This window comes from Primulina tabacum, chromosome 11, assembly GCF_025594145.1.
Source record: "Primulina tabacum isolate GXHZ01 chromosome 11, ASM2559414v2, whole genome shotgun sequence".
Classification (NCBI taxonomy): Eukaryota; Viridiplantae; Streptophyta; class Magnoliopsida; order Lamiales; family Gesneriaceae; genus Primulina; species Primulina tabacum.
In genome coordinates this window covers 37,384,881-37,507,479 of record NC_134560.1, presented here as the reverse complement: position 1 = coordinate 37,507,479, position 122,599 = coordinate 37,384,881, and the positions used below count along the sequence as shown (strand labels likewise).

General features: G+C 35.2%; 15 protein-coding genes, 1 long non-coding RNA gene and 3 pseudogenes across 27 annotated transcripts; 8 read left to right on the top strand and 11 right to left on the bottom strand.

Annotated features, from left to right (window-relative positions):
* Window positions 1-1,394: 1,394 nt before the first annotated feature.
* Window positions 1,395-13,235, bottom strand: LOC142519827 (protein LATERAL BRANCHING OXIDOREDUCTASE 1-like; annotated as a pseudogene).
* Window positions 13,236-14,537: 1,302 nt separating this feature from the next.
* Window positions 14,538-19,796, top strand: LOC142518175 (uncharacterized). Of its 3 annotated transcripts, none has more exons than XM_075620889.1 (6): window positions 14,538-14,626; window positions 15,475-15,746; window positions 15,846-16,497; window positions 16,594-16,793; window positions 17,396-17,640; window positions 17,840-19,795. In XM_075620889.1, the coding sequence occupies exons 2-6, from the start codon at window positions 15,475-15,477 to the stop codon at window positions 19,096-19,098; spliced, it is 2,628 nt and encodes an 875-aa protein (XP_075477004.1). In that variant the 5' UTR covers window positions 14,538-14,626; the 3' UTR covers window positions 19,099-19,795. The 3 variants fall into 3 exon arrangements, with proteins under 3 accessions (XP_075477004.1, XP_075477003.1, XP_075477005.1); XM_075620888.1 differs by having other exon boundaries at window positions 14,592-14,728; XM_075620890.1 differs by lacking the exon at window positions 14,538-14,626 and having other exon boundaries at window positions 15,640-15,768; window positions 17,840-19,796.
* Window positions 19,797-21,100: 1,304 nt separating this feature from the next.
* LOC142519826 (putative F-box protein At3g28280) lies at window positions 21,101-23,681 on the top strand. The gene is made up of 3 exons (XM_075622848.1): window positions 21,101-21,246; window positions 21,483-22,708; window positions 23,607-23,681. The coding sequence occupies exons 1-3, from the start codon at window positions 21,165-21,167 to the stop codon at window positions 23,679-23,681; spliced, it is 1,383 nt and encodes a 460-aa protein (XP_075478963.1). The 5' UTR covers window positions 21,101-21,164.
* Window positions 23,682-25,249: 1,568 nt separating this feature from the next.
* On the bottom strand, window positions 25,250-27,831 carry LOC142519478 (uncharacterized). Its single transcript, XM_075622509.1, has one exon. The coding sequence runs from the start codon at window positions 27,757-27,759 to the stop codon at window positions 25,285-25,287; it is 2,475 nt and encodes an 824-aa protein (XP_075478624.1). The 5' UTR covers window positions 27,760-27,831; the 3' UTR covers window positions 25,250-25,284.
* Window positions 27,832-28,732: 901 nt separating this feature from the next.
* On the top strand, window positions 28,733-38,012 carry LOC142517818 (uncharacterized). 2 transcript variants are annotated; one of them, XM_075620277.1, is made up of 15 exons: window positions 28,733-29,117; window positions 29,834-30,236; window positions 30,309-30,486; window positions 30,588-30,727; window positions 31,248-32,145; window positions 32,401-32,501; window positions 32,669-32,813; window positions 32,897-32,965; window positions 33,042-33,087; window positions 33,799-34,271; window positions 34,499-34,578; window positions 35,516-35,651; window positions 36,829-37,018; window positions 37,177-37,259; window positions 37,443-38,012. In XM_075620277.1, exons 1-15 carry the CDS (start codon window positions 29,012-29,014, stop codon window positions 37,563-37,565), a joined length of 3,171 nt encoding a protein of 1,056 aa, XP_075476392.1. In that variant the 5' UTR covers window positions 28,733-29,011; the 3' UTR covers window positions 37,566-38,012. The 2 variants fall into 2 exon arrangements, with proteins under 2 accessions (XP_075476392.1, XP_075476393.1); XM_075620278.1 differs by lacking the exon at window positions 28,733-29,117 and adding an exon at window positions 29,274-29,402.
* A 702-nt stretch (window positions 38,013-38,714) lies between these two features.
* On the top strand, window positions 38,715-39,492 carry LOC142517800 (uncharacterized). Its single transcript, XM_075620257.1, has 2 exons — window positions 38,715-38,878; window positions 38,981-39,492. Exon 2 carries the CDS (start codon window positions 38,997-38,999, stop codon window positions 39,345-39,347), a length of 351 nt encoding a protein of 116 aa, XP_075476372.1. The 5' UTR covers window positions 38,715-38,878; window positions 38,981-38,996; the 3' UTR covers window positions 39,348-39,492.
* Window positions 39,110-40,634, bottom strand: LOC142517799 (beta-D-galactofuranosidase xynD-like). The gene is given in 3 exon segments (XM_075620256.1): window positions 39,110-40,103; window positions 40,105-40,258; window positions 40,261-40,634. Coding segments are annotated over 3 exon segments (606 nt in total). The 5' UTR covers window positions 40,559-40,634; the 3' UTR covers window positions 39,110-39,949.
* Window positions 40,635-41,525: 891 nt separating this feature from the next.
* Window positions 41,526-42,416, bottom strand: LOC142517798 (uncharacterized; annotated as a pseudogene).
* Window positions 42,417-44,863: 2,447 nt separating this feature from the next.
* LOC142518429 (extra-large guanine nucleotide-binding protein 1-like) lies at window positions 44,864-51,668 on the bottom strand. Of its 2 annotated transcripts, none has more exons than XM_075621214.1 (9): window positions 51,412-51,668; window positions 49,396-50,755; window positions 49,166-49,303; window positions 48,980-49,084; window positions 48,693-48,881; window positions 48,313-48,487; window positions 47,785-48,053; window positions 47,530-47,693; window positions 44,864-46,186 (listed from the first exon to the last, which is right to left on the bottom strand). In XM_075621214.1, the coding sequence occupies exons 2-9, from the start codon at window positions 50,590-50,592 to the stop codon at window positions 45,601-45,603; spliced, it is 2,823 nt and encodes a 940-aa protein (XP_075477329.1). In that variant the 5' UTR covers window positions 50,593-50,755; window positions 51,412-51,668; the 3' UTR covers window positions 44,864-45,600. The 2 variants fall into 2 exon arrangements, with proteins under 2 accessions (XP_075477329.1, XP_075477330.1); XM_075621215.1 differs by having other exon boundaries at window positions 47,785-48,026; window positions 49,396-50,741; window positions 51,399-51,667.
* Window positions 51,669-57,139: 5,471 nt separating this feature from the next.
* LOC142519321 (protein JINGUBANG-like) lies at window positions 57,140-59,044 on the bottom strand. Its single transcript, XM_075622300.1, has one exon. It carries the CDS (start codon window positions 58,918-58,920, stop codon window positions 57,544-57,546), a length of 1,377 nt encoding a protein of 458 aa, XP_075478415.1. The 5' UTR covers window positions 58,921-59,044; the 3' UTR covers window positions 57,140-57,543.
* An 11,907-nt stretch (window positions 59,045-70,951) lies between these two features.
* Window positions 70,952-74,877, bottom strand: LOC142519343 (uncharacterized). Of its 7 annotated transcripts, XM_075622332.1 has the most exons (11): window positions 74,664-74,877; window positions 74,414-74,444; window positions 74,048-74,211; window positions 73,716-73,829; window positions 73,207-73,632; window positions 72,677-73,074; window positions 72,406-72,505; window positions 72,187-72,246; window positions 72,006-72,092; window positions 71,674-71,802; window positions 70,952-71,587 (listed from the first exon to the last, which is right to left on the bottom strand). In XM_075622332.1, the coding sequence occupies exons 3-11, from the start codon at window positions 74,123-74,125 to the stop codon at window positions 71,294-71,296; spliced, it is 1,686 nt and encodes a 561-aa protein (XP_075478447.1). In that variant the 5' UTR covers window positions 74,126-74,211; window positions 74,414-74,444; window positions 74,664-74,877; the 3' UTR covers window positions 70,952-71,293. The 7 variants fall into 7 exon arrangements, with proteins under 7 accessions (XP_075478447.1, XP_075478443.1, XP_075478446.1 ...); XM_075622328.1 differs by having other exon boundaries at window positions 74,414-74,877; XM_075622331.1 differs by having other exon boundaries at window positions 74,048-74,141; window positions 74,414-74,877.
* A 2,607-nt stretch (window positions 74,878-77,484) lies between these two features.
* Window positions 77,485-79,265, top strand: LOC142518113 (fasciclin-like arabinogalactan protein 21). The gene has a single exon (XM_075620796.1). It carries the CDS (start codon window positions 77,789-77,791, stop codon window positions 78,968-78,970), a length of 1,182 nt encoding a protein of 393 aa, XP_075476911.1. The 5' UTR covers window positions 77,485-77,788; the 3' UTR covers window positions 78,971-79,265.
* A 474-nt stretch (window positions 79,266-79,739) lies between these two features.
* Window positions 79,740-81,403, bottom strand: LOC142518114 (uncharacterized). The gene is made up of 5 exons (XM_075620797.1): window positions 81,236-81,403; window positions 81,036-81,144; window positions 80,822-80,960; window positions 80,103-80,163; window positions 79,740-79,940 (listed from the first exon to the last, which is right to left on the bottom strand). Exons 1-4 carry the CDS (start codon window positions 81,373-81,375, stop codon window positions 80,147-80,149), a joined length of 405 nt encoding a protein of 134 aa, XP_075476912.1. The 5' UTR covers window positions 81,376-81,403; the 3' UTR covers window positions 79,740-79,940; window positions 80,103-80,146.
* Window positions 81,404-84,744: 3,341 nt separating this feature from the next.
* On the bottom strand, window positions 84,745-88,342 carry LOC142518112 (4-hydroxy-3-methylbut-2-enyl diphosphate reductase, chloroplastic-like). The gene is made up of 10 exons (XM_075620795.1): window positions 87,957-88,342; window positions 87,584-87,780; window positions 86,654-86,833; window positions 86,413-86,544; window positions 86,204-86,278; window positions 86,020-86,125; window positions 85,841-85,935; window positions 85,434-85,619; window positions 85,121-85,207; window positions 84,745-85,033 (listed from the first exon to the last, which is right to left on the bottom strand). Exons 1-10 carry the CDS (start codon window positions 88,216-88,218, stop codon window positions 84,968-84,970), a joined length of 1,386 nt encoding a protein of 461 aa, XP_075476910.1. The 5' UTR covers window positions 88,219-88,342; the 3' UTR covers window positions 84,745-84,967.
* A 1,692-nt stretch (window positions 88,343-90,034) lies between these two features.
* On the top strand, window positions 90,035-93,665 carry LOC142519210 (uncharacterized). Its single transcript, XM_075622151.1, has 8 exons — window positions 90,035-90,270; window positions 90,663-90,751; window positions 91,377-91,440; window positions 92,114-92,191; window positions 92,522-92,598; window positions 92,691-92,757; window positions 92,835-92,942; window positions 93,352-93,665. The coding sequence occupies exons 1-8, from the start codon at window positions 90,199-90,201 to the stop codon at window positions 93,379-93,381; spliced, it is 585 nt and encodes a 194-aa protein (XP_075478266.1). The 5' UTR covers window positions 90,035-90,198; the 3' UTR covers window positions 93,382-93,665.
* An 8,953-nt stretch (window positions 93,666-102,618) lies between these two features.
* LOC142519825 (uncharacterized) lies at window positions 102,619-103,537 on the top strand. Its single transcript, XM_075622847.1, has 2 exons — window positions 102,619-102,893; window positions 102,946-103,537. The coding sequence occupies exons 1-2, from the start codon at window positions 102,619-102,621 to the stop codon at window positions 103,535-103,537; spliced, it is 867 nt and encodes a 288-aa protein (XP_075478962.1).
* A 1,920-nt stretch (window positions 103,538-105,457) lies between these two features.
* LOC142518685 (uncharacterized) lies at window positions 105,458-107,127 on the bottom strand. Its single transcript, XR_012813615.1, has 2 exons — window positions 106,837-107,127; window positions 105,458-106,055 (listed from the first exon to the last, which is right to left on the bottom strand). It is a non-coding gene; the product is annotated as an uncharacterized LOC142518685 (long non-coding RNA).
* A 5,351-nt stretch (window positions 107,128-112,478) lies between these two features.
* LOC142517815 (B-box zinc finger protein 19-like) lies at window positions 112,479-115,062 on the top strand. Of its 2 annotated transcripts, none has more exons than XM_075620276.1 (7): window positions 112,479-112,613; window positions 112,761-112,926; window positions 113,568-113,664; window positions 113,754-113,869; window positions 114,189-114,389; window positions 114,515-114,602; window positions 114,804-115,062. In XM_075620276.1, exons 2-7 carry the CDS (start codon window positions 112,834-112,836, stop codon window positions 114,806-114,808), a joined length of 600 nt encoding a protein of 199 aa, XP_075476391.1. In that variant the 5' UTR covers window positions 112,479-112,613; window positions 112,761-112,833; the 3' UTR covers window positions 114,809-115,062. The 2 variants fall into 2 exon arrangements, with proteins under 2 accessions (XP_075476391.1, XP_075476390.1); XM_075620275.1 differs by having other exon boundaries at window positions 112,498-112,640.
* A 507-nt stretch (window positions 115,063-115,569) lies between these two features.
* LOC142517814 (fructose-bisphosphate aldolase 1, chloroplastic-like) lies at window positions 115,570-118,369 on the bottom strand (annotated as a pseudogene).
* Window positions 118,370-122,599: the final 4,230 nt, after the last annotated feature.

Below are 122,599 nucleotides of genomic sequence, written 5' to 3'. Positions count from 1 at the left end.
CTCAAATATATGACGTTTAAAGATCTTTTGTACTGTTTCTGAACTTATGTCATTTGGCTCGTGAATGATGATGTGGATAAGTTCGAACTGGTCAGTGTCGAACTGGTGCTCTTAATGGTCAGATGATCAACTGGTTCAGTTCTGGTCTGCTCAACTGGTCTTTGACTGGACTGGTGAAATCAGTTGGCTCGTCAGTTGAACTGATTTCACTGTTTCAGCTGGACTCTTCATCAGTTGGAATCTTCATCAGCTGGCCGGACTTCTGAAGGTCTTCTGCTGAACCACCTATCAGCTGAACAATCAGTTGAACTGGTCTTTGCATATCAGTAGAATTGGGTTCGGTTTTGCAAGCTGTTGGCACTTCAGTTTGCGTCTTGAACTCTTCAGTTTTTCTGGATTAGTTCCAGTTTGGATCAGTTCCAATTCAGTTTAGCTCAGATCAATTTTAATTCTGATTCAATTTCAGCTTGCGGCACTTACGCCTGATCATTTTCAGTTCTGCGCACTCACGTAAATTGTCAGAAACATAATAACAAGTTTTGTTAACATCAAAATCAAGATTGAGAACATGAAATGTTCCAACAATTTGGCTAGAGGTATGATATTGTTAATATTTCTTATGAACGAGATATCATTATGCATGGAGATGGGTTGATGCATCAAATAAAGAGGCATTATTTGGATTCTTGATCGGTTGCACTATCCGTTGTTTTACCCCTACGACGATAGTTGTTGGCATGAACATATCCCTAAAAATTGCAGAGATCTTGCCTCTGGTGATGTTGTCATTGACGTGATAAATGTTCTTCTTTTTCCCGTGTTGTTGCTGGTGAAATTCTTTGCTTTTGCTTTTCATCAGGGATGTTGCTTACATTTTTGTCCTTCTATCGTTGTAGAATATCTTTAATATGATTTTGTCACTCTATTTTATTTATGTGGTGTTGTTTTTTTTCCCCAACTTTGAATTGCAGTCGCCTATGGAAAAATGATAGGATGATATAGATCAGTGTTATGCTCCATTTAATAAGTCATCTTCGCTGTATCAAAAAATATATTTCTTTTTCCTGTGAAGGAATTTGCAACCTATACACAAAGTAATGATCCGTTGAATGATCTGAAAAAAGATGACTACAAGTCCTTGTTCAAATTCGACGTAGTCCAAAAACCAGCTGAACAATTGAGGAAAAAAACAACAAAAGAAAAGCTGCGAAAAAGGACGAGAAATGTAGTGAACAAGGGGATATTATATATTATATATAATGAAAAGAGAGGAAGAAGTACGCGATCCAGCATTATTCTTACCAACAAGATAAAAGAAAAAAAGAGAAATAGATACAAAGACCACTCACGTGCCACTTTCTAGATATTATATATATATATATATTCCTTCAATTTTATGTCTTGAAACGTGCTATCTGAATGTTTTCAACAGCAAGCTTCTTGAAATTACGAGGTTTCTTGTGATAAGAAATTTGCCCCAGTTGTTCCTTTGTATTTGGGCTGATTTTGGTCATGTAAGCTCTGAAGAGGCTCAACCCAAGTATAATGCGCAGGGTTAAAAAAGAAGGGAATTGAGAACCTTGCTTTCTCAGAATTCCATTGCTCTATGTTCTACGCTCTCATACTTCTCATTGCTCCAAACCTGTAAAAATATTCGCCACGGAGTTCGTCAACAAGAAATATAGAGCAAGAAAAATTTGAATTTCTTTTGTTATCTAGATTCATGTTGCATCGATTTCACCTGGATTATGTCGCCGACATTGATGATATAGGCGTTCTGAATAGGCTTAACAAAAATCCATTCTCCATCAGATTTTCGCTTCACTTCGAGCCCGCCAACATCGTCTTGAGCAAGAACAGTCAAGACACCAGCATCTTTGTGTCGTCCTACGCCAAGAGTCAGGTGTGGAACCGGGCAGGGTGGATAGTAGTTGAGTCTTATCCGGCTGGTCTGGTCCTCGAAAAAATCCGTGTAGCCGATCTCTTTTTCAAGCCCAAGCTCAAGGCTATGAGTTCCAGCAACTTGAAAGCTAGTTTTTCCATTTCTTTTGCATGTTCTTCACATGCCTCCCTGGAAAATATAAAATATTCTGTCTATAATATATAGCAATAAGTTAAATGTTTTTGTTCTATCCTTTGTGAAATATCAAGCTATATATTTAAACTTGTCATGAATGAGTTAAAAAACTTAAAATAAATTGTTTTGGTGAGCTAATTGATATAAAAGGCTAACTTTGATATTGAAAGGAATTTTATTCCTTGTATATTTTCTTTTTTATCTTTAATTTTGACTTCTAGCATGAGGATAATCTCGAAATTGATGATATGATCTCTTATAAATTCAATATGTGATAAAGACTATATTTGATATGACTCGTAATATCTTTAAGATATGATATCGTAATATCTTTAAGATATGATATCACAATATCTTTAAGATATTATCCTTGTTTTAAAAAGAGTTTGTTTCCTAATGAAATTGGTTTTTTCTATGTTAAATAGGACTAGGCGAGAAAGAGAGAAAGAAACAAAAGTGTGAGAGAGTGACGATACAGAGCAAAAACTTTCGGAGAGACAGAGATGCATTTGTACGAAGAAAAGGTTTTCTGATTGAAGCCATCTCGTGATTGATAACTTGTTGCTGTGAAGTGCTGCCAACATCCGAAGACAACACCTAATCACCGTGTTGATTAGTGTGTGGAGTTTTGAAGATTTTTTTCACTTCTCAGTTGATGCATCCTATGTATTTTGGTTATACGGTTTGTTAGAGGTTTAGGATGCAATTTGTTACTCTTAATAAGGGAGTTGTTTTATTCTTTCACTAGTATTGGTTTTTGTAAACTTACAAGTTTTTCTAGTGAATTATTTTGCCCTGAGGCACCGCACAAGTATAATTTACATCTCGTATCTCGTATTATTATCATTATTCCAGCTACGTGTAGGTGTGTTAAAATCATAATTTCCGCTGCATGTTGTCGTGGGTGTTACAACACCTACGCACAACACCTACATTCTGATACACACAACACTCACTCTCAACTCACACATACACTGTGGAAACAGAACTTTCAATTGGTATCAGAGCTTCCACTTGACGCTACTAAGTGAGATCCTGTTTTGTTTTGTTTTCAGAGTGAAAAGGAATTATGGAAGGATCAACAAATACTGTTTTTAGGCCTCCCGTGTTGGATGGATCAAACTATGCATTGTGGAAAGTAAAGATGAGGGTTTTTATTAAATCCATTGAAGAAAGAGCTTGGCAACGTGTACTTGATGGTTGGAGTCCACCAAAACTCGAGGATGCTGATGGAGACACACGGCTCAAACCTGAAAGTACATGGACTGTCGATGAAGTGCAAACTTCAAACTTTAATTCCAAGGCTCTCAATGCTATATTTTCATCTGTTGACACAAGGATGTTTAATTTAATCACCACTTGTGTATGCGCCAAAGATGCTTGGGAGATACTCCAGAAGCACTGTGAAGGATCCGCAAGTGTGCGTAAAACTAGGCTAAGGATGGTGACATCAAAGTTCGAAAGTTTGAGAATGGAGGACAAGGAGTCTATTCTTGAGTATGATAGCCGGTTGAGACAACTTTCTAATGAAGCTCACAGTCTTGGAGATCCCATGTCCAATGAAAGATTGGTGAACAAAGTTTTAAGATCTCTACCTGAGAAATTTAATGTCAAAGTTTGTGCAATTGAAGAATCTAAAGACACTTCAACAATCAACCTGGATGAATTAATGAGTTCCCTCAGAACTTTTGAGATGAATCTTGATTTACAAAAGAAGGATAAAGGGAAGACAATAGCCCTTGAAGTTTCAACTGACTCTTATGATGAAATCCTTCAAATATCTAAAGAAGTGAATGAATCTGATTTAGGTGAAGATTCTATCTCTCTAATACTAAAAAATTCGGTGATTACTTGAAGAAAATGAGAGAGAGAAAGAAAGAAATTGGACAAAAATCTGGGTTTGCCCAATATCACCTTCTGCAAAACTCAAAAGTTTACTCCATGAAGGACAATTCGACCAAAAACTGAATTGCAAATCCAATCCAAATGTCAGGAATTTGGACTCAGTACAATGCAGAGAGTGTTTCTGGATTTGGACACTATGCCATGAGTGTGCCAATCGACTTCGAAGAAACAAAGGCATGGCTGTCACTTTGAGTGATAAAGAGTCTGATGATGATCAAGGATCAAGTGAATCTGAAAATCACACATCGTTATCTTCTGTGATCAAGGAAAAACGCTCAATGCAAATCAATCCTTTGGGTGTTGCCACAGGTGTTGCAATACCTGGCCGCAACACCTCTTCGAATTCAGTATGTCTTAAATCTACAAATCCTTGCGGAGGCAAGTCAGTCTGAAACTCAAGAGGTAGATGATGATGAAGTCACTCTAGAAAGTGTGCAGACGATGTACGAAGAATTATATGAAGACTGGATCAAAAGAACTAAAGGAAATGCAATTCTCTCCAAAGAGAATGCTGAGTTAAAGTCACAAATTTCACGACTTGAAGTAATCTTAAGCAAGAAAGATTTGGAATTATGCAAAGTCAAAGAGAAACTTGGAGAAGCAACTCAGATTCTTGCCAAGATGAATTCAAGTTCATCCAAACTTGATTCACTTTTGATGATTGGACAAAATGACAAAGCTGGACTTGGTTATCCGAACAGTCAGTTCGAAATTGGAGAAATCTTCCAATACTGAGAGAAAACCAACTGTTTTTGTCAAAGGAAGTGTTGAAACCTCAAATGCTACACAACTGAAAAGGTGCTCCATCTAAAAGGCAAATATCTACAAGAAGTCCAAATCCAGAAAACGCCACTTTAATCTGCCACTATTGTTTTTAGACCTGGTCATATCAACCCTACTGCTTATAAACTGAGAGATGATTACAAGAGATGAGAATCAGAACAGGTGTTGCCACAGGTGTTGTATAACACCCGACGCAACACTGCCAACAGAAAACCGACGGTAAAAAGGGTTTGGGTACCAAAGGCTAAGATTCAATGTTCCGTTATTTATACTTCATTAAAGACTAACATTACAGGAATATGGTACTTTGGACAGGGGCTGTTCGCAGCCACATGACAGGTTCCAAAGACCATTTGATTGACTATGTTGAACTGAGGAGTGGTCATTGTGACATATGGTGGTGGTGCTAAAGGAAGAATTGCTGGCAAAGGAACCTTGAATGTTGATGGACTGCCTAATCTACACAATGTGCTTTATGTCGAAGGGCTTAACTCAAACTTAATAAGCATAAGTCAACTTTGTGATGACGGTTTGCATGTTAAGTTTGATAAAGACAATTGTGAAGTGTTTGATAATTCTAATACTCGTATTTTGACAGGTACAAGGTCTGCTGATAATTGCTATCAACTTGGAGAAGACTTAGTATGCAATCATTCAAAGGTGAGTGAATTAAACTTGTGGCATCAAAATTGGGACATGCAAACTTCAAGACATTAAAGAATCTTGGTAAGTACGATGCTGTGAGAGGTATGCCTAATTTATTCTCTGGAATTCCGTATGTTTGTGGTGGCATGTCAAAAGGGTAAGCAAACACGTGTTCCCCATCAAGTGTTGCAATACTTTGGGACAACACGGTGTCTTGAACTCTTGCACATGGATCTTATGGGTCCAATGGAAGTGGAAAGTCTTGGAGGTAAGAAGTATTCATGCGTTTGTGTGGATGATTTCTCTCGCTTTACTTGGGTAAGATTTCTTAGAGAAAATCCGATATATTTGATGTTTTCAAGAAATTACTTGCTAAAATTACTAATCTACATAATCTGAGGGTTGGTAAGATAAGGACTGACCATGGTAAAGATTTGAAAACTCACACTTTATATCATTTTGTGAAAAGAGAGGGATAACTCATGAATTTTCGGCCCCTAAGACTCCTCAACAAAATGGAATAGCCGAAAGGAAGAATAGGACACTGCAAGAAATGCTAGGGTCATGTAAGTTCAAAGAATATTTCAAAGAGATTTTGGGCCGAGGCCTTGAACACAGCATGTCATATTTCAAATCGTGTGTACTTAAGGAGTGGTTCTACTATGACATCCTATGAAATCATCATGGGAAAGAGGCCGAACCTTAAGTATTTCATGTCTTTGGGTGTGTATGTTATGTTTTGAATGACCGAGACCATCTTGCAAAGTTTGACTCTAAAAGTGACAAATGTTTATTCGTTGGTTATTCATCTAATAGTCGTGCCTATCGCGTGTATAATCTGAGAACAAGAACGACTATGGAGTCTATTAAACGTTGTTTTTCATGATCTTGCAGATCTAACGGGAAAAACAATCGAGGATGATATTGATGGGCTGCTGAACGAAAGTGAGACACTGCCTAACACAGATGTTGCACCCCGGTGTTGTAACACCGGAGACAACACCTGCACTGGCAGAATCAAATGATGAACTAGGAAAGTATAGTGAGAATGATGACAGTGTAACCAATGAAGAGATTGATATTCCCAGCAAGGTTCAGAAAAATCATCCATCATCTCAGATCATTGGAGAAACATTTGGAGGAATGCAAACGAGAAGAAAGGAGAAGGTAGACTATCGCAAAATGATGGGACTAGTATGCATGACTTCCGTATACTCTCAAGTAAGTCACTCTTGTTTTGTTTCACTCATGGAACCCAAAAAATATAAATGAAGCCTTAAAAGATGAATTTTGGGTTGATGCAATGCATGAGGAACTTGAACAATTTGTTTAGGAATGATGTGTGGGGATTTGGTTCCCAGACCCGATAATGTGAATGTTATTGGAACCAAATGGATCTTTAAAAACAAAACTGATGAATCTGGAATTGTTGTGAGAAATAAAGCTAGGCTAGTGGCTCAAGGGTATACTCAAATTGAAGGAATTGATTTTGATGAAACGTTTGCCCCTGTTGCCCGGATTGAATCGGTTAGACTTTTACTTGCTATTGCATGTCACATGGACATAAAATTATATCAAATGGATGTGAAAAGTGCCTTTTTGAATGGCATCTTGAAAGAAGAAGCTTATGTAAGCCAACCTAAAGGATTTGAAGATCCACACCACCCGAACCATGTCTACAAGTTGAAGAAAGCACTCTATGGACTTAAACAAGCTCCAAGAGCATGGTATGGAAGGCTTACTGAATATCTGCTTGACTTAGGCTTCAAAAGAGGTGAGGTTGATAAACCCTTTTTATTCGAAAATCGAAGCATGATATTCTTGTGTGTCAAATTTATGTGGATGACATCATTTTTTGTGCTTCTTCTCAAAAGCATGTTGATGAATTTGTTAAATGCATGTCTACCACATTTGAAATGAGCATGGTAGGAGAATTAAGTTTCTTTCTTGGATTGCAAATTAAACAAATGCATGATGGTATCTTTCTATGTCAATCCAAGTATGCCAAGAATTTGGTGAAGAAATTTTCTACCGAGAACACTAAACACATGAAAACACCAATGGGTTCGACTGAAAAATTGTCCAAAGACGATGTTGCTGCAGGTGTTGACAACACCCAGTATCGCAGCATCATAGGCAGTCTTCTTTACTTAAGTGCAAGTCGTCCCGACATCATGTTTAGTGTTTGTTTGTGTGCTAGGTACCAGGCTGATCCTAAAGTCACTCATCTAAAGGCTGTCAAAAGAATTTTGCGATATATATCTGGAACAGTTGACTTAGGTTTATGGTACACCAAAGAAACAAACACCAATTTAGTGGGCTTTAGTGATGCTGACTGGGCTGGAAACTTAGATGATAGGAAAAGTACCACGGGTGGGTGTTTTTATCTTGGTAACAATTTGGTGTCATGGTATAGTAAAAAGCAAAATTGTGTATCTCTGTCCACTGCTGAATCTGAATATGTTGCAGCTGCTAGCTGTTGTTCACAACTTTTGTGGATGAATCAAATGATTAAAGACTATGGTTTCAACAGTGACACCTTAATTGTATACTGTGACAATTCAAGTGCAATTGATATTTCAAAAAATCCAGTACAACACTCTCGAACGAAACACATAGACATTAGACATCATTTTATTCGAGATTTGGTTGATAAGGGTACAATTCTAATGGAATTTGTTGGAACTGAGAACCAACTGCTGATATCTTTACAAAACCATTGGATTTTGAGAGATTTTCCAATCTTAGGAAGTCTCTCAGCTTGTGTACACAATGATCACTCAGGGATGTTGTCCTCGGTGTTACAACACCTGTGGACAACACCCAGCATGCATGTGCATTTTATTTTTAGGATGGTAGACATATTGCATACATCCTGCTTTGTGTGAAGCCTGTACAAGTGTAGGATACTGAATGGCGTGCTCTCAGTTGTGAATCAAACTTTCCATCAATATTCTCCAAAGAATGGTGTGTGCTCAATCTAAGTCATAAAGCTGTTGAGGATGATCGTGTACCACATGATCTTGTCCAATGTAGATAATGACTTAGAAAATTCTTGAGCAATATGGTGAAAAATAGAAAGAGAATAAAATAGAACAAAAAAAAAATGTTTAGAAGAAAATGGAAAAAGCTACCTAGAGGAGTCCAATGAAGACCGTTCTTCTAGTGTGGGAGCTACCACTTCTAAGTCAAAATACAGATGGAAAAAGATACCTAGAGGAGTCCTATGAAGACCGTTCTTCTAGAGTGGGAGCTACCATGTCTGAATTAAAAATGTTCAAGAAAGTTTGAGTCCAACTTGTAAATGTTGCCAAGAGGTGTTGCCAACACCTAAGTACAGACTGATCACAGTTTGATCACATGCGTGTGCATTTCATTTTTGATCATACTTTAGGCATAAATTTAAGTCATTCATACTGTTGTTTTGTGAATTCATCATGTCCAGTGGGCTACCAGTTTTTGATTCATGAAATTCGAAGAACACCCTAACCAACGTAATTTTGAAATATCTTGATTGCTAATTGTTTGTGGGGTTAATTTGATCTATTGCTGACTGGTTACTTGAAATAATAAGTACACTGGTTCAGAATGTTACCGTTGGAGAGGTGTGCTTAAATATTTAGGGATAAATAAGGAACAACTTTACGGCTTACTATTTTTCCTCATATTCTAAAATCTCTCCTACCCTAACTATTTGTTTTCTTTTTCGCGCAAAAGTATCTGTGTTCTTCGTAAATTTCTGTCTTCTTGGAACTTCCCTACTTTGCTATTCTCTATTTCGCAGATGGCTGGCTTTGATCCTCAATACATTAGGAGTGAAATGGCTGCGAGCATGGGCGACAAATCACCTGAGACAACACCCACAGCCGGCACCGATGTTGTGGGCATGGAAATTGTGGGTGTACCAGAAGAACCAATCCCGCTGGAAATGATCGCTCCTGGTGAACCTGGGAACGAAATCACTGTCGAGAATCCCCCAAATTTTGAGGCCGTGAATAGAGCCTTTCCCCCTGCTCCTATGCGCCGTAAGTCAAAGAGACAAGCAGGGTTCGATCCTGACTTTGTCCCTACCAAGAAACCAAGGGCATCCACCATCCCATTTATTCTGGACCCTGATTTCTCATCTGGAGACGACTCCAATGATGATGATTTTGAGTTGGTGGCTCGCCCCAAACCAACTGTTGCTGCTAAGGATTCTGGTTCTACTCTGGTAGTCAAAAGCCAAACCCATTCACGGATTCTCATGAAGCTGGAGAAGAACAATCTCCTGGTGAACCTGAAGATGATGAACAATCTTTGGCAGAGTTTCCTTGCTCAGCTCAAAGAAGATAAGGCCGCCCGAAAACAAATGGCTAAGGAGAATGAACCTGACTCAGAAATGATGAAGGAATTCGAGCAAAACCGGCCTGGTGCCTCTGATGACTCCTCCTCATCGTCTGTATCTGACTTTGAATCTGAGGAACAAGGTGATGATGCATCTGAGGACATTGACTCTGAATCTAGCGAGTCTTCTGAAGATGATGCTACTGATGTTGCTGCCGGTGTTGAGGTGGATGTTGACAACACCGAGCACAACATTGACTCTGCTGACTATGATGTGAGTAAGTCTTTTTCCCCCCAAATTTTATTCTGAGGATGCCTTGGCATTATGGCCGCTGTTTGTTCAGAGAGAGTTGGTTGAGGAGAAAAATATTGATGTCACTGCCTATGGGAAATACAACCTGGTTGAGTTTCTCAAAAACAGAAAGTTGCTATCCACAGTCACCACTGTTATGCCCTACTGTCGCCGTGTGGTGTTAGAATTCTACTGTAATCTTCTGCGCAGTGTTGGACATGAGGAATCGGTGAAGTACGGGAGAGTGTTTGTTCGGGATCATATATACAAGTTCTTCCCGTCGGTGATCAATGAATTCTACAACACTCCGGATCTTGACGAAGCTGACGAGGATCTTGACATACATGCTGTCACCTCTGTGCTCACTGGAGGTGTGATCCAAGTATTCCCCGACTATCCCAAGAAGCTGAGCGCTGCTAATCTCACGTCCTTCTACTCTGTCCTACATAAGACCTCCATTTGGAATTGGACCCCGTCAACAAATTCCACCACTGTGACCAGATCTCAAGCCCTGGTTTTGTTTAATATTGGCACTGGAAGGGCCTTTAATTTTGGGAGGTTGGTGTTCAGGACAGCATTACAATATGCTGAAGGGGACTTCAAGAAGACTAAGCTACCATATCCCTCACTGATCTATGGGATCTTGGAGTCTCAAGGGTTCATTAGGGACATTGATGAAGATCTCTGCCTTGTTAGAGACTCCCTGAAGATTTCTCCTGTGTATTTTAAAGGCAACATACAGATTGATCTGCCGTGGGTGACTTCCAGTGTTGCTCCGGATGTTGGCAACACTGATGATACAACATCTGAACATGTGCCTGAGACAGCTGAACAGCCACCTACAGATGTTCCTCCTACTGGTTATGTCCCCACTGTCTATCTCCTACATTCAAGCTCAGATTGCCTATGGTCGACAACAGATTGAAAATGCCAAGAAAACCATTGAACATTATGAAAATCAAGTGGCTGACTATGAGCTTCTGCTGGGTGAAAGTGCCCATTCTGACAAAAAGGGGGAGTAGATACAGATATAGCTGGAACCAGTGGAGCAAAAATGGCTGATGATGATGGCAGTAATGAAGGATAATGAGATTTTGAGTTTTTTTTCTCTCTTGATGATTTTAGTATTTTAGTTGTCCTTTTATTCTCTCTGATCTTTGTCCCTCCTGATTAATGAACTATTTCGGTGTTATGATCTGAATGTTGCAACATCTAACATACAACACCTGTGTGAACTGTATTTTTCATCAGGGGAAGGCTTAACGGTAGAATTCAGGGGGAGTCAACTAAAATTGGTTGAGTCACTGATTTGCTAACTCAGGGGGAGCTGAGACGTACAACCATTTTTGAGTTGTTTTGTCCAGAAAGGCAAAAAGGGAGAGATTGAAAGGAATTTTATTCCTTGATATATTTTCCTTTTTTATCTTTAATATTTTGTCTTTCTAGACATGAGGATAATCTCGAAATTGATGATATGATCTCTTATAAATTCAATATGTGATATAAGACTATATTTTGATATGACTCGTAATATCTTTAAGATATGATATCATAATATCTTTAAGATATGATATCACAATATCTTTAAGATATTATCCTTGTTTTAAAAAGAGTTTGTTTCCTAATGAAATTGGTTTTTTCTATGTTAAATAGGACTCAAAGAAGAAGAAACAAAAGCGTGAGAGAGTGACGATACAGAGCAAAAACTTTCGGAGAGACAGAGATGCATTTGTACGAAGAAAAGGTTTTCTGATTGAAGCCATCTCGTGATTGATAACTTGTTGCCGTGAAGTGCTGCCAACATCCGAAGACAACACCTAATCACCGTGTTGATTAGTGTGTGGAGTTTTGAAGATTTTTTTCACTTCTCAGTTGATGCATCCTATGTATTTTGGTTATACGGTTTGTTAGAGGTTTAGGATGCAATTTGTTACTCGCCTTAATAAGGGAGTTGTTTTATTCTTTCACTAGTATTGGTTTTTGTAAACTTACAAGTTTTTCTAGTGAATTATTTTGCCCTGAGGCACCGCACAAGTATTTTATACTTGTGCATAATTTACATCTCGTATCTCGTATTATTATCATTATTCCAGCTACGTGTAGGTGTGTTAAAATCATAATTTCCGCTGCATGTTGTCGTGGGTGTTACAACACCTACGCATAACACCTACATTCTGATACACACAACACTCACTCTCAACTCACACATACACCGTGGAAACAGAACTTTCAGATATAATTTTTCCAAGGTATATATCGCCAAAAAAAGTCGTCGTCGATATTATTATTATTATTATACGACGATGATGTTTTCGTAATATTTGTCTATGTTTATATGAATTTGTGTCACGTAAAAAGTTAAAATTTAATTTATGAAGACCAAATTTAACTGAATATAGTACTAAATCCGAAATATATCAATTCACAGAACTACAACAACTATAATCTAGCTCTCTATCTTTCTCTTTTGAGATCTGGTATTTCCCAAATTACAGATCCAATGGTCATTATCGGTCGAATTCAATGTGTTTTCAAGTTTTAGCTGAATAAATTTACTTGATATCTTTTTTCTTCACATATAATATTTACTTTTGTTAATGTTAACATAGCCACTAACCTCAACTCCGGAGGATCTTCAGGCCACTGATTGATCAACTCTATGAGCCTCCTGTCATCAGGTTCATGAGAAACCGGAATAGTCGTCGGAATCTGCACCGTGATATCCATTACTTCTTTCCAATCTCTTACATTCTTGGTGTGCTCGGTATCGTAGTATCCAAAAGGGTTCACCTCATCTCTGCTCACTTTTCTCTTCTCCTCCCTCGGCAGGGCGAAAAAACTTCCTCGACGCTGACTCAATCTTTTCGCGGCATTTCAAAGGCACCCCATGGTTGATCACTTGGAAAAATCCCCACTTCTCACATGCATCGCCTATTTCTGATGCCAAACTGGCTAAATCATTGGCGTCGGACGAAGATTTTAGCGGAGAGAGATCGATCAGTGGGATGTTTTCGGGCTCGATGGTGCGTGGTTTAGGCCTGTGTTCCAGGGATTGGATGAAATCAGGATCAACTTCTCCCATGGATCAAAGTCCTGGAAATGGCTTGTGTATTATATCAAGAGTTTGTTGTTTCAATTTGCTGATTTAGTGTATATATAATGCAACATTTTGTTTTTTCTAACCAAAAGTTTGTGATTTCCCATACCCACGTTATTCCATACGCAACTTTTTTGGTTCCGCCATCGTGTTTCTCACCTCAAGTATTAAATAAAAATTTAAAATTTATATATAATAACTTATCGAAAATTACAAAAATAATTATGTCACGAATGACATAAATTATTTTTGTAATTAATTTATAATCAAATTCTTAATCATTCGAGTTGTCTTTTTATATGTTCAATGGTAAAGTATCTTTTCTTACTATCGGACATGTATGCTATGACAAAAAAAAATGCCATTGCACGATAATTAACTGGATTTATTTGTTCATTTGCAAAAACTTGTGTGAGACGGTCTACGGGTCGTATTTTGTGAAATAGATCTCTTATTTGGGTCGTATATGAAAAAATATTATTTTTTATGCTAAGAATATTACTTTTTATTGTGAATATCGGTATGGTTGACCCGTCTCACAGAAAAAGATTCGTGAGACTGTCTCATAAGATTTGAGGATCACGTTTAATTTTGGTTCATTTATATTTCAGTAGCAATTGTTTTTCAATTTTTCATGATTATTGATTGTTTGTTTGATTACTAGATTGATCAACTAGTTTTTATTTGTATAATCTACTTCTGAATTAGATATCAATAATTGTTTGACCCGTTTACTTTGTAAAACAACTGCAATTAATAATTTTTTTTGCTTTTGAATTTGTTAATTTATTAGGGAAAATAATTTACTAGATTAAATGCAATATCTTGTGTTTATATTATTTAGCTTCATTATTCTTACTAGCAAGTTTTTAATGTTACCATTGAATTAGATATTTATCGTCAAGATAGGAATTGAATTTCCAATTGTGAATATTTGAATATAAATTGATATTTTTTGCTTCGATGATCAGTCAATAAATTTCAACAACGAAATCGATCGAAACCAATGTTAATCTTTTTTTAAAATTTATTTAATTAGTTTGATTTCATTGCATGATGATTAGTTCATACTTTAGAATAATTATAAATATTTTCTAAAAAAATTAAAGTATGAATGACAAGAAAAATAAAATTAAAAATATTTTAAAATTCCGAGTTTTTCAGCGATTCATATGGCTTAAAAGTATATCCAAAAATCAACCAATTATGTAAAAGAAGAACTGAATTTTTTTGTAAATTTTCTTCTTTATTTAAAATATTCTGTACACACATTTAAAATTAAATAAAAAATAGTGCGACAGGCTGAAAAGAAATTTTTTTATCGGGCTTTGTTATCTAAGGCCCACTATCAGTATCGGGCTTTCCGTTGAATGCACTAAAACAGGGCCGTTGCATAATAAGCTCACTAACTATACAATTAGACCGCTCGGAATCTTGATTGGAATCAGGGTTTTTTCACGCTACTCCACATTTAACTTCTCAAATTCATTCAGGTTTCGAGGAGGTACGTAAAATTTGACTCTCCCTTTGCATTTTGTTTTCTTTTTCCTCTTCAATTTCTTTCTCTAGTAGATATGTGTGATGAAATGTAGCTGTTTAGTTCCAGGTTAGTAAAAATTCAATTTTTCTGTCACATAGTTCATTTTGATCGCTATTTGTCAATATTTATTCATCATTCTGCTTTGTCTTTTATTTTATCTGGATTTCAAGACTAAAATGTTATGTATTTGTTGTGAATTTGGATTAGTTGTATGTTCTAATGATTTAGAATTTTTTAATCGGCCTTAGGCATGAATATTTAGTTGTGGTGGCCTGGATTTTTCATGCTGGAGTATATTTTGGATACATGGCCGAAATATGCTGAGGCTGGGTTAATTATGTTCGTTTGGTTGCTGATTTTATTTTTATTCGTACGCTTTCACTAGTCCAGAGAAGGGCCACCAATTAAGCAACCGACGGTTAGTAAAGGCTTCAGGCTTAGGATGTGAGGATGCGAGGATTTTTTTTTGTATATTATGTTTCATTCAATGAATAAAACACGGGTCATCTTAGTTAAATGCCCCAGTGTCAGTAATTTTAATTTGAGCATGATACCTCGAGTAATTGATTAGATTACAATGTGCTAGAGACTAGAGTTTGAGTTTACCGCTGGCTTTTTTTTGTTTAGCGTGTTTCGTAATCTCCGTATTATTTAATAAATATATTTTTTAGGTTAAGGTTAAAGGTTTTATATGTTAGGTGCTTTATGTATGTATACTTCTTGAAGTCACTGTATCTGGAATTTGGGCTAAATTTTGATACTCGGCGTGATAACTGTGTGAAACCAGTCTCTTTGTGCTTCCTATATTGCAGATGGCTAGATGGGATGAGATTCTCTCCCTTCCTGTACAGAACCCTCCAACCTTGGAGTTCTCTTCGGATGATGTTGTGTGGTCCAAGGTGGAAGGTTGGCGTGATAATATAGATAGACTTGCTCTGATCCCTTTCTCCAGAGTGGATGATTTTGTTAGGGGAGAATCAAACAATAAAGAGTGCCCAACAAGATTCCATGTCGAAGCAAGAAGGCGGCGAACTCCGCAGATGTCTTACAAGCCTAAAGTTGATGGAATTCTTGAGTATATTTTGTATGTTCGGATCAGTTTCCTTGTTAGTGTAACTGCGCCTCAATCTTTTTTTTGTATCCTTTTGAGCACCCCTGTAAATTGATCATATCAACATTCTAGGTACTGGTGCTCCTTTGGTCCAGATGATCATAGAAAAGGTGGTATTGTACGGCCTAGTAGGACCACTTATGTTTCAAAGAACAAATCAGCTGGTCGGCCAAATACGAAGAGGGGTTGCACATGCCATTTTATTGTGAAACGCTTAATTGCAGAGCCTTCAGTGGCACTTATTATATACAATCAAGATAAGCATGTGGATAAAAAAGGATCGCCATGCCATGGTCCACAGGATAAAAAAGCTGTTGGGACTCGTGCTATGTATGCTCCATACATATCAGATGAACTTCGCCTCCGTGTCTTGTCCCTTCTTCATGTTGGGGTCTCGGTAGAAACCATAATGCAGAGACACAATGAATCAGTTGAGAAACAAGGAGGTCCTTGTAATAGAGATGACCTTTTGACCCATCGCTATGTTCGCCGACAAGAGAGGAGTATCCGGAGATCCACTTATGAACTTGACGAAGACGACACTGTCAGCACTAGCATGTGGGTTGAGAGCCACCAAAGTAATGTTTTCTTTTATCAAGATTTCTCTGATTCAGATCCTTTGGTCCTGGGGATTCAAACAGAGTGGCAATTGCAACAAATGATTCATTTTGGAAGTTGCCGCCTATTGGCTTCACATTCAAATTTTGGTTGGAATAAGCTGAAGGTCTGTTATGTGTATCATTTTCACTTGAGCGGTCCTCTTGTCTTGCACACTGAATTTAGTATGCCTTAATTTGTTTTGTAATCCAAATTTGTCCAGTATCCTATTCAAAGTCTTGTGGTGTTCAACTCAGACAACAAGGCTATACCAGTTGCTTGGATTATTGCTCCTAGATTTTCAAGCAGTGATACATATAGATGGATGCGGGCCCTATGCAATCGAGTTCATGCAAAAGATCCCACGTGGAAGTTGGCTGGGTTCATTGTGGATGATCCTTTGGCTGATACCGTAGCTATCAGGTTTGTCTTGTTTGCATTCACGTTTTAAGTCAGTTTTCGCTGTTGCTACAACAGCGATCTTTATTGATTCAAATTTCAAACTGTGCATTGTATTGCTTATGGTATCTACACGTTCGTAGTCTGTAGAGTACATCAGACCTCAGAAGATTCAAAACATGATCTGACCAGATGATTCCAACTTCATAGTAATTGTGAAATATGGAGTTTACTTGAGAAACTGAATATTTGTTGAACAATAGTTATTATCTCACAGTTACTCCATATTGAACACTTTTGTCTTGCCTGCATAAATCAATTAATGATTGAGTATTATTTCCAACCAATGTTCGAATTTTGTTGATTTTTTTCTCGCTTAATTATCGAAATGAATTAGCTAATCTTGGGATAACAAACAAGATAATGGAGGGCTGCAAACGTCTCTTGCATCTTAGTTTGTGTTTCATTAAGGATAAGAGTGGTTGTAGACTGTCTCAGTTTAACCAATCGTGTACCCTTTGTTAGGATTGTATCAATTAAAGATACATTCAATGTTTCTTCTTTCTGTTAATTTGATTCCTTGTGGTTGCTTGATAGTGAGGGATATTCTTTCTGTGTGGCTATAGGGAAGTGTTTCAATGCTCAATATTGATATGCTTTTGGCATGTTCGTCATGCATGGCATAAAAATTTGGTGAAGAGATGCTTAAAGATGGAGATGCGCGCTGAAATAGCAAAAGAGCTTGGACAGGCAGTTAATGAAATCTGCAAAGGGACCAGCACTGCTAATGTTTTCGAAGCTTTCATGGAAGATTTTGTTGATGCCGCAGAGTTTATGGACTATTTCAAGGCAATTTGGTATCCAAGGCTAGGTAATTTGCTTTAATAGAATTGGTGAAATAACACATGATGTCCAAGTCCCGCGCATTTTCAGTAACCAAACAAATGGACTACTGTCTACCCTTTGTTGAAGCGTGCTTTTGGAGGGTTTCCCTTGTTAAATGTGTATTTCTTTTCCAGAATAGAAAATTATCTTTATTTTGCTTGATATGATAGGACTCTTCTGATCAGGTATTTGGGCACGTGCGCTTAAAGCTCTTCCTCTCGCAAGCCAAGAGACCTGTGCAGCAATGGAGTTCTATCACAACCAGTTGAAGCTTAGGTTATTAAATGAGAAAGAACAAAGTGTATACAAACGTGCTGATTGGCTTGTAAATAAGCTTGACACCAAAGTCCATTCTTACTTCTGGCTCGATGAGTATTCAGGGAAGGAGGATTTTGCAAGATATTGGAAGGATGAATGGATGAGTGCTCCAACAGCTTGGAGGAAATCATTAAGTATTCCAGATGCTCACATAGTCATGGAAGGTAAATGTGCTAAAGTTGTTGATGATCAAGATACAGTTCATAGAGTGTTGAACCCTGGTTCAGAGTATGCAATCTGTGATTGTAGTTGGGCAAAAATGGGAAACTTATGCGAGCATATTTTCAAAACAATGAAATTATGTCGTGCCATGGGTTCCACCACTCCATCTATGAGTATGTACAAGTACAGCCAGGCCTTGATTAATATACTTCACTGTCCACCTTTTGATTCTTTGGTTCGTGACCATGCTGTTTCATTAGCAATATCCGTACGGATGCAGCTGAACGCACAAATTCGCCCAGAGAGCAGCCGGGACAAAGGACATACTGTAGATTCATCTCAGATTGAAAATGGTTCAACTGTGAAACCCCAACATACAAGCAGTGAAGCAATGGATTTAGATGATAATCCAAATCATCCGATGATCACTGAAAATGACAATGATACCGGGGCTCAATTTGGGATTTTTGGTGATGAGGTGGCAGTTGATTCATCATCCATGCGTACTTTGGCACCTCAGCTTTCCTCTGGAGATAGAAGCGCATCGTCTGCTCCCTTCTCAATCGTTGAGAATGGAGAACTCCAGGCAGATACTGGCGCAGACACAACCAAGAAACTCTCTTCTACTGATATTGAATTCAAGAGTCCGGGTGGCCAAGAAAATTTTGAGAAAAACCATAATGCAAGTATGGTTGATGTAGAGCCACAACCTCGTAATGACCCTTCACTCATGGTCAATCCTTTAGATTCACATGCAGAACTTCAGATCATTGGATCTAAAGGTGGTAAAGGTGCAGAAATTTTTTCTACTGTAGCGGGTGTTGGAGGTGAGAGAGAAAAAAGCTCCACACTTTTGTCCAAGGCAGTTAATTCAAATACTACTTCCACTGAAAGATCAGCTGATATCAGTGAAAATGGAGTTGTAGACTTGCCTGGTACCAAGCTGGCATCATCGGAGGTCTAGATTCATCAGAATATATGATGAATTATGACTCAATGAGTCTGACGGGTTGAACACCTCATCAAATAATTGTACCTGTTGCATCAGGTGTCAGAACCAGTTTGTTATTTGAATGCAGGACATAAGCACCAACTTAGACGAAACTTCTCCTTTTAGACATGAAGTGTAATGCTAATGTCCATGTCTAAAGAAGTAACTCATAGCAACAAGGTTGGACGTGTCCCTGGAATGCAAGAAGATGGATAAAGTTGAATGTATTGCTTTTCATGAGCAAAGCAACCCACATGATAAATTTTTTTTATCTGATATATCTGGTACCATTCTCTGTGGAAGAAGGTGTGGCGGGTAGGAGAGGTATGAAATTAACCGGAAAATCGAGCTTATGGGGCAACGGCTCCATGGGTTGCTAATGCTGCAGCTGGTATGAAGGCCGTTCTAATTTATAAAGGTCAAGAGCTATTTCTGTTGCAGGACTGGTCTACAATGTGAGCATTGCTCCTCGTCTTCTCTCTAGTATTCTTGGGAAAAAAATCCTGAGAACTAACAAAACTCGTGTAATTGACAGGCTAAAGACTTAGTTTTCAAGAGTTATGTTGTACGCATGTTCTTCAAAATAAATTAATATAGATTTGGATACATAAACATCTAATTTAAGGGGGGAAATAAAACCTGAATTGATTATTTTGCAAGAGAAAAAACACAGAGAAATTTATTGTTGGGATACAATGTTGTATCAGAATTTTTTCATGTTCGAAAATAAAGTTATTATTAATTATCCTTGCTACTTCCCTAAAGACAGACGCTAAAAAACTCACGGTATATTTAATGTGTTGGTTAAATATTCCCCTTCTTTAAAAATTATAATTAGATAGATTACCAAAGGAAATATGAAAACTTATCGTAAATTTCTCCATTCCTCTGTCCAAAAGCGTAAAGCAGTCTCTTTGAACCGTACTTTGTTGGCCAGGTACGTACGTCCCACTTTAAAAGGAAGAAAATTCGATTATTTTGCAAACTAATATGTTAAAAATATTATTTATTTTATGCATGTTTTTATTCCTTTCGGGTAAATATTTGTTTATTTGGTGGTTTTATTTTATCATTTTATGTGGATTGTTGATTTTGAAAAAAAGAAAAGAAAAAATATCATTCTTCCGTATATATTTAGTACAAATTTCAAACTCTGTGTTGACTGTTTAAATTATTTATTGTAAGATTTATGATAATAAAAATTCATGTTAATAAATTTTAAACATCATAAAAGTTAAAAAGAAATATGTAATATGACTAGAGTTAAAGAAGTAAATGATATGTTCATATTAAATCGTGTCGCTCACGTTATATCCAATAGTCTAATTTATATTTGGTTATTTGAAGTCTATATATTTTTATGATAAGTCACGTGTCACGTATCTATATTAGTTTTCTATAATTGGATTTAGTATTAAGATACTACCTTATGGTAGTGAAGTGAAGTGACATTTGGGTTGCAAGGGAAATATGTTTGTGCTCCGATGTTTATCAGTTATCACGGTTGTGGGCGAATCATGAATTTCGTTTTCTGGAAATAGATGAAAATGGGGATTTTGGAAATTAACTAGATTCTCATTGTCCATTCCGGGCTTGTGCAAGATTTCATCTTACATGGAATATCTTAACTTTAGGATTCAATCGTGTAGTATGCACACTCTCGTGTACTCAAAACGAGAAGGATGGATGGGACAAGATAACAACATAGGAACAATGCAAGTTTTTGACCTTTTGTTTTTGTTTTTTTTACCTAGAGTATATCATTTTCAAAATATTTCAAGTCAATGAATTAATGCAAAAAAATTTAGCACCAGAAAAGTTAAAAATGGCCAACGTTGGTACCTAAGATTTGAACAACAAAAGAGAAAGAAACTTGGAATTTGCGTCGATGAGAAGTGTTAAAAACTTGGCACTGGTTGCCCTCCATTCATGTATTTATTTTAGATTCCTACGAAATGAACGCAAGAACGGAAGAACCGCGTTTCGGTGGCTGCTGGAAGTTGAGCTCCGCCTCTGCTCTGGCCACCTCGACCGGTAATATGGCAGCCGTTTTTCGTGCTATTCTTGTGTGTCTGACTCCTTCCTGGGCCTGCAGGAATTCAGCCGTTTTCCACAATTCCGGTAAGCGAATGTGTGTGTGGGGTAAGATATTCAGTTAGAAAATCGAGTAGAAATCATGCATGTAGGTGCATTAAGTTTGATTATACTAGGTAATTTATTTATAGGAAAATTTTGAAATTCTCTGCTCTGGTTAGTTGATGTGTATTTGTTGATGGCTTTTTGATCTTGGTGGTCCCTGTGAAAGATTATGCCATTTTGATGAAGGACAAATCCTTGATGAATTGAATTCTTTACAGTGCCGATAGAAAGCATGATGGAGGAAGATAAAAGGCCGAAATTTGTGAACTCAATTGATAATTTGCCTGACTTCCTCTTGGTTGATATCATTCAGAGACTACCTTTGGATTCGGTTTTCGTATCAAAATGTGTTTCCAAGAATTGGCTCTCCCTCATCTCTGATCCTATCTTCGCTCGCTCCTATGCCTCTCGGAAACCATCTATTCCCCGACCGTTGGCCCTATTCTACATCAGTTCCGTTCTAAAACCAGAAAAACCTTGTGAAATAGGCCCTTACTGCCCTTACTTTGGATCTAATTCGATGAACTTCGCTGTCAACATGTTCAAAACTAAGCTACTACAAAGACAGAGAGAAACATTTCCTTTGCAACTGATAGGATCTGATCGCGATTTGCTGTTGTTTTCTGGGTCGAGTAACTCATCTAAAGAGAGTACTTACTGTCTTTGCAACCCATTGACCTTTGAATGGCTCACTCTCCCACAAGTCAAAGGAAATAGAATAACATGTCCAGCAGTTGGCTTCATGGTGGAAGAGGATGGTACTTTTTGGGTTGTGCAGATTATTCCACGCTGGTCTACTCCTTTACTTAGTTTCCTCGTTTTTCATTCAGCAAAGGGTAAATGGTGCATCAAAGAAGTGTTGAATGCTCGTCCCTTTGGATTATTCAGGGCAAAGGCAACTGTGGTTTACCGCGGAATGATAATATGGATGGTGGATGTTGGTTTGCTCGCATTTCATCCGAAAAATGATGGTGGTAGGTGCCGTGTTATTGACTTGCCGAATAACAAAATGGGAAGGCTCGGAGTTTCTTGTGGTAACCTACATTACTATGAGGTGAGTAGCTATGGTCCTTTGGAAACAATCGAGAGTCCCATTTTAAGAGTATGGATGTTGATGGATTTCGATGGTGGAGATTGGACATTAAAGCATAGTATCCTATATGGTGACCTGTGGTCGGGTGATGAATACTTGAATCGATCTCTGGCATCACCAAACACGGAGAAATACTTCCATTTGGTGGCCTTTCATCCTTCGAATTCTGATATGATTTTCTTGAAATGTGATGGGGAATTGATGTCATGTGAGATTTCATCTGCTTATTTGGAGGTTCTTTCTTGTGATCCTTCAAACGCAACGTTTTACAGGTTGGAGTGGGATGTTCTGCCTCTTGTGTTGGGACTTTGGCCGACATCTCTTTCCAAATTTAGGAAGAAATATAATCAGGTATGACTCTCTACAAAAGCCTACAATTAATGAGTTTCTTATCTAGTCTATCACATCGGAAGAAAAGCTCTTGATGTATTTTATGTACAAGATGTTCGGATGAACATATATTCGCCCGAACATCTCGTACAAATACATCAGGGCTCCCGGTGTAGCATATAATCTCCCCATGTATGTTAGCAGAGGACAAGGGCAAACCGACCCTAGTCAGATAAAAAAAAATATATGTACAATATTACGGTTGATTTCATCCTACATGTAGAGGCACTACCCCATGATAGAATCAAGGGCTCAGATTTAGCCACACATACATATGATCCACTAATTTTTTTAAAATCACATATGTGTGTGAATCTTGTTCATCCAAACCATGTGGGGGCATGTAGCATCGAAGCTACCCAATATTACTAAAACTAGACATTGCATGCCCTAAAATCCATGAACTCTCACCACCCCATGAGTTACCTAAGAACATTCCTCTTACAAAGAATGTCCGAGGGCTCATATCTTTTTTTCCATGTGGGATCCTAACTTCCTGTAAACCCAACAAGGCCAAAATACAATTGGAGCAAAATAAACGGGGCAAAAAAAAAAAAAAATCAGTTAATTTAGTTATTTACCGAAATAACCGATTTTGAATGTTGTTTAATTTGTTCCATTTTGACTATACACAACAAATCGATTTGCTCGGAATACTTTCTGTTTTATTCAATTTTGCACGATTTAGTTTGTTGGTAAAATATAACATCGTGTGATATACATTTTTTTAAACAAGATGATCAACGGGAGATCCAAATCCGCTACAATAGGTGAAGCTTTCAAGAATTTAGAGTATTGGTCAGCTGAAAGTTATCAATCAAAAATGTTAAAAAGTCATTCTTTATCTTGGTTTCGGCAGGTTTCTTGGATGAGCACACCCAAGGTGGAGCGAGTAGGCGCTGTACCTTTGAAAAAATTCAAATTTCATGTATAATCTATTATTATTCTATCTACATGAAAACAGACGATGTTTGATGTATGGAAAATACCCATATTATAATATATTTTTATAATATTATGTGATATAGAATTTTAGCTTTTAAAGTTTAAAATTCCAAAAATGCCATTAATTTATATGGAGAGTTTAGTTGTACTAACCCATTAAAAACCTCTATTTTATAATATAGTTTGGTGTTATTTCAAAATCCTATAATCTCTTCATTTCATCATTTCTCTAAAATCTATATATTTTAATTGTGGGCTTGACGTGCAAGTTTGTTTTAACAATCTTAAATATTAAAAAAAATAAAAGAAGCAAATTTAGTATAATAATTAAAATTATAAATATTTTTCATTAGATTATTTTTGCAATTTGATTTTATTTTGATAAATATTTAGCTATGTCTGTAATAATAATAAATAATGTCCGTTTAGTATGAATTAATGTAATATTTGGTCAATTTAACTATGAAAAAATTTAAAATAATAAAATCATTATAGTGATAATAACAAGAACAAGAGCTATTGTTAGTATTCTTATTTTTAATCATTGTTGTTATTATTTATTTTAACTTAGGTTTTTATTATTTTTTGATTAAATATTATTATTATTATTATTATTTATTTATTTATTTTCTGTATAGAAATTTAAAAATAAAAAGAGAAAGAGATTTGTTCTTATTTCATTATTTTTTTCTCCTGAAAAAATAAGCTACCAAATTATCTTTTATTTGATTATTAATTTTGATGGAAAATTAATTTCTAGATAAAATTTTAAATTTTAATAATGAATTCAGGTACACTTGCAATTTAATTAAATTTTTTTTTGCGTTCACGTAGAAAGTGGGTTCAAAGGAAAGCTAAATTAAAAGAAAAATGATTTTACAGGGTATTCTTGGAACTTAACCTACTTTTAAAAATTAAAAAAAATAAATCATTATTATAGTTTTGGAAATCCATTTTAGAAAATTCCTCTTATAATTTTCTAACAACAATTTGAATATTCTACTTTATTGTGTCCAACATAAATTACAATATGAGTTATTTACCAAATTTTTTAATACAATTGTTAATTTTGTTTCATTTTAAGAAAATTTACTTTCATTCTTGTGGCTTAACTAAATTTATTTCAAATAAAATTGTTCTCCCATGTTTCAAAAAATGTCAGTTTACTTGCAAAAACAAATTCAATGTCTCTTTCTCAGTTAAATCTCAATCAAATAGACATCATTCTTATAAAATACTGTGAATGTTCGACATTTTGTTGGTGAAAAAAAAAACGTAGGGAAGCTATATTTGAACTTTTAAGATTACTATTTTTACTACAAGATTTTTCAAGTCTGCAAGAAAGAGCTAGTTGATATACAAATTCTAAGGAGTTCCATGATAACTAGGCAATTTAACAAACTGCAATGCAAATTACTGATGAATGGCGAATTATTGAACTAGGTGCATGTAAATTGCTACATAAGAATGATCCAACTGACTTGCAACTGAAAAAACTGCAACACAAATCTTACAAAGTGATAGTTTGAAAAGATGTTTTTGGATTGTTGATGTGTATGGATCAAACATGATTGATGTATACATACTACTCCTTAATATCCTTGGATGACTGGTGGTGGTGGGGATGCATAGCTTGCCCCCAAGTGTGGTGGGAGGATAATTGGTTTGAAAACTGGAGGAGGTGGTGATGGTTGAGGCGCTGGTGGCGGTGGGTTGACAGGCGGCGGGGGTGGAGAGAACAATGGTGGAGGTGGTGGTGGTGGTGATTGGAGAGGAGGTGGGGGAGAGAAAATTGGTGGAGGTGGTGAATGGACAGGTGGAGGCGGAGAGAAAACTGGTGGTGGTGGAGAGAAAAGAGGGGGTGGGGGTGGGGAGTACTCTGGTGGGGGAGGTGGTGAGTGAACATGCGGTGGCGGTGGTGAGTACATTGGAGGTGGAGGAGAAACAACTGGAGGTGGTGGTGGTGGTGAATACACAGGAGGTGGAGGAGAGACAGTCGGAGGTGTTGGTGGTGGTGAGTACACTGGAGGTGGAGGAAAGACAACTGGAGGTGGTGGGGGTGGTGAGTGTACTGGAGGTGGAGGGGAGAAAACAGGAGGCGGTGACGAGTTCACTGGAGGTGGAGAAGAAACAACCGGAGGTGGTGGCGGTGGTGAGTACACAGGAGGTGGAGGAGAGACAGTCGGAGGTGAAGGTGGTGGTGAATACACGGGAAGTGGAGGAGAGACAAACGGAGGTGGAGGTGGTGGTGAGTGTACAGGAGGTGGAGGGGAGACGATTGGAAGTGGTGGTTGTGATGAGTGTACTGGAGGTGGAGGGGAGAAAACAGGAGGCGGTGACGAGTTCACATGGGCTGGTGGAGCTGAGAAAACTGGAGGCGGTGGGGGAGGTGACGGAACAGGCTGTGGGGGTGAGAAGACTGGTGGTGGAGGTGGTGATTGAACATGAGGTGGAGGTGAGAAGATAGGTGGTGGGGGTGATGTGTAGGATCCACCTATTGTATGTGGAATCGGTTTCTCTGGTTTAGGAGCAGTTGGAATTGGTGTATGCTTCGGAGTGGGAGGTTGGACATTAACCTTAGGTGGTCTCATTGTGGGAGGTGGAATCGAAGCCTTTGGTGGGCTTGAGTGCCATGGTTTATGACTATGTGGAATCGGTGGTGACTGGGAAGCCTTTTGTGGAGAAGACTTCGGCGTGGATGTTGGTGGGATTGGTTTAGGACTTGTTGGCTGTGATTTTGGTACAGATAGGTTGGAACCAGGCTTCGCCGTTGGTGGATTTTCCTTGGCCTTCGTAGGAGTTTCCTTCTCGGGCCTTGATTTTGAAGGGCCATGATTTTTCGGGATCTTCGGCTTTGCCCCTTGACCATCATTAGAAGGCCTGCACCCTGTAGAGCTGCAGTTCACCTCTTCTTTCAAAGCTTTGTAGCAATCATATTCTGATCTTTGTTGCAGTTCTCCAGCAAAACAATTTTTTTTCCCGTTCACCACAAGCTCGGGTATGACATCGGGATAGCATTGTGGATCTTTTGTATCAAAGTAGTTCGAAGAGAATGTAAAATTCTTCAAACTTGGCAAGGTGCAGATACTTTCAGGCACCCTACCCCTAAGCGAGTTCTTTTCAATGTCCAAAATTTCGAGGCCTTGCATGTATTCCATGCCTTGCGGAAGGTCGCCCACAAACTTGTTACCACTAATGTCAAAAACTGTGGTTGTGTTCAAAAGGGTGATTTCTTCCGGCAAACACCCAGACAGATCATTTTTCGATGCAATGAACTCGTCTAACATGCCTGCCATGTTTCCAATGCTTTGTGGTATACATCCCTTCAACTTGTTGTTGGAGATCACCACCACAGAAGCAGGGGAGTTGCCTAGATTCTCGGGGATGTTGGAACGAAACCGGTTGTTGTTCAAGAAAATGGCATCGAGGTCCTTATCGAATAATTCTTTTGGCAATTCCCCTTCAAAATCATTGAACCTTAGATCAAGGTACTTGAGGTTGGGAAGTTCCAATACAACATCCGGAAAAGGTCCCACAAATCTATTATTGCTCAAATCGAGCTCGTGGAGAAGCTTCATCTGCTTGATTGCCGGCGGCACGATCCCACAAAACCGGTTTGAGTTTATATGCAGAAGACTAATATCTGATAAGTACCCAAGAGCTTCAGGAAGATGCCCTGCGATATCTGCATGGTTCAAGTCGACCCCAGCAACCACAGTGTCATTAGAGTCGTCCAACGCCTGCTCACAAAATACACCCTTGTACGCACACACATCCGCTCCCTCCCAATTACACGTAAAGTTAAATGGGTCAGAATAGATGGCCTTCTTCCATTCCTGAAGGGCTACATAAGCCCTTTTTAGCCTAGAGTTAGGGAAGGTGGCGCCTGTATCAACAGGAAATTCATACGCAAGAAGAAGATCGTCCCCTTTCGCCATATGTAAAAGCTGGCGACGAGCAATATGTGCTGCTTCAATATCTGTTAATGCATAAGAGAATGAAGAGGAGACAAGAGAAAAAACATAGAGAAAGCAGCCGAAAGCCATTGTTTTCCGAGGGTTCTCCATTGCCTACCCCCTAGGACTAGACCAAGGCCGCTTACCGCAAAGACGTAAACAAGAAGAAACAAGGATGAATATATGGAAGGTGTGAGGGATGATGCATGAGGCTGGTGAAGCATATTTTTTGGAGCATTTTCACCTCAGGATTTTGGAGGTCTATATGAAATTCTGTGGGCTGAATTTAGTAGGATTTGCTTATATTTCTCCATGTTTTTCTGAATGGATTATAAGAAGAACACTAAGAATAGAGGTTCTGAGATTACTTTTGGGGCATTGGTTATGAGAAAATATGGGAATAAAATATTTCACATCAATCTAAACAAAAACAAAAACATGAATATATGCCAATGATTTGCTAGGAAATAGCTACTGTGCAATATACTTGAACTCACATGTATATTATTTATAATTAATGACTATTTTACTAAATCATGGTTGGATAAATTTTTCCTTCTCAAGCCGGAAAAAAAAATACCTAAAAGCACGACGTAGTTTATAAAATAGACGCTTATTTTCGTGAGACGAATCAATCTAATTCATATTTAATTATAAAGTAATATTTTTAATATAACAAGTAATATTTTTTTATGAATCGAGTTCGGTTGGAGATTTGTATAACAAAATTGACAAGACTAGATTTTTTGTTTGTGTATATATATGATAATTTTTATACACGATAATTTTAAATATTTTTAAATTTATGGCACTTTATAGTAATTTTTGGTGTCGAGAGTGATTTGTCAATTTATACTTTGATAAGATTAGAAAAAATTTAATTTGAATAAGATTGAGATTTTTTCTTTTAAATCTTTTTACATATTTTTTATATATAAAAATACTCAAAAATATAATATATTTTTTTGTGTTTGCTGCTATTTTATAAGTAAAATTTATTATTTATTTAAAAAAAATCGTCTGGGGGTAATTTTGTCCGGAGATAATGGTGACGTATGAACTCCCACGCTTTAAGTTATGTCTCCTCAGGAAAATTGCAGCGCTTTGTTCACCCAAAAAACCCAGAAATTCGAACTGAGACACGATCAGAATTTTGTGAATATTTTTTTTTTTGTTGAAAGAGTTGATTTTTTATCCAAATCAACGGAAGAACGCCGATTCTGTTTAGATTTTATTTGTGTTATCAATCAGATTTGATTTTGTAGTGGTGAAGGTTGAATTTGATTCCTTTTACGAATTGTCAATTCTCCTATATTTGATCAGGTTTTTTAGTTCTGAGAAATTTTAGACGAGGTATTCGTTAATGATGAAGAAGGCAATGGAGAGTGTACAGGATCTGATCGAAGAAGCTAAGCTTCGAGCTGTGTGGTGGATTCTCTGTATATTTGGAGTAACTTACTTCTTGACACGTAACTCTCAATTTCCCTTTTCTGTTTCTTGTTTAAAGAATGAGATTTACTTTGTAATTCTATTTTGGGTTTTAACTTTAGTCTTTAGTCTTGCTTTATGTGGTATAATGCTGATCCTAGGATTATGCATGTGCACAGAATTAGGGGATTATTAACTCAAAAGAAAAATAAAAAAGAATGGGATTATTTGTGGTGCTATGGTACGTTGAAGAAACTGTTTGAAGGTACTGTAAATTCGGCTATACCAGACGCTAGAGAGGTGAAGTGAAGGGAGGATTACCATGGGTATAATCTTTAGCATTCTATATGTACCTAAACTGTGTCGTGCTACTGGTGGTTAATACTGCATTTTTTGTTATGTGACAAAAGATGAGTGTAATTAGTCCATCACACCAGTCCCTTTCTACTGATTCAGCTATGGCACATCGCCTTATTGGAAGGTTTTGGTTTTGTGGTACCTTGCCTTATTAGGAAGGCTTGTTGATCGCAGTGTGTTTATGCTAATTTAGCTGAAATAGTTAGATCAAAGCAAATGGGACTGCTACTTTTAATCTAACTGAACCACAGTTATTTTAGGGACTAGATTTCAGCTTTGTAAAGTTTTTTTAAAAATATTTGTTTCCCGTGGAATTTCTTACTGCAAGTCTTCTATTTTTCGATTTGTTTTTTTTCTCTAATACCAGTCAGTATGCTAAATGTTATGCTTTTTTTTGCAGATACTAGCAAATCGATGTTGATGAATATTCCAATAGCCATACTCTTGGTTTCTGGATTACGATTATTACTTAATGAGGTGGAATTCCGATGGAAGGTTCAGAACACCAGACCATTGTCCTATTTATTGCACTTAGAAAAAAAGCAGCTGTCTGTGAATGATTCCCGCCTAAGTACCCTGCGCCCTACTCAAAAATGGAAGAGAAAAATAGATTCTCCTGTTGTAGAGGCTGCTATTGAAGATTTTATCAACCAAATTTTGCGTGATTTTGTGATAGATTTGTGGTATTCTGATATTACACCTGACAAAGAAGCACCAGAGCTTATCCGTGAGATAATAATGGATGTTATTGGTGAAATATCTGGAAGAATCAAAGAAGTAAACCTTGTTGACCTGTTAACGAGGTATATTTACTGTGCTTTTGTACTATTGCAAACGCGTTCTAGCAATTGAACCTTGTTTCTCCTTTCTCACAGGGATGTGGTAGATCTGGTTGGAGATCACCTCGATATTTTTAGAAGAAACCAAGCTTGTATTGGTGTGGATGTTATGGGAACATTGTCCTCTGAAGAACGGGATGAGAGGTTGAAACACCATCTTCTCTCCTCTAAGGAACTTCATCCTGCTTTGGTATCTCCAGAGTGTGAGTACAAGGTGTAGAAGTGTTCTGATTCAGAAACAAATTGTTTGTTTAATCTCTTTTTTTCTTCTTCGGATTGATGTTCATGAGATCTATTGCTTCTATATATATATAGGTTCTTCAGCGACTCGTGGGAGGCCTTTTAGCTGTTGTGCTAAGACCAAGGGAAGCACAGTGTCCTTTAGTTCGGTGCATTGCTCGTGAGCTTTTGACTTGTTTGGTTGTACAACCTATCATGGATTTTGCAAACCCCGGGTGAGATGCCAGTAATTTTGCTTTTTTAATTCTAAACTAGTTATTTTATTCTCTTTAAGAAGTTCCCTTTTCCATTTTTTTGTTGGATCATGGTTTGCAATATGCGGGATCAGATGGACACTTGATGTTGCATATGTTCTTGTTAATCAATCATTACCTAAGTTTCTGGTGGCAAGACTAATTATTGACCAATTTGATGGCCTTGAATGCTTATTCAAGGAAATTCAAGAAAATGTGGGGTTTAGTTGGACATCATAACAAGTTTGATCTTGCTTCCTCGTGTAATATGTACCATAAGAGGGGGTTTCATGATTATTCTTTTACTCCTAATTTATGTCTTGTTTTAGTCACAGCCACTCTGTTTTTCATAATTTACTTATTGTGATGGTGTGCATCGAAGTTTTTTGTGAATGCTTACGGAAATCTTCTTCTCTAATTAATCATTTTATATGGAATTTCATATTGTTGTCGCTGGAGCATCACCATTATGGAATCTTATTATTCCTAATTTTTTATCCAGGTATATTAATGAGTTGTTTGAGTATATTATACTTGCCTATAATGATGAGGATATTGTTGCTGATCAATCATCTAAGGTTGAGAGTCATAACTGCGATCAAGTTGTTGCCAGAGAACATTGCCAAAGCAGTGAATCCGATGTGAAAAAAAGTGTTCCTTCTGGCATTGAAGGAACTGATTTGTCTTTGTCTCGATTTGATAATAAGAAGGCGCTAAAATCCATTACCTCAGGAAATATCTTCGCTGATAACATTCAGGATAAGCCTTTACATCCACGGCCTGCTGAATGGGCAAAAGCATTTGATGCAGCAAACCGAAGAAGAACAGATGTCCTTATGCCTGAAAATCTTGAAAACATGTGGGCCATTGGAAGAAACTATAAAAAGAAACTCCAAAAAAAGGCTGCTCCACAACCTCAGGCTTCTAAAGTTACTGGCTCATTAAGCATGATAGTGCCACAAAAACAATTGTTTGTGCACATACCAGTACAGAAGCTCAAAACATCAATCGAAGAAGAAGATAAGACTTATGGGAAACTACCTACCAGGCCTCAACATGATAATCAACTTACCAATTCTAGCATTGCTGCCTTTGGCAGTTCAAAAGATCTTGATCAGGAAGTTTTTATAAAGGAAGGATCTACCATTGAGGAGCTCGAAGAAACTGCTGTTGTTGTCGCTTCCCATGAAAATATAAATAAACTTAAAAGATCAAACAGCACTTCTGATTTACACATTCATCCTAGACTTGAAGATACACTTACTAGTGTAGGTACTGCATCCGTCATTTCAGAATACTACAGTGCAGATGCTAAGAAGCTTAGTATACACAACAGGATGAGTGTTTCAGATGTCGTAATTTGTAGTGAAGGGTTGCGTGTTCCCAGGCTAAAATGTCGAGTAAGACAACTGGGTTTTCTTTTTTACTATTTCTTTTATCTCTCAAGTGTAAACATGTTTGAATAATTTACTAGAATTTTACTGACAAGATGCATAATGTGGATGGCTTTTTTTGTTTGCCTGCATATGCACGATGAGCTACTTCAAATGAAGCTCCAGTTTGAAGTCTTACAATTTATGGACACCTTTGATTAGTGTCATCTGATGATTTATAGTGCCTTAAATTGATCAACAAACCTTGATTCTATTCTGCAGGTTGTTGGAGCATACTTTGAGAATCTTGGCTCAACATCCTTCGCAGTTTACTCAATTGCTGTAACTGATGCTGACAACAATACTTGGTTTGTGAAAAGAAGGTAATGTTTATTCATCCAGTTGAATAAAAGATATTGTTTTACCCGAAATACTTTTCAACTTGTTCATCTTCTTTCATTCCACTGAGGAGAGTTTCTTATTAGATCTGGATTACTCAATTCTTTATATAATTGTTCACTTGATACTTATTTTGTGTTGCTGTTTGCAGATATCGGAATTTTGAAAGATTGCACAGACATCTTAAGGACATTCCTAATTATACGTTGCATTTACCTCCCAAAAGGATATTTTCTTCAAGCACGGAGGATTCTTTTGTTCATCAGCGCTGCATTCAGCTTGACAAGTATCTTCAAGTATGATTACCCCAACACTTTGTTGGGTGCCTTTTTTTATTAGTTCATGTTTGTCGCTGTTTTAATTCTTAACTCTTTACCAGGATCTCCTGTCAATTGCCAATGTTGCCGAGCAACATGAAGTGTGGGATTTTTTAAGCGCTTCCTCTAAGGTGTGCATTTGCTTTTTGTTAAGAAAATATGTACCTTTTTGTCTTGATTAATTTGTGGTTCCTTTTGTCTCTGAAGAATTACCCATTTGGAAAATCATCTTCTACAATGAGGACTCTTGCAGGTATGCATCTTCTCTTCTCGATTGTCATTTTTTTTCTACTTTTTGTTCGTTTGAATCACTTCAGCATGTAGATGTGTGGTACCTTGGTTTGTTTGTCTTGATATGACACTTCAACTTTGTTATTGATGCTAGAGTCATGACCTTCAGCAACCTAGATGTTTGATTACAATATATTCCTCAATTGCATATTACTACGAAAGCCTGGTTATATGAAATCAGTTAGAAAATTAATAACATTTTTATATTATATCCTTTCTATGTAGATTCCAAGTTTGATTTATGATTCACAATCTTTTTTCCTCCGTAGGCCTTCTTTCTTGAGTCTTGTTGTACATTTTGTTACCTTTTTTTTGTGATTGCTGGCCAACCTTTATGTTGGCTTTATTCTTGGTGAATAAACAGGAGATTTTGAAGATGGGGTGGAAGGTTCAAGTGTCACAAATCCTCCTGCCTTATTAACTTTTGGCCCATATACTTCTTAATCTGCAGAGTTTTGGTCCTTGAAGTTGTAATTGAGGAGTCACCGTGGATTTAAATTTCACCACCCTTAAAAAAAATTATATTGTAGAAGGTTATCTGGTGATTTAAAACAATCAGGCTCTAATATTTTCTAGAGAGCCTAATCTCTTTCTTATGACCCTTCTATTTTTAAAATAGCTTGATTTATCTGGAAAGGACTTATCAATATGAAATATCCCTTGTCAAAAACAGTTAATGTGGATGATGCTGTGGATGATATTGTACGCCAATTCAAAGGGGTTTCTGATGGCCTGATGAGGAAAGTTGTTGGCTCACCTTCCTCTTTTCATGAACCATCTTCTTCTGTTACAAGCAGAAACTTGTCCTGGAATACTGATGATTTAAATAAATTGGCTATGAGGGAAAGTACCTCTGAATCTATTAACAGTTTTTCTGATAATGAGGATGGTTATAATGCAAACCAGGGGAAACGGGAATTAGAATCTACCGCCCAATCTAATGGGTGGCATGCAGACAATGAATTTAATTCACAGGGTTTTCCACCAAGGGTTGTTAAATGCGGTGAAGAGGTCAGTTTATTGAATTTTGAGGAAATCCATGGTCGAAAGATGACACCTGCAACAAGCTGCGAGAGCAAATTTCAGGAATCAAGTTCAGCCTTGATGTCTTTTCCCCTGGATGATCCAACAACAGTGCATCCTGAGGTATTGAGTGTTTAGAAGTCTACTTTTCTTCCCTCTTATTCCTCTTGGTTCATCAATCCTTGGCACTTATCATCCTTTTATCACTAGTTCATTTGGTTGAAACTCACCTGTTTGAATTTTTGCTTCCGCTGTTTTATTGGCACCTATTGCCTCTTTGTATTTCTCCACACACATTTTTAGTACATGTTCTTATGAATTCTCTGATTGAAGCTTTATTTGTATTGCAGTGGACACCACCAAATTTAAGTGTGCCAGTTCTGAATTTAGTCGATAACATATTTCAGCTCAAGAGAAGAGGCTGGCTAAGGTGATCATGTTCATACTTTTAAATCATGAACTTGCTTTGCGTCTTCCAATTAAATGCGAAATTACTTTTCTCAAACTATGGTATTTGTGTTATCATTTGTTCACGTGAATACTTTGCAGGTATTACGCTTGATGAAAAAAATTATGTATATAATAAGCCTTTGGCCTTCCACTGCGATGCAGCTCTTGAATGTTGTCTGTCCTTTTTATTGACAGATGAAAGCTTTCTCAATTACCCACTAAACTTATTTCACCCCTTTTCTTTTTATTCATTTTCTTTCGGGATTTTACTTGTAACTTAACCAACATGTTTTAATAACATGATCATAGACATTTTCACTCTATTTAACTCTCCTTGTTGTTTTTCATCGCCAACTTTATACCCAGTTAGATGAGGTTTCGAACTGATGAAATGGATGGACTTATATTTGTCTAAGCAGATGGTTGACCTTAATGCATCAGAGAGTTTAACCAAGCTTAATGGATCAGTATATGATTTGTCCTCCTTCTGCAAAGTAATCAAATTTCTTGCCCAGAAATGAATTTTGTTAATGAAATATAGTCTAGAAAAAGTGAGCTTCTGAAGAACTGGAAGCCCATCAAGTTTGAATGGTGGGGATAGACTGATCACTGTGCCTCTTCAGCCTTACTTGATAGTGACGCATTCGCTGAGCCAAATTTCTTGAATTCTCCAAACCTCATGAATATTTCAAATATATAGTTTAAAAGCAAATTAGTCAATATTCTCTCTTGCAGTTGGGGCATTCTTCCATCATTTCAAACAAAGTGATACTGTTCCTTGTTGATTTCTCTCTGTCTGAAGATATTTTTCTTGTAACTGACAAAATTGTTAATTTACTTGAGATTTTACAGTAAAGAGCATACCTTCATATGCTGATCATACCTTGACCACGTACTTTTTTATTTTATAATTGTAGGAGACAGGTTTTTTGGATATCCAAGCAAATATTGCAGTTATTCATGGAGGATGCCATTGATGACTGGCTCTTAAGGCAAATACAGTGGCTCCGCAGAGAGGAAGTTATTGCTCAAGGAATTCGATGGGTTCACAATGTGAGTTATGAGTCTTCTTATCTAGTAGTCCCTCCGTTGCAAGGCTACATTTTCTTTTTCATCCGTCTCAAATATTTAGTTAAATATCTATATTCAGTATTATTTTATCTATTTTTCTACTAATCTACCATTGTTCATTAAATACATTTGTTATTTCCAATAAGTTTTTGTATCATATTAAAGCACTCATTAAACAAGGTTAAAACGAGAATTTCCCCGTAATTGTTCGACTGCTACTTTGTTGCAACAACCATGCTTAAACACACGCAAACACAAATAAACCTGAATCTAAGAGTAAGTTGATGATATATTCAATTCTTGAAAGGAATACTCTATATGAAACAGTAATGAAGGTGGGATATCAGTATTCCTGCTTGCTTCCTTGCTCAAAGCTAGCCAAAAAGCAACAGAACAGTTGTCAAGAAAAATGCGTTTCTCCGCAGATTTTCCCGCGTTCTATTTTTCCCCACGTACCTGACCATCTCTTCCTCTCCCTATTTCTAGATCCTTCGATTACCCAGGCCTGTAACAATACCCCCTTCCTTAAGATTAGTATCATCCTCAAGGCTAAGAGTTGAGTTTGGTTCTTGTTCTGCTCTTCCACCAATACATCTGTTCGTCTTCAATAGTAGGATCTTCGACCATTCTTCCGCCAATACATCTGTTCTCCTCAATAGTAGGATCATCTACCTTGTAAAGTAGAAACACCCAACAAAGTCAGTCCCATTTATCTAGATCCATACCTTTTGTTTTGGCGGCAAAATAGGCATCTGGCTGATAATGTTTACTCTGAGGGGGGTGATTTTTCACTCAAACCTGTACTGTGATTTTGTTTGTAGGTTTTGATCTCACTGCCATTAATGTCATGGAGGGTTGATAACCTAGTAAAGATGCGTTCCAATGACATAATTAAGTGTTTTGATGTTTTATTTTCAATATTTTTTTTCCTGATATAATTAAGTGTTGATATTTTATTTTCTGTATTTTTTGCCTGATAATTTGATCTGCTATGAATGATTCGATTTTTTAAACTATGGTTGGTATGTAGGCCAGCAAAGATTCTCTTCTTCTGTAACTTAACATTTATTATTCTTTGAAACATCGGAGAATCTCTTGCGTATATTGACTTCTTTGGTGGTGTTGTCCTTCCTTTTCCTGACTATTATCTTCTGAATAGGTTCTCTGGCCCGATGGAACTTTCTTTTTGAGACTGCGAGCTCAAAATCTTCGAAATGATAGTCAAACTAACCAGGGATATTGGCAAAATACTAGAAAACAAAGTGGTAGAAGGGTCGCTCAATCAGGGTCTTTTGAGGAACAGCTTGAAGCTGCTCGAAGAGCTAGTGATTTGAAAAAAATGATATTTGGTGAGTATTGCTATCTAATTGCTACATATTTTTTTTCATATTGGTATAGAAACAGAGGATCAGAGGGGAACCTTATGTTGCTCCTTCTAGTTTGATAGCCTTGATTGGTGGTTCTTCTTCTCATCAATACCAAAATTTAATTGTCTCCCTCATGGCAGATGGTGCTCCGACCACTCTGGTCAGCTTGATCGGGCATAAGCAGTATAGACGTTGTGCAAGGGACGTATACTACTTTCTTCAGGTAACAAAAAGCAGATACCCTTCCCTCTCTCCCTCCGCTCCACACTTAAAACTTTACTACAGCCTAAACCTTGAGACATCGTGTCATTGTTGAAAACATTTTACCAGAACCCGACTGTAATTTCTTTCATTTGCCCTTTGTGATGATCTAAGAAAGCTTTCTTTTTCCTTCTATTTACTGCAGTCTACAGTCTGTTTAAAGCAACTTGGATATGGAATACTGGAACATATTCTCATCTCTGTTTTCCCCGAACTGCGTGATATTGTAACGGATATACACGAAAAGATGCGAGTTCAGCCTGAGTAGTATTGGATTTTACATCATCTCTTCTCACAGCGTCAAGTTGGTTCCATCTCGACTTCCGATCTATAGGTTGGTAAAGATCTAAATTCTCAGAGGAAATAGAAGCACGGATTCATGGTTTCCTCCCAACACTTCTGTTGATATACACCCATCTGTATATTATTTTTGGATCATGTAAATTTGCATTCAAGACGGACATTTGGTTACGTGTACACCCCAAAAGGAAGGGTTCTGATGACTGCATCTTGAACATCTCTCGGGGAAGCCAAAATATAGTTCTTTTCATTTTTGTGTATAATTTACTTGTCAGCAGTAACATTCTTTTGGTAAAATTTAGAAATTATTTAATTGATTTAGTTAGTTTATGCTGCAAAAGGTTAATGTGGCATCGTGGTGGGTTTGAGAGCAAATTTTGGATAGCTTTTACGAATTAAATCCGCTGTTATTATATCTGGTTAATGAGATCCTACCTATGTGAGTACTACCCTCACTTCATTTCAACGGATGAGATCTTGTCACACATACGATTTCAAAAAAAAAGTGGGTTTTATATATACATGGGTAAATCTTGGCCATCCATCCTATCACGGGGGCAACGTCCACATGGGTAGGATGAAATAAATCCTTATATCTTATGGTATTTTTTATATGGTTTTAATTTGATTATTGTGTGGCGATGCATATGTAATATATTTAAAATTAAAATAGTTGATATGCTGATTTAATATATAACTTGTATTTTTTAACATACGGTTGATACGCAAACTGGTGGATACAATATAAATTCATATAAAGTTTTCACAATCTAAATTAAATTTAAAAATAAAGTTATTACTTACAATATACATATTATAAAAATGAAAAAAAATAAAAATAATAGATTATTATAAATAATTAAAATTGTAATTTTTTAACATACGGTTTCTCAAAATATAAAAAATAACCATTGATTCATTTCTTATTCCGATTCCGATTCTGATTAAAATTCATTTCTTATAACACAACCGAGGTATATCTTATATAATCTAAGTCCAAGTGTGATTAAATAAATCATATTGTATATAAATAAAATAATCGAATATTCGGTTTCTCAAAATGCAATTTTCTATTATTACTCCAATCTTTTTTCTGGCTACTATTAAAAGCTAGAATTCACTCATGAAAATAAACCTCATCTCATCTTCATGTCAGCCAACCATATTAACTGTAACCTTATCCAAATACTTTAAATTTCCCTTTCTCCCCCACACAAACTCCACTCGTTCAATCCCTCTATTTCATCAAGAATCTTAGATCAAGAAATCCAACAGAAACAGGTAAAATAAATTTCTTTCAACCAATATCTTAGTGGGCATCATATGACTTGAAGGTACACTCTGCTTAAATAACATGATTCTTGCATCGTTTTCTATGTGTAGGTTGTGTTCTTGACAAATGGCAACAATATCGGCTACGATATCTCCGGTGACGTTCCCGGCCGCATCAGCCCAGAGGAGAACTAGAGTCAAGTTTATCTATGGATTGAACTCGTTTGGTGGGCTGAAGGCACGTAACAATGTGGCTTCATTAGGCCTACCAATTGGCACTGAACAGTCTTTTGCGAAGATTGTTAGTTCCTTGAAGAAGAAATCCTCGCGAGGCAGGGGTGGTGGTGCTTTAACTTCCACCTGCAATGCTGCGGAAGAGATTTTCAGGATTGCTGCCATTATGAATGCATTGGTTCTTATCGGGGTTGCTGTTGGATTCGTGCTTCTTCGAATTGAAGCACTCGTGGAGGAAGAATGAGAAGTTTGGTTCCTTGGGGTGGTTTAAGTATTGTTTCTTGATTCAAAAGGGAAATTATCTTTCTTTGTGGAATCGAATATTGAATTCATTTTACTACATAAATGAAGCGGTGAATGTGTCCATACTTGGATCATTTCTCTTTTAATCGCATAAATTATGAAATGTTTGGTGTAAATTTTTCTTATTGAAAGTTACATCGTCCCCCAGATATATTTAGTCATCTCAATCAATCCTGTCTCCCTCCGAATTCTTGGATCTTCCCTCGACACCTAGTGGGCTTGCTTGTGCTTAACAAACTAGTTTTTAAGAAGTTCGAGATACTGTAAATATAACTGAATTTTAAGAATCTGTGTATCTTGTGCAGAAGAATAGAATGGTGAACGTTTGAGCTTTCACAATTACAAGGAAATTAACCGAGTATGGATCAAAGTTTTGTAGTGAAACATCTACTGAGTTTACTTGTGCTCTTGTTCTCCGATTCTCTCTTCAAATTGTTATATCAAATCTGAAAACTGGTTCAGACCCCCATTTCCACTAGGTGGAATCGGCCATTTTTCATGCCAAAAATTGAAACTTTTGACACGTTGCGTACAGCTCTCCAGTTAACGGCAACCAAACATATTTGAGTCCCTCAAATCATCTAAATCCCACCTATCTGCCATGAAAATAAACGTACCAGGAACCGAGCCAGGCATGGGGAGCACGAATGTACTTCGACAAAAGAATGCTGCAACTCGGAAAACTTTGGTTGCACCTGCAAGGGTTCCCTAAACTTTCCCACGGCCCCAAAATCGATAGAGCATCATACACCAGTGCCTCATTACGTGCTCCAACACCGCCTCCTGATGTAATCATGTGATAGACACCTTGATGCTTAAATACAGGCGGAGCTTCCCTGTAAAATCCGACATCGTCTCATTGGTAACATCAAGAAAATCTTGATTCAAAGGGCTGATGTGAATCTCCTTGTTCTTGACAGAAGAATAGATCAGATATGCCATCCCATTATCATCTTTAAAAACTGTCAAATCCTGACTATCAAATCCATTAGGCCTCTTGCTTGCAAGATACCTAAAAGGACCGGCTGGGAAATCGCTTACGGCCACACCAACCGAGGCTTTTTCACAGGTAGAATCATCTATATCCATCCACATTACATACTTCTGAGTCTCATCGTTGAAAATAACTCTAGGCCTTTCCAGCACATTCATTTTATGCAGATCATGCGTCTTGTTTTCTTCAGCAGCAAGTGCGATTCTTTCATACTTCCAGTCCCACAAATTCCTGGAAGGATAACAGGCAACACCAATGAATTCAACACTGGCTCTCCCCGTTTCTTGGTCACAGTAAGTCAAACCATCTTTATAATCACCATACCAAAAGTAAGTCCCTGATTTGTTTTTCCATTTAACTAAAACCAACCCCTTGCGAGTTAGGATTCAGTTCGGCAACATGTTTGTTTGAATAATCATTGTCGGAAAGGAGCAATGGGTTTCTTGTCAATTATGCTGGGTGAGGCTTCATTCTTCCCAAATATTGATCACATAAAATAAAACTAAGTCCGAATTAACTGAGATTCGATTTTTTGTTTTATGAAGCTCGGTCTCAAGCTCAAATTAGATTAAACTAATAAAATTGGAAATCGAACCCAATGCAGTTTATTTTTCGATCAGTTTCTAATAGATTTAATAAAATTCAAACTTGATCCCAAACATAAAGATATAAATGACATTTAACTTGATTGTACCACTAGTTTAAATGCACTCAAGATCCCTTTTATTATAAATAGATGAGGATATAATTTAAAATTACAAAAAGCAAATTCCAAGCACGAAACTTGTGCAATTTCGGCATGAGTTGCAACTCCTTTTTGGAATTGTATGTTTATATATATCCTCGTACAATTACTTTCCTACAATGTTTTATTACATGCCCACTCAGAAAATTGGCCTCCACTTCGAATCGCAATTCAACCAACTCAGAAAGTGCCTCTTTCCTGCGTCAAAAGCCAATATCTTTAGAAGAAAAGACAAAATTCAAGATTAATTCCGCTTAGTGCAGAACTTCTCAAGACCAAATTTATGAAAATGAAACTCGGTAGAAGAAATATGGGTACGGTTCGACACAGATATCAGATCTGTGATTGGACTGCAGACTTACTCCAGGACAAGTGATGTTTTACAATTGGAGCTGTTTAAATCCAAAAGTAGCAAGATGGTCATGTGCAGCTCCACTAGAAAGTTGCTCATATTCAAGTCCCTGCCTACCCCCGGGTTTACACTGCCTACCAAAATAAATGCAGATACATGCCTTGAAGATCAAGATTGCAGCAAATATCCAACAAAATTGCAAGTTCGCCTATGCCCTGGCCCTCGAATCAGCCATGTTGGTTTCACACATAACTGCTCCACGAATGATGCCATTGACAGGATCCAATGGCTCCATGGAGCATCCTCGAGAGATAAACTTAGGAACCCATAACATGAATCCCATGTTTATGAACCAGCATCCTTGGAATACTACTGATACCGAAAGAATCAATGCCATGGGAAAGCTGGTTGGGAAAGTAGTAGCAGATAGAGATGCAAAGAAAGATACGCAAACTATGAGCTGCATTAGCCAGTGGTAATGGCCTTCGAGTCCAATATGATCAGTCGAGTGGAAATGAAGTAGGAAAAGCTCCATTCCGAAAACGGATGCAACAAGAATTCCTGAGACGCCCAACATGATTTCAGATAGACGATTCATTTCGCTAATAAGAGTGAAACCTTCGAATATCAGCAGAAGGAGGAACATGGTAGAGTGCTCAATATTGTCAAGCTTGAAAGAGAAGCATAGGCTTTGGAGGTCAAAAACCTGGATCAGAATTGCAAGGATAGAAAATGAGATGACAATAATCAGCTCAATGCGTTCTAGTTTACGCCAAGGACTCTTCAATGGGTACCAAAACCGTAGCATAAACTTGGTTGAGCCTTTAAGTTAGTATAGGTGAACAGTGTTGATCATATGCCACCAACCAAGGAAGATGAGGGCCAGACCTGGCACGAGGTGTCCAAGAAAAGTTCACATTGAAGTTTCTCAAAGGTTTAGGATAATCTTCACTGAGTTCTGATAGCGAACATAAATACATGAACATGAGACTAAAAAGAAATCTACAGTAGCTGTCTAGCTGGTGTCTCATCAGTTATTTGGTGCATGGTGTACGTGTTTCCACACACTATAAAGATTAAAAATGATCATTCCATACGATGAATAACGACTCTACCCATGCATTTATAGAAAATGAGATCATCATACATGTAAATGTCCTTAAGTAAAATAAAAGAGACGCCAGACACTTGCACCATTAATGGGGGCAAAAATAAGAGAAACAGCTATTACAATGGACCACCAAGCAACAAAAGAAGATAGCAAGATGGCCATAACTAAGAGGAAATTGAATCATTGTATCAGAACACTAAGCCCAAATGAGTCGAAAAGCCGTCATTATAATATTAAAGTAAATAATACAACATCAGCAGCACATAATTGACACAATATCATGGAAACGTCGATGAGAAGAATAAAAACATCCATTGGCACAGTAAATCGACTCATATTTATAAACACGTTGGCAGGAAGTTATAAGATTTCTGGGAATATTACCTTCTATAGATACAGCAATACCTTAGATTTGACAAAACTGTCCGTAGTACTCAAATTAAACCTCTGAAAGGTTGAAGCTTGCATCCCTGGCAAAAAAATTACTCGGAATATGTTGGTAAAAAACATAAACTTGAAAATATTTCAGCAGTTGTTGGTGCTAACATTAACATCTAACCAATCAACTCATGAATAACAAGAGAAGTCATAGCTTCAATTTCCATGCGTCATTAGCTGTTTAAATTTTAATTTATTGTCAGTGTTATAAAGGAATAATCCTTTCAATCCTCAGCTTCGATTCATTTTGCGATTTCTTCTCATATCCAGTTCAAAATTGCCATATATTAACTAGGGGTGGAACAAGTAGGGGGCAATTGTCCCACAAAAAAGAACTAAACCATGGGTCGGACTCCATTAAAATCAAGAGATAGTGCATCTCAAGTAAAGTACCTCAAGGTAATCCCATACTCACAGAATTTCGAGCTACCGGATGGATTCTTTTCTCGGAGTCCTGGAAATATTCCTCCCCGAATCATAGCTCCACCTTGTGATTTGAGTATATGCATGAAGCTCCTTGTTCCATTCCATGTCTCTCGAATCCCCACACCTTCGTACGAACATCGCTTGGAATCGCGCGGGAGGATGATGAGCAGATAGATAAGAGCAGGGAGATTGAAGAAATTGCAGTTACCCCCATGTACTATTGGAAAATGGCCATAGAAGCCTTATATATTAACTCGATTTTGGTTGATTATTACACATTTATTAACAAAACATACCCAATATGTAACCAAAACCTAAAAGAGATTCAACTAATTAAATTTTTAAAATATGATTTGATTAACTTAATATTTTCCAAAGCATCTATTTTATTATTCTGATTTTTAAATAAATTTTAATTGATTTATCAATTTTATATTAGAAATATTTTGTATATGTTACACACTTGATTCCTATTTCAATTTTCATGACCTAAATAAATACAAGCCGTTGGATCCTAAACTCATAAGATAGGGTTTTTATAAAATATTTTCGACCCACGTGGTCTAATGATATTAAAACATAAAATGTTTGTCGTTCTATTCTTCGGGTATAAGTATTGTGGGCAAAAACTTATGTGAGACGATCTCACAGATCGTATTTTGTGTGACGGATCTCTTATTTGGGTCATCCATGAAAAAATATTACCTTTTATGCTAAGAGTATTAATTTTTTATTTTGAATATCGGTAGGGTTGACGTGTCTAATAAATAAATATTCGTGAGACCGTCTCACAAGAGACCTACTCAATATTGCGACTAAGTTTCAGACTCTAAAAAACACACCCACACACTACATAACTCATTACCCTTGAAATATTATAAAATAAATAAAAAAAAAAAGCAATAAACCACAAAATAAATATTGTAAACTTTATCCAAAAAAACACAGAACACTTTCCTCAAATCAAAAAACTCGTCCCCTTTTGAAAAATAAAATAAAAAAAAATACATACACAAATTTACAAAAAAAACTTTCTTAAAAAAATTGAAAACACTAAAAAATAAATTAAAAAATATTTTTATTTAAATATGTAGTTACTTATATAAATAAATATTTACCATATAACGCAAAAATAAGACAAATGCATATAGCGCGTGTTCCCGAAACACCAGCGTATAACCCAGGTGCCCAGGATTTATACCACCTGCGAAAGGCCGAGGTTGGATGGAACAAGGTTTCTGAAACCAACGCCTACAATATTTATTTATTAATATAATATTAATATTCCTTTCAATATATATATATATAATATTAATATTGCACATAAATAAAATATTAATATACTAAATCACACTATTTTGATAACCATGTTCTAACAGAAAATTAAACCCGCCCACAGATATTTCAAGAAATCTATCCAACTCTCAAATCAAACAACTGCACACCCAAAGCTTACCCACAATCAAACTTTTATCAAAATCTTTCCAATATATAAATGTGTATCTCAAAAACAAAGTATCATCAAGGATACAAATACTCTACTCGAAATCGAAAATTTGATAGATAACTCCAATGTCTGGGATTGTAGATATGTGGACTAGTGAGCTAGCAAAGCTGAGGAACAAGAGTCAACTCGATTCCTCGAGTAGCTCGGCTCCAACTAGCCATGAGGCTGCCCCTGAGCCAGCGGTAGCTCACAGGCAGCTCGGCATCTTGGCTAAACATCTTGGCTCAAGCCCTACTAGTGAAGAAGTTGCCGGCCTGGAATTGCTCGGAGGATTCGGTCTCTATGCTTGTGGACAGCTTTAGTGCTTGAACGAGGAAATTTGGTATCTTTGTCATATGATGAAGTAAAACGGGGATGTAAATTAAGCATTTTTCCATGTTTTTGAATAAATGCCATCTTATTATTCTGCATTTATGTGAATGAATGGATGGCTAAAAGCAAATTCTACAAGTATAATTTATCAGTAAATTAAACGAAAAGTGATAATTTAAACAAAAGGATGCAACTCCTCAAAGATGCCATTTTAACTCCATGTTTCATATTTTACAGAAGGCATTGCATGAGCTTCAATATGCAACTTTCGACAGATTTTATTCACTCTAGTTGTACAAGCAAGGATATCTACATAGATGAGCTAGGTTCCACGCTCTCGGAGGACAATTCGCTACCACTGCCAGAAATATTATTAATCTCATCTTGCCACTTCAAAATCTCCTTACTATACCTAAGAGCTTTATCAACACTATCAGGCTCTACTCCTGTCACCCTTGAAACAAACAGCTTTTTCCCGGTTAGAGAATTGAACAGCCTTTTGAATTTCATGGCTGTGTAATGGAAAGCCCGTTGAGGCAATGGCGGATTGTTGTTGCTGGTGAGGCTGTGAGGATGAAGACTGATGACGGGGTTAAAATCTTGAAACCATTCACAGTTTCTCAGAGGAACATGTTCAATCTTTTCCTCTAAGAGATCGAATTTAGTGAGAATGAGAAGAAAACTTTTGTCAGCATGTGTAGGGTGAGTGACAATGGTCTCAAAGTGGTTCTTGGTCACCAACATCTTGTTTGTGCGAGTGCCACTCATGTCTTCATAATATTCAGCGTAGTCTGTCAAGGAAACACAGTAGATAACAAGGTCTATGTCTTCAAACATCTCTAACCATTTGCAATTTTCCCCGAGGTTACTTGCATGAACTCGAATTAGTTGGTAGCTGCACGAATAAAAGATGGACAACAACACGAACATTTAGTTATACTAGCAATGACGCACGTGCGATGCACGTAAATAATAATTATATGATAAAAATAAAAAATTTGATTTTTTAAAAAAATAATTCGAATCATTTTGTTATTTATTCGAGTTTAATATCTTGTTATATTAGACGAATAAATTAATTAAGAACTTATATAATTAACTTTCGAATTTTTTGTCAAATTAAAATTCAAACTGTTAATTTTATGATCCATTTTTTAGTATCAAATAGGTCATAGTATTGAACATTTGAAATCATTTATTTTTAAGTTTTAGAGTTGTATCATAGTTAAATTATATGCAATATTTTTGTTACCTACTTACTGTAGATTTTTTTATTTTGTTAAAATTTCATAAATAATTAAAAAACAAGTATATAAATTAAAAATGATAAATCAAAAGATAGCATACTACCAAATTTTGTGTATTGAATTTAAAAATTTGTCTGACATATAATTTTTTTAAAAATTCCAATTATTATCTATTTTTAAATATTAAATAAAATATTTATACAACATATGAGACGATGAAATTAATTTTTTAACAGTTATGCCTTAAATTTATATATTATGAGAGCAGATTTTGGAATTGAAGTCCAGAAAAATTTTAGTTATGTTTTTCAGTTTAGTAATGATCGAGTTATCTATTTATGTCCTATATTTGTTTAAACAGGTGCCTAATTACACTATTAAAATTTCTATTACATAACTAAACTATTTGAAAATTCTGCTTAAGATATTCATTTTATCAGAGTACCATGGTAAAGAAATTTATAATGAGGGAAATTATACAGGCTCTGAATGTCAATTAATTATTAGTATGATGAGTGAGGACATTTATGTCTATATTTTTTATCTTTAATTACAATAATAATAAGTTAATTTTGTTCACGTTGCAGAAATATAATGGTGAAATTATAAGGCCTATAATGTCACATGTAATTATTATTAATGATGGAGGCAATTTATGTCAATCTTTGTTTATCTTCTTATACATTACTAATAAAGGGTTTACCATTATAATCAAAGTTTGTACTAAGGGTATTCTTGTCAATGCACAATAGGAAAACAATGTTAATTATACATGCTTTTATAGGTATATAGATGTGGAAGTTCTTTATAATGGAGTGTTTGTTGTTGTATGAAAAACTATAATTGTCAATAACTGTATAATTTAAATCTTTTAAACATTCTAAAAAAATAGAATGTTGGTTGTCATATCAAGTGTAAGACCAAACTTCTAACATTTTATCAGAAACCATAGTTTAAAGGAGAACTAACTGTGCAAGATGAGAGAAGTGACCTCGTGGAGGGATCGTTCTGATCTAAAGTTTCCATGTACTCGTCTTGGGACGACTTTGGAAATGAAAATTCCATGGACGCGACCCCATTAGAAGCAGTGATGCCTTCCGCGTGCAACATATCCATTTCGGAAGGCTCGTAGTCAACTCGTGAAAATTCCACAGCCTTTTTTGAAGGAAAAGAAAAATGATTCTCAAGAATTGAATATATGCAAGTAACACCACCTCGTAGCAAAAGTTCAAGTAGTTATATTTACCCGATCTAAGAAATAATTAGCCACTGTGGGCAGCATATGAAGTTCATTTTTTCGCCTATAAGTTGCTTGAAATGCTTTATCCTTGCACAACTCTGCAACTAAGGGAGAATACTCTCGAGTAGCAGCTGGGAATATGATCTCCAAGTTGCCCGCCATCACAACTTTGAGCAGCCAACTTGCAAAGCCCTTCAGTTTCGGACTAAGTGAATAAATGTTTTTTCCAACCACCTTGTCTGAGATCTCTGCCACAGATAAATTATTTTCAGAAACTGAAACCAAATACAACCATCCATGTTTCAATCTTTAAAAGTTATACCAAAGCTTAGAAAGAAATACTCACTGTTATTTCAAACAAGAAAGTTATAATCAATGGTAACGATGCAAATAAGATATTTTAAATCGTACTACGTATCAATTAATGTGTCATACAAGCAGCCATACAGGACAATAGTGACTACTACAGGCATCCAACAATTTATTAAATAAATGTACAATGAGAATGCATGAAGGAAGTATATTTTCCCATACCCGAAGGACCAGGATCACTAGCACGTTGTTTCTTAGCTTGGATTGAATATTCTTCTTCAAAAGTTTCATTGCCCTCCAGCAGAATAGCTAAATAATGGTACAAGTTTCTCTGGATCACAAACTTCATATCTTTCCTCTCATCTTCTGAAAAATGCACTTTATACACAATTTTCGCCTGGAGAAACAAATAAGCAACGCATGCTCGATCATTTGTTGTTCATTATTAGTTAAAGATTAATGAATTTCACAGAATCCTGAACAAAATCGAGATGACCAGTAATGATCTTTTCACCTCTCATAGAACGATAAAGTCTAAGTCAAGAAACACATACGTACTTGTTTTAAACAATAAAGTCTAAACTCAAGAAACAGATACATACTTGTTTGAATATGGTACTCGCTCCTGATTGATCACAACCAACAAGTAGAAGTTTATTCATCATTTTGGGTTCCAAGTTCTTTGAGCTCACTTTATCTGTTTCTTTGGTTACACCACCACTACCACCAGGTTTTGAAGAATCCGAAGGAAATGGTAAAGAGAGAGCCGAACATACGATCTTAACTCTTCTCTGAACAAGAAAAGTTTGCAACATATTAATTAGCAAGGGGCTAAGATGGAGAGTAAAATAAAGAAACAGAGAATTTACGACCAAATATTACAGTTTACCTTCTTCCATAAATTTCCCACCACATTGTTCATGCCTTCGAGCTGACACAACCCATCTGGTGCAATCCAAAAGTGAGTGTTCATGTCACATCTGATTCCAGCGGCCTGCAAACATTCGAGAATTTTAGTTTTCTTCCTTATATTCATGCTCACAAGTATATAAACAGGAATTTTAAGCACAACAACCTTCAACATCCAGATCTCTGCTTTAGTGACCTCACGATTATTTATCAGCACATTTGTATTCCCGTTGCTAGCAGTTCTCCTAATTTGATAACCAACCTCCAGTTCGGCGCTGATAATCTGGCATGGTTGCTCTCCTTCCTTTTTGATTGAAACAAAACTTTAAGTACTTACACTAAAAACGGGATATAAGTATCAGAATCTTGTCTATGAAGGATAAGATTAGTACTCACCCTTCCCCAGAATCCAGACACTCTATCATACCAATATTTTCCTGGTCTAAGATTCTTTGGAGGATTCGGGCAGTTTTGCAACAGAACCAACTCTTCGATAGATAGATGTTTTTCATTTACACAAATAAGATGTGATGGAAGCTGATTCACCTCACATGATTTCTCAGAACTCATAATTTGCTTAAGAGCATCATTTGTTAGAATGCTTTTCAGCATTCTCGAGCATTTCCCGAGTGAATTGCGTTTTGACTCATCGATACGATAACCGATACAAGATACGCATTTTCTTCCCTCTGGCATAGATCCCATTGCTCTAAGCACACACTTGCTACAATACTTCGAGCCACAAACAATGCAAACTTCTTTCCCTGCAAAACGATTCCTTTTATGACACCGATGACACAACCCTTTCGGCCCATCATCTGAAATAACTGGCTTCTCTGGGAACTTTACGAATTCATCATGATCGCTCTCTTCAGTCTCAACATCACTTGCTGATAAATCACGAAAAGTGACTACCGTTGTTCTATTCCCTTGTCCAGTGGTTTCATCTACACAATCTTCCTCGCCTTCACGAGATTCAACTTCTGATGAAAGTTCTTGCGACTTCGATGTCAATCTCCTTGAATCAGGAACGGTAGGGTGCAAACAATCCTCATGTGATATACTGGCCCAACGATCATCATAGAAGTCTTCAACATCTGAATCTCCCGAAAACATATTCGAATCATCATGGCCATCCAAAAATCCCGTGGTACCCGAAGTACTCGTACTAGGATCTCTATGCAAAACATCAGGTGTGGGTGGACTAACACCCAACGCATCTTCTCTGCAAGAACCATCCTCCGATTTTCTCGTATAAACTTCATCAGGACTCAAGATTTCACTAGTAACTAACACCGAGCAATTGGATCCAACTTCAAGACCTGATTTCAACTCATGTGATGATTTCTTCCCACTTCTAACTATTGGTTGAATAACTGGTAAGGACAAATTACTAAATATCACAGCCTTAGCAGCCACGGAAGCAGTCGGAATCTGATGAATGTCGACCGGAACTACGCGGGGAATTTCATGGCTGATTGGAGGACCACTGTACTCCATGGCAAAGGAGTATTCCACACTATACTCATCATCATGATCCTCACTTTTTGTTGTTGATGAACCAGGCAAAATTCTCCTTAAAACACTCGTCATGATCTTAACTAAAATTATCCCAAATCTTCAAAATTGTTTATTCCTTATTTTCTTGACCTCAAATCAAGAAACAAATCATGGGTTTCAACACCTGAGCCATTTAAAGAAACCCCTTTTTTACGTATTTACTAATAATGGGTACAAACAATCTATATATATATACCTATAAAAACATCATTACTAATAATTAATTGACATTTAGAGCCTTATAATTTCACCATTATAAATTTATGTAAACTTGAACAAATATATAATGTAAACATAAAAAAAATAGGACATAAATGTCTCATCATTACTAATAATTAATTGATATTTAGAGCCTTATAATTTCATCATATAAACTTTCTTACCATGAAGGACTCGTGATAAAATATGAATATCGTAGAAGAATTCAAATAGTTTAGTTATAATAAGAAATTTAATATTTTTAATAGCACTTTTTTAAAAAAATTATATATCAAAAAAATTTATACATTCAATAAACAAAATTTGGTAGTATTTGAAACATCTGCTAAGAATGTTTAAGATTTAGGTAATAAGGTTATAAAGATAAACTCGACCATGGTTTTTCAAGAAACCTGAAACGAAAAACATAACTAAATGATTTCAAATGTTCAATACTACGACCTATTTGATATTAAAAAATGGATCATAAAATTGACAGTTTGAATTTTAATTTGACAAAAAATTCGAAAGTAAATTATATAAGTTCTTAATTAATTTATTCGTCTAATAAATAACAAAATGATTCGAATTATTTTTTTAGAAAATCAAATTTTTTATTTTTATCATATAATTATTGCCACTGAAAATAAAAACGAACTATTTATCATTAAATCACTTTTCATGAAATGGATAGCTGAAAACAAAATCTCGTATACTGTTATTAAGATGGTGTTGAAGTTCTTGGAAATACAGGTGGTCTGATAACAAGATGGAGACTTTTTACACCTTCGGGATTCACCGCTGAAGACTTGAACGACCAATTCTTTGATCAAATTTCCAAAGACCCCAGTGTTAGTCTTGATCAACGAGCCTTTGACAAATTTGACGGTAAGTGTAGTGGGAAAGAGGCGACATACGGTTCCTGGTCTTAATATTTTTTTTAAAAAAAAATCAATATCATTTTATGAAAGACGTGGAAATTACATAATTCTTGAGTGAATTGACTTTGTAAGCTGCTTGAGAATTGTCATTCTTTTATGGATTATCAAATTTTTTAAAAAACAAATTTGATAATTATTCGTTATATACATAAAAATAAGCAAACCATTATGTCTAGTTTAGAGATCGTTTGGCATTGATAACATCTGCTAAATTCAATTATTATAAAATTAAAATCAAACGTGATATCATAAAAAAATTTAATATAACTCTTTTATGCTTTTTCAATCAAGAGAATTACTGCCGCTATTTTTTTGTCGCTATGGTAATTCTACAGGTTAGTCTGTAAAGCACGTTAATCAGATAAATTACACTTGGGAAACATGTGCAACAGACTTAACTGAGAAGGCACGGGCAAGAGGATTCGAACACAAGACATGAAAAGACCTGATAGCTGAGAATTTAAGCTTGTTAGCTGAGGATTAAAGTGACCAGAGACGTTGGCCAATTTTTGAAATGATAAAATAATTTTCGTCTTTTGATATTTGATTTGTTATGATCATGACGCGGTTGGATATAATAACTGATAACATGGTCTCGCCCCTTAGAAGATTAAAAATTAGGGACTAATCAGTAAATCATGAAAAATATATGATTTGCAGTGTCATTTGTTTTGTTCAGTTGTTTTCGAATTATATTATTGTGAGACAAGATCGGATGTTCATTCACCTCGACCCCAGGACGTGGCATTTAAGTTGTATCAAGCCAGCATGTTCATTATTTGGACTGTATTGAAGTATCCCATAATGAAAATGAGAATATATTTCCATTGTCATGGACTTTGTGGTGGGATTACCAAAATCTAGACAGAGTCATGATAAAATATGAGTAATCGTAGATAGACTCACAAAATCTGAACACTTCCTACCTATCGACATGAGCTATAATCTGGAAAAGTTGACTATCCAATACTAAATAATTTAAAATTATGCTAATAATAAAGAGAAATAATATCTTGACTTTTGTAATATAGCAAATGAATAATTTAATTTTGGATGAGAAGAAGGTATCATTTGACGTTATTAATTGTTTCTTAATTGATATGTCCCAAATTCAAATAAGCAATATACATGCTAAAACATTTTACACTTTAGTGTCATGTATTTAAACACATTATTTGCAGTAAGTTCTAATAATAGATTTTATTAGTTCCTCTAGCTTTTAATTCAGCACGGACATTAATATTTCTCTAGCTTTTCAAAAAGTGTGATCCCTAACAAAATATCAAGGTCAAATTTAGAAAGAGATTAAGCATGAAAACTTTTAATTCTTACAATAATTTTAATTATACCAAGTCAATTGACAGATTAAAAAAACATACAAATATACAAAATTTAATAAATATATAAATTTTAGAACTTTTTTACAACCAAGAATAACCATAAAAGAACATTTCCATGTATTTAGGGTATTTTTGTTTAAAAATTATATATTATCAAATATTTTGATCTTTAAAATTTAAAAGTTCAATTTAATAATAAAAAATAGTAAAAGTTAACTTAAATCTAATTTTTTTAAAAATAACTTAAGGGCAACTTAATTTTATTTAAAAAAGTTCACTTTTAATCGTGCTTAAATTTTATTTTTATTTTTTGTGATTATTGTGATCAACCTGAATTTGACCTTTTTTCCCTTTTTTTTCCAAATTGAATATATGTCGTCACGCTTGGCATTTTTCGTTCTTTTTAGAAGACTGCTATTTCTTACTAGATAGCATGTTTCCTAATACAATATTAAAAGTATAATACCATAAATTAAAATAGATAGTATGAAGGACGAGCTTTTGTTTGCACCACAAATTATATTAGGCTCAATCAATTGAACTCCAGCTCAAGAAAAAATAAGCGAGAAACAGATAAAGAGCTAATCAGAAATTCAAATTATTTTGAACTAGTCAGTATGGGATAGATCGTAGGAAGATCGTGAATCATGGAAGAATGGCGAACCCCTCATAATTTTTGAAGTGAAAAAAATTCATCGGTTGAACGCAGACAACACATATCTCACACAAATTCTTGCTAGTCCCTGCAGAAATCTTAGTCATGGTTCAGGTATTTTTTTCACGTTTTTCATTACAGATTACATAAGTTCAAGTTGTTCTTGTTCATATTTCAGTATCTTTCTTTATTATATTTTTGTGTCTTGTGAATTCATACGGCTTATTAAAAATATAAATAAGTCAAGATTTTATTCTTCAATTTTCAATAGTTTTCTCTGTTTTGGCAGTCAAGTTTTGTATCCATAGTCGTGATTTTTAGAAATTAAATTTTATTGTTTTTCATACAAATTGATGCATCTTTGTGTCTTACCCGTATTTTAAAAATATTGTGCAACCATCTTATCGGTCTCTCACACCGGTAGTTTGCGGGGACAATTTTTTGCTTCCTGACCACTGACCAGAAACAGGTACAAAGAACGTCCCATCTCTGACTCTGTCCATTTCTTAATGTGTGCCACCGATAGAATTGGTCAAGATTAATGTTGATACAGCGGTTTATTGTGATCTCCGGTCCTTCGGATCGGAGTTGGGGTTATCGTTCGAAATGATCGGAGGAGTGAGTCAAATGGCTCAAGCGATTAACATGGAATCGGTCCTCACAGCTCATATGGCAGAATTTTTGACTGTCAGATCCATTAATTTTTATCGAAGATCAACTAATGAAGCAGTCATTAATGTTCTTGTTTCATATGGCTTATTGATGCCCTTAAAAGTGTCACATTTGGGCGGATCCAAGCTCATATCTGAAATTGGTCTCACCCGTTAAGATCGGATCTCATTATTAACCAGGGTCTGAAAAGTCCGACCCATAGTCCCTTTCAAAAAAATCCGAGCTCAAGAACATATCAAAGAGGCCAAGCCTGTGAAAATTCTTGCAAGGCCGAGTCCGTAGGAGTACAAGCATATTAGTGTGGCTGAGAAATCTGAGTGCAATGATAGTTAAGTAATATGAAGATATCTTTGCCAGTAGATAAAAACCCCAATAAATATGGGACTTTATCGAATCTCCTAGAGATAAGGCTAGGGTCCTAGCCGCCATTAAGGGTCCTAGCCGCCATGGTTAAGGAGTCCTACTATCTGATGTTTCCTATCTCAGACAGATTCTACCCTAACAAGATTGTTACTCGAACAAGATAACTGGCATCTCCTGGTTTATAAATATCATATATTGGTCATGGTTTTACACTATTCACTCTCTCTCACTTACTCAGCGCTAATATGTGCCACTTTGATCTTTGCATTCATAATCAGAGCACTGATTTAAGTATCGGAGGGGTCACGCAGGAAACATCTCTGGCGTCCCCTCACCCTATATTTTTGTCTGTGTAGACCCCTCAATACCTACCTACCCCAAAAAGCTTGGAAAATTTGAATATCCGCTCACCAAATCAAACTCAAGGCAAAATTTTAACATCATCAGTTTCGATCCATTAATTGTTGTCAAAGGTCAACTAATTAAGCCGTCCATGTTCTTGATTCCTATGGCTTATCGAACGGGGAGTCTTTTGTTTTTAAAGATTGTTGTCAACTTTTTCTCAACCCTTTTAAAGAACTTTGTTATATGATTAATGAAATGTTATTTTTTGAAAAAAAACATTGTTCTGCTATTTAATTTTTATAAAAGTTGGTTTTTTTAAGATATTCTCACATTTCTATATCTGTGATACTGGCTAATTCGATCCATAACTATCATGAAAAATAATATTTTTTGGATAAAAAGTAATAATTTTCATTAATTGGACTATGTCGAAGATTTCTCTAATAAAATTGATTTACAAGACAATCCCACAATTATTTGTATTTTTATAATATTATTATTTGTTGAAGAAAAAGAATGATTTTTTTAATTGTTTTCCGTGGAACAAGTTATCGCGTGATTGACAAGTTAATATATTTTGGAGTTGCCTGGTTAATTATACGATGATGTTTTATATTCAAATATATTATATATTTTTTGGACTTGACCTGCCCATTTCAAGTCAGATAGCAAGTCAATAGTCCAAATATCTGACTTGAAATTTTGAACTTGAAAACTAAAGATTCTGATATATTTCACATATTTTATTTATATACTATCGAATTAACGATTGTTGCATTTGATGTCCTATTTTGTTACATATCCCGCGTATGTAATTGGTGTTTGTAAATTCTTAAAAAATATTATTATGATTCAAAAGAAATTATTTATATTCATTTTTTTTTTACACAATTTTTTTTAAAAAAATTATCTATATTCATGTTTTTAATTATTTGTAAAAACTACCATAATATACATGGACCAGACAGCTACTTAGAAAATAATAATCCAATTTAGTTAATCATCAAAATGAATGATAAAAAAATCATCTCAAAATTCTTAATTTTAATTTTGATCTCTATTTTTTTTAAAAATCTAAAAATCACTTGAATTTTTTTAAAACAAAAAAAAAAAACGTGCATAATGTGAGATAGGAATATGTATGCGTGGGCCACAACAATCAAACAGAAGAAATTGCTACCAAAGTAATGGGCCAGAAAGGTGAAACTCAACGGTCGTCCTATCGAAGAGCCCAAACCCAAAGGGCCCATAATTTAAAAAGTAATACTCTTAATATAAAAAGTAATATTTTTTCATGTATGATCCAAATAAGATATATGTATCACAAAATACGACTCGTGAGACCGTCTCACACCGGTTTTTATCTTAAGAAGCTATCTCTGAGCAGGAGAATGAGAAGGAGAAAGATGTTTAATTTATGATACAATATTTATATTTTGAAAAAAATAAATAAATTTAATATTATTGAAATGATAAATATTTTTAAATTAAATAAATATAAATACACGTGTAAAGATAAAAAAAGGTAATACTATAATAATAATTTGATATTTTATTCTACTATCATATGTAAAAGGTGTAAAATTTTATACTAATTAATAAGCAGTGGTGGAGCCACAGTGATTGCCACCCCGGGTTTAGCTTGGGTTGGTCTAATTTTTTTTTAAAAAAACTTTAATATAAATTTTGTATAATTTTGGATTAATATGATATAGTTCGGGTAGATCAATTTAAAATATTAAAAAAATTAGAATTTAAAATTCTAGTCTTGGTAAGATTATATTTCTGATTCCACCGTTGCTAACAAGTAATGTAGAAAAGAAAAAGACATTGTCTAATTACACGATATTCTCTTATCCAACATTTGTCTCAAGTTTTAAAAAAATAAGAACTATAAATCATTATGATTTTTTTTAGGACGAGGAAACTTACACACGTTTGTAATAGTCATTGGTCAAATGTTAACATGTGCCACCAAGTCAAACATTCTCTCAAATAAATCTCATTCATAAGTTATAAATTGTGGTGGAAATTTTGGCAACATTAATTACATATATCAATAGAAATAATAAAATTACAAATTCGACACCACCGACCAATCAAGCCAACCCACTTCTATGCTTGTTGAAATATTCACATGAAATAACGATTGTAAGTAATTATATTATATAATTCTTCTCCTAAATTTTCAAAATTTATAATTACAAATTAATTTAACATGCTCTAAAAATATTGACTTTTTTTAACAACAAATGGCTTCCTAATTTTTATTTGAATCTTTAGATTTTCAAGTACCATTCAAATATTTCGAAACTCTCGATTGGACGGTCATTGACTCCCAAATTCGTATTAGTTGTGAACCCGCGTGCTCAAACCTCCGCCGCCGCCCATCTTCCATGCCTTGCCTTCCACTCAAAATATACCTCCAGCACCGCCTTTGAAGGTGGCGCGTTGGTTAGACTCGCTTCCCTTATTCTTCTTGCCTTTCCGTCAAGCTAACTGAGGCATGTTCGGTAACTCTCCAAACTTTCACACTCTTGTCTAAGCTCCCACTGTACACAACCCACGACTTACCCTCATCATCTTCAGCGGTCTCCGCCGTGTCATTCTTCACGGCCAGGCACTTCACAGGCCCGCCATGCCCCGTCAAAACTGCCATGCATGTGTGAACTCCACCAACATCCCTCCGCCACACGCATATGGTGCTATCCGCCGATCCACTCAGTACCAAATTCCCCATCGCAGCAAGACACAGAACCGCCATCTTGTGTCCCCTCAAAACGCCGCTGAACGACATGAAGTGCTTCCCCCGCTCCCAAAATCTCACCAGACCATCGGAAGACCCGGCGTACAGAGCCCCGGCGGCACGGTTCACCGCCAGCGACGTCACCGCATGGTCTTCATTCAGCAACGTCTCCACCAGGACATGCTTCGTGTACTTTCCCACCAGCTCCCTCCTCCATGCCTTCACCGTACCGTCGGCGGAACCGGTAAAGAACAAGCCACAAAACCCAACCTCCACCGAATTGACAGCATCATCATGCGCGCATACAGATTCCAAGCACTTAGAATCCGAGATTCTCCACACCTTGAAAGTTCTATCCCACGAACCTGAATACAACAGCCCCTGATCGGTATCGACGCTCATGCAAGAAACCGCGTCGTAATGTTTTATCCATGGAACCGTACGATTCCTCCTCACTTCAACATAGTTTCTCGGATTTATCGATTTCCTCAGCAAATCTCGGGTCGTCGGCAAATTCCCAACCCGCTTATGCGTGCTTCTTTTATCCCCAGAAGATCTCCAAACCCTGATTTTCCCATCTTGATGCCCTGTATAAATCCTATCTCCATATACAACAATGGCTTTCACCAAACCACTGCTGGATTTAAACCCGGAAAAATCTTGACAATCTTTCCATACCCTCACATTCTTGCTTTCTGATCCCGTGTACAGCAAATCCCCCGAAGCTGCCAGGGAATAAATATGACCCTCTTCACGGGAAAGGCTTCCTACAAGTACATACGAGCCCAACTTTTGAGCATCCACCTCATTTTTCTCTTCGTCTCCAGAAAACTTGTACTGGATCCATGGAGATTTCACATAAGGCGAAGGTTGGCTCCACGGAGACGAATCAACGCTATTTCGCTCGGAAAAATACATGGTTGAGTCGGAAGGCGGGCTTGAAGAGGAGACGTTACTACTCCGGCGTGACGAATGAATATTGAACTCATTATCTTGAGCGAAAAATGGATCGGAAGACATGATGGCTCCGAGCTTTCCTCGCCGGATATCGCTTTTCTGACCAGCAGAGGTCTCAGCTCCATTGATATCATTGATAGCCATATCACATAATATTGAAAATTATATACAATGGCGTGACAGTTTACAATAATCTTTGGTTTTTTGATGAAGCTAAGAGAAATCAACAATATTGGTTTGAATATGAAATTTTGATTGAATTGTTTAAGGTGGAAATAGATTAGGAGTATATATAATGAGAGGTGGAGGCTAATGTTGGTGAAAATAAGGATAGGGTAGAGGGACACGTGTTGATTATTACGTAAAGCCTACGGGTATTCAATGGGTTCATGTGAAAAACGAAAACCATGGAAGGAATTTTCTATTCTCAAATAAGAAATTATTATTTTTATTTTAATTTGATTTTTTTTTATAATTTAATAATATTTTTTTTACGTGACCGTTGATGTGATATTCAGGTGAAAATTAATTGATGTTTATCACGTCTGAACTCATGGGCCTAAAATTACGAGAAAAAATCGAAAAAAATACGTGATTAAAATTGAAATTATTTCCTATGATTTCTCTCTTCTCCGATTTCATATAATGTTGGTTGCAAATAGTTTTCACATTCCATGCGACTTTTTCGTCGTACGGAGGGGTGTTTTGTAATGTGAAAAATATGGAAGGATTTTCGTGTAATTGTGTAGATTGACTGCAGCTTTTGGTATGATCTGAATGATTTGTTCACATAAGTTTGTTGTTTAGTTGAAGCAATGTCATGAATATTGAGAATATTGATCGGAGTATGTCTCTTGTGAGACGGTATCACGAATCTTTATCTGTGAGACGGGTCAATCCTTATCAATATTCACAATAAAAAGTGATAATCTTAGCATAAAAAATAATATTTTTTAATAGATGACATAAATAAGAGATCCGTCTCACCAAATACGACACGTGCATGAGATCGTCTCACACATATTTTTGTCTATTGTTGATTGATCTATTAATTTTTTCTAACATTTTTATTTGTTTATATTTTTTAAAGTAATCTTGCAAGTTCCATCTAATGATAAATGATGTATACAATTAATAAATGCAAGTTAAGTATATTTTGTTGGTCATTTCACGGTCTTAGTATTTTAATTTGTATTATTTTTTTTCAAACTTAGTCATTTTTCAACGAAATTCTGACATGACATTGAATACGTCAGTTATGTCCGACTCCATGTTAACAATTTAAGGTAAAGCTTCGTCATTTTTTGGCACAACTTTAACACTTCAGTAAAAATAATAATAATAATAAATAAAATCGAAAGGAAAAAATAAAGAGTTCAAATTCGTAGATTAGCAAATATCGTAAATTGAGACAACATTAACAAAATGGAAATCGTAATTTGAGTTTCCATATTTGTAGATTTTGTCATTTTTTTACCGTAAAAATCGATATTACATTGTGGAACCTGGACATTTCAATAATGTCCAATATTATGTAAGTTCTACCGTAATACACACAATAGAAAATCAATTCAATTTTTTTTAAAAAAAATCTCAATTCTACCAAAGCCATTTATCACACGACTAGCTTGCATCTTTACACAATATCAGCATAGGCTTAATTTTCGAAGAAATATATATGTTAATCTTTATAATTTTAATAATATGATTTTTTTATATCATGCACATATGTTATGATCAAACGTTCATCACTAGAACTGAAATTATAAATATTAGTCAAAACACAATTTTATTTCTTTATACTTATCGAAACGTAGAGTGATCTATTGGGTGCTAATACGTCAGATTGTTAACTAGACTCATGAGTCAAGAGAAGTGTGTGTTTATCTGTTGATTTCCCTTAGAGATCAGTTTTATTATTTCTCACCATCGGTCATGTTTCTAACAGAAGACAACATTACTCGCTAAACTTCCAGAAAAAAACTTCGAATTGGGAGGGCGAAGATGCAGTGTCACTTTTTACAACTCACCTAATCAACCAAATCAAGTGGCATAGCGTCGACTACTTATCGCACGGAAACTTCCAAAAAAGTCGTTCATCTCAATACTATTATCACTCATACATATTTAACACAATAACATAGTATTACATTTTTTTCTCCCCTCAAAATCAGCATTCTAATTTAATTAGTTTAAATACAATATATACACACACACAGCGGTTATATACAATTATTGATTAAAAGCTGCGCGTGCCTTTTGTCATGTGGCGTGTATTAGACCATATAAAATTATTCAAATGTTGGGATCTGAATGGTAATTGACCACTCAACCTTTGACTTTTGTTTCCTGATCGACACGTCATGACAATGTCGCGGAAAATGAAATATTAATTTTTTTTATTTAAATCTCTTCTAGAAATAATATTGCATTATACGTGAAAAAAAATATTTTATGACTTTAGCTTTATTAATTTTTATATAAAAACATTATTTATTTAATATTTTACGATTATATCAAATTATGACATTTAATTTATATGTATACTCATGCGAGTAGCATAGATAAAGTCATTGAATATATAATAGTTATCATGAGTTTGTCTCTCATCATAAGATCGTGAAACTCATCAAGAAGCATATTGTTATTATAAATTGGTTTTCAGTTGATTCAACCGCTTAAAATAAGGATAAAGATCGATCGAGCTTGAGACTACAACTATAATGTAAACGTCGTGTTTGATTGGTAAGAACATGGAGATGCGCATTCATGCAGATGAGTGATCATTTGATGTTGCACTTAACAACATTCTCCTAGACTTTCGAAGTGATTATCATTTATTGAGTAGAAAAGTTCGCGGTTATGGTTGTACATCATTAGTCTTTTGACCCGAGATAACGTGGAAGCTCTACGTACTAGCATGCAATTTGGTACGTTAATCAACTTCACTGAGGTCATCAGGTGGTGTGGTTTGGTGTATTTTAGAAATACGTATGACTCAATGCATTGTAGTTGAGATTCATCGCTCACCCACGGGTGAAGATACCTTATGTGATCTGATGATTTTTCAGTATAAAGAATATCTGGTCAGAGTAAAACATGCATTTTGGAAAAATGTTTCCTCAGTTGTACATATCATGTCACTATTATTACTCAAATATACAACAAATCGTTATCGAATTTATTTGCAAATCTCGACATACCAGTGGTTACATATTCAATCGTGATATATGAGTTAAAGGGGCCGTATTGTACGCTAACAATAACTTAAGATTCTTACAGGTACTATCACTGATACCTAAGGAATCATGAGACAATGCTAGTAGATGCTCTTATCATAATCTGATGGGTGTAATCAGACTTGAGTTCTGACTTTCTTGATCAAAAGGTTGATGAAAAGAATGGAGTTATAGTAAGCCCAAATAAGAAAAAATGTTGTTTTGAATCACGTGAAGTTGTAAACTCACGGCTAGCTGTATCCCTGAAAGCCTGAAACCATTGACGGTCACATGTAAATAGTGAATGCCTAGTGCAAAATTCTCATGTAACATTCTAGAAGAGTCTAGAATTATTAATTAATTAATAATTAATTGAGTAAATAAATAAAATTTATTTCATTTGAAGCATGAATAAATAAATAAATATATTTTTGTGTGTATATATATACATTAGCACACTGATGCACGTGTTGCTTGCTTGTATAATACTTTTTATAATTCATTTGGTTTATATTTAAATGAGGATCAAAATATAATTATAAGAAATAGTGAGGGTCTATACTACAATTTTGACATATAAATTAAAAATATATATATATAAAAGAAAATAAAAAAAAGACCCTTTTAAGAATTAAACATATAACTTAATGCCTAAGAAACAGAGACTCTATCTGCTGAACTACATGAAACTTGCACTAAAATTTTAACATTTACTAATATGTATAATTATTAAAAATCCCAATCATTGTCTATTGATTTGGTTTCGGAAGTACACAAAAAGAAAAATGGTATGTCTATATCGAGAGATTTGAAGCCGTGAATTTCAAATTTATTTGATTATTTGAATTATTTTATATTAGGTCATTCCACATAAAAGCATAATTATAATGAATTTAAAAAGACACAATCTACCAAAACCTTTTCATTTTCTTTTTCCTAAAAATTATATAATCAGGACTCAATCATTTCATAAGAATACCACAGCCAAAATTAGGCTAAGCCGCGGGGAATTGCCCCGCCCAACATGGTCCCATGGTAAGCGTGGTTCCGTATATGCAAGTCACTAAGCTAATGCAAATTTTGAAAATTACATCTATTACCTAAATAATTGGGTTTTTTAAAAATTAATTTTTAGAAATTAGATATATGATACAGTTTTACAAAATTAAAGCAAAACGCTAGTATCAGCGATGGACACTTCAATATATTTGTGAAGTCTAACACTTATAACAACGAACACTACAATTCCAAGATATCTATAATATGAATAGGTATCTTGTGAGACGGTCTCACAAATCTTTATCTGTGAGACGGGTCAATCATACCGATATTCACAATAAAAAATAATACTCTTAGCATAAAAAGCAATAATTTTTCATGATTGACCCAAATAAGATATCTGTCTCACAAAATACGACTCGTGGGATAGTCTCACACAAGCTTTTGCCCTATAATAAAGTACCGTTCGATTTGTCGGTGAGATGAATGAAAAATATATAACACGGATGATTAAAAAAATTAAAAGCTAAGCATGTATAACACACTATCATTTGTACTTTGATGTTTCGAAGACTTGTGTTGTATATAAATGAATGAATGATTCTTACATAGAAAATTATTAGTATATTATAAACAACAAATATACAATAATAATTTAAAAAATTTGCAGTCATCTTATCATTACTGCATGATCGATCATACCTACATGTATAAGTAGGTATCTGATTTGATCTTTCATAAGTTTATATTCATGAGATATGTCGATTTGTCGTTCTTTATCTATCATGTAATACCATACTTTTTACATAAAAAATTTAAAAAATTATCTATTGACTTTCAAAGGGTCCATCGACTAGAATTCGGACCGCAGAATGGATTATATAATTCTATCGAAAAACTCGTCCCGTACTTTATTAATAACATTCAAAGGTCATATTGTCATTATGTTATGTATTTTTTATATTATATTATATTGTCATATTGTCATTATGTTATGTATTTTTTATATTATATTATATTAATATTTGGATTTTGTATTCTGAAAATGAGGCCAAGTTTGTCAGGTATCGGCAATTTTAGTGAGATTTTGTCGTCTTATTGGGCAGCATTTAATTATCATTGACTAAGTAGAATTACCTGATTGTGCGCATTGGCTTTCTACGTGTCCCAAAAAGTAGGTAAAATGTGGCTATTTATAAATAAATAAACAAATAAATAAAATATATACATACATATATATATATATATATGAAATAAATTATCATATTAATTAGTTGTTACATATTCATTGTTACATATTAATTTATTGTCATCAATTAATTTATTGTTACATATTCACTTTTTCGTATTAATTTACTGTTATTATATAAATTAATTATAAGCTTGATTATTTGTATCCCTATATTAATATGCAATATAATTTGGAAATATCCCAGTATAAATTAAACAGAACAGGTTGAAAACGAGATCGTGTTTTATATATAAAAAAGGTAAAAACTCGTGTGAGACGGTTTCACGGGTCGTATTTTGTGAGACAGGTCTCTTATTTGGTTCATCCATGAAAAAGAATTATTTTTTATGTTAATATCGATAGTGTTGACCCGTCTCACAGATAAATATTCGTAAGACCGTCTCACAAGAGACCTACTCATTAAAAAAAAAGTATACCATGACACTAGCTAGTTAATTATTCTGAGATTTTCTAACTAATGTCCACATGGTTGTTCCGTGGAAAGAATAGATGAATATTTGATCATTAATCATATATTCGATTTTGTACCAAAATTTTCTCGGACGAACTTGTTCTACAAGGCTTGCCTGAGTTCGGTTTTCATGACTAACGTGGGGTCGAGGCTACTACATTAACTCGATAATTTATCGAGTACGCAACCGAATGATTGAAGTAACAGGTTTTCATGTAATTAAAAAAAACAAAGAGATGTTCTAACTGGACACTATAGTAAAAGAATTATTATTTGAATAGCATGATCAGCAGCTCGAAAATTCATTTCAAGACGATGAGTGTGATCTTTTTTGAAATTCGAAAGTGTAAAATTTTAAAATTAACAATTGTTTCATCCTTGATTATATCAAATAACTTGTGACAAACACATAAATTTCATATAATATGTTATCGGTAATTTATCAGAATTCATTTTCAATAAAATGAATAAATGCAAACAAGCCTTTTTACATTTGTTGGGTTTTTTTTTCAAAAGATATTAATAATTATAGTTAGGAGGTATGAAATAAATGTAATACGTGTTCAAAATTAAGTTATCAAATACTAGAAGTCCTAATTGCTTTGCATCTAATGCTAAATGAAAAAATAATATTTCTGACATAAAAATAACTAGGGTTCGACATAATGAGTTAAAATAATCAATATTTGTTGGCCGGTATGTAGTGAGCCAATCAAAGCCTCGCTGATCGGCGGCAAACCGAGTTGAATCTACACGGACGTACAAAAGTTAGAGGGTGTCTGAAGTGTTTCTGGCATAGCTCTTCCGATACTTAAGTTAGTCATGGGACAAAAAATAAGTATGCGAAAATAGTAGTATTTGTGTAAAAAATGAGTGAATGGATAAAATTTTAGACACAACCTGATATTTATAGAGTTGAGTCCAGATACCTTGTATGATAAATGACTCTGGTATGGTAAGTTTATGAATATATCATATTTATTTAAAAGTTTTATTCAGGAAAAAATTTATTCACCGTCATATTTATTTAATCTCGAGTCAGTAACCACTGAGTTCGGCCACTCGATCAATATCCTTCAGAGAGTCGATTACCGAGTAAAGGATAGTTCGACTTCCGAGCATAGTGTTGGACTTTTTGGGCTTGACCCCATTGTTCTCCGGAACCTGATTTTTATAGATGAGTTCATATGTGACCCGAGTCAGGTCGGATTAGATCTCAGAGATCTCAATATATATTTTTTTAGAAGGTCTATTGAAATAAATGTCATACGTGTTCAATATTAAGTCATCAAATACTAGAATTCCTAAATGCATTGCACCTAATAGTGGCTGCAAAAGGTTAAAGCTAACGTGTTAGTGAAGGCTTTTGACACGATAATACAATAATAATTAATGCTATAATAGCTACGTATACAACCTGATAACCAACTTAAGTAATCACTAAACATTATATTTAGCTACTAATTATGAACGGAGCAGGTCTCTTGTGAGACAGTTTCACCAATCTTTATCTGTGAGACGGGTCAATCCTACCGATATTCACGATAAAAAGTAATACTCTTAGCATAAAAAGTAATATTTTTTATAGATGACCCAAATAATATATCTGTCTCACAAAATACGAACCGTGAGATCGTCTCACACAAGTTTTTGCTTTATGAACGATGATTAATTCTATATTATATTATAAGATAAAAATATATAAATGTGATAGCATATGGATAATTGGATTCAGATTATTAGACAATCCAATTGTCATGCTTCATCACGTGCTTGCGTTTATATGTCAATAAAATTTAAATTTTGGTGTGTATATATATATATATATATATATATATATATATATAAATATATATAAGTATAAGTAGATCTTTTGTGATACGGTCTCACGAATCTTTATCTATGAGACGGGTCAATCCTACTGATATTCATAATAAAAAATAATACGTTTAGCATAAAAAGTAATATTTTTTCATGGATGATGCAAATAAGATATCAATCTCACAAAATACGGTATCAATCTCACAAAATACGACCCGTGAGACCGTCTCACACAAGTTTTTTCCTATATATGTGTGTGTGTGATTTATTAGTTTATCATGATTCATTAATCGATGGATTAAACACGTTGCTGCCGGGATTTAAGAAGCAAAGGTGATAAATAATAAGCCATATTATAAAATTGATTGTGGAAATTAACTTATTTTAAAAGATAATATAGCATTGGAAAAGCGTATTAAAATTCGAATACAATATCCTATTATATGGTTTTTTTTGTCTTGACACAATAATGTATGTACGTGTTGCGTAGACACAAAAATTGATACGGTTGATGGGATCTTAGTATTCTTAAATAAATGAAACAAAGCTTCTTCTTCTTTTTTACAAGTTTTTATTTGAATAATGGATCTAATATATTTAAAATCCCTTATCAGAATATTTTTAAGTTTTGTTTGTATCTATTATGTAAGCCTCAATTTAGAACACAGGTAATTAATAGTTCCTGAAACATTATCAATAACTAAATTTATGTATCTAGTCGTTAATTTCGTTTGAAAATTTATAAATTAGAATTATTTGTAAATTATCAGCTTCTTATATTATGATAAATATTCTAAAAGGCGTCACCAAGAACTGTCTAGGTGCTGGGCGGTCGCCCACCACCCCAATTTTTAGATCCGTCTAGACAGCTGCCTAATGTAATGTATAAATTTTTTTTTTACTTTTTTGAAAAATATTGTTTGACATATTTTTAAATCAATTTGTATCGGATAAAGAGGAATATAAACCATTAATTTTTAGTTTAAATCTGATATAGATAAATTATTAGAGAAATACGAAGATTAACCAAAAAAATTAGATACTAAATTTTAAAAGGCAAAACTTGTGTGAGGCGGTCTCACAGGTCGTAGTTTGTGAGATGAATCTCTTATTTGGGTCATCCATGAAAAATTATTACTTTTTATGCTAAGAATATTACTTTTTATTGTGAATATCGATAGGATTGACCCGTCTCACAGATAAAAATTTATGAGTCTGTATCACAAAAGATCTACTCATTTAAAAATCGTCCAGGCGGTCGCTTAATCTTCTTGACGCTTAGAGGTCGTTAGTCGCTCACATTTTAGTACACTAATTATAATAAAAGTAAAGCTGTTACTTTCAAGTTGTCAACGGTTTATAGATTAAAGCCGTTGCTTGAGTTAATACCAAACCGTGCAAGTGTCACCATTTTGTGCAATACAAGTGTTCAATTTTAAAGGTACCAATAATTGCAAATTAAATGGTTCCGCCACATAACAATTTGCATAGCTGTGGAAGTCCTATTAGTGGGATGGGATATGGACAATCATTTTTTGAAATATCACAAAATTTTTTGAGCCCATTATTGTTCGTTAAGGGAAACAAACTTTTTTAAATGAAAATATGTAATCAATGATCAAGTATGGCTTATAATCTGTAGTATTTATTTCAAATGAGTATGTCTCTTTTGAGACGGTCTCACGAATTTTTATCTATGAGACGAGTCAATCTTACCGATATTCACAATAAAAAATAATGATCTTAGCATAAAAATTAATATTTTTTCATATATGACCCAAATAAGATACCCGTCGAGACCGTCTTACATAAGTTTTTGTCATTTTAAATTTTGAATATATTGTAGTAGGACGATGGGATGGGAAAAATTAATTAATTTTAGTACCTTATGAAAATTCAAAGAAGCATAACACCCCTTGGGCAGGGATCTTTAGGACTCTTGGGCAGGGACTCTCATTTTACTTGCCAATGCAAAGCGTTTCTCGGGCCGTGCAGGCGATAAATCTTGGTTTGAGGAATTGGATTGTAGTAACAGACGCAGTACTAGAGACGGTTAACGCGGTCGAGAATCCAACTCCCTTCTCTATGGAGAATAATATTGTTGCTATTGTGTGACGTTTCTGCACTCAACTCACATCCGCTATTATCCATTGATGTTGGTGAAAATTGCGATACTTGATGGGAGATCATATCTAAGTCGGTGAGTGACTTGTCTAGAGATCTGATCTCGTTTTGGAGGCTCGAGTCGAACCGTCGGATCTAGAAACACGAACAAGAACATTAGAGAAGGGCGGGAAAATTGTTCCGGCGCAACTCTTCCGATGCTCAAGTAATGAAATGAAAATATATAGAGTATTGTATGTGCTTATTATGAGTTAATATATGAATGCATAAACAATCACTGCCACTAGGTATTTATAGGAGAAGATTTACCGTGCGAGTAGAGTTTTTTGATGACTAAAACTCTATTAGTTGTAGGTTATAAATATCGGAGAGTTAATCTACGAATGTATGATATTGCATTGACAAGTCAACAATTTTCGGTGACACGCTATTAATAACCATAAACTAGCAAAGTACATCGGATCAATAGTCCACTAATTAGTTTTGACGACTCTAATAACTTATACCATACTACAAAATATCTCAATAAATACATTAAGATTTACGGCTACACATACCGTTGACGATGGATTAACGAACTACCATAAGGAGTTTGTTAAAGCCATTAAATTCGGAATATAGTAAAGTAGCTCCGAGATGGGGAGTTTATTAAGGTATAGTTTGGTCCACATGATAGGATAAATATGTGATATATAATATAATGATAAGTTGATGATAAATAAGATGTAGGATATTATATTTAATGTTTGGTATGATTTTAATAAGAGTGATTAAATTTATATATTAGATTGTAATGACAAAATTAACATTATCATAATAAATTTTATAATTTCAAAGTTGTTGCTTGAGTTCATATTTTTTATCTGTTCATGCGCCGATAGTGCTGCATGATTTATTTATTTTTACCTAATTTTATATATTATATAATATGATAATTGAGCCCTTGATTTTGTTAGTCAAGTCAAATATCAATTTTTTAGGTTAATCGAGTTATACTAATAATTTTATTGATATTTATAAAAATTATTTATATAACTATCTCGAATTCATTTATATAATTATCATATTATATAATATATAAAAATAATAAAAATATTTATTTGATTTTAATTTCTACCTATTAGCATAGATTTATAAAAATCATTTATAAATTGAGGACGATTAAGTCATTTGTAGTGTATTTTATCATTAAATTAAAATTATCACACCTAATAGAAGAGACATTTTATCATTCTAAAAAATTATTATTTAGGGCCCATGATATTTAAAAAGGTACTAAACATGGGATAATGATGATTATTTATCAATCCCTCCATTATCCCATGTACCAAACAAACTATGCCTAAATCCGTTAAAACTTGTGATTGAAAATGTTATTTTAAAAATATGATGGTCATTTTCTGCCCAAACCAAGATTTTATAAACTTTTCACGGGATTATTCACTTAAAAAAGAAAAAATAAAGGTATAAAAATTTAATCAGGCCCATATTTTATTTTTTGAAGAAGCTTTGGAACATATTTTTATTTCCAGGAGTACTCCAAGAAGCCTCAATAAATAGTGTGATCCAATAATTAGTGGGCCAATTTTTTATCCATAGTATACAACTTACTATAAATTATTGGAAATTATATTTTTGATAATGTGGATTATATATATTTTTGTTATCGATCAATTTACATTTTAATCCATTAATTTGTATTATTTTTCAATTTTAATCTTTTTTTCCCCAAAAGGTTACCGTGGCATTGGCTACGTAAGCAAAGTCTGGCACTAGGTTAACAATTTTCGGTGACACGCTAGTCGTTTTATAATGACACATCATCACTCCAATAAAATAATAATAAATTGAAAAAAAATACAATATCAGAAGTTAAAAAACTAGTGTGAGACGGTCTCACGGATTGTATTTTGTGCGACAGATCTTTTATTTAGGTCATTCATGAAAAGTATTACTTTTTTATGCTAAGAGTATTAATTTTTATTGTGAATATCGGTAGGATTGACCCGTCTCACAGATAAAGATTTGTGAGACTATCTCACAAGAGACCTACTCAATCAGAAAAATGGATTGTGTCCATGACGAAAAATGAAAAACATGTAAGTTAAATAACCACAAATTTAATATCATTTGCTTACATTGGTCATCATGCAAATTTTTTATATATAAACATTAGGGAAAAAAAAGTTCATTTATTTTTCATGTACTATAATTTGAAAAAATCTTAGTGCATTGAGTTTTACTTCATAAAGACGGATTTTGGTTCGGGAATTTTTGTCAACTAAGTTAAATCAAAGTCATAATAATTCTTGAAGAAGGAACAAGAAAAGCTCATGGATCAAATAAATCGACACCATATTGCATGCAATCTGAAATAAATGTGAACCATTTTGGGAATGACAGATGAATCACTCTAAAGCCATGAAATGAACACACCTCAGATGAGATTCATCCCACATATCCGTCGTCACGCAGCTAACGTCTTCATGCACCAATCTTAGATGTTCTTGAACTGCGATTTTTCGGATTCCGAAGCACTCAGCTATGACTCATGATTCATCCATCATTCAAACATGTCATTCATGCAGTTCTATGATTTTCACACAAAACAATCACTTCCCTAATGGCTCTTAGTAAGAATCCGCACACGTATCACTTGACTAACTCGTTTGATATCAGGAAACGGAAGGCGAAGTTGAGAGGAACCCAATCGATCTTTTTGCAGTATTTTCCTTGCTGAAAATTCTTTCTCAAAGAATCCGGCATCGAAAGCTCGAGCATCTCTGCCACCCCAGATGGAGATAACCCCATTTCCTTTACAAAAAACTCCACGTTTTTCGGTATGTGCAGTCTTTGATCTTTATGTATCCTGATGTTCATTTGAATGTACTCTTCTTTCGCTACTTCTAGGTCCTGGAAAATATTCTTTGGCGTATATAAACGAACCTGGAAGAAGTTATAGACCGGATTAATGTATTCCCAAAACACAGAAATTTTTAAACTTATGCAGTGAAAGTAAATTGGCAGCTTACCAATGGATCCGATTGGCATCCTAAGCAAAGCGCAAAATGTAATAGAGGCTCTGGATGCTTTACTGCGAATGATTTTCGAGGTTCTCCAGATTTAAACTTTGTCTTGGGGAAGAACCATGAGTGAAGCCACTGTAAGAAAGGGATCGAGTTCCATTAGGCCATGAAGTTGAATGTTTGGCAAAACGTTGATAAATATTTGGAAGCTCGAAGACGACTTGCTATGTATGGAACAAAACTCAAAGTTCGGCGCTAGTTCGATCATTTTTGCATACAAAATCAAATAATATTTTACGTGAATTCGATCCATTTACACCAGTACTTTGAAGGAATACCTGAGAAGGACGCGGCAAACGACATCCCAGTATCGAGCTTTGAATAGCGTCGACGCTAATGGTGTGGCCTCCTATGTTATATGCAGCCTGAATCAATCAGAATATTTATAGCACCTTACAAAAGATAAAAATAAAAATCAAAGAATTGAAGATTAAGGAATGTGACAATAGAATTCACTACCTTGAGAGCTACAGAGGTCCTCTTTTGATTTCCTCTTGGAATCCCATGAACCAAGAATGCCTGCATCATTTTACATGGGTTGCCCAAGATTCAGACACTGTAATATCTAAAACAACTGAAACTTAACGATATCAGGACAATATAATAAGAAAGAACAAATAATAACATTTGTCCACTCGATTGAATTTTCGGTCAGCCCTTCGGTTATTAAATCCTTACATGCATTACTAAGGCATTGTGAACGTTGATCCAGAACGCTAATTTCTCTTCATGTTTTAGTTTTCCGGGATCGACTGTGGCCAACCTAGAAATGAGAAACCTGAAAAGAGTAGTAAAAAACTAAAAACATTAATAAGTAAAACAAGGATTGTGTAAGACTGAATGGTTGCCGCGATATTGAAACTATCAGCCGCAACTCAACTATTCAATGGCCAACATTGACTGCTTGCGACTCCGAAAAAGGAATCAAAAGCTAAAGGATTTGAGGTACCTAAACTTTTGCAGCAAGACTTCCACCTCATTTAGCCTCTGGGGCTCTTGAACAACGCCTTGTACCTCGATTATGGAGCCGAAAGATCCACTAAAATCTTTGGAAGTTTCAACATGGAAAGGATTGTTCATACACGGATTAGAAGATGAATTTTCTTCACAAGATAAGCTGCTCAAGTCATGTAGTCCTTGTGAAGAAAATTTAATCAGTGGCGATGTATGTGGGCTGGAATTTGAACCGTGATTGAACAAAGGAGGATCAGAAAGGTGACAGTATATTGTTGAGATGCACTTGATCATCTCCTCGGAAATCCAGTTGGGCGTTTCGCGAACACGATTGGGAAACCTTGAGCCAAGAAACTCTGCCAAATTAGCATTGGAAGTGGAGTCTCGTGCCCGCTGGTGAAATGACACAAGAACATCGTATTCATGCCCATATGAATCAAAATTTGCATAGAAATATTGCCTGAGTGAGCACCAAGAATAAGTAAGATCATAACCAATTTTCCCTGAGAATCAAAGATTAATTACCTCTAGCATCGACAGAGGCAAGGAATGATAAGAGTCAACAGCTTCGTATGGAGGTGAGGTTCTAAAGGAAGAAGCTGAATACTGAGACAATGAAGAATGGCTTCTGTCAATGCCACTATCAACAAGACTCTCTGCTCCCAAAATATCATCACATTTCCAACGTAAATGGCCTCCTCGATTGCCGTCTTTCACAGATTTGCTGCATCTTATGAATGAATCTTCACTCGCCGATCCTAAATTAGTTCTTGGCACTTCAAGGACCAAAGAACCAACTGTTCTTGAATGGGCTTTCTGATGTTCGTCCACCGTAGGTAAGGAAGATACCCTTTTGGCGAAATTTCGCCTATACATAGCTAGAAGATACTTCTCCAAGTACAACACTTCCATTTCCAAAAGGGCGATTTCTTTAATGAGATTCTCAGCTGGCTGGACATTAAAAAAGATGGGATCTTTTGAGGATTTGAGAGAGAACATAAACATCTTCAATGGTAAAAAAACAAGAACAGAACCTGGGAAAGTGATTTATATGCAGGATCATCTAACAGAGGCTGGCAATTCATAGCCTTCTCAAGTGCAGATCGAACCGCAGTTTGGCTTTCTAATTGTTTCTGAAGTTGTAAAATCTACCCCCCCAAAAAAAAAAAGCAAAACAGATGTCAAAACTCACGTTTTCTCATTTTTTTCCTTGGCTTAATAAGTTGATTTCTTGTGGGCATAGATCCTTTAATTTAGATTTCATTTCTGCATCGTGTTTTCTCAAAACATAAATAATTCATATCGAAATGGCTTGAAAGATCAAAGGGGAAATAGCAAACAAACATGATCCGCCGATGAAGTTTACCTCTTCTATCAGCAGATTTTGGGTCTCCCCTGGAGACAACTGCCTCTTCTTGTGTTCAAAGTTCTTCAGATTTCCCATAATCGAAGTATTAAACCTTGCAAAGACGTGGAAGTCTTGCTCTTATTCATCCATATGCAATATCAACAGATATGCCAAAAGCGGTCCTAAATACAAAGAAAAAATCTCAGATTTTACGCCTTAATAGTCTCCGAAATTACATTCTTGAAGATAAATACTTCGACCCACTTTCCCATTTTAGATAACAATCCCATTAATAAAACTTTTTACCTACCTTCATAACAAGAACAAGCAGCTAATGGAAACAAGAATGCGTAAGAAAAAGAAAGGGGAAAAGAATAATAATACCTCTCAGAACATAAAACCTACCAAATTCAACCTGCATTTAAGTTCAATCTGATTTAGATTCATCGAAGCATTAAATGCAGATTATTTGAAGTATAAAATCCTCCAGAGTGGAACCAAATTCAGAATACTGTCGATACAGCATTAAATGCAGGAGGCAGATATTTCGACAGAGAGTGACAAGTGCTTAAACGGAAACGATATACGATGTAAGAAAGCTCCAAGAAACATAAATTTAGTGAAAGCAAGAGACCTCAGCAAAAGGGTTTGATGCAGGGACAGAGAGAAAGAGAGACTACTCAATCACACATATTCTATTCAAAGAAAATCTTGAAAACGTGAGTCAAAGCTGATCTGTTGCGATGACGAAGAAGGTTTTTAAATCTGATCTTCTCTCGAATCAAATCAAGAAACTTATGTCGTGGATGATGCCATTGGAGTGGCAATGCAATGATCGTACCAGTAAACTCGACTTGTCACTTAATTGTCATACAAAAAAAGCAGCCCACCTTCGCAACCTTTTGCATGCCCTGCGGTGCGTTGCATTAAAAGAAGTAAATCATTTGGAAGCATTATCAAAGTATGGCTCCTACATTTAATGCTTCAACTATATAATATAATTTCAAAAGCATCGAAATATAGACCATACATAGGAGACAATATGCCATGTTTCTGAAAGACTGATATTCTCATACTCACGATTTTCATCATGTGTAGCATACACAAATCCATCTCTGTCTGTGTGTGTTTGGATGCAAGGGCAGAGCTACATATGTTCGCGGGTGGCTCAATTTTTTTCAAAAAATTTTGTATATATTAATTTTAAAATTTTAACTTAATTTGAAAAAAACAATAAAATTTAAAAACTTGAGGAAAGACGGTCGTTGGATGGCCCAATTTTCCTGGCTCCGCTACTGTTTATATAAAATGTTAGGATTAATAGTTCATCCTCACGAATAAACAAATCGAGGTTATGCATTGAATCACATTAGATTAGTGAAGCTAAAAAGTAAGGAAGAGGCTTTTACATTAGATAAAGCTTTTGGACATCGAAAGAAGTGAAAAAACTTTAAATATCAAAACAAAGGCATAAAGAAAAGCTTCGAGAAATATGATGATTTTTTGGTATTGTTTTTTGCATGGCCTAGTCAGTTCTCTCGAGTCACAACAAAAAAGAATGCAAATGGCAGCTCAAAAGTCCTGGTCTTTGATAAAGAGAATTCACATTTTCATATTGGTGTCATTTGCTTAGTGGAAAAAAGATATGATCATGTACAAAATTAGTGATGGTATTTTCAGAATCAGTTATTTCGGTCGGTTGTACAATCTTTCGGGTTTTATTGTTAAAAGCAAGAAAAATGTTAAATTGAGTCTTATTATTTATATTTAAAGTTACTTTTGTTTCATAATCTATATTATAAAATTTGAATTTTAGTATGTTGTAATTATTTTTTTTTATACTTTTAGGTTTTTTATAATTCTCATTGTGTTTTTATGCGCATTTTAAATGATCATGATAGTAATTTTATCTTTTCCAGTATAATTTTTCATTAAAATCCTTCGTTTTAGCGACAAATTCACGCAACACTTTCTTTAAAAATGACTAAAATTGCAAAACAAATTACTAAAATTTCAAAAAATAAAAAAAATTATAGGACTAAATTAAACTCAATTCTTGTAAGATAACAAACCAAAATTGTAAACAAAGAAAATAGAGGAAGGAAAAATCAATTTTTAACTAGAAATAAAGCATAGATAATTATTCCCTTTCATTTTTTACTTTATTTATGCGATATATCCATAAAAATACTATTTCATTTTCATTTCTTAAAATTTTCCAAACTTTTAGTTTGACCTTAGCACAAACTTCTAGCTCCACACGCAATATATACAAATAAATATATAAAAAAACTTATTGATCAAGCAAATATTATAAAAAAACATATATTTCAGTCTCTAAAATCCATAACATTGTTGACCTGTAGGATTTGAAGTCTGTCCATCTTCAAGAAATTGGTGCAATTTTTGTCTTTGCTGGATTGGTCCAAAATCAACTGTTATTTTATGGTGTTGTTTCGAATTATCTCCGGCCATTTGTTTAGCTGCAATTAATGTTGCAAGTCAATCATCAGTTTTCCAAAGAATCTCTTACAGACATGCTAATTTTAATACACAGACAGACAGAAGAAAGCATCTGACTCCATCGATTATTCATATATATTATTCAAACTCCAAGTCGTTGAAATTGGTGTGCAGGAGATTTAGTTTATGTTATTTTTATAGATTCTTGAAATAAATCATTGTTTGATTATTGTCTTGAAGATTTCATTTATTGTTGTACTGATTATTGCGCAATCTTAAAATAATCATTGGAAAGCTATAGGTCAAATACACGTTGAAGTTAATAATATATAAATGTAGAGTAGGTCTTGTGTGAGACGGTCTCACGAATCTTTATCTGTGAGACGGGTCAACTCTGCCGATATTCACAATAAAAAGTAGTATTCTTAGTATAAAAAGTAATATTTTTTCATGGATGACCAAATAAGAGATCTGTCTCACAAAATACGACCCGTGAAATCGTCTCACACAAGTTTTTGCCATAAATGTATTCAAATTTATTTATATAAAATTATGATTTTGGCAGAACAACTTGTCTCTCTCATATATATGACAAAAACTTGTGTGAGACGGTCTCGCGAGTCGTATTTTGTGATACGGATCTCTTATTTGGGTCATCCATGAAAAAATATTATTTTTTATGCTAAGAGTATTACTTTTTATTGTGAATATCGGTAGGGTTGATCGTCTCACGAATAAAGATTCGTGAGATCGTCTCACAAGAGACCTACTCATATATATTCCATCACAAAAAATTAATTAATTACTAATTACCACATCAAAATCTTTTTTATGTAAGAAAAATCAGCTAAATAGAATATTCGTACGCCCTAGACGAGATTAATGAACAAATGTTTAGATTCAAGAATTCATTTATTAAATTAGATTAATAATTATAATTCATTTATTAAATATAATAAAAAATAAAAAATAAATAATCCCATAAGAAGACATTGCTACGAACTTTCCAATGCTTTGCATACAAAGGCCCAATAAACAAACAAATCTCTGGTCCGGAATATAATATAAAGCCCATATTTGTTGGACCAAAAAACTTCAAAGCCCAATAGTTCTGGAGAAGACTAGCTAACAACAAACGGTTACCAAGGGCAATGGCGCGCCTGAGAAAATTAACGGAAACTGGAAGGACAAATTCGTCAATTTGCAGATTAACCAAATCCTTCTCCCGCCATTAAGTTGGTTAATAAAAACCCCTCACTCGATCGTTTACTCTCACTTTCACACTCCACAGATTCAATGGATCTGCGATTCCTTCTCCTGCTTCTGATCATCTCCGCCGCCGCCGCAACGGAAACCAACGGCAGCAGCACCTCCACTTCACCCCCTCCGTCAGCCGCCGCATTCCAGCCGAACGCCCACCCATTCAATCCAGCTCTCATCTCCACCATTCTGTCTACTCTCGGATTCCAGGAGTTATCTACTGCAGCCGTCGCCGCTAACCTCTCCACCACCACTCCGATAACCATGTTCGCTCCCTCCGCAGCCTCGCTCCTCACATGTCCTTCGTGCTCGCTTCCTCTACTACTGCAGGAGCTCTCTCTCCCAGGTCTCTATCCCTTGCATTTCCTGCAAACACTAATATTCGGCACCAAAATCGAAACCTTAGCCCCCAACCGCTGCCTCACCGTCACGAACAATGACAAGGATAAGGTTTTCGTGAACGGAGTGGAGATCTCGCATCCTGATCTCTTCAATAATGGTCTGGTCGTCATTCATGGTCTCCAGGGATTTGTCTCGCATCTCTCTCCTGTCTCGTGCGACGTCGAGCGCATGTCGTCACTGTCCTTCCCTACTCAGTCTCTCTCATCACGGATCGTTCCGTCTCCGTCGCTCTCTATCATGCGCCTGATGTTGAAGGACGCTGTCCTCCGCCTTCGAGCCACAGGATACAGCATCGCCTCCCTCGCAATACGTGTGAAGTTTGTGCACCTCTCGGAGTTGAAATCGATTACGATTTTTGCACTCGACGATGTCTCCATCTTCTCCGGCGAAGGAACCTCCTACTTGTATAACTTCAGGTATCATGTGGTTCCAAACAGACGACTGACTGGGGCGGAGCTGGTGAGCTTGCCTACAACCACGGTATTGCCGACTATGGACGTTGGAAACAACCTGGTGGTAACCACCGCCGGCAGAGGTGGTTCCCTGGCGCCGATGAGGATCAACTACGTGAAGATTAAAACGATTGACCTGATGCACAATAGCAGGATCGTGATCCATGGTATCTCTGCGGCGTTTCCGCATATGCATACTCCTTATCAACCGTACGATCAGAAGGGTGCGAGCTTCCCGCAGATCGAACAGTCCAACTGTGACGACACTGACGGAGAACGTGGAATGTGCTTGGTGGAAGCTGCGGTGCCAGCTGGCATGCAGTCAACTGTTGGTACTGAAGGTCATCATGTTTCTGAATTTTAGCTTTGACAACTGTATAGAATTTGAGAGTAAATGGAATGTCTGTAACTGCTGGGTAATTGCACAGAATAATAATAAGGTACGTTTCCATCACAAATTACTTTTATTTCTTCCTCTCACCAGAATTTTTTTTAACGATGATCTTCAAGAGAACGAAAATATTCCTTTCCTGTTCGTTGCAGCTTCTCATACGATATCGCATCCGTATTAATTTTCTACGTAGTCTGTATTAACTGTTTTAAAAATATTATGTTGATTGTCGTCGATTGGAGCCAAGTCAAGCGTATTTTCCCGCAAGATTGAGCTGAGAATGATCCGTGAAGATTTAAAGGTTCTGTTAGTAATTCACAACAACATTTGTAGGTGCTGCATTTTCTGTTCATTCCTCTCTGTTTTTCTGTTCAGAGACTACGTACAATGCTGCACGTTAAGTGCTATTTAAGGATGAAGAAATTAGGACTACCAAATATTCAATATTCAAATCCTGGTTACAAAATCACAAACAGGCCGCAGAATTGTTAACTGAAACTCTTTCGAAAATAACTTCCCCGTAAATGTTAAAATGTCATCAGATTTCAAATCCCATCTACGTCTGTTTGAAACAAATAGTCTTCGTTGTCTGATTCCTCATGGAAAAGAGTTATTGATGGCTCGACAATCTTTTCGATATGTTCGATCTCATGTGATGATCTTTGGCGCTGAAAGATTATGCTTTACTACTTATCATTCACAAGCTCGGTTTGCATGCATGAAGAATCATAAAAGGCATTACTAATAATAATTTAATGGCCACTGTATAAAAAAAATTATAATTTAATGTCAAATGTTTCAGTGTAGCAAATCAGTACCCTATCTTACAAGAACTAACCTTCTTCAAGATATAAATGAAATAATGAAATCCATCTCCGAATGTCCTCCATTCAAAAGACCACGTAAATGTGGGAGCATTAAAGAAAGGACGCCTGAACCGAGGCTAAAAACAAAGAATAAAAGTTTCATTCAAATAATTGTAATGTTGGGAAATAGTGGGAGTCTTGAGTTATTTACTTAATTCTCTACCTGGCCAAATGTGATGGAAATGAAAATTCAGTTGGGTTTCAGAACTATGATGAACACCTTGGAGCATTGTCATTACCTTCTCTTTTTGTTAGAGGTTCTGGGTTCCATGGATCACCCGAATCAACAAACAATACATCCTATGCAACCAAAAATTAAAATTAATACAGGTTCAGAAAAAAATTAAAAATAAGATATAAAAAACACTCTCATAAAAACTCCCCTAAAAATAAAATATTTAGAGGCTAGGCATATGAATGAGATGATCTAGAGCTGATAAAATAAGATATTTTACAGTTTGATTCTACATGTTTCGCTTATCACATACATCTCATGAACCAAACTACCCCTCCCTTATAATCTTCTTTATAGTGTAAAATGAACTGTTGATAAGAAAAGGAGGATGGAGATGCTTTTATCGATAGGATCCTGAAAAAACATATCGATACCGATATCGGAAATTCGGTATACCAAATTTTTGATATGAAAAAAGTTCATACCGGATACCGTACCGACATCGAAAATTTTAGCGATATACCGGAAAAATGTCGGTATACCGGTATACCGACAAGTCCGACATTTTTTCAATATATCGAACTTAAATTTTAAAAATAATAATAATAATAAAAAATTATTTTCGGTATTTCGGTAATTCCGTACCGAAACCGATACCGAAAATTTCAACCGTACCGAAATTTTCGGTATATCGATTTTTTCGGTAATTTCTATATCTTTTCGGTACCCTGCTTGGGTCGAAAATATGCAAGAAATGAATCCAAAATCAAGAAATCAGCACACCTTTAAAGCCCTTTGAAGATAATCGTTGCTTCATCTTCTCCGCAGCGACTGGAGACAAATCAATGCAGGTCAGCTCAGTAATTCCATCTCTGTACAGTTCTTCACACAGCTGAGAATACCCACAACCTACCTCCAGTATCTATTTTATCAAACATTAAATCGTTTCTTTTTCCAGGAATAAGCTAGTGATATTAAAAAAAAACGAGAGATTCACCGAAGCATTGGGCTCAATTTCTCGAAGAATAAGATCCCGGAAATGAGAATAGTCTTTGAACCACTCGTAATGCTCTTCGTCAGCGAATCTATGGTCCCTAAACTTCAATCTTTTATTCAAAGACAACAAGAATACTCAGTTAAGAACAAATATTTAATTAAAACAATTCTTAAGAAGATACATGGAATTTCGCAGCTGGCCTGTAATGGCGGTCGAGGTAGGGGGAAACAGTGGCCGGAACGACGTCGTGTTTTTCAGGCTTCGACGCATCCGTCTTTCTTCGTCGAGGGAATTTCCAAATGTTATCAATGGCCCAATCCGATTTCTCAAACGAGCCCATTAAGAATTGAAGGTATTGATCGGCCCATAACCACGCAACTGGTATACGAAATTATTTATTAAGATTATAGCGATACCCTATATAGTAAATCACAAATTAAAAGTCTCGCGTATCTATATTCATTAAACGCGTCGACTAGCTATTTATATATTCAGAACAAAAAATAATATTTTAAATATAAAAAATAATAATTTTTTATAGATCAGATATGAGATATGTCTCATAAAATAAATTGATGAGATAATGTTATAATAGTTTTTATGGTAATGAATATCATCTATAGTAGAATATTTAGTTGTATTTTTTTTATATATATAAAAAAAAGAATATTTTAGTGTGTCCCAAATTCTCAGTCCAGAAAGGAACACAAGAGTCGGCTACTTAACTGCGTTTTACTTAACATCAAAAGAACAAATTAATTAATCAAAATTTCTGGCCAGGTTGTCCAGTCTGCAAACAACAGCAGTAATAATTAATTTTGGAAGTCTACCAACAATGCCAAACTTAGCCTTCAATTTTGGCAACCTGTATCTTCTTCATGACTTTAATAAATTATTATATTATATTTTTAGCCTGTTTTATTTGACTCGAAACCCATAAGGCCGCGTTTGGTTCAGATGATTAATCAGGATATATTATTTTATCTTACCTAGACAGCTGTTTGGTACGCGTGATTATTTAACCAAGTCAATCCCTCCTATGAATGATTATGTTATATTAGGTAGGTTAAAATAATACCTCCTCACCCCCTAGGATTATTTATCCAACTCTTAATACCTCCTATTTTTCCAATTTTACCCTTCTCTTATATTCAAACTCACCACCACTTCCCGCCACCGACCGCCGCCGGTCGACCGCCGACGTACCGCCTGCCGTCCGCCGCCGCCACTGTTGTCGTCGCCGTCGCCGCGAAGGAGAAGGGCAATTTTGTCTTTTCATCAAAAAATTCAAAATTATCCTACACTTAAAAATCTTACCAAACATAATATTATTTTACATCATATATTACAATCCTACCACAATCATTTTCTTTATCATTTACATACTAATAATTAGTTTATCATATCCTTCCAACCAAACGCAGCCTAAGGCCGCGTTTGGTTCGGATGATTAGCCGGGATATATTATTTTATCCTACCTAGTCAGCTGTTTGGTACGCGTGATTATTTAACCAAGTCAATCCCTCCTATGAATGATTATGTTATATTAGGTAGGTTAAAATAATACCTCCTCACCCCCTAGGATTATTTATCCAACTCTTAATACCTCCTATTTTTCCAATTTTACCCTTCTCTTATATTCAAACTCACCACCACTTCCCGCCACCGACCGCCGCCGCCGCCACGATCGCCGTCGGCCGACCACCGACGTACCGCCGGCCGAGCCCCGGCCGACAGTCGTCGCCGACTATTTCCGGCCGGCCGTTTCTGGCCGCCGCCTCCCGCCTGCCGTTTCCGGCCGCCGTCCGCCGCCGCCACTGTTGCCGTCGCCGTCGCCGTCGTCGTCGCCGCCGCCACCGCGAAGGGGAAGGGCAATTTTGTCTTTTCATCAAAAAATTCAAAATTATCCTACATTTAAAAATCTTATCAAACATAATATTATTTTACACCATATATTACAATCCTACCACAATCATTTTTTTTATCATTTACATACTAATAATTAGTTTATCATATCTTTCCAACCAAATGCAGACTAAATGTATTAAGTATAAATGTATTAAGTATATTGATGTGGCCCATATATACACATTAGTGTATTAGCTATTTATGGTTGGGACTAGACTGGGCATGTTTAGCCTAAAACCATGGGCTTAAGAGCACCCACCATGGGGTGTCTCTTCATTGCGAGAGAGCATTATAATGCCCACTCACGAGAGAGAGGTGAGCGTTCAAATGTTTGAACGTTCTTCTCTCATTTTTTTTCTTTTACAATTGGCGTGTGCGCGTGGGGTGGGCCTCACGTATTTTGGATTAAGTTTTTTTATTTTTATTTTTTTTCTTTTTCACGTGGACCCCACGCGTAGTTGAAAATGAATTTTTTTATTTTTTAAATTTTTCCTTTTTCTTAACGGTTGAAAATAAATTGTGCTCACGTCTTGTTTAAATTCTTCTTCTGTCGTAGTATTTTTTCGAACATCTACTTTATTTAATAAATATATTTAAAAAAATTAATATTATTTTATTAAAAAGTAAGATTATTTTAAAAATTAGAATAATTATTTAAATAATGTAAAACATATTTATTTAATATGAAAAAAATTTAAGATGATTGAGTGGACTGTGAGACCCATAAATAATGAGTTTTAATGTTAAAAAGAATGTAGGTAAAAAAGATATGTTGTTATAATGAGTTTGTGGCAATGAACCCACGATTTTTGATTAGTTGATGGATGTTATTGCGGATGCTCTAACACATAATAAAAAAAATTAATATATGAACTCACGTGATGAGTTTGTACAATCTATTTTTATCAATAATTTAATTTATATCAAAACAGAAGTAATATTATAATTTTATAAAGTAATGAAAGTCATATTGCAATTTCAGTTGATTATATTTATATAAGATCATATCATAATCGTAAAAATTAATGAATGATTAAACTGCAATTTGAATTGATTAAGCTAAAAAACGAAAGGAAAAAAACAAAATAGATCGTTACATCAAATATTTATCTCTACTGTGCTTAAACTTGAAAATAATAATATATTACAATTAAAGAATTCATATTGTATATGCAAAAAAAAAACGATAATTCCAAAACTTAGATATTCGAGGTGGTGGTTATATTTATTTGGATGTGAAATTGAAAAAATATATGATAGTGTATAGAAAATTAAATAAAATATGGAGAAAGATTTAATTAATTTTTAATATATCATGCCTTAAAAAAGTAAGAAGAATATTAATTGAATTTTTTTCAAAACAAACTTCATCGACCTACTAAGAGTTAAATTTTTTAAGTATTATATTTTAATTAATACTATAAATATATGAGAGTAGTAAAAATGATAGAAACATGATATTGATGACAGCTGTAATTTATACTGAATTTTAACATTTTTTTATTTCTCCAAAGTTTATAAAATCAAATATCGATTTTAACAACATCCACTTACATATCAAGAGAAGACATGTACCTACACAGATATTTATATCACAACATAAAACACCAAATCATTGAGTTGTTTGAAACACAAAGAATCAAATACAAATTTCACAGGATAGTTAATTATTATTATTTTTTTTTGGTCATGAGACAATCTCACAAATCTATATTCGTGATACGGGTCGATCCAATTCATATTTGCAATGAAAAATAATATGTTTGACGTAATAATAATATTTTTTAAGTTAGACCAAGTCTGAAATCTGTATCACAAAATTGACATGTGAAACCGTCTCATAAGTGTTTTTATGTTTTTTATATCAGCATATATAACTACACATACACATATATACACATAAATATAAATGTTTTCATACCATTACAAAAAGTTGGACAATAACACATTCCTCCATGCCTCTGCTAGCCAAAATATAAGCCGTTTCGAGTAGATTTCCAACACGATACTGGTTATAGCACGGTCTATGCTAATTGCAGCAATTCCTCGCGCTTTATCTCAAAAATTTTAGCCAGAACATCTTCAACAGCCTAGACAAAAATAATGCCCACGGAAAATAGATCAGCTGCAGCCCACAATCTTTCAAAATTCCCGATAGTTAAGCAGACTTAGGTTACCTTATCGGGTGTCGATGCACCAGAGGTAACACCTATTGTGATAGGACCATCTGGTAGCCAGTTCTCTTTCTCGACCAACTCACCATGCTGTCAAATGCACCTTAAAAAGTTAGAAATAAACGAATATGTGATGATCGTGATCTAAATTAAGACACATCGATAAAAAAATATAACCCGTTGTGCATTTTGTCATGGGTTTAGGCTTTGATTAAACCTCAAGTTATTTCTCTCACTAAATTCGAGCATAAAACATCAAAGAATGTCTGTGCACCAAATATATGATAACAAGATAAAATGGTCAGTAGAAGCGTACATTTAACTTGTAACTTATTTCGTTTCCGGGACCTATCCTTTTCACGCTGTCAATCCAGTAAGACGGGATTCCACGTTCCTCTGCAATTTCTTGTAGATGCGAAGTGTTGCTAGAGTTCCAACCACCAACGACTAGAATAAGATCCAACTGCTCATCAACCAGTTTGAACATGGCATCTTGCCGCTCCTAATTAAAACAACGGTTAAATGTGAGACAAGATATACCGAACTGAATGGTTATGGACAATCACAAGCATTTTGTACTGCGTCTTATACGAAATACACACACATTCATAAATCAAGTCACCAAGATAGAGTCGCTAGATACAAAAATTCATGTTCTTCAAAATCATATCAAGGACAAAAAGTAGGTATGATATAATTAGAAAAGGGAGATAAAGAATTTACTTGAGTTGCATCGCAAATAGTATTGAAACTTATGAAATGGTCCTTCAGATTTTCCACTCCAAACTTGCGCATCACGGTTCTCTCGGCTAATTTTCCTGTAGGATAAAGGACAAACATCAATTCACATGCCGTGTAATATAGATGTGTTTGAGAAACTATGACCCCGGTTTGTAACTAACCAATCTCCTCTGTTTCACCCTTCAACATCGTTGTTTGATTAGCAACACCAACTTTTACGAGGTCTATGTCTGGATCAAAACCCTTGGACACAGCATATTTAAATTTCTGCAAAGGAAACAATCGCTTCAAATCTGAACATTGAAAATAAAGTTCGACTTCAGGAGCATAAGATGCTGAGCTTACCTCGAGAAATGCATCCTTGGATGAGGAGGATCCATCAAGCTCACCATTCAAAATATAATCACATACATATGTTGCCTGTGATCATTACAGAATTTCTAATGTCATAACCACGTGTAAACTACCTCTACACCAATCTTTTTCTTTATTTAAAACATCAGTGGTCGATCAAAAAACAACATATTTAAAATTAAGCACAAAATTAAGTTTACCTCTGCCATATTCTTTACAATGACATACTTTCCAGCAAAAGAAGCAGTTGCAATAGTCTCTTCGTGAGAGTATTTACCGTGGATAATTGATGTATACTCTCCCTTCTTGTGCTTTTCGACCGAAGTCCAAACCTTTAAAAAACAAAAATTTAGAACTAGGGATTGAGATACAGAGTTTGTTTTCGGATAGAACATATAAAAAGATAATAAATTGAAAAAAATATCTTATAGTAAAAAATACCTTTGACACCCATGGGCAAGTGGTATCCACTATTTGCACATTTTTTTCACTCAAAACCATCATCTCATCTACAGCAGCTCCAAAAGCAGGAAGAACAACAACATCCTCCTCATTAACAACATCGAATTGTTTCTTTCCATTGTCGACAGGAATATTTTTCACATCCAACTCTTCAAGCTTCTGGTGATAGAAAGTCAAATAGTCAGATTACAGATTATTATAAATAAATTTTCCAAAAACAAATTAGTTCATAGGAGGTGACCCAAAAATAATTCAACTCATGTGTAAGCCAAGAATCAGGGAATATACTCTGGAATCTGGATTTAAATTTAAGGACACCCGTGTAACTCGGCCGAGCACTAGGCAGCATAAGCTAGCTAAGCTCAGACTAACTTAATGAAATAGATGGACTTTGCATAACAAGGATTTTGAATCCGTGTTTCAAATTTGGTACCATGTAAGCATCAAATTTCAAAAAACCAGAGTACAGGAGATGTGATCCAGCAATTATAATTTTTCCCTTTGACAGTTACTGAGTTTTATTTCTTTCTACAGATGATTTGACATTTGGGAAAAAAAAAAGGAGAGCATACCCTTAATATTTTAAGACCAATGTCACATATTACAACCCATCAAACACAAACAAGAATCTTGAACGATTCAAGCACCCAAAAATATTCCTCGAGATTTACTTTGTTGGTTAAACGTGAATGCCAATTTTGCCTTTAAGCAATCTCGAAGGAAAAAATCATAACCAGTAAATGATTGCTTTTTCCTAGAAATCGAAGGGAAAAATAATTATTCATAAAAGTTGGTCTTAAGAAGTGAACCAATTTGGGAATATTTCCTTTCAATCATTCATCCATATCAAATGACACAAAATTTTGTACCAATATCCATTCTGCAATTAAGAATTCAAGAAAAATAAACCTGATTAACAGTGGGGTTGTGAATAATTTCGTTAGTGATCCAGATCTTCTCGTTGGGGAACTGCTTTCTAGCTTCGTACGCAATCTGTACAGCTCGCTCAACTCCCCAGCAAAATCCATAGGCTTCTGCAAGCTTCACGGTAACATTCCCCCAGGTGTACTGGTACCCATTCTCCCTCAATTTTTTTATGGTGTCGCCTGAAATACTCCAAAAGCATAAATAAGTTCGAAATCTAGGTAAATTAACCAATGGAGCTGAAGCGAATCAGAAAAACAATAAATTAAAAAAAAAAAAAAACAATTCCTGCCATCTTTCATCAGAAACAGTAAGAGCATCCTTAACGCAAAACAAAGGAAATTTCAACGCGACATACTGGTATATTCTTGACCCATTCGCTCGAGAGTCTCCTCTTTATGCCCAAAACCCTTGCGATTGTAATTCTTGCTCCTAGTCAAGTTGTGGCGGAAAACCTTCGCATCAAACTCCGATTCCACTGAGGCGGAAGACGACGGAGCAGCTTCCCCGGCAGCTGTGCACCGGAAGAATGCCGGCTTACTTTGCCGGAATATCCTGGTATCCGGCGAGAATAGGTCGGCACAAGAGGAGATACGAGAGAACTGCATAGAGATCGCCATGGTGAGGAGGATGCAGTTGGCTCAGCGCGCACGTTAGTGAGAAGGCTAAAAATGTGCTGAATTATCGGGTTGGTGTGCAGTGTGCCTTTGGCGCAATATAGCTCTGGCTGCGCTCGTGACCCTCGATTGGCTTTTACTTATACTTGTGTTGTTTGGATAGCGTATTCAATTTGGCGCTGTCCTATTTTGAAGATTCAGTATTGCACCATATCTGATGCTCATATTTTTCCCCTCGTTTGGTTTATTATAATTATAATTATTTATTTAAATCGACAGCGGCGACCCACACGATAAAAAAAAAGTGTTTTTAAAAGACAAATAAGGAAAAATGAATTATAATATAGCGTTAATTATTATATGGGGTATATATATATATATAGCTATCATCGATATCATAGAAACTCTGGAAAAACGTCTCATATGTCAATTTTGTGATACAGATCTCCGACTCGACATAACTCACGAAAAAGAGTAGGTCTCTTGTGATACGATCTCACGAATCTTTATCTGTGAGACGGGTCAACCCTACCGATATTCACAATAAAAAGTAATACTCTTAGCATAAAAAGTAATAATTTTTCATGAATGACCTAAATAAGATATATATATCTTAAAATACGATCCGTGAAACCGTCTCACACAAGTTTTTGTCCACGAAAAAATATTGTTTTTTGTGTCAAAATATTATTTTTTATTGTAATTATGGATCGGGTCGATCCGTGTAGAGTCACTCGTCACTCGATAGATTTATCTTGACATTGAATATGAGTCATCTCTCAAACTCAATACTTTGATATCGACCTAATAAAAAAAAGTTGTTTATTTTTAATTAAGAATTTGAGCGTTATATTTCTTTTTAGATAAATATATATATTTAATTTATAATATGTGTGTTGATCCTCCGATTGCACGGGCGTGTTGGCTCTAGTCTTTTAGTCAATTGCCTAAATATATGGAAAATAAATGTATTCGTACTATAATATGTTGAATTATTTCAGCCACCGAACTCGAGCAATAATTTCTAGAGCCAATTAATGTTAAATAAATAGGATGGTCAAGGTCAGTGATTTCGGCGTCCAGGAGACAAAAACCTTGTGTGAAACAATCTCATGGATCGTATTTGTGAGACAGATCTCTTATTTGGGTCATCTATGAAAAATATTACATTTTATGCTAAAAATATTACTTTTTATTATGAATATAGGTAGGATTGACCGGTCTCACAGATAAAAATTTGTGAGACCGTCTCACAAGAGACCTACTGCACCCAATAAAGTGAGCAGAGACGGAGCCAAGGTGGTGGGGGTGCAGTCGTGCCCTCAATTTTTTATTTTTATAGATTAGAGCGTTAGATACAATTTTCACTCGTCTCCCTGAATTTTTAATCCCTAACTTTATTTTTCTGGTTCCGTCTTAAATAGATTGAATAAAGAAACGATATCCCTACTACAAGTACCCGGGACACCATATTTGAATTTAGCTAACAGAAGACCAAACATCTGACGTACGTTCTTTGTCTACGTATTCCTCCATTTTCTAATCATTTATAATTTTTAATTTAATTATTTTTATTTTTTTATATTATGTGTGTTTTTAATTGTGATATAAATTTTAGTTACGTGCAATTGTATTTTTTTGTAATTTGTAATTTATATCAAACAAATGAGTCGATGTGATAATTTTCGGACTAGTCGAATTCAATAGACTAATCGGGCCGATTCATAAACCGTCGTCTTATTAACCCGTTTTTACAAGCCCATGAGCAACTCGGCCCATTAAGTTTTTTTTTTTTTTTAATGCTTATTAGTTAATAATTTTAGGGGCCGGGGTCCCGATCGGCTGATCCGGCCGCTTTTATTTATTAAGCCGTACGCTTCAGGAACAGAAGTTACTCGATTCCGCCCGCAAGCTGAAGCCCAGAATCGGGATTGCCAAAATTCCCGGTACAGTGTACCATAATCTGCATACATAGTCAGGGAGATGATAGGAACTGGGAAAATGAAGCAGTATTCCAACGTACTCGATCGACCACTCAGCAAAGGCAAACAAGAGGTTTTTCTTTTTAAAAATTATTCAGATCTTGTTTTTGTTTACTTCCCGATGACCATCTTATTCAGTTAAGTGTGGATATTGTGATAAAGTGTCTTTTCTTAAAGTTTCTTAGGTAAAATCGATGAACCCGTTTTAACACACTTGCATTGTTTTTGGGAATGAGGATTAAAGGGTTACATTTCTAGAGCCCATTCATTTTGTTGTAGTTTGGATTATAGTGAGATGGTTTTACAGCTAATTTGATGAAACCACGCCAATTCGAGGTTAGATTTAAGTGGCGACTTTGCTGACAATGAATGAGATTCATGTGGTTATGTTGTCGACAATGGGTCTAATTATTTGATTGCATCAATGTTGATAATAATAATAATGACTAGATGATTCTTTTGCAGGTTAGTCTGAGTGCATTTGCATTCTTGTTTTCGGAGCTTGTTCAGTACAATCAGACTCAAGTAGACAACATAGCAGAATTGGAACGAAGGTGACTTCTGGTCGACATATTTTATAGATTTTGGATTACGATATCTTTGTATAGTTCAAGCTTAAGTGAAATATTTACTTGGATATTCCTATATTTATCGTTGAAGTGTGAAGAGTGTTTACAATGCCAAAAATAAGAAATAATCTTTGACCTATTAGAGTGATTGTATGTCTCAAGGAAAGACTATACTTTATCAAAGTAAAAGTTACTAAAGCATAATTTAAATAGCGTAAGATATATTTTATCTACTATTGAAAAATAATAATATAAAATATTTATTATTATTCAAATATACAACCAAACACGGATAAAAACTCCATGACATTTCACATTACATTGCATTGCATTCCCCACGTTTAAAGCTCGTTTCTCGTGCCTTAAAGGTGCACCAGGGTGTTAGCTTTACGGTTGCCCCTTGCGTCTTGGCGCTTGCTGTGAGTGCTTCTTAGTGTTCATGAATGAGGAATTAGAATTTAGCATTGGAATTGACATTATCTTTTGATGGTTAATGGGTTAAGGTGGTGATCCTTTTTGTTGAAAGTTTAATTTGGAATATTTCCTTGAATGTTTATTATGTTATCTGTTTATGGTTGATGGTATTGTCGATGTGTTTCCCGTGTATCAGGTTAGAGGATGCTGGCTATGCTGTTGGAACCAGGGTCCTGGAACTTTTCTGTCACAGGGAGAAGGTGGTGAACTTTATCACAACCTCTGATTTGTTACAATTCCGTTCTGTAAAGATAGGTTGCCTTTGTATGCACATAAGCTGTATAGTGCTATTCTTGAGATATTCTTGGTCCATGTCTGCATATTGGCTCTTCATATGTACCCTTCTTCTACTTAAGACAATTGCAGCTGTAGGATTTTGTAAATAAAAAAACCTGAATTAGAAGGCGCTCAGGCAGATGTATGTGTGATTTTTGTTTTAAATTGGAATAAGCTGTTTTCTTGGAGATTTTGAATTTGTCAATATATTCAGCTTGTGCACTATACAGGACTTGCTGTTATGGCATTTTTTGTTTGATATGTGGAAATTATTTGCAAATAATTTTTTTCTTCTTCTGCATCCTTTTCATGCCACCACACAGTTTTTAAAGTCCAATCTCGAGGAAGAATAATTTTGATTTAGGATATGCGATTTTTAGTTTGATTTGATTTATTTGTGATAATATTGCATCCTGCAGATTGTCCAATTTTTTCATTAGCTTGAAAATGAGCATTCATTTGCCCATGAAAGGTTTATATTTGAAATGATAACATTAAATGATTCGCACCACATCCAATCTTTGCTGTGCCTTCTAGATCATTGATATGAATTTATATTTTTGGGTACAATTGTGTGATATTTTTGTGTCTCTGCAGGCTAACAGAAGGGAAACACGACTATTGGGTATCTTGTCCTTCATACACAGTACAGTGTGGAAGGTCTTGTTTGGAAAAGTTAGTGACAATTTATTCTCTTCTAATTATGCCTCTCTCTGGTGCACACATATTAGTCTTCCTTGAGTGTTACTATAGTCCTGCATATCTTGTGGATGAACACCATAAAATTTAACAAATAATTAGATTTGGGGCCAATGCAAGTGGTGGAGCGGTTTATTTCCTATAACTTGATTCTAAGGTTCAAGCCACACCGTTAAAATTTTAACAATAAAAACTTAACATTGAATTTGTTCTCCTCATTCTCTACCTGTGGCAATTACAATCCAGAGTTTAACAATAAGAACTACTCACCTCGTGAATATCTGTTTTTATTTACCTGAGTATCAGGTGGCAGATTCTTTGGAAAAAGGCACGGAGCATGAAGATGAGTACATGATAAGTGAGAAGGAACTTCTTGTTAACAGGTTATATTTGTTTGTGTGCAGATTCATTTTCTTATCATCTTAATTTTTATAATCTTTTACAATTTCTCGCTGACATGATATTTACGATGTAGATTTATTTCAATACCCAAAGATATGGGAGCGTTTAACTGTGGTGCCTTTGTTGCTGGGATAGTGAGGGTACTTGCTGCATTGATTAATTAAATTTGGATTTTTTAGGGAAGAAGCTCTAATAGCTTGCATTTTCCATCTTGAAGGGAGTACTCGACAATGCAGGTTTTCCAGCTGTAGTCACTGCTCATTTCGTACCTGTAGATGGTCAACAACGACATAGAACAACCATTTTGATTAAATTTGCCGAAGAGGTATTTTTGACTGCACAATCTTGTATTCATGTAGTGTATCATTGTAGTGGTTACGCATCCATCGTTCTACCTTGGTGTTTCAACAAACTTTACTGGTTAGAATATTTTCGTCCACGACTCCAGCTAAACCAATCTTAAAGTTGTAGTTTTGTTCATTAGTTGGATATAGATACACAAATTGAAAATGAACAATTATTTTCTACCATAAAGAGTCTATCTAACTAAAAGTTCTCTGTTTCGACTTTTATCTAAAGAACGAGAAAAAATCGTGGATATGCTTGCATATGGTCGATGGCCCGATACTAGTATCCACTATACTTTCATATTTGTGCACATACATAATTCATTGCCGGTTGCACCTTAGCTTCTTTAAACTTTTCTCAGATTCTTCGTTTTTCTTCCTTTTTAGGTGCTACGGAGAGAAGCAAGATTAGGCTGATGAAGCTTCTCGATTTCTGATATCATTCCTTAAACCTGCTCTCACGAATGACCAGAGAAAATGTGTCAAAAATCAGCTATTTGCTTGCAGCTCTCCTATAAACTCTATATACGAGCCTTTCTTTTTTCAATTCTGGCATGACAATTTACATATTTCTGCCAAATCTTTCTATTATTAAGTACGACTGGTACCATTTCGAAGTGTTTCGGAGTTGAGGTGATTGCTGAAAGCTGAGTTGTAAAATTCTTGGGGGCATATCAATGAAATGAATTGATTTAGATGAATGAATTTGATTTGGTGTATATCAAGTATGAATCCATGATTTCAATTATCTCGATAACACCCTCACGTTGCATTTTGATTAAATGATTTGAATCTGAAGTAACATTTGGAAAACGGTGAATGTGAACAAATGGCTATGGTAAAAGATTGGCCATGACATATTTTAGGACAACTTTTTAGAAACGGTCTGGGAGAGTGGAAGTTATCTTTGATATTAATTCCTGATAAAATATTTTTGTACTGTCTTTGTCAAATAACATAAGATTTTACTTGGTAATTATTATCAATATTTGAGTTGAAATTTATATGTATGACTATGGTAAAGATGTAGTTAAATGTTAGTTTTTAGATTATCAACGTGCGTGTCAATTTTCATAAAATTGTAAGGATAAACATTTTTAATGTAGCATACACTAACCAACCCAAAGACAAAAAGATGCCACAATATTGTTTATACTATTTTGGAACGTAAAATAGGTTTAGAAACTGTACATAATTCAACTTCAGCCACGAGTTTTCAACCATTTATACAAAAAAAATACTGCCAATAACGAAAAAAGAGCACTAATTTATAAAACAAATGTAAATGGAGATAATTTACACAATAACGATCCTTTCTACAATTGTGATTAGAAAGAGAGGAGTCATTATTCACTTGGAATCGGGAACATGAACTCTAGCAACCAAGCATTCTGTGTTAAAAAGAAAATAAAGAAGAAACTTTAAAGAATCAAATTAGAAATGACACTCAGGAATGATGAGACAGAACAAGCATCTTTTACTAGCTAGAAGAAAACTGCACATGAAACTTCGGGTTATTTTTCAACTATTTGATCAGGCCGACTGCTTCTCGGCTCGCACATTGGTACGTGGTTTTTGAGAATAAGGTCGATCGTCTCGTATATAAAGAAGAGGTATATTGGCGACAGCGAAGTCGAGTTAATTGGCTCTAGCACATGGAGATCGCAATTCCAAGTTCTTTCATGCCCGAGCCTCGAACCGCCGAGAAACGAACCAACATCAAGGGCTTGGTTTCATCGCATGGTGACTGTTGCACTGAGCAAAGTGGTATGGCCGAAATTATTGATCAATATTTTCAGAATCTACTTGTAACGCCCAGATTTGACGACTGTCCTCACTGTACCAAGACGAATCTTTCCAGCGTGCTTATGTCCTCACTCACACGCACCTTAGGAAACTTCCCAGGAGGTCACCCATCCCAAAATTTTCCCAAGTCAAGCACGCTTAACTTTGGAGTTCTTATGTGATGAGCTACCGAAAAGAAGATGCACATTCGTGATATGAGTAGTACCAATCAAATCTTTTAAGCCCTCTTCAACTATACAATCAATTACATTGAACAGTCTCGGAATCCTTCTCATTCCGATGTGAGATCGGTTCATTCATGTTCTCTCCACCTAGAAGCCTGACAGGAGCCGCTCATTGTCCGTGCAACCTCATGGCACCGGCGATCACCCCCCGCCCTCTTCGGCCCCGGGCCTCACATGCCCACCAGCTTCCGCTTGGTTTGTCCCCGAACCACACTGTACTAAGAGAGGTCGGCTCTGATACCAATTGTAACGCCCCAGATTCGACGACTGTCCTCACTGTACCAAGACGAGTTTTTCCAGCGTGCTTATGTCCTCACTCACACGCACCCTAGGAAACTTTCCAGGAGGTCACCCATCCCAAAATTGCCCCAAGTCAAGCACGCTTAACTTTGGAGTTCTTATGTGATGAGCTACCGAAAAGAAGATGCACATTCATGGTATGAGTAGTACATATCAAATCTTTTAAGCCCTCTTCAACTGTACAGTCCATTACATTGAACAGTCTCGAAATCCCTCACATTCCGGTGTGGGATCGGTTCATTCATGTTCCCTCCACCTAGAAGCCTGCCAGGAGCCGCTCATTGTCCGTGCAACCTCATGGCACCGGCGATCACCCTCCGCCCTCTTCGGCCCCGGGCCTCACACTACTCTTGACCAATAATCCCTCAGCGGATGTATGGAAGCTGGTCCTAGATTGTGTGATGCCAAAAATCGATGGATAGCTTAATGCGACTTTATGTGGGCCTTTCTCAGCTCTTGAAGTCCGAAAGGTGCTTTTTGACATGCACCCAGACAAAGTCCCAGGCCTAGATGGGTTGTCAGTCTTCTTCTTTCATAAATTTTAGGATGTGATAGAAGGCGAGGTAACAACAACTGTCCTTAGTGTTCTAAACGAAGGGGGTTGCATTAATGAGTAGAATGCTACTATTGTTACCCTTATTCTGAAAATAAAAAAATCTTATGATTTTGAAAGATTTCACGCCTATCAGTCTTTGTAATGTCTGCTAAAAAATTATTGCCAGAGCACTAACGAACAGACTCAGTCCTATTTTTCAACAGACCGTGAATGAGTTCCAAAGTGCGTTCATACTGGGACGACTCATCTTTGATAAAATTATCCTGAGTTTTAAGACATTGCAGTGGATCAGAAACCGAAAAAAAAGGCAGAAAGGGTATGCAGTGTTAAAGCTTGACATGAGCAAATCTTATGACTGAGTTGAATGGTGCTTTCTTGAAGAAATGATGATTCGGCTGAGATTTGCTCCAGTTTGGGTTGAGAAGATTATGCAGTGTGTGACCTCTGTTAGATACTCTTTCTCCTTGAATGGAGAGCTAGTTGGAATATTTCTCCTAGTAGAGGGTTTAGACAAGGAGACCCGCTATCTCCTTGCCTTTTTGTATTACGTGCACATGGCCTGTCCTTGGCTCTCCTATCTCTAGAAAACCGTCGGCTCTTATCTGGGGTGCGAATTGCTCAATCTTGCCCGTCTATCTCCCACTTGTTTTTTGCTGATTACAGTCTTCTGTTCTTCAGGGCGACATTAGAGGACTGCATGGTGGTTTGTAATTGTCTTGAGTTTTATGAAAGGGCCTAGGGACAACTTATCAATTTTGAGAAATCCTCCTTGTCGTTCAGTCCTAACACTAATGAGCATGTGTGTGATCAAATAAAATATGCTCTGGCTATTCCAGTGGTGCATGGACATGATGTGTATTTAGGCCTTCCTGTCGCCTCATGTACAAGCAAAAAGCTACAATTTCGTTATTTGGTTGAAAGGGTTGTGAATAGAATTCAAGGATGGCGAAATAAATTTTTTTATGTGGGAGGCAAGAAAACCCTGATTAAATAAGTTCTTCAGGCCATTGCCCTATATGATATGTCATGTTTTCGGATCCTAAAATCTATATGTGAGGAGATTGAGCGAGAATATGCTAAATTCTGATGGGGTAAAGAGGAAGGGAGGAGGCGCCTTCACTGGAAAAAAATGGAGAGATTTTTGCAAGCCAAAGTGTCAGGGCGGGTTGGGTTTTCGTCGTCTTGAGAAATTCAATTGAGCGTTGATGGTTAAGCAGGTTTGGCGCATTATTACTAAGCCAGGTTCTTTGGTTGCACGAGTCTTGAAAGCAATGTATTTTCATCATTAAGATATTATGAATGCCTCTCTTAGATATAATCATTCTCACATTTGGAGATCAATATTATGGAGTAGGCCACTTCTTGAAAAGGGGTTGTATTGGAAAGTGGAAGATGTCTCGAAAATACTAACTTTTGGAGAGCGTTGGATTCTAGGGACACGAGGTTGTGTGTCCCCTCCTCCTGAGTCTAAACACTTTGCTACAGTTAGTACCCTCCTCGATGGGGAGTCTTGGAAATAATATATAAAGTATAATGAATTTTAAATGAAATTAAAACTGAGTGAATTTGAAATTCATCCCAAGTAAAATGAAATAATATATAAATATATAAATGATGAATTTGAAGTTTATGATTTTATTTTTCTAAACAAAAAATACATCTGAAATTATTCGATCTAAGCGCAATCTTAATTCCTTATATTATTTTGTAATCTTAGATCCACAATGATACCATTTTAAGCTTGATGGGTGACCATAGCAAATAACATTTATCAAAATTTGTGCATCGGGCTTCAATAATTCAACCTAACATAAATTTGCATCGGGCTTCAATAATTCAACCTAACATGATTCAATACTCGAAGGCCCTTTTTTATACGCTACCCTAGGGTCTTAGCAAAAGATCACTTACATATACTATTTTTTTATGGATTTATTGTGGATAAAAAAAGTTATGATCTAGATTTAGTAGTTCCCTTTCAAAACAAAGAAAGAAGAATCTTATTTCTAGCCATCCAAATAAGATAAAAATAAGAAAAATACGACTATTATGAGATGTTCTAACATATATTTATTTGTGAGACAAGTCAACTATGTCCATATTTTTAATAAAAAATAATATTTTTGACATTTTTTCAAAGATAATCTACTTAGAATATTTGTCTCACAAAATGGACCTGTGAAACCATCTCATATGAGTTTTTGTGAAATAAGGACTGACATGGACACAATAAGAGAAGATTTTACGCGATAACTTTACAAAAAAAATATCAATCCACTTCTCGATCATCGCGCAAATTTTCGAATTTAAACGGAATTATACACATTCGAATCAAACTCAAAATTTTTGTAACATATGTGCCTAGACCAGCTACTTCACTTGTACTAGAGAGGCATCTAAAATCCATGAAAATTTTGTTTGTTTAATATTTGGTCGAAAGGACAAAAGCGAAGACCCATCGAGATTAAAAAAAATTGGTGGAGATGAAATAAAATAAAGTTTGTGGACCAAAATGGTTGGAGGGTTGCTTTCATCCTACACAACGTAGCTTTTCAAATCTGTGGCTCTCAATAATCTAAAAAAATTAAAAAAATTCCACTTTTTTTTGTCATGTTTTTGTTGTATTAATAGATTTGGGCTATTATATTATACATATCCAGCTGTTGTCTGTTTTATGTACCAAACCTACCGTTTTAATTTTCCCAAAACTTTAAACTGCTCTTTTACCCATCGCTCAAACTCTTGTTGCTCCCGCTCTGTGTATATACTAGCGATCTTGACACATACGATAATCATATAAATCAAGATAGTAAAAACTTATCTGAAACGGTTTCACGAGTCATATTTTGTGAGATGGATCTCTTATTTGGGTCATCAATGAAAAAATATTACTTTTTATGCTAAGACTATTACTTTTTATTGTGAATATCGGTAGGGTTGACCTGTCTCACAGATAAATATTTGTGAAACCGTCTCACAAGAGATCTACTCAATCAAGATAGAACTATTTGATGGTTGAGACTAGTTTTTTTTTTTCCAAAAATTATATAAATGAGTAAAGGATACATTTTCTTGTAGTAAAATTAGAATATGATCAAAACAAACTTCGCTAATATAAAATTTGAATTGAACTGTGATGTTTTTCGGTTCCGAATATTATTTACGTCGATATAAATAATATAAGTTGTGAGGCCCGGGGCCGAAGAGGGCGGGGGTGATCGTCGGTGTCATGAGGTTGCACGGACAATGAGCGGCTCCTGGCAGGCTTCTAGGTGGAGGGAACATGAATAAACCGATCTCACACCGGAATGAGAGGGATTCCGAGACTGTTCAATGTAATGGACTGTACAGTTGAAGAGGGCTTAAAAGATTTGATATGTACTACTCATACCATGAATGTGCATCTTCTTTTCGGTAGCTCATCACATAAGAACTCCAAAGTTAAGCGTGCTTGACTTGGGGCAATTTTGGGATGGGTGACCTCCTGGAAAGTTTCCTAGGGTGCGTGTGAGTGAGGACATAAGCACGCTGGAAAAACTCGTCTTGGTACAGTGAGGACAGTCGTCGAATCTGGGGCGTTACAATTGGTATCAGAGCCGACCTCTCTTAGTACAGTGTGGTTCGGGGACAAACCAAGCGGAAGCTGGTGGGCATGTGAGGCCCGGGGCCGAAGAGGGCGGGGGGTGATCGCCGGTGTCATGAGGTTGCACGGACAATGAGCGGCTCCTGGCAGGCTTCTAGGTGGAGGGAACATGAATGAACCGATCTCACACCGGAATGAGAGGGATTCCGAGACTGTTCAATGTAATGGACTGTACAGTTGAAGAGGGCTTAAAAGATTTGATATGTACTACTCATACCATGAATGTGCATCTTCTTTTCGGTAGCTCATCACATAAGAACTCCAAAGTTAAGCGTGCTTGACTTGGGGCAATTTTGGGATGGGTGACCTCCTGGAAAGTTTCCTAGGGTGCGTGTGAGTGAGGAAATAAGCACGCTGGAAAAACTCGTCTTGGTACAGTGAGGACAGTCGTCGAATCTGGGGCGTTACATAAGTTTTGTTCAAATCTAGCTATCGCACTTTTGACTGTATGATATATCTATTTATATTATTAAGTGTAAATGTTATATCAAGTGGGTGGGTGTTCGACTTAAACTATAACTCGTCATTAATTTTTATAATTATGAAATGATCTCTATTTTAATGTAGATCTAATTATTTTTGTTAGAAAAAATATAAGACATGCAAGGGATATTAGTATTTGTTTATGCGGGACTATGGTATAGAAATCTAGTTAAAAATATTGGAACAAATTTCGAAATATTTGTTTGATATAAAGAGGAATAATTGACTTGTGTGTTCTTTTTTCAAGACAAAAACTTGTGTGAGACGGTCTCACGGATCGTATTTTGTGAGACGGATATCTTATTTGGGTTATCCATGAAAAAATATTACTTTTTATGCTAAGAGTATTACTTTTTATTGCGAAAATCGGTAGGATTGACCCGTCTCACAGATAAAGATTGGTGAGACCGTCTCACAAAAGATCTACTCATCTTTCAAATGTCATAATCCGATTAACTTGTATGTTCATCTTATATAAGGAACTCGTTTCTAGGCGACTTTTGTTGCTGAATGCATAAATAAGAATTTGAGGGATAGATCAGTAATTTGGTCAGATCAACACGTAGAATTTTTTCATATTATATTATATTTTATAAACATAGTAAAAAGATTTAAAAGTAATACTGAATTACACAGAACATAAAGATCGGAGAAAAACGATGAGATGATATTTTTTCCTTTCAAATATTAAATATTTAATCAAATATATATTAAATATTAAATAAAATATATATAATAAATTTCGGTAATCAATTTTTTTTAAAAGTATGTTGTAAAAAGTCAAACAAACAACTTATTTTTTAATTTAATTAGTATTTCATTCGTGCGATGCACATAGTATTATTTTATGTAATTAATGATTAAAATTAATAGATATTATCGTTTGAATAATTATTTAAAATTATTGGGGTAAATTCTCGGTTTAGTCCCAAATTTTAAGCGTGTTTCTCGGGTTAGTCCCAAATCAATTTTTCGACCCAATTTAGTCCCAAATCTTCCCATTAATTTACCTCATCATTCTTTTCGTCAATTTGGAGTTTAAATTAACGGAAGAGACATACGTTTCTGCCTTGAACAAAAAACCCAAATCAGTTCACCAGCCCTAATCGATCCTTTCTCTTCCTAGCAAGTCCATAGCTGCCTGCTGCAACAACTATCTTCCTACACGTCGATTCGGTCGTTGCTGCAACAACTATCCTCCTCCACGCACCGCTGCACGCTCGAGGTAACCAAGTGTTCTTTTGTTCGAGATTCATTCAATTTTTAATGCACTGCAATTCCACGCACAGCTGCACGTTTCATACAGTGACGCCATGGTTTGTTCTTTTATTTTAAATTGTCTACAATGGCATTTGTGTTCTTTCCTTCTGTTTTTTCCATGCTTTTTTCTTATTTATAGGAGAATTCTGGACAATTCTTAATGTGGTTTGCATTTAATTTTTAATTGCCTACAATTGATAAATTCTTGACTATTATTCAATATGTGATTAAGGTGACTGAGTGGATACCTAATGGCTAGACGGAGTAATTCCTCAAGAAAGAGCACTCCAAATTATGGTAATGCATTATTTTTGTAACTGTCACGCTTTTTATTTTTTTGATGAATGTTCTCGATAATTTAATGTAATTTTTGTTTTTGTTATTTAGGATTAATTGGGGAACCGGATCAATTTACAATTAAATGTATTATAATGAAAGATTCAAATCTCTTGAGAAACACGATGAATACATCGGTGAGAGTTTTGAATATTTTGATTACGTCGATCTTGATAAGCTGGGAATGATTGAAATGTGGGGATTTATGGAAGAGCTTGGATTTGAAGATAAAAATTCTTTGAGATTTTGGCACAAAGTTGGAACTACAATTAGTGAAGGCGGATATTTGGAAAATGATTCGGATGTGTTGAATACTAGAAAGTATATTCCAATTAATTATGAGGTTGAAATATATATTGAACACTTAGATGGTAAGAATGACGAAGTTGGAGATGAAAATGTCGATAATTTTGATAACAATGAGTATGATTTTGTAGAAAATAATGCGTTAATTGATGCAGTTGTTGTCCATGATATAGAATCTATGAAAGGAAAAAATGTTGTCCCTGAAAGAGAAAATACAGATAATCTCCTTCATAAAATGCATGAGTATGACAGTGAAGTGGATATTTGTGCAGATAGTGACGGTTTGACCAGTCTTCATGATTCTGATGAGGATGAAGTTAAAAATTATTTGTTGTTTGACCCAAAAAAAGATTTTGAAAATCAGGAGTTGAAGCTTGGTTTAGTATTTAGCTTAAAAAGAAGCAAAATTCACAATTGAAAGTCACTGCATTAGAGAAGGAAGACCGGTGAAGTTTGTAAAAAATGATAACATCCGATTGTGGGCTAAGTGCAGTGATGATAAATGTTGTTGGATGATCCATGTTGTGAAGATGACTAATGATAGTTGTTGGCAAGTCAGAAATTTTGATGGATGTCACAGTCATTGTGTTCGTTATTTTAAAAACAAGTGTGTCAACTCAACGTGGTTGGGAAAGACGTTTGCCAAAAAATTCAGCACAAATCCTAAATTGGGACACTTGGAGTTTAGGGAAGAGATTTCTACCATTCTTCAGTCAGATTTTTCAAGGAAGACCGCCTACATGGCTAAGAGAAAGGCGCTGAAATTAGTGCAAGGTTCTGTCGATGAGCAGTTTTGGCAAATAAGGAAGTATTGTGCTGAATTGAAAAGATCTGACGCTGGGGCTACTGTAGTTTTGAAGTTGACAGAGGATGACGAAGGTCCAAGGTTTCAGAGATTGTATGTTTGTTTTTCAGCTTGCAAACAAGGATTTAAGAATGCTTGTCGGCGTGTCATTGGTGTTGATGGATGCTTCTTAAAGGTAGAACATGGTGGGCAATTGTTATCGGCCGTGGGGCTAGATCCGAATAATAACATTTTTCCAATATGTTATGCAATGGTTGAGCAGTGAAACAAAAGATAGTTGGACATGGTTTCTTCAGCTCCTAGATGAAGCCATTGGTGTTGGCAATGATCCGCATACTTGGACATTTATTTCAGATAAGCAAAAAGGTTTGATTCCTGCACTTGAATCTTTGTTTCCTGATGCTGAACATAGATTTTGTGTGAGACACTTAGAAAGCAATATGAAACGTGATGGATTCAAGAGTGTAGCGGTTAAGATTGCCTTTTGGGCTGCGGCAAAAGCGACAAGAATTGAAGAGTTTCAAGTGCACATGACTGAGTTGAAAGACATCGATGCAAAGGCATATGAATGGCTGGCGAAAAAACCCGAAAACCAGTGGTCTAAGGCGTATTTCAGCACCACTCCTAAATCAGACATCTTGTTGAACAACATGTGTGAAAGTTTTAACAGCTTCATTATAGATGCCAGGGAGAAGCCAGTAATTGAGATGTATGAGATGATACGAAATCTTTTTATGGGCAGATTTAAAAAAAAAACAGAGAGAGGGCTAACAAATGGAACGGTCGAATTTGTTCAAAGATCAAATATGTGCTTGCAAAGATATATGTGGAAGCTATTAGGTATTCTCCCATGAGTCAGATGAAATGCACTACCAGATAACGAGATCAGATGATAGACGTGATCAGCATTCGGTTGACTTGTTCAACAGGTCTTGCAGTTGTAGGAAATATGACATGACAGGCATACCTTGCAAGCACGTTGTATGCGCCATTTGGTGCAAAAAAGATGATCCAGAAGCATATGTCCATCCTTATTACTTGGTAGAGACATATAGAAGATGTTATGCAGCTCGAATAATGCCTGTCAATGGGCCAAACTTGTGGCCCCCATGTGATTTGGTGCCACCACTGCCCCCAGTTTACATACAAAAAGTTGGAAGGCCTGCAAAATTACGAAGAAGAAAACCAGGTGAACCACCCTCTTCTGAAAATAAGTTGAGAGGTGTAAAAAAATTTACCAAATGCAAACAATGCGGTGGATCAGGACATAACAAAAGGACTTGTAACCGGACTGAAGATGTCCAACACCAAGAAGCATTCCAAAAAGAGCTCATGACACAACAAAGCGCTATTTTACCCAATAATAATGTGGGTGCAACAAGAAAAGAAAAACTACAGGTTCTGCAAATGAAAACTTATTTTATTGCATTTTTTTCCTACTTTAACAAATATGTTGTGTGTACTTACATGCAGGTGAAAAGAGCACAACAAATTGGGGTTAATATTGAAGGGAGTTCATGCTCAATATCTTCGATAAATGTAAGTTTTTTTAAACTCTTTGATTTAATGTTATTCATACGAGTTCAATATATTCTGAAATGAAATGGTTGATGTGATATAATTATTTTGTTTGTATTGTTGTAGATTAACCAATCAGTGAACATTCATACACCTGCTTTTATGAAAGATGGCGTCAGCTTCACAACAATGTCACGACTACGAGCTTCAACAGGTGTTCGAGGTAGAGTTGGTCGGTCATCATCTTCGTCACGAATTCATGGGGTCAAGTCTAACTCTTCTCAGGAATCTTTCAAGAAGAAATGAATTTGTGGGACGTGTTATTCTGTCGAGAAGATTTTATTTTGTTTAGGAATCCAGTTTCTGTGTTTTCTACTGTTTCGGTGCTTCAAGAAACTTGTTCGACTTGAATTAGTCATGGATGTGAAATGATGTTGAAAGTTGTTGTTTTCTACTGTATGAATTTTTATTTAGTCATGGATGGAAATTTTTATTTTATCCTTGCAAGTCTTTCTGTTCGCTCCGTTGGTAACCTACTGCATAAAGAAATTCTCTTTTTGATTGCACATGTGTTTCACGGTAACGTTGATGGTGGTAACATTGTTTTTCGTTACTCGGTTGCATCGGTTGCTCTTTATTTTATTGTTCAGTGTACTGGTTTTTGTTAATCTTTATTTGGGTAAAACTAGAATTGGTTAGCAGCCTCCTTTAATTATGTTACAGTTACGGGATTAACACTTTATGCACCTATCTCCACAGACTCTATGCTTCATCCATGGAGTATTGGCAAAATGTTTTTACAAGTCAAAATTTTCTCCCGACTCCATCTCATCTGTTGTAGTCCCTTTCCTATATGAAACATATTTGGTTCCCCAAGCTGATAGATTTTGAAATGAAGGGGAGACCAATTACTAACATGAGGGACTAACCTTGGTTAGAGTGAGTACCCCAATTGATCTGGGGGCACAAGTAACAGGACAAAATGATATATGCTTACTGTTCATACTTAGATTAAAGTTCTTGTGAACTTCATAGTGTGATGGATGTTATTAAAGGACCAAAATGAAATCACCCCTCTTTTTGGTTGTTGATGCTCTTACAAATAGTTCTTGTTAACTCGAAACATAACGGGTATCATCAGACATTAACGTCATTTCTCCTTTTTCACATTGAGCACCAATGCTGGGAAAGAGAAATCAATGGTTCTGAGTTTGCCTGGACATATTGAAAAGCTTTTCTACATATGATATATGTACTTTAAAGAAGTTCACATTTTTTTACCAATACACCAAAATCATACATAGTCTTGATTCAACGAAAGAACACTACAAATCCAAGTTAAAGATACACAAGGATATCTAATCTTCGCCACTAATTTCTAGAGATTGTACTAGTTGTTTAATCTCTTCCACTAACCCTGCAACCTTCAATAAATGATTGCGGTTCTCATTTTCTAAATCTAAAAGCAAATCTTTCACTTTTAATAATTTTTCAGCGTCGGTACTTCTGTTTGGAGCGGTGCTAAAAGTTTCACACGAACTTTCTTCGTCAGACATAAATGAAGCAGATGAATTTTGTTTCTCTAGGTATGCATGAAAAGCTTTTGATGCTTCATCCCTACTCCAGAATGATTTATGAGAAGCCCCACTAAATTTTTTGACTTGACTATGTGCTTCTTCCCATGTCTCGTATACACCAGGTTTACGTCCAACGAAGACAACATATGTTTTCCCCTACAATACACAAAAAATACAAAGCAATTTTCATTGTTTTATAAACAAGTATGATTACAATAAAACAATACTTGAAATTAAAGGGTGCACCACCATTTTGTTAGCTTTCTTCGATGATCTCCTGAAATGATAGGTAAATAAAACATGATATTATGAAAATATGAGATATAAAACCAGGATAAATGCATAAGACATAGATAATCTACTATTTTCAGGTATCATCTTTCTTGGATGTTGGGGTATAAGATAAATAATAAAAATCCTCAATTCTCGCAGGGATGAGCATAAAACTGATGTTATGAAACCGAGAGGCACATCTACTCTTTCTGTATCATCACCGACAAAAGGCTCCCGCAATAAGTCTTAAACTATATGCTGATATCAGCATGTAAAATGTTGCATAGTAAAGTATACAAATGCAATAAAAGTATGCTTTAAATCTTGAAATATAACTGAAGCTAACATCCATATAGCACACAATGAAATATAAATCGATCTCATAATGCTAGAAAATGGAGACACAAACAACTTGAGGAGAGAAAGAAACTTTCTTAGGTGTCTCTACTTTCACGAGTTACCACTTTCCTTTTCAAGATGCAGCCAACTATAAATAATTACATGAATGACAAAATTAAATTTTCAGAAGCCAAAGTAAAAGAATGAAGGGCAGGAAGTTACATGACAGTCATCATTCATATTTTATAAAAGAACATATACACAACAGAATGAAGGGCAGGAAGTAACAGAAATCGTCAATGTACTTGTCTTTAAACAATTTCGCACAATGTTGTAATTCTCTTTCAGGAAGAAACTAGTTCTTGTTTTTCGCATGAATAGGCACTCAAAATACTGGAAAATTGACCTGAAATTGAACAAGTACCGAAGAAATAACAGATGATTACCTCGAGAGTGTGTCGGTGCGAAGAGGAAGATAGTTGTTGCAGCAGACAGCTATGGACTTGCTTGGAAGAGAAAGGATCGATTAGGGCTGGTGAGCTGATTTGGGTTTTTTGTTCAAGGCAGAAACATATGTCTCTTCCGTTAATTTAAACTCCAAATTGACGGAAAGACTGATGAGGTAAATTAATGGGAAGATTTGGGACTAAATTTGGTCGAAAAATTGATTTGGGACTAACCCGAGAAACACACTTAAGATTTGGGACTAAACCGAGAATTTACCCAAATTATTGATATAATAAAATGAACATATTTAAAATATTATTATATAAAAAATATTTATGTTATTTGAGATAATACTCAAATGAAGATAATAATATTTTGTTTGAAATTAAATTGACTCCTTTATCTTACTAATGGAAAGAAAAAAAATTTAAAAATCATATATTATTTTTTTAATTCAAAATTTTAAAGTATAAATAAATATTTTTCAAAAATTCAATTTTTTTTTCATTTATTATATGAATACATTTTGATTAAAAATTTAATTATTTTTGAAAATATGGTTAAAATATTTATTTTATAGTTCTAAGTAAGATAATAATAAAAAAAAAAAATTACGCACAATCAATATATCAAAAATTTACGCTGACACCCTTTAAAAAATTGAAACTTATGATATTATATATAAAAATTTATATTTTATTTAATATGACAGAGAATAAGGAGAATTTAATATATGAAATTAACACAAAATTCAAAACCTATCTTGGCTTGTCCATTCGAGATATACGTGCTTCTTCTATATTGATATATTTTCCACCTTTCTCCAAGACCCCTTCAAAGTTTATGGGTGATTTCTTTACTAATGAGTTGAAAAAATCTAGTTTTAAGCTTTGGATAAAAGTGCTTACAAGTTAATCAAGTGTGGCGGAAAGAACTTCCACCATCTCAATGTTAAATGTGTTCGTGTATGCCCACAAACTTTCCCATTCTTGATAAGAAAGAGACTTATGGTGGTTAATTGCTATCTTTTGCTACTTGCAAACATTTGGCTAAAGTCCTTAACAGTGCGGATGCTACCAGGCTCGACGATGTTAAACCATAGTTGAGATGATCCCCATAGGGTATTAAGGAAAACCTGACATTTGATGAGATCACCATATTGATGCAACAGGAAAGCATTCTCAAACTGAGCAAGATGTTTTTCTGACTCTCTTTTCCCATTGTATTCTTGATCTTGGAACACCTGAAATGCTGAGGGAGCTAGGACTTCGGGTGAGAAGGGAATAGCTTGGGGTGGTGGTGGGGGTGGCGCGGTCTTCTGATTTCTTCAGCCTGGTTTTTTTGTTCTAGGTCATGCTGATGTGGATGATTATTTGCTTCTCTCTGGGCCAAGATTTTCTCTATGGCGATTCTGATCAGCTGACAAATTTGAGCAATATCGAAACCAGGTGGAGGATTATTTCCATAATCTGATTTTGATCAGTATTTTCTTGGGCGAGATCTACTTGGTTGACCCCACGACGTCTTCCACGTGCATAACATCTTCCTCTTATCATCTTGACTTTTTTCTTCAATTTTCCACAGATGACGCCAATTGATAATACCAAAAAATTCATGTACCTAGGATTTGGTCCGGTGAGCAAAAATCATCCCCGATGGTTGGCTTCGACCAAACGATCCATGCATAAACGTCCTAATCGGGAGATGCCGAGTTGAATCCTACACAGATGAACAAACGTTAGAGGGCATCGTAAGTGCTTCCGACATATAATCTCCGATACTTAAGTCAGTCCACAGAACAAACTTAAGTATGTGAGTATATTAATGCTAGTGATAGAAGTATGTGAATGTCTGTAACAACGAAGAATGCCTTATATTTATAGAGTTGAGACTAGATACCTTGTATGACAAGAACTTTAATATTGCAAGATTTTCACATTGAAAGGACTCTGGTAGGGTAATTTCCCTAAAATACTAAATTTGTATTGAGCTTCTCTTATCTTTGGTAATTTATAAATTCGAATAATATATCTCTATTATATCGGATTCTTTCCTTATCACATGAGATTTGGTCTAGATTTTTACATAAATAGAACTTTGTTCACCGTCATACTTAATTTGAGTTTGGATATGTGCACTTTCAACTCAGATTGCTCAGCCCTAGTGGGCTCGGCTGTACTGGTTCTACTACGCCATGTCTGTTCCTGAGCAAGGAATAATGAATCGAACACCTAGTAGTTTATTGGGCCTCTACTTTAGTCATAATCGTATTCAACTGGGGCCAATAATTTTGTTTAATGAGCTATGACGCTGATCGGATCGGACTAAATCAGATATGAGTCGAGTCGGAATTAAGGGGTATAAAAAATGCAATCATTCCAATAAATATATATGTTTTAGGAAAAACAAAAAAAGCAACATAATAACAAAAAAACTTAAAAATCTTTATATTGTATATCTTTGAAATTTTGAATTTTGTTTTAATCAAACTTAGGGAAAATAATACTAAAAAATAATGTAAAAATTTATTTACTAATGTTGTTAGTAGATTAGTTTGTCAATAAAACTTTTATTATGTATGTATGGAGAGTATGTCATAATGTTTTTAGTAGACGACGCATCGGTAGAGATCATATATGTCATCGATTCACTCATGTATTACACATCGATATACTTCATATATTACGTTACACATGTAACACGTATGCGTCAACAACTAATATTTTTTAAAAAATTGTTGGTCCAATAACAGGATGGTAAGGTCTTAAAGCATGAGGCAAGGTAGGCATACTTAATAGGTCGATTTACCCGAATCCGGATCAGAACCGAAACCAGTTCGCCTGTACTGGTTCCGGAATCACCCCGAACGTTTTTGTAAATGGGATGAGCCGGTTTTTAAAATAAAGCAGTTTGAAACCGGTTCATGTTTCGATTCCAGGTTGGATCCGATATACCGGAACCAGCTTGGATTTTAAATTTAAAAATTTTAAAAAAATAGTCGTTGGGCCAATGGCTATGGCCAAATTGCAAATTTCTTTCTCCCTATAAATATGTGATTATTTTTCAACATTTTCATACAGCGTTCTCATTCTTCCAATTCTATATTTCTATGTACTTAGTCTCCAATATGCTATTATTTTTCAACACATTTGCTATTTGTTATTATTTGCTATACACATTCACATTCATTAAATTTAATTTCAAAGTCATCCCCTTCAAATCAAAATTTTGATTTTGGTAAATATTTTGCCTACATTCCCTAATTTGATGACGATGAACCCAACCACAAGAAGGAAGAGGCTATGAAAATTCCCAACGAAGGTGGTGGGAATTTTTGGACATCGTCGTCCCCCGGAGAAAGTAACACAATGACGAGCATGATGACGGTTCGAGCAAAGCGAAATAAAGTTTGGGATCACTTCGACATTGAAAAAAAAGTACGAACGAATCTTTTTATGTGTGTAGAATTTGGAAAAAAATAGATATTCAAATAAAACGGATGATGATGCTAGTGGTACCGGAACTTTGAAAAAACTTTTAGTCAATGTACATAAATTTGATCTCGATAGTTTATAGCCACTCGACAGAGAACCAACTCAACAAATTAATCCTTTAACTACTAAAAATTTTACAATTAAAAATATATTTCTCGAAAAATCAGTTTTAAATTCGTTACAAAATGTTAACTTTTTTTTACTAGTTGAACAAGAAGGTTTTGTTGAATTTATTATTATTGGTGAACCTGATTTTCACAACATTTATAGGCATACACTTAAAAAATATTGTTTTGATATGTACAAAGAATACAAAGAGCAATTAATTTTGCATCTTTCGAGTATTAATTGTAGGGTTTGTTTGAAAACTGATATTTTGACTAATATAAAACTGAAATCTTTTCTTATTGTTACATGTCATTGAAATGATAAAACTTGGAATATGCAAAAAAGAATTTTATCTTTAGATAAATTAAAATCGTCGCACACATAATATATATTATAGCTAGATATGTTTTAAATATTGCAAAAGTTTATGACATACAAAGAAAAATAATGCCAATCACATTGGATAATGCGAGTGCCGATAATGTTAAGATTAAATATCTTAAAGATTATTAAGATTAATTTTAGAAGGTAATTTTCTTCATGTTAGATATACATGTCATATTATCAGTTTGTGTGTTAAATGTGCCTTTGATGAATGCATGGACACTCGATAGAAAAACTTAAAGTATGTGGTATATTATTATGTGAAAGATGATATGGTTGTGATTGGAAAGCACCGGTAATTGATAACATAATTAGATGTAAGAAATTTCTTCTTTCTGTTGATATTCGATGTATCACTTGCTTAATACTTTGTTATGTTTTAAAGAATCACTTACACCGCATGACAACGATGTTGCGACATAACTTCAATAATGACCGACTTTGATTGAAATATTTTAAGTAACTATGTTTCTTTGTTGAATTTTTTTAAAGAGACAACTGAAAAATTTTATGTCATTAACTATCCTACTGCAACCATATTTCTACCTATGTTTTTCGATATGTTTTTAAATTTATTGACTATCGTACCATGTTGTTACATGTGATTTTGTTTCAAGTATAAAAGATAAAATTTTAAAATATTAGAAGACTGTCCTGATTGTTCATGGCTTAACAACCTTGCTTGACCCTAGTCAAAATCAATGTGGCTTAGAATTTTTTTTTGTATATTATGCTAACTTTCTTAAGAATAATGTTGACAGTTAAAAGAAGTCAATTATGCTTTCTTTTGAAGAATCATTCGATTTATACTCTAAGAAAGATGGTGGAGCGAGTAACCAATCGGAGGCGGAGTCAGAGACGGAGAAAAAGCCGAATGAGAGCAGTCAACTTCTTCCAAAGTTTGAAACGACAAAAGTTATAAGAAAAATCGGTTACAACATTATAGTCCAATGATATACAGATCTATTTAAACTAATATTTTCAAACTCCATAAAATTTCGATGTTTTAGAATAATGGAGAGTAAATTCGCAACTTTAACTAGTCTTAAGGGCAATACAATAGATGTCATAGCAGTTCAATTTTCAAGCGGTGCTTCCGAATCTGCATTTCAATATATGACAGAATCATTGATGAACAAAGAACTAATCTCGTGTTTTAAAGATCAGTTTGCGACGACAAAAAAAAAAAATAGGACTGCGAGAGTGATAAACAAATTTGCAAGCTAAAGTTTTGAGGAAGATCCAGAGTTTTCCAAATATATTTTAGTAAATTATGATGAATTTTAAATGTTTAATGCAGATATCGATATTTTATTTTATATTTATCTTTTTGTATGACATATTTTCTCAACTCAAAATACTTAATAAAAAAAAAATGTATTTTCTAATATCTAAAAATAATTTTTATAGTGTTGACTCATTTTGGTCATCAACAGAAGCCCGAAACCGCTTCGACCCAGTAGTAGATCGGATTGATTCCAAAGTTGTGAACTTGGAATCGGAACCGATTTGAACAGGTTCCGGCACCATGGATCCGTTACCAGAACCGGTGATCCCTTAACCTTGTATAAGGGAAGAGCACTAGATTTAAAAATAACTAAAAAAAAAAACTAGGGGCGAGGGGCAGTTTAGGAACACTGCTCCAAATTTCACACGCTTCGAGTCACACAATCATGTTACTGTGCACCAGCATGCTAGCATATAATAGCCCCCAACGCCGTTTTCATTCTCTACCCGACGCACCCCACAGCCGTGCGTCGCCCGCCGCATCTTGTAAAAGCACCAACGGAGTAAGTCTGCTTACGTATCTATTTCTCGTAAGTATTATTCTTCGTGCACAATCAATTCTACTGCGTGTTTTTCTGCTTGAATTTGCTTGTATCTTTGATTAATGGCTTTGCGTATCTGTATACTCTCTGTATGCATTTTATGTGTAGCGCAGTGCTGTAAACTGAAAGACTGTTGAAAAGTTTTTATAGCAATAGAGAAGAAGAGGTGTGTGTATTGGAAATGAGAACACTGTGCGACGTGTGTGAGAGTGCGGCGGCGATTCTATTCTGTTCGGCGGATGAGGCGGCACTTTGTCGTTCTTGTGACGATAAGGTATTGCGCCTGTTCTATTTATTTCGCCGGTGAACTGTTTTTTGTTGTTTCTTTGATTTGAAGATCGAAAATCGGGAGATTTGCAGCTGTTTCTGAAATACTTTCGTGATGCTTCTAAATTTTGAATATTTAAAACTCTGTTGAGACTGAAATTTTATGCTATTATGTTTTTATCTATGGTGAGATTATGATACTTCTTTATGTAATTGCTTGATACGTGTTTGTGTATCATTCTGTTTTAAAATCTTGTTTTGATTCATGAAATGTCAAACGCTATACTGCATGCTTTTGTTTCATTGCAAATTTCGAGTTATGTGCTCATTTCTAATTTTAATATTGGACGATGGTATTGGTTTCTTTAGTTACTTCTCATGATGGCCTTGGCTCTAGAGTGGAATAAAGTGCTTGTTTAAGCTTAGGCTCTCAATAGTCAAATCTACTCGTGGCAAAAGATCATCAGTGACAATATGGGGGAGAAGATTGTATTTTCTTCTTTCTTGTGTTCCTTGATCTATGTTAGTTCATATTATGAATTTGCTCATTTGATCTACTGTCTAAGTACTTTCCAGTGTTAATAAAAAGTAAAAACTCGATTGAAGATAAAAATGGCCCGAATCTATTGTACTAACGTTGTCCGGCAGGTCCATATGTGTAACAAGCTTGCGAGTAGACATGTACGAGTTGGTCTTGCTGAGCCCAGTGAAGTCCCACGTTGTGACATATGTGAAAATGCACCTGGTATGCCGGTTCATATCTTTCTCTTTCGCCTTCATTTTTGATAGGTAGCATCCTGTTTTGAAGAGTACTGCCTGAGCCTCTGTATGTAGCTTTTTTCTATTGTGAGGTCGATGGAAGTTCCCTTTGTCTGCAATGTGATATGATTGTCCATGTCGGTGGTAAAAGAACCCATGAAAGATATCTCCTTCTGAGACAGAGAGCTGAGGTTTGTGGCTGTGGTTGAGGACACTGGGTAAAATGCATCTGGCCCCTCTATGATATTCAAAATAGCAAAAACTCTGGAAAAAACCGTATAAGTTCTGATTTTAATATGTTTCAGAAAATCTTCTGCGCTTCAATGATATTTCTGTTTCTACATTTTTTTGCGTCTCTCGCCCTCTCGACGACTCAAGCCTAGGGTTTTTTTAGCTAATTTAGAATATCACATGGGGTCAAATGCAATTCACCTAGAGAATTTTTTTCTCATTTTTGTGGCAGTCGAACATGAGTAATGACATTTGCTTCTACATCTATGCTCTTTGCAGTTTCCGGGGGATAAGCCAGAAAGTTTAGACGAGCCGGGATCGGTTAGAGCAAATTCTGTTCAAGCTAAGAAAGAGACTGCCCATGTTTCTCCTAATCCTATAATGGTTAACAACATTTATTGTAATGGAAAAATGGAGAACAAATTTATTGATCTCAATGCCTGGCCTCAAAGGGTGCACGGAAGAGTTTCAACAAACCAGGTTTTGATTTTTAACCAGAACTTTTATTGTTTCTCAGAAACTATAATTCAAGCAACATGGTTTAATGACTCTAAAGTGTAGTGAATTAATATGTAAATTATCTTCCTTTTCGATTTATTTCTCAGGAACAAGTGAATAATTTGTTTAACAATCACCATGAACCTGAAAATATTGTAAACGGAGCATTCAATAGGGATCCCGAGAATAATGAAGGTATACTGAATGCAAGTCAATATATATCAGTCATACTGTGATGCTTTGTAACTTTTGCGAGATTGGTCATTCGAGTTCTTGTTGTGAAAAAATATCGACTATCGATACGAGATGCTGTTGCCAAAACGACACTTGATTTATACTAGTTTTGTCCAGTTACAATTTTCATATCTTCTCCCCTTTTCTTGCATCTATGTACAGTTTGACGCACTCTGCTTAAGGTGGAATTAGCATCAGAATCAAAACAATGGTCCACACGTCCATTTTTCATGGTTAAACACGTTGAAAACTGCAGTTAGCTACATACACTGGGAAACAATGTGAAGTGCATTTTCTGGGACTCCTAGCATTCTGCAGTTACTAGTGAAGAAGTTTGTGCCATATTTATCAGCTGTAACTTATAAGACATCAGAAACATTACAGATACCAATAAAGTTTCTCAGATAAATTCTCTTATTTTCTTACAGTTACTCTCTTTTGATTTTATATTTGGCGGCTTTTCTATGGCAAATTGCTGGATATTGATTTACTGTTTAAAGAAGTGGAAAAGTCTATAGTCTATTTTAAACACAGTTAGTTCGGTCCTACTTTTAGGCCAATTGACATACACTAAGCCACATATGATTTTACATATGGAGCTATGCAACAACATGAAAAATCAGATGTGGTATCAATTGTGTATAGAATAAATATTTGAACACTCAACTCAACTATTGGCCCTAATGGCCAATGTTGATATTGGATCCTAAGTGAAAAATAATGTTGTAAATAAATACAATATTGCATCCCAAAGTATTTCAATTCTTAAAGACTATGCCACATTTTATTTACTCATTCTCATTCATACCTAAAAGTCAACTGAAATCAAGAATCTGAACGATACAGGTGCATAAATTGAATTGTTTGAATGATAGAATTCTGAAATTAAATTTCTCATAATCGATTAAGATGCAAAAGTTCCAACCGATAACTGAACATCATGTATGCTTTCCATCATTTTGAAAGGATACCAATTCTTCAAAGTACAAATACTCACACACTTTCAAAAATATTCAGACCACTGTTTTGACCCCAAAAAAATAAAATTTCACCATCCTTTTAATCCAGGAAGCTAACTAGTTCTCAAGAGCACAATTTTATAATAAACTAAACAAAAACATTTTTCCCATTAATCTATAGACCATTTTCTTTGACAGTGCAGTATGCTTAGTAGCTATACCCCTTAACAAACATTCCTTGCTTGGCTTCCTCCGATTCACCCTCACCGGTGTATTTTCCGAGCTGAGCCAAAGAGTTAGCCTTGGCTCTCACGAGCAGAGCATCCTGAGCTGCCTTCACATTCTCTGGGAGTCCTCCCCATGTCTTGAGGCATGTGTTTTGGAGGGCCCTGGCATAAGAGAACGATACATGCCATGGGTTCGGAGCTTGGTTCATTGCATTCAAGTTCAAGGTTGCTTCTACCTCAGATTGCCCGCCTGACAAAAACTGCCCAAGATATCAAGACAAAAAAACACATTAGCTTGATACTCTCAAAGACCATATCTTTAAGTTGATGCAATCTAGTTAAAACCCTTACAACAGTGTAGAATTGAGTGTCTGTCATTAAACAGTGACTAGCTATTTTAGTGACACCAAACTCAAATCTTTAAAAAAGAAGGGGCGTTGAAGGACAACCAAATGGAAAGGGAATCAATGCATTATACCATGTAAAACATATACAATAATTGATATGAGCTTGAATACTTGCCATGATTCCAGGGACGGAAGGGGGGATTCTCTTGCGGAGGAGCTTAAGAGTGTAGTCTGCAACTTTCTCAGGTGTGGCCTTGACTTTGCATTCAGCACCAGGAGTCACCATGCTTGGTTTAAGGAGGATTCCCTCAAACAAAACATTGTTCTCTGCTAAGTAGAAAAACACCTCTGCCCAAACTTTAAGTGCAACCTCAAAAGTCCTCTCAATTCCATGCTCTCCATCTAGCAAGATTTCTGGCTCCACTATTGGGACCAATCCCGAGTCCTAACAAGTTCAACCATGGAAATTAACTAAGCATCGGTTTTCATCACAAAATTTTCATGTAAAATATTATAGCTCTAGAATTATCTCAAAGCCGCAGCTCTTCTCATGCGCAAAGTGCCATTTTCCGGCTTGTGTTTCTGGTAACAGCTTCGACGAGTTTGTCTCGATTTTCCTGCTAATTAAATTATTCTTTACACTGTTATGATCGTTGTTTGATGGTAATAGATAGCCTTAAATGTTTAGTGGCTACTAACTGAGGTAAGTAATTTTGATTGGTGGATCAGACACTGACGGTTTATGTATCGATAAAAGTCTGCAGATGCAGCCTAACACAGGACGAAGACATGTGATCCGTCCACAACAAACATGGTGAGATATAAGCTACTTTCCTTGAATTTTAGTTTTAAAATCCACTACGTATTAGAGATTACTTCTCTGATTCAAGATGAACCAAACCATACAATATGATACCTGAGAAATAGCAGCATAACGTGCCAGGCCCCAGGCAGCCTCCTTCACAGCCAAGCCAGATGGACCATTGGGAATGCTCACAACAGTACGCCTGATTCAAGAAACAGCAAAAACGATACGTTTCACATCATAAACACAAAAGGGATTCATTCGAATTCATGTGATACTCGTACTCACCATTTGGCAAAACGAGCGCCCTGCTGATAGTAAGCAGCAGTGCGAGAAGCAAGACCATCAAGACCTTGGCACCATGACTCGTCATTTGAACCAGCTAGCGGTACCAAACCCTGCCTCATTCCGATCCATTTTCTCATCAACTTTCAAGAATCACTTATACTAACATCCATAAACTATATGTTACATCGTATAAGATCTAATTTTTGTTTACGATTAAACTACCAACCAGGAACAGGTATAATTTTACATGCCTTAAGATTGTTAGTCATCAAAACTTAATAGCTTCGCGTGTTTTAGCTATTATCAAGATTCAAGAATCGATTAATTCGCATGGATTCACGAGTTTTATTAGTTACCTTGTCGACTTTGATCCCAGGGACAATGTTCTGCTCGACAAGAACGTCGACCATTTTCTTGCCCTCGACTGTGGATTGGTATAGAGTCTCCTCGAAGAGGATGGCACCGGAGACGTATTGGCCTAGACCAGGGGCGGAGACAAGGAGGGTGCGGTAGGCTTGGCGGTTAGCCTCGGTGTTCTCGAGCCCGATTGACGCCAAACGCTTCCCGCATGTGGCATTTGACTCGTCCATGGCTAGGATTCCACGCCCTGGTGATGCAATAGTTTTCTACACCAACATGGTTTTAGGACATTGTCAAATTACCCATTAGTTAAAATCCATTCCCATAAACAACATTATCACTGAGATATTGAGATTATATTTCATTTATCTAACTTGCATTGTATAGTTGGTTTTTCTTCACTTAAGAAGTTACATTAAATATAACTATTTGATACATGTTAACAATAGCATATTCATCGACATTCACTAGCATTTCCAAATACACCTTGTTCCAACCCACGCTTTATCCCAAAGTTCAAAAAATTTAAAATTTAAAACGTACTGCGGTCTTGACAAGCTCATCAGCATAGGAAGAAGCTCGAATTGCGAGAGGTGATGCGGCGGCGACTCTCGTGTGGCACAACCGAACCGCCGAGGACGACGACTGCGGAGAAGAGGGTGTCCCTTAACAAGTTCAGACTTCTCCAAGATGGAAGATGACTTTAGGAATGATGCAGACGCCATTGCTATGTGTATTTTTTTTTTGGTGTGTGAATGAGTCTATTTTTGGTTAAGTTTTTGTGTGACTATTTTATTCTTATAAGAAGCTAAGGCAAACGTTTATTTAAAATCTTATTCCACTTTCACTCACTCTCTTTGCCCCACACACACACTACTACTATGTAAAGAGGGTCTATGTGCCAAAAGATGTCTGCTTTGAGGTCGTCATCAATGGACCAATCACTGGTCGCCACGTGGATGACATAATTTTTCTATTTTATTTTATCAACCCAAGTGATTGAAATGGTTTGCATAATTCTAGCCTTGAAAAAAAACAATAGATGGGGTTACTTGGGTTGATAAAATCTAGTTCTTTTTACATATTTGGTTTTGTTCTTTTGTGTTTTCCCTAATACAAATGTAGTTTTGGAGAAGAGAATGAGTTGTCTTGCACTATTTGATGTGATTATAAAACCTTTCTTTTTTCACAACCTTGTTACTTGATTTCAAAAAATATCATATACATATAGTACATCTTATTTCAACTCATTAGTTGAAATTCAATTATGAGATGTTTTGACGTATATTTTTATAAATGTAATTTCCATTATCGATGGACATATATTCTTGTCTGGCGATCTATTCAATCTTGGAGTAAGACCTTGTGGGTAATCTCCATTTCCAGAATAGGGTCTGCAGCTCAAATTAAACCCATGAAACAAATAGTTTGTAAATTAAAATTGAAACGCGCACAATTTGCAGGAACTAGAAACCTTGCACAATTTGCTTAAATCTCGATAAAGCTATTCAAAATCATCAATTGGGAAGTGAAGGGATGTCGGGTATAATTAAATAACAAATACAAAATGTAAATTTTATTTGAGAGGATCGATGATCTATTATAAGTTTATGATAACTCCCGTGTTGATTTGATTATAAATTAAATATTTATGGCCGTATCTTCATGAAATAATTATATTTATAACGGTAAATTTCCAAAAAATAGCTCTATCAATGTTTCAATTAAAATTCAGTACCTAGTCATAATTTTTTAGAAATCAGTACCTGACAAATCTATATATTTAGTTTTAACTACCCATAAAGCAAATTTTACATTTTTACCTTTTATTATTTAAATAAATATATTATTTTATCCACAAAAATTATATTATTGTTCTCCATTTAAAATATAATTTTAACATGAAATAAAAGTAAATACTTATTTTGACATACAAAGTACCTATTATAAGGTTTCAGATACTTGATTTTGCTCTTTGAATACACCAAATATATAAGAAAATACTATATTTTCGAGCATTCACTATAAATTCAGTCATTGTTGGTCTTTTCATGAAAAATACATTAGGATGACTTATTCATGTCAATTTTATTTTTTTTTTAAAAAAAAAAAACATAGGTCATCCCTCATCATGAAATAAGATTAAGTATTTATTTTGACCAACAAAATGCTTATTTTGGAGTTCGAAATGCTTGATTTTACTCTTTGAATACTCCAAATGTGTAAGAAAATACTGGATTTTCGAGTTATCACAATAAATTCAATAATTGTTGGTATTTTCATTGACAATACATTAAGATGACTTATATAGTCATCTAATTTTTGAAAAAACACAGTTTCTCACTCATTGTTGAATTAGAAAAATTACTTATTTTGATCGATAAAATACCTATTTTCGGTTTTCAAATATTTGATTTGGCTATTTGAATACTTCAAATGTGTAAGAAAATACTTAAGTTTCAAGTAATATTAAGTGACTTTTGATTGTGTCATTTGTGAAGTTAAAATGTGATACTTAAATTGGTACAAAGACTATCTAATTAAAGTATATAAATACATGATTTTATCCCGTAAATACTCATATTCAATTATTTGAGTATGCCAAAATATAATTGAAGTTAATATTAAGTGACACCGATGATGATATTCAGTGAAGCAAAAATGTGATATAATAATTAATACAAATAATACATAATTCGAGTTCACAAACACTTGATTTTACCTTTTAAATACTCAAATTCGATTGAGTATGTCAAAATATATAATTTGAATATAATATTGAATATTTTTTGATGATGAGATTTGTGAATTAAAAACGTGTTACCTAAATTAGTACAAATAGTATCTAATTTGATTTCACATATACTTGATTTTACCTTTTCAAGACTCAATTTTGATTATTTTGGGATATAAAAAAATATAGTTTCAAGTAATATTGAGTGACTTTTGATGTGTCATTTGTGAAGTTAAAATGTGATACCTAAATTAGTACAAAAAATATCTAATTCGAGTCTACCAATACTTAATATTTTAATTTGAGTTTGCAAATACTTGATTTCGTAAATGAGATACTGACAATATGTATTAAAATACTGGATATTCGAATAAGCAACGTAAGTTCATCAAGTGTTGGTATTTTTATAGAAGATACATTTAGATGACATATTCATCTTATTTAATAATTAAAAAAAAACAAATTATCAATTAAGCATAAAAATTTTAAAGTACTTAGTTTTACTTGAGAATTACCTAATTTGAGTTTGCAAATACTTGATTTCGTATATCATATACCCACAATATGTATTAAAATACTAGATATTCGAATAGGCAACGTAAGTTCACCAACTATTGATATTTCCATTGAATAAGCATTTGGATGACATGTTCATATCATTAATATTTTTTCTGTAAAAGAAAAAACAAATTTCCAACTAAGCATAAAAATTTTAAAGTATTTGTTTTTATTTGTGAAGTACCTAATTTGATATTGCAAATATTTAATTTGTTACATGAGATACTCATAATATGTAATAGAATATTGGATATTCGAATATGTATCGTAAGCTCACCAAGCGTTTATCTTTCCTTGGAAGATGCATTTAGATGACATATTCATCTAATTTAATACTTTTTTTGTAAAAAAAAAAACAAATTCTCAACTAAGTATTGAATTTTAAAATACTTATTTTTACTTGAGAAGTATCTAATGTTATACCTAAATTAATACAAATAATGCCTAATACAAGTTCACAAATACTTGATTTTACCATTTAAATACTCAAATTCGATTATTTGATGGTGTCAATATTGAACTTTGAAGATGATAAGTAAGTCTGAGTGCTCAAATCGACGTTCGTATAAAGGAGAATGTAAACTTTGTTTCGGTAACCTGTAAATGTCGTTGATCTTGTGTATTTATAGAAGTCTTGAATCCAACGTCTATAAATAAAACGGCTTCTTTGACTTCTGATAGGATCAGCTTTATTACCTAAAAAGGTTCCTGCAAAAAGCTTCAGAACAATCAGTCTTGTTTCATACCACATTTGGTAAAACGTATTAAATGACTTTGTGTAGCATTAATGATGCATTTAATACTCGTACTTGGTAAAGTAACGGTAACATTTTATATATGACCGATATGTTCTTATTTAGTAAAAGTCAAGTTCTGCTTCTGTTTTTCTAAGCTAATAAGTACACGAAGAGTACTGCTTTGTTAAGGCGATACGAGAACTTCTGTTTTTTTACTATCTTCTGGTTTACTAACAAGATCTACTGGTTTTGACTATCATCACCACAATTAAATTAAGTCCATCAGAGAATTTGTGTTTTCCTTTTATAAAAAAAATATTAAATGAGACGAATATGTCATCCAAATGTATCTTCCATAGAAAGATCAACACTTGGTGAACTTACGTTGCATATTCGAATATCCAGTATTCTATTACATATTATGAGTATCTCATGTACCAAATCAAGTATTTGCAATATGAAATTATATACTTCTCAAGTAAAACTAAGTATTTTAAAATTTTCATACTTATTTAGGAATTTGTTTGTTTGGTTTTTTTTTTGTACAAAAAATATATTACATGAGATAAATATGTCGTCCAAACGAATCTTCCATAGAAAGCCAACACTTGATGAACTTACAGTTGCATATTCGAATATCCAGTATTCTATTACATATTATGAGTATTTGCAAACTCAAATTAAGTACTTCTCATCCAAATGCATATTCCATGGAAATACCAACACCTGGAGAATTTATGTTGCATATTCGAATATCCGATATTTAATACATATTGTGATGATCTCATTTACGAAATCAAGTATTTTCCAACTCAAATTAGGTATTTCTCAAGTAAAATTAAGTACTTTAAAATTTTCATGCTTATTTGGGAATTTTTATTCTTACAAAAAATATATTAAATGAGATGAATATGTCATTCAAATGCATCTTCCATGAAAAGCC

Coding starts and splice junctions, on each gene's coding strand:
- LOC142518175 (XM_075620889.1), top strand. CDS start 15,475: ATGGCTAGATGGGATGAGATTCTCTCCCTTCCTGTACAGAACCCTCCA. Junction 16,498..16,593: donor TTGGTTGGAATAAGCTGAAG/GTCTGTTATGTG, acceptor AAATTTGTCCAG/TATCCTATTCAAAGTCTTGT. Junction 17,641..17,839: donor AATTTGGTATCCAAGGCTAG/GTAATTTGCTTT, acceptor TCTTCTGATCAG/GTATTTGGGCACGTGCGCTT.
- LOC142519826 (XM_075622848.1), top strand. CDS start 21,165: ATGGCAGCCGTTTTTCGTGCTATTCTTGTGTGTCTGACTCCTTCCTGG. Junction 21,247..21,482: donor AGCCGTTTTCCACAATTCCG/GTAAGCGAATGT, acceptor AATTCTTTACAG/TGCCGATAGAAAGCATGATG. Junction 22,709..23,606: donor TTAGGAAGAAATATAATCAG/GTATGACTCTCT, acceptor TGGTTTCGGCAG/GTTTCTTGGATGAGCACACC.
- LOC142519478 (XM_075622509.1), bottom strand. CDS start 27,759: ATGGAGAACCCTCGGAAAACAATGGCTTTCGGCTGCTTTCTCTATGTT.
- LOC142517818 (XM_075620277.1), top strand. CDS start 29,012: ATGATGAAGAAGGCAATGGAGAGTGTACAGGATCTGATCGAAGAAGCT. Junction 30,487..30,587: donor CTCCAGAGTGTGAGTACAAG/GTGTAGAAGTGT, acceptor ATATATATATAG/GTTCTTCAGCGACTCGTGGG. Junction 32,502..32,668: donor ACTTGGTTTGTGAAAAGAAG/GTAATGTTTATT, acceptor TGCTGTTTGCAG/ATATCGGAATTTTGAAAGAT.
- LOC142517800 (XM_075620257.1), top strand. CDS start 38,997: ATGGCAACAATATCGGCTACGATATCTCCGGTGACGTTCCCGGCCGCA.
- LOC142518429 (XM_075621214.1), bottom strand. CDS start 50,592: ATGACGAGTGTTTTAAGGAGAATTTTGCCTGGTTCATCAACAACAAAA. Junction 49,304..49,395: donor TGTCTGGATTCTGGGGAAGG/GTGAGTACTAAT, acceptor TCAATCAAAAAG/GAAGGAGAGCAACCATGCCA. Junction 48,488..48,692: donor CGAGTACCATATTCAAACAA/GTATGTATCTGT, acceptor TTGTTTCTCCAG/GCGAAAATTGTGTATAAAGT.
- LOC142519321 (XM_075622300.1), bottom strand. CDS start 58,920: ATGGCTATCAATGATATCAATGGAGCTGAGACCTCTGCTGGTCAGAAA.
- LOC142519343 (XM_075622328.1), bottom strand. CDS start 74,125: ATGGGAAATCTGAAGAACTTTGAACACAAGAAGAGGCAGTTGTCTCCA. Junction 73,830..74,047: donor AAAATCTGCTGATAGAAGAG/GTAAACTTCATC, acceptor TTGGGGGGGTAG/ATTTTACAACTTCAGAAACA. Junction 71,803..72,005: donor GTTTGCCGCGTCCTTCTCAG/GTATTCCTTCAA, acceptor CCTTTCTTACAG/TGGCTTCACTCATGGTTCTT.
- LOC142518113 (XM_075620796.1), top strand. CDS start 77,789: ATGGATCTGCGATTCCTTCTCCTGCTTCTGATCATCTCCGCCGCCGCC.
- LOC142518114 (XM_075620797.1), bottom strand. CDS start 81,375: ATGGGCTCGTTTGAGAAATCGGATTGGGCCATTGATAACATTTGGAAA. Junction 81,145..81,235: donor TACCTCGACCGCCATTACAG/GCCAGCTGCGAA, acceptor TTTGAATAAAAG/ATTGAAGTTTAGGGACCATA. Junction 80,961..81,035: donor AAATTGAGCCCAATGCTTCG/GTGAATCTCTCG, acceptor TTGATAAAATAG/ATACTGGAGGTAGGTTGTGG.
- LOC142518112 (XM_075620795.1), bottom strand. CDS start 88,218: ATGGCGATCTCTATGCAGTTCTCTCGTATCTCCTCTTGTGCCGACCTA. Junction 87,781..87,956: donor AATGGGTCAAGAATATACCA/GTATGTCGCGTT, acceptor GGAGTATTTCAG/GCGACACCATAAAAAAATTG. Junction 85,620..85,840: donor CTATTTGCGATGCAACTCAA/GTAAATTCTTTA, acceptor TGTTTTAATTAG/GAGCGGCAAGATGCCATGTT.
- LOC142519210 (XM_075622151.1), top strand. CDS start 90,199: ATGATAGGAACTGGGAAAATGAAGCAGTATTCCAACGTACTCGATCGA. Junction 90,752..91,376: donor ATAGCAGAATTGGAACGAAG/GTGACTTCTGGT, acceptor CCCGTGTATCAG/GTTAGAGGATGCTGGCTATG. Junction 92,192..92,521: donor GGAAGGTCTTGTTTGGAAAA/GTTAGTGACAAT, acceptor CCTGAGTATCAG/GTGGCAGATTCTTTGGAAAA.
- LOC142519825 (XM_075622847.1), top strand. CDS start 102,619: ATGGCTAAGAGAAAGGCGCTGAAATTAGTGCAAGGTTCTGTCGATGAG. Junction 102,894..102,945: donor CAATTGTTATCGGCCGTGGG/GCTAGATCCGAA, acceptor ATGGTTGAGCAG/TGAAACAAAAGATAGTTGGA.
- LOC142517815 (XM_075620276.1), top strand. CDS start 112,834: ATGAGAACACTGTGCGACGTGTGTGAGAGTGCGGCGGCGATTCTATTC. Junction 113,870..114,188: donor TTCTGAGACAGAGAGCTGAG/GTTTGTGGCTGT, acceptor TGCTCTTTGCAG/TTTCCGGGGGATAAGCCAGA. Junction 114,390..114,514: donor GAAGAGTTTCAACAAACCAG/GTTTTGATTTTT, acceptor TTTATTTCTCAG/GAACAAGTGAATAATTTGTT.